General features: G+C 39.0%; 3 protein-coding genes across 5 annotated transcripts; all 3 read left to right on the top strand.

Moving 5' to 3' along the window:
* Window positions 1-70596: 70596 nt before the first annotated feature.
* LOC107800599 (phytyl ester synthase 1, chloroplastic) lies at window positions 70597-121512 on the top strand. Of its 3 annotated transcripts, none has more exons than XM_075219871.1 (13): window positions 70597-71645; window positions 71867-71918; window positions 72820-72875; window positions 73739-73897; window positions 74006-74110; window positions 74694-74800; window positions 76823-76944; window positions 78222-78330; window positions 105942-106072; window positions 113834-114203; window positions 119361-119474; window positions 120831-120928; window positions 121035-121512. In XM_075219871.1, the coding sequence occupies exons 1-13, from the start codon at window positions 71234-71236 to the stop codon at window positions 121333-121335; spliced, it is 2136 nt and encodes a 711-aa protein (XP_075075972.1). In that variant the 5' UTR covers window positions 70597-71233; the 3' UTR covers window positions 121336-121512. The 3 variants fall into 3 exon arrangements, with proteins under 3 accessions (XP_075075972.1, XP_075075971.1, XP_075075973.1); XM_075219870.1 differs by having other exon boundaries at window positions 70665-71645; window positions 71855-71918; XM_075219872.1 differs by lacking the exons at window positions 105942-106072; window positions 113834-114203; window positions 119361-119474; window positions 120831-120928; window positions 121035-121512 and adding an exon at window positions 93341-94295 and having other exon boundaries at window positions 70665-71645; window positions 71855-71918.
* LOC142162860 (uncharacterized) lies at window positions 108763-111572 on the top strand. Its single transcript, XM_075219873.1, has 3 exons — window positions 108763-108899; window positions 109099-109457; window positions 111168-111572. The coding sequence occupies exons 2-3, from the start codon at window positions 109166-109168 to the stop codon at window positions 111437-111439; spliced, it is 564 nt and encodes a 187-aa protein (XP_075075974.1). The 5' UTR covers window positions 108763-108899; window positions 109099-109165; the 3' UTR covers window positions 111440-111572.
* Window positions 121513-128219: 6707 nt separating the features above from the next.
* On the top strand, window positions 128220-130091 carry LOC142163397 (uncharacterized). The gene is made up of 2 exons (XM_075220680.1): window positions 128220-128559; window positions 129913-130091. The coding sequence occupies exons 1-2, from the start codon at window positions 128220-128222 to the stop codon at window positions 130089-130091; spliced, it is 519 nt and encodes a 172-aa protein (XP_075076781.1).
* The last annotated feature ends 14088 nt before the right edge of the window (window positions 130092-144179 follow it).

Raw genomic sequence — 144179 nt, 5'->3', positions numbered from 1 at the left:
GTCCACGAGGGGCTAAAGTAATAACTAATACCCTGAGACACAGATCAGAAGATAAAGTAAGACTACTTAAAGGCTGAGATAGAAGGGGAAACTAAAGAATTACGTCAGCTAAATGAATTAGGAGTCTGATTATTAGATCCTGATTATTATAGAAATCGTAATTCAGAACATTGTAGAATCACTCTAAATATTAGAGGTACCAAAGAGATAGTACAATGGCCATATTCTATAACATCTCTACGATAAATTTAGTTAGAACAGTACCAACCTCATAAGAAGTCAGTATGAAGCTTTTGCTGGATTGTGTATGCACATGATGTGCAAGTATTATAGTAGATCTTTAAGGTGTGGATGTGAATTCCACCTATGTGGAAGGGAGGTTATGAAAGAGATAGAAGAAACAATGCAAGATTTAAAGGTAAGTAAGGTACATGTGAAGAAGGTACGAGATGCCCAAGTACAAAAGATTACGAATAATCCAGATATCAGATAGAGGGAACGAAGCGTCGTAATTATGTATCAAGAAACGATAGTGGTGTCGTCAGTGGCATATCTTCCAGCCTATGGTTTCCAGGTACAGAGAGGTATAGCTAAGAGAGTAAAGAAGAGTTAGAGATGATATGATGTCTCGCTTGAGGTTCCAGAATAACATAAGGAAATATATGGTGCTAGCAAGTTAAAGGAAGGTTGCGAGTAGTATAAATAGATATATGTAGGTTGCAAGCTAAAGTATGGTAAAGTGACAAGGTTTTAGGTATATGGGAGTAAGGATAAGAAAAGGTGAGTGAGAAGGTGACAAGAATAGGTAAGTCCTCGGGACTAAACCCATCACCACAAGAGAGATAATAGTTTCCACAATGTTATAAAAAGCTCAGTATAGCATGAGTGAAATCAGAGTAGTTTAAGACTAGGAGAATTCAAAAGAGATGGAATGCTGCCCTAGTGGTAGAATAAGGGTGTAATGGTTATAAATAAGAGGATGACGTTTACGCCTTTGATTGGGTAATGATTCAAAGAAAAGGGATTTCATGAATTGTACAGGATTAAAATACCCCAATAAGGTGAATCACATTAAGATGCTATGAAATATGTTTAATGAAGTACTGTATCGTCCCTAGGTGGATCAGGCAAATAACTTCAGATGTTCCTCGATGCGACGTGAGCCCTAACGACAATGTATTACGCAATATGTTTCAAATTATCAATGGTAGATTATAGATCAACATAAGGTCTTCTTAAGATGAACAGTAATGAGGAATAACTAAAGGACTTAGATTTATACATATAGGATAAGCAGCGAGAGAGTAACCTGGATTTGGGTAGCAAACCTCGGTAATAATAAACTGAAGTAAGTGTTATGGTATAGTATAACCTACCTAGATGTAGTAAAGCCATAAGTATAGATATATAAGGCTATGAAACAAGATATAGCAACAGTCGTAAGTTCGACAAAGTACCGAGCAAAGAACTTCAGTACACCTATATATACCGGGAGGAACAACTTGTCATAGTTCTACATATGTTCCCAAAGTGAGGCCTAGAGATTGGCTAAAAGTTGGAGGAAAAATGACAGAAGAGTCGCCTAGGCGCACATACAAGGACAAAGTTGTACAGGCTACATGACAGAAGGTCGAAACAGTTACAAGATTGGAAAAGTTCTGACAACAAGTCGTGGTGTAAGAAAGAGGCCTAAGGGGGGTGGGAATGCCCTGGCCTTCAGATTAATTCACAGAACAGTTGCCTAGCAAGAATAATTATAATTATTCGTAAGAGCTATAAGTTATGAAACTGATAAGCGCATCAGTTAACATTCGAGGACGAATATTACAAAGGGGGGAATGATGTTACACCCCATAGTTTTGTATGTGAGAGTACGTCGTAAGTAAATTGATGTAATATGTATATATATATATGTGTGTGTATATGGGGTATGAGAAAAGGTTACGGCGTTATATACGCACCACTACCTGATCAGCTCGTGTACATTGATGATTTGCCGACAGTGGCCGAGATGATATGATGGGATGTCCTTAGAGGCTTGATGATGTTATGTACGCATATACCTATGCATGGTATGACATTTATATGCATATGCATGGCATTATAAATATTAATTATTTAGAGAGTTATTTAGACTTACATGTTTCTCTCATGTTTATTGTTTACTGATTTTCATTCCTTACATACTCGGTACATTATTTGTACTGACATCCTTTTTGCTTGGAGACACTACATTTCATGCCCGCAGGTCCCGATAGACAAGTTGAGAGTCCTCCAAGTAGGCTATCAGCTCAGCTGAAAGTGTTGGTGCTGTCTATTTACTCTGGAGTTGCTTATTTGATCAGTATGATTAGGACATGTATTGATTGGTATGGTGGGGCCCTGTCCTGACCTTTATGTTACTTATGTACTCTTAGAGGCTTGTAGATAGATGTCATGTATACGGATACTTGTATGGCCTTGTCGACCTATGTTTTGAGTTTACAAATGATCATGTTGGACTTATAGGCCCGTATGTCACATGTATAAGTTTCTATATTAGGTTAGGTCGTTCTATGTTGAGTATTCTCTCATGTTTATTCTAGCTATCTTATGACAGCCTTTTCGGCTCATTTACCTATGATAGTATGTCACGAAAGATACGTTATGTTGGTACTCGGTTGAGTAAGGTATCGTATGCCCGTCGCGGCCCATCGATTTGGGTCATGACAAAAGTGGTATCAGAGCAGTTCTTTCCTAGGGGTTCTACAATTTGTGTCTAGTAGAGTCTTGTTTATGAGTGTGTTGTGCACCAAACTTATAAGTAGGGGCTATAGGGCATTTAAGAATGTCACTCTTTCTTCTTACTCTAGATTGTGTGGTAGAGCTCAGTTTTAAGAATTCAAACTCTTAAGCTCTATTTCATTCATAATACAATGATACCTACATTCAGAAAGACATTTGGTAAGAGATTGCATGTGGTTATGGAGGAGTTGAGCCAGAGGAACTCGATTTTTCATGATGCTTATGATGAGCAAATGTAAGGTCTTCAATAGATCATGTGTGCACCAAGACGTGTAAGCAACTTGATAAGGAGACTTAAGGCATGAATATCTATCCACCCTTATGGTAAAAAGCAAAGAGAAAATTAGAAGGTAGATACAAGTTTCAACAAGTAAAAGAAGCAAGGTGAAGAAGGGTACAAGGTGCCCAGTTAATGAAGATTATCAGTATTTACAATTCAGGCAGAGAAATATAAGACTTTTGAGTTACCTTCAACAGTAATAGAGGTATGTACAATCGGCTACACCCATCTCAGTTATGCCCTATGGGAGCTAACAAGTATGGTTTAAGAGAAAGATGGGATATCAGGATCCCGTTGGGGTTAGAGTAAGCCAAAGTGATGGATGGATTGCTTGAATTAGTTGACATTTTCGAAGGATATTGCAAATGTGCTAATAGATCTCCTTGTGAGATACCTAGATGGTGCATTCTAGAATAGTACAGCTAGATATGAATACTAGAATGACAGGCACTGGAATCCTGGAAGGGATAAATTTTACCTTAGTGTGGCTCTTGTCCCTAGTAAAGAGAGAATGTTAGGCAACCCGAAAAGCCAGTGGATGGAGCAAGGGGAGCTAAAAGCAAAAGAATGTCTTGTGGGAGTTTTCAGAATAAAGTGATAGACATAAATATTAGCAGGAAAATAAGAAGAGAGTTAATAAAAGATTATGAGTAAGATGTGATACATGTATGACAACGGTAGATCAAAACAATGCCAGTATTACAGAGTCTATAGTCAAGTGAAGGAAAAGACGAGAGGTGACAGGCCTTGAGGCAAAAAAAGAGTATATGTCATAAAGTCACATCCTAATTTCGAGAGATAAGTTCATGACTCTAACATGATTACTAGAAGGAAAAGTTAGACCCAGAGTAATAGAATTAAGTATGGATTAGTGAACAAGATAAACTAAACATGAATTAGGGACTGAGTAATTTGATAATGGTCGACATCATGAGAATTTCAGATTGCGTTCCGGCGATAATAGAATGGACAACAGAAGAAGATTCATAAGAAATTCAGAGAATGGCCATTCAGGAAGACGCTTCCCTAAAGAAAGCAATGTGGGCAAAGTTATGCTTAAGGGACTATATGTGCCAGTTACACTAGGTGTCACCCTCGTAAGTAAGGAATTTTGTTATCCTTGGTATAGAAGGATTATCGCAAGGCGAGTAAGGTTCATCAATGATGTGAAAAGATGCCAAAGATGAAAAGGCAAAACATCTATAGGTAGATCGTCATAACTCTAAATTTTAGTACTCCCCTAAAGGGGGGAATATGGAGTGATGTGGAATTAAGTCAGAATTAAGTGGTTCTAGTAACTATGGAATGGTAAAGGAAGAATGCGATAAAAATAAGCAAGGGATGAGATTACACTTATTCAAATCCAACAGATATGCTACGGATTCCAGAATATTATGCAGACACGACATGAAATAGAGGAAGTAAGGGTTCTTGCCAGAGATGTTATTGATAGATAAGGAGCCAGTGCGAGACGTAAGTTAAGACAAAGGAAATAACCCAAGAAATATTACGCGGAATATTGATATGAGAATGTGCCAACGAGTAGTTAGTAGTTGATTCAGGAAGAGCTTAATTATGGCTAGACAAGAGGATATAGACAAATCAACAGTTCGTGCAAGATAAACATAGGGAACCCCAACATGGGGAATTCAATCTCGCAGATATGACATCGTGACCCTTGAGAAATATTCAGATAGGAGTTGGGGTAGTTAAAGGTACCGTATGAGTATTACGGAAATAAAAGAGAGTGCCACTGGGAAGATAGTCAAAACTTCAGTTCAGAAGAAACTGTACGAGCACATGAGTGTGGAGGTAAGTAACTAAGTATAATTATAGGTAAGTACGAAAATCAAAAATTCTATCGGAACTACGATGTAATAAGCTCACAGCTTTATAAGAGTCAAAGGGTCTTCCCTAAGTACTACAATGAAGGACTAGCTGAGGAAATAAGGAAGAAGGCTTCAACCTAAGCACATTGACCTAAATAGGAAATGGTTTTGTAACAACAGTCTCACAATAATATCATATGCACTCCATACGAAAATGGCACCTATCGTGACTAATGAATGGGAAGAAGAAAAAAATCAAAAGGTGATATTCAAGATCATATGGGTTGTATGGAATTACAATATATGTGGGCACTAAGATAAGCCAAGAATTCATGAGAGAAGTGACAGAATGACCAGGAAAAGTAATTTCTTACATTTAAAGAAAGTTAAGAAGGAACAAAAGGAATTATTTGATCGATGATTCAGAGTGAGTTACGTTATGATGCACGCAAGATTTTGGAGTATTATCCATGCAACATATATATTGACAATCATACAGTCGTAGAAGACTCCAGTATAAGTTAAAGGAAAAAATTGAGTCCAGGTCATAGACAAAGGATTGAATTGTTAGAAGATTGTATTATGGATATTCCATAGCGTCTATGAAAGGCTAAAGTAATAACTAATACCATGAGCCGCAGATCAAAAGATAGCTTAAGCCTATATGAAGGTTGATCAGAAGGAAGAGGAAACTAAAGAGTTACATCAATCAAGTAAATCAGGAGTCTGGTTATTGGACCCAATTTTTTTTATAGAAATCGTCATTAAGAACATTGTAGAATCACTCTTAATATCAGAGGTACAAGAGAGATAGTACAATAGCCATATTCTATAACGGCTCTACGATATAGCCAGCTAGAAGAGTACCAGCCTCATAAGAAGTCAGTATAAAGCTCCCACTGGATTATGTATGCACCAGAGGTACAAATATTATAATAGAGCTTCAAGTTGTGGAAGTGAATTATACCTATGTGGAAGGGAGGTCACGAAAGATATAGAAGATGTGATGCGAGATTTTAAGGTAAGTAAGGTAAATGTGGACAATGTACGAGATATTCAGGTGCAGAAGGTTGTGAATAATCTATACTTCAGATAGAGGGCTAGAAGCGCTGGGTGTTAGTGTCTAGGATTGATAGAGGTGGCATTAGTGGCATATCTTCCAGCCTATGATTTCTAGGTATCGATAGATCTAGTTAAAAGAGTAAAGAAGATTTTGAGACGATGTGATGTCTCGCTTGATGTTCTAGAATAACACAAGGAAATCTATGGTGCAAGCAAGTTGAAGAAAGGTTGTGAGTAGTATAAATGGATATGTGCAGGTCACAAGCTAAAGTATGGTAGAGCGACAAGGTTTTAAGAAGACATGAGTAAGGATAATCAAAGGCGAGTAAGAAGGTAACGAAAATGGACAAGTCCTCAGGATTAAGTCCATGAAAACAAGAAGAGCTAATGGTTTCTCTAAGTTATAGAAAGCTCAGTATAGCCTGAATGAACTCAAAGGGGTCTAAGAATAGTAGCATTTTGAAGAGATGGAATGTTGCTCTGGTAGTAGAATGAGGGTGTAATTGTGATAAATAAAGGATGACGTTTTGTGATGACCTTTTGTTTTAAAAAAATAGATTCTGTGTTCCGAGGCCTTAAAACCTCTTTCTGTCTCACCTCAATTTGCGTGCACAGTCCGGGCGCATATCCAAAAAACCATTATGTGAAAATCTGTGAAAAATGACAAAAATTTTCTTTTAAAATGAATTTAAGTTGACTTCGGTCAAAATTTTGGGTAAACGGACCCGTACCAGTGATTTGACGGTCCCGAAGGGTCCGTAGGATAATATGGGACTTGGGCATATGCCCGGAATCGAATTCCGAGGTCCCAAGCCCGAGAAATGAATTTTTAAAGAAAATTAATTTCTGGAATATATATGGGTTTTTGAAAATGGAATATGTTTGGAATTTGATGGTATCAGGCCCGTATTTTGGTTCCGGAACCCGGTACAGGTCTTATATGTAATTTAAGTCGAGCCTATAAAATTTGGTAAGAAACATATGTCATATGACGTGATTCGGAAACTTAGTTGTAAAACTTGAAACTTTGAAAGTTATTGAGATTTTCTTTGATTTTGATACTAAATTCATAGTTGTTGATGTTATTTTGGTGATTTTATTGCACGAGCAAGTCCGTATGATGTTTTTGAGTTAGTGTGCATGTTTGGTTTGGAGCCCCGAGGGCTCGGGTGAGTTTTGGATAGGCCACAGAGTGAAATTTGGACTTAGGAATTGCTAGTATGTTGCAGGTCTACAGGCTTCGCATTTGCGAAGCCTGGCTCGTAAATGCGAGATCGCAAATGCAAATAAATCATCACAAATGTGAGAGAAGGCGTGGGCAGGCATGATCGCAAATGTGAGAGAAGGCGTGGGCAGGCCTGATCGCAAATGCGAACATTTCATCGCAAATGCGAAAAAGCCCAGAAATCCCCATTGTCGCAAATGCGAGTTCGTAATTGCGAATAGTGATCACAAATGCGAGATTAGCATGTTCTGAAGGATTCGCAATTGCGAACCCTGGTCGCAATTGTGACATATACGACCTACAAATTGCGACCTGCGACCTGCACAATTGCGACATCTGCGACCCGAAAATCTTTCATTTTTCAAAACATAAACTCTCTTGGGCGATTTTTCAAAAGAAATGTTCTTCTCCAAATCGATTGTAAGTCATTTATAACTCGTTTTCTTATATCTTTAACATCTTTTCACATGATTTCAACTCAAAATCAAGGGTTTTCATGGGGGAAATTGAGTGTTTTGGGTAAAACCTGGATTTTTCAAATTTTGGGGATTTGGACCTCGATTTGAGGTCCGATTTCAAAATAAATTATATATTTGGGTTTGTGGGGGAATGGGTAATTGGGTTTAGGTTCGAACCTTGGGTTTAGACCATGTAGGACCGGGGTCGATTTTTAACTTTTTGGGAAAAACTTTAGAAAACCTATTTTCATGCATTGGAATTGATTCATTTAACATTTATTGATATAGTTAAGTAACTTGTGGCTAGATACGAGCGAATTGGTGGTGGAATCAAGAGGTAAAGCGATAGTTGAGACTTGAATTGTGTTTGTGGCATCGGGGTAAGTGTTTGGTCTAACCTTAGCTTGAGGGATTAGGAGTCGTGTCCTATTTTCTACGTGTTAATTGTTGAGTACGACGTATAGGCATGGTGACGAGTATCTATACGTTGGTATCAAGCATGCCCATGAGTCTTATATTATGATTATTATGACTCTGTTTGTATTGTTCATGCTTTATGTGATGATTTTTATTGTTGAGCAAAGTTTATGGAAGTAATATTGGTATTTGAATATTGAAGAGTGTTGGCTCAAGTTGTAAAACGAATTGTGGACGTAAAATTGGTAATTGAACCTTATAGAGCATGGCCCCGAGTTGTGAAGTGAGTTGTGAAGTAAATGTGAAAAGGAGAAGAGGATTCTTATATTGTCTCCCTTGCCGGTATGTTGTTGCTTTTAATTCTATCTCCCTTGTCGGGATGCTGATGCTTTTGACATTGTTCTCTTGCCGGGATTTGATTGTTGTACTATTGTTCCCTTGCCGGGATTTTATTGTGATTTCATTTATTTACTTGCCCTGATTTCTTGTGATTGTTGTTTGGATGAGGAAGAGTGTTAAAGCACGAAGGGTGATGCTGTGCATTGTTTTGGTAAGAGAATGATAAAACACGAAGGGTGTGTTGATACCCAATTTTTCCTCAAACTATTTTTAAATTTGCATATATACCTTCAAAATCATGCATTAATAGCAATTGGTATTTTCTGTTTTTACTATATTTTTATTAATTTATCTAGCATTTTATTCCCAATGAATGGTTATAAAATAGCATTACAAATGATTTCAAAAGCATCTCTTGATTTAATTTATTATTTGTGGTCCTATTTGATCAAATTCTTTCATAATTGGCCAAATTGACATATTTTGGCTATAATTGCAGTAACTTTGCAATTATAGCCCAATCATATGATTTCATACTATTTTTTGACCGAAAATTAATCATTTGTATTTCTAAATACTATGTAATTATTTTAACTATTTTCTATGCATAAAATTCATGTTGTATATCTATTAGCCAATTTATAAATTATTTTATTCAATTTAATTGTGTATTTAACAAATAGCCCTATTTTTATTTCAACTATAACCTAAAACAAACAAGCCCCAAACCCAATTAAAATAGCCCAATACCCTAGGCCCAAAGCCTAAATCCTACCCGACCCATTTCCACCCAAATCCTGACCGTTGATCATTTTGATCAACAGTCCAGGTTAATCCGTTCCTAAATTAACCTAAAGACTCCCCCCCCCAAACCCTCATTTCCTCTCTTCACTCCACTATTACACTCTCTCATCTCTCTCTCTAAAATGCTCCATCTGCTGGGCCCATTCCTCCCTTCTCCGGCCGCCTCCCTGTCGGAATCCATGGTGGTCTCGCCACCTACCAGCCTTATGACTCCCTCTTGAACGCGTGTCATCGTTTTTAGGCCTTCAAGTGAACTAGAGGCGGTTGACTCACCTCTCATGGTTTCTCATGCCATTTTCCGGCCATCCATGGCTGTCCAAGTAAGATTTTTACTGCTTTCCGATTAACATCAGTGATTTTGAGTTACTTCTCCTTCTCTCTGGGCAGTAGCATCAACGTTGCATCAGGTAGTAAAGTTCGAATGGAATCACCAGGAAATGATCATTCACGGAGACGGTAACAACCTTATATACAGTCGCCAGACCTTTCTGGCGATCGAGGGAAGAAGGAAGCTGGGTGGAGAAACTTACCACCACATTAAGCGGGTCAATGCTATCGACAAAGACAAACGATGGGATAGCAAAATCGAGAGTATACTGAGTTGGAGGGGGTACGAACCTGGCAAAGGGCTCGGCAAGAACCTCCAAGGAATCTCTAAACCTATAAAACTCAAGAAACATGGCACTACCTTTTGTTTGGGATATGAATACACATGGGAAAAATTCAATAGCTGGTCGCCACTATGGCGCCGTCCTTACTACCCACTAGAGCAGCCAATACCGCATCTGGAGCAGACCTTCCAATAGGCCGACATTATTTATGGGTCAAATGAAGAAGAAGCACTTGCAGTAGTGAAGAACTTGTTTCTAGAGGACAGTGATATGGACTGTTGCGTTATTCTCGAGGAGGAGGGGGAGGAAGGCCCTTCCATACAGGCTGTGAGCAGAGGGGCACATCTCAAGAATTGGACCATCAGGACAACCAAAGCCCGATGAGCCTCGGGGTAGCAAGGCTAAAACAAGCATTATTTACTGTTTTTACTAAATGATTTTCTTTTCACATTTTTCAATTCCCGCAATAAGATCTTCGATGTTCAAAATAGTTATTCAACTTATCAAAAGCATTTTGATTTTTCTTGTGAATTAATATTTATTGTTATCATTTTCTTTCCTTGCATTATCAATACAACATTACTATTACTTGTCTTGATGAACCAATGATTGTGACATGCAATGAGACAACGCAACAAACGGACATAGATTCAGAGGAAGATGACAGGCCTAACGAGATTGTCAAAGAAGTTGAGAACAGACCTAAGTTCAACCTGGACGAGACCGAAATTGTCAACCTGGGAGATGTAGAAAACGTCAAGGAAACGCGAATCAACATTCACCTATCGCCATCGGAGAAGAAAGAATACACAGAATTTCTAAAGGAGTATAAGGACATATTTGCCTGGTCGTATGATGACATGACTGGTCTGAGTACGTCTTTTGTGGCTCACAAACTGCCAACCGATCCAATGTGTCCACCGATAAAGCAAAAGCTCAGAAAGTTCAAGCTTGATATGAGTTTGAAAATAAAGGAATAATTCACCAAGCAGGCCAAAGCTAAGGTTCTCAGGGTAGTAGAATACCCGACATGGTTAGCCAACATTATGCTAGTGCCAAAGAAGGATGGGAAGGTCAGAGTCTGTTTCGACTACCGGGATATCAACCGGGCCAGTCCGAAAGATGACTTTCCTTTGCCAAATATACACATCCTGATTGACAATTGCGCCAAGCATGAGCTACAGTCATTCGTAGATTGCTTCGCTAGTTATCATCAGATCTAGATGGATGAGGAAGATGCTGAGAAAACGACTTTCATTACACCGTGGGGATTGTAGTGTTACAAGATGATGTCATTCGGCCTGAAGAATGCAGGAGCCACCTACATGAGGGTCATGACTACCATCTTCCATGATATGACACAAAAGAAGATAGAGGTATATGTGGATGATGTTATTATCAAATCTAAGAAGGCCACTGACCACATAGGAAATCTGAGGAAATTCTTCAATAGACTGCAGAGATACAACCTGAAACTAAACCCTGCAAAGTGCGCATTTGGGGTCCCTGCTGAGAAATTGCTTAGGTTTATTGTGAGCCGCTGAGGAATAGAATTGGACCCATCAAAAGTCAAAGCCATTCAAGAACTACCACCACCAAGGAACAAGAAGGATGTGATGAGTTTCTTGGGAAGGCTTAACTACATCAGCCGATTCATAGCACAGTATACAATTATCTGTGAGCCAATCTTTAAGATGTTAAAGAAGGCTGCCGCCGCCAAATGGACCGATGACTGCCAAAAGGCCTTCGACAAAATCAAAGAGTACCTGTCAACACCACCAGTCTTAGTCCCGCCTGAGCCAGGTAGATCCTTATTACTCTACCTTGCAGTGTTAGATGGAGCTCGACTGCATTCTGGGGTAGCACGATGAAACAGGGAGGAAAGAACAAGCCATTTATTATCTCAGTAAGAATTTCACCCCGTACGAGGCCCAATATTCTCTATTGGAACGCACTTGTTGTTCTTTGACTTGGGTAGCTCAGAAGCTGAGACATTACTTCTACGCCTATACTACATATCTCATATCGAGAATGGATCCCTTGAAGTACATCTTTCGGAAGCCCATGCCCACCGGCGAGTTAGCCAAGTGGCAAATCCTGTTGAGTGAGTTCGACATTGTTTACGTAACTCAGAAAGCGGTCAAGGGACAGGCACTGGCAGACCACCTTGCTGAAAACCCCGTGGATGGAGGATAGGAACCCCTGAAAACGTATTTTCCTAATGAAGAGGTATCATTCATAGGAGAAGACATTGCGGAATCCTATGATGGTTGGAGAATGTTCTTCGATGGAGCAGCAAACTTCAAAGGAGTTAGCATAGGAGTAGTCCTAATATCATAAACCGGTTAGCATTATCCGGTGTCTGCCAAACTCAGGTTTCTCTGTACCAACAATATGGCTAAGTATGAAGCGTGCATCTTAGGACTCAAAATGGCCATTGACATGAACGTTCAAGAGCTACTAGTGATTGGAGATTCAGACTTGCTTATACATCAGGTATGAGGAGAATGGACGACCAAGAACTCCAAGATACTCCCGTATATGCATCATGTACGGGAATTGAAAAAGAGGTTCACGAAGACGGAATTCCAGCATGTTCCTAGAATCCAGAATGAGTTCGCCGATGCATTGGCTACCCTATCATCTATGATACAACATCCCCACAAGAATTTCATTGATCCCATTCTGGTGAAAATCCACAATCAGCCAGCTTACTGTGCCCATGTTGAAGAGGAAGCAGACGAAAAGCCTTGGTTTCATGATATCAAGGAATATTTGGCAAAAGGAGAGTACCCGGAGCTTGCGTTCCCACTCAGAAACGCACACTTCGGAGATTGTCCAACAACTTCTTTCACAGCGGAAGAATCCTATATAGGAGGACTCCCAATTTAGGATTATTAAGATGTGTCGGCGCAAAGGAAGCATCCAGGCTATTAGAGGAAATTCATGCTGGGACCTGCGGTCCATATATGAACGGTTTTGTCTTAGCAGAGAAGATACTCCGGGCTGGCTACTTTTGGATTACTATGGAGATAGACTACATCCAGTATGTCCGAAAATTCTACCGATGCTAGATACATGCAGACATGATAAAGGTACCTCCAAGCAAGCTTAACACAACAAGCTCACTGTGGCCGTTCGCCGCTTGGGGAATGGACGTTATTGGACCAATCGAGCCTGCTGCTTCTAGCGGACATAGGTTTATCCTAGTAGCCATCGACTATTTCACCAAATGGGCCGAAGCAGCATCTTACAAAGTGGTGACTAAGAAAGTCGTGGCAGACTTTGTCCGCGACCGCATTGTTTGTCGATTCGGAATTCCAGAGTCAATCATTACTGATAATGGCTCCAACCTCAATAGAGACTTGATGAAAGCTATGTGCGAAACATTCAAGATCAGACACAAGAATTCCATAGCCTACAGGCCTCAGATGAATGGAGCTGTAGAAGCCACCAACAAGAATATCAAAAAGATATTGAGGAAAATGATAAAGAATCACAGACAGTGGCACGAGAAGTTATCATTTGATCTTTTGGGGTATTGTACCACAGTCCGCACATCAACCGAGGCAACCCTCTATATGTTGGTTTATGATACAGAGGTTGTCATTCCCACTGAGGTAGAAATTCCTTCCCTAAGGATCATACAAGAAGCTGAGCTCGACGACGCAGAGTGGGTAAAAAGTTGTTATGAGCAACTAGCCCTTATAGAAGGAAAGAGAATGAATGCAGTTTGCCATGGTCAACTCTATTAGAACAGAATGTCCAGAGCCTTCAACAAAAGAGTCAAGCCAAGACAGTTAGCATCTGGGCAGCTGGTGTTAAAAAAATTCCGCATCAAGATGAAGCCAAAGGGAAGTTCTCTCCCAACTGGCAGGGTCCATACATGGTTCATCGGGTTTTGACAGGAGGAGCCCTCATACTTGCAAAAATGGACGGAGAAGTCTGGCCAAAGCCGATCAATTCAGATGCAATCAAGCGTTACTATGTGTAATCTCTATGCTTTTCTTATATGATGTAAATTGAACTACCCCTGACCTGATTACCTTTTAAGAGGGGATATGTAGGAAGCCCTATGGGTTCGGTCACAATTCAATAAAAATTTCATTTCCCCCGCAATTGGAAACTGGGGCAGAATTTTGAGGAGGACCCTCAAAATTCCAAAGTAATTTCAGCCGATCGCCGCACAAGCAATAGTCAGAATGTCAACCCATCAAACTGAGGCAGAATTTTGAGGAGGACCCTCAAAATTCTGTAGCAGGGGAGGTTGAAATGTCCTGAGCTACGTCACAGTCGTTGGTTCATCTAAAAGCTATTTTTAATTTATGTCATACTTTTACAAAATCATGCATGTTATTATTGAGACTGCTTTGTTTAGCAACGCTACCCCAATGATACAGACGGTATCACTAGATCAAAGTCGAACGAGTCAAGCAAAGCCAGCGAGGATACGAACTAACCTCCCCCCCTTACAAAGCTTACGATTTTTCTTTGAATGCAGGCACTAGGATTGCGAAATCATTAAACATATTGTACGCCCATGGGACAAACATTGTTCAAGAATACGATTCTCAGAACCGTTGCACTTGCCAACATTTGCTATCAGCACACCAGTGATGTTCCGTATGTCACAATGCTCCCAGTAATCACAACGCCACAATCTGCCATCAGCTAAGAAAACTCTACTATCATTTGTTATCTTATTTCTTGCATAAGGTTACCATTCTGCCTTTCGAGGTTAAGCTCTACCTCCATCTGCATCTGCATTGCATAAGGCTACTATTCTACCTTCCTATCTGCATAAGGCCACCATTCTGCCTTCCGATGTTAAGCTCTACCTCCATCTGCATCTGTATTGCATAAGGCTACTATTCTGCCTTCCAATCTGCATAAGGCTACCATTCTGCCTTCCGAGACTAAACGCTATCTCCATATGCATTTGCATTGCATAAGGCTACTATTCTGCCTTCCAATCTGCATAAGGCTACCATTCTGCCTTCCGAGGTTAAGCTCTACCTCCATCTATATCTGCACTGCATAAGGCTATTATTCTGCATTCCAATCTGCATAAAGCTACCATTCTACCTTCTGAGGCTAAGCTCTGCCTCCAATTTTCTTCGAAACTAAGCGTTATCCCAAACACTATTTACCTCGCTTCTCTTACGGGCTAAGATCCGCCCTTCAATTTGCAAGACTAGGCTCTGTCTTGTCCGCATCATACTATTGCATCCTTCATGGGCTGAAATATCGCCAACTCACCCAAAGGCGTCATCGTTCGGAGGCACCATCTTCATAGCTCGAGAACACCATGTCATGGCCTGAGGATCTCTTTCAATCTTTTGCATATCATTATTCAAAGGCGTCATGATTCGGAGGCACCATCCTCATAGCTCGAGAACATCATTTCATGGCCTGCGAATCCCTTATCATACGCTTCATGGCCCAAGACATCATGGTCTCAGGACATCATCCTCATCGTCCGAAGACAACATTCATGGTCCAACGGGAATTTGCATCATGTTTAAGTTTATGCACAGTATACGCTTATATTTCTTCTATTTGCAGGTAATACGATGAGAAACGACTATCTCAGCAGGAGCGAGCCCACTCCAGTTCCCTCAGCCATATCAAACCTAACCATTCTCGTAAATCGCCCAACTCACCCAGCCCTAGATGTTGCGTCCGTTCTTGAAATGGCTTCATCGGTATACTCCGCTGATGGATCCTGATCTACATACGGCCTAATTCCTATAAAACTAGGGATATGTAGGCAACTCAGAAACCAGGGTGCGGCCTAAACCTTTTCAAACCGTTTCGCTCGGTCAAAATTGGCCATCATATCTTTACCCGACAACTCTTTCATCCTTCCCGGATAAAGAGGGGCAACTATTGATACCCAATTTTTCCTCAAACTATTTTTAAATTTGCATATATACCTTCAAATTCATGCATTAATAGCAATTGGTATTTTTCTGTATTTTTCCTATATTTTTATTAATTTATCTAGCATTTTATTCCTAATGAATGATTACAAAATTGCATTACAAATGATTTCAAAAGCATCTCTTGATTTAATTTATTATTTGTGGTCCTATTTGAATCAAATTCTTTCATAATTGGCCAAATTGGCATCTTTTGGCTATAATTGCAATAACTTTGCAATTATAGCCCAATCATATGATTTCATACTATTTTTTGACTGAAAATTAATCATTTATATTTTTAAATACTAAGTAATCATTTTTAACTATTTTTTATGCATAAAATTTATTTTGTATTATTATTAGCCAATTTATAAATTATTTTATTCAATTTAATTGGGTATTTAACAAATAGCCCCATTTTTATTTCAATTATAACCTAAATCAAACCAGCCCCAAACCCAATTAAAACATCCCAATACCCCCAGGCCCAAAGCCTAAATCCTACCCGACCCATTTCCGCCCAAATCCTGGCCGTTGATCATTTTGATCAACGGTCCAGGTTAATCCTTTCCTAAATTAACCTAAAGACAACCCCCCCAAACCCTCATTTTCTCTCTTCGCTCCGTCGTTACACTCTCTCATCTCTCACTCTAAAATGCTCCACCTGCTGGGCCCATTCCTCCCTTCTCCGGCCGCCTCCCTGTCGGAATCCATGGTGGTCTCGCCACCTACCAGCCTTATGACTCCCTCTTGAATGTGTGTCATCATTTTGAGGACTTCAAGTGAACCAGAGGCGGTCACTCACCTCCCATGGTTTCTCATGCCATTTTTCGGCCATCCATGGCCGTCCGAGTAAGATTTTTATCGCTTTTTGGTTAACATTGGTGATTTTGAGTTACTTCTCCTTCTCTCTGGGTTCTCTTTGAAACTCTAACTACTAAACTCTCGATTTTCTTAGATCTGTGATAGATCTGGGTATATCTAGAGTTATCTTGCTATTTTCTCTTAAATGTTTTCCGATTTTCTCAAAACGACTCTTCATCTTCGAACTGGGGTTTCTTAAACCCTTCTCAAATGACTCTCCATCTGATTTTTGGTATTATTCTATGATTCTTACTATGTTTAAACGATTATTTAAGTTTTTCTCTTTTATCTGATTTATCATGCTAAGAACCCTAATTTTTTGGTTTTAATCCTGGGTTCTAAGACTGTGTTTACTTATTTGCTCGTCTGATTTGTGCGTATGTCTGTTTCTCATGCATATGTTCTGTGATTCTGTAATTTTTTACCCTATGTTTGCTTGTTTAGGTTTCTGATTTTTGTCTATATGTGAGTTTATTCGGCCTGTTCTCATAAGCTTGCGCCAATTCCTCCTAAATCAGTATCGTTTTCTATTTGTGAATCCCCGAATCTCTATGATTGATACTTCACTGATTTTGCATAATGTTGACTGCCTGATTTCGAGTATTTCCTTACTGTGTGATATTTTCCTTAATTGATAATGAGTCCATGTGATTAGAACCTCATTCGAGGACTCTCTTACTAATTTCCATAATTAAACTTGTCCTATCTTATTTTTTGTGAATAAACCTGCTATCAAATTAATTCTTATATACTTTCCTTAATTGGTATATTCTGTACTTAGACTCAATCATATGATCTATACTTTTACCACCCATTATATGGTAAAATTAGTCTTTCTCAACTGATTTTCTTTCCTTGATTATCCCTGTTGGTATCCGTTTAAGCTGTGACTCCTTTATTAAAGGGAGTACTTGTATTATTTGGATTCTAATTGTGATTACTTCCATAATTATGCTAAATCTTTACTTGTTACCTTATTTTCTACCTATTTTCAAAATGATAAATACTCTACTCTATCTTTAGTATAGACACGAACAGAGTAGTTCAAAACTCTCTCTATCATAGCTAAAAACTATCTATTCTCTCTTCTATGCTACTTGCTACTATTCTAAGCTAGCCGGCTGCAAGCCAAGGCTAACTACTGCGTCTCTCCTATTTCTGCTTTGTGTTTTGCTTTCTTCACTTCACTGGTATGTTCTAATTCAGATTTCAGTCCTCAAACCAACATGTTTCTATTACTGTTACAATTCCTTGTATTTCTGATATGCTTTTATTTACTATTTTTGTTGTTCAACATGTAATTAGGATCCTGAATTCCCTCTACATGTTAAGTTATGCTTTACTTGCCAATAATCAACATATTTCTATATATGTAGTGCATGTTTCTTATGTGAATCCCCATGATTGGTACGATCGTGGTCTTAGTTGTTTGGTGTTGATATGTTAATCTAATCCAATACCCTACTGTCCCCCTGATCCTCTGAACCTGTAGGAGTTTCTAATTGTGTGCTTGTATATGTTCATGCCTGCTCCATGTTTGCCCTCACATGATCCATATTTGTCCCTCTAATCCCATTCCCTTACTTGTGTTTACTGGACTATTCTTGGTCCTTGATGTGATGCTGACTTTGTTTTGGTGATGAGATTGGTATGCATGCTCCTTCATATGGTTTTCATCAGTTAAACTTTGGCATAAAACTATTCCAATTAAGTCTCTTTTTTATTTTTTCAAAACTGTTTCTTGCTTACCCTTTTTTTCAAAACTGTTTTCTTACTTAAACTCTTCAAAGCTATGTCGAGCACTCTCACTCTACTCTTAGACCACTAAGTTCTGCCCCTTTTGTGTGGGCATTGCCTTGGGACCCTTGAGCTCCTTCTGAACTTTGACACACAAAAGCTGGTCTTTCCATACTGCACTTACTCTGTCTTGGCTATGAAATCTGGGTGTTAGCACTACCCGGGATCCTTTGAGGTCTTTAGGGAACTCTGACGCACCCAAATATGAGAAAGGCTATAAAACAATCTTGGCATTTGAGGTGTTGGAGTTAGATTTATTATATAACTTAGAGAGGAAGTCCTAATAAGGTGTTGAGAATCTAGGCCTGTCCTCAAGCTTTGTATAATGTAACTTTTTTTACTTTTTTTTATTTTTCTTTTCTACTTATGTTAATTCATTTAAATATTGGTCTGTAATAATCTGTTATAAACAAGTATTGGGGCTGACTAGTGAAAAGGGGAGGGTAGTTATATATTATATCAACATCAATGGGTAGAAACCATGTCTTAGGTTTACATTTCCTATATGTGCATTAGAATCCATGTGTAAGATCAACCCATTCAAAGCATGTCATGCATTAGATACCATGTTCTTAGGTTTACTGTTTCAGCATCTCATTTGGCATCACTTTACCACTTAGAAATCCTACTTTAGGCTAAATAACAACATTAACATAAAATTGTTGCTTCTGCACGTCTTAAAGTCGTGTTGTAACTCTTTGGGCATTTAGAAATCATGCTTTAGGAATTCTGCAATCATTCTGTATTTTTCATATGTGCATGTTAGATACCCTGTTTTAGGATCTTGTCACACTCGCTCAGTCACACCTAGTGAAACTACTGATGCATGAAAAAGGACATAAAACAGTCTCTTGTTTGATTATCTTGGTTAAGTGAAACTGATCACAATCTCTGCATGTCTTTGCAACATTTAGAACATCATGTTTTAGGTAAAATAACTTCCAAACTATTTCAATAATTCTGGTAACTACTGCATATTATTTTACGCTAAGGAAAGTCTTAGGTAATCAACTTAAAATAAAATCAGAACCGTCTTTATGATTATTGTTTGACTGTCATTATGTTAAAATCAGTAGGCAAGCCTGATTAGGATTTCCTATTTGAGTTATGTCATAAATTTGACTCTCCTGTTATCACTTATATACCATGTTTAGGATCTGAATTTAGACCTTAATTGTGTATGAGCCATGATGTTTATGTGTACTGTATGTAGAGGTATATCTGAGCCTTTCACTGGTCTTTCATGTTCCCCTTAATTGAAGTCCTACTTGTTTATTATATGTCGCCTTAGTATTTTTACCTTTAAACTTGAGGGTCTACCTAGAACCCCCTTCTATAGTATAGGAGTCCTAAATTCCTCTGGGACTGATAGGAAGGGACGGGTAACATCATGCAATATGGGTCGAGACCAACCCTCGCTTTAATTACCTTCACGGGGCGGGAAAGGGTAGATATAGATATGATGACCGGTGCGTTAATACCACGTGTAGCCCCTCTTTGAGGAGTGTCATACCGGGTATTATATTGATGTGATCCATATTATAAACAAACCTAGGACACCTCCTTTTACATTCCCGGATATGCTTAGATTGTAATTCTTTTCAAAATCTTGCTTTTCATTAACTGCTTTCCAAACATCTGTGTACTTGAACTTAAATCCCCTACTATTTGAGCCATACTTGTTTATTTGCTAATTGTACAAATTCACAAAAACTATTTGGCCGGGAACAACACTAGTGGATCCTGAGGGGTGCCTAACACGTTCCCCTTAGGATAATTTCAAGCCCTTACCCTTTCTCTAGTTACCAAACGTAGTTATAAATGAATCCTATAGGTGCCCTAACGCACCTTAAATCGTTAGGTGGCGACTCTTCAAAAATGCAAACCCCCTTTCCAAAAGGAAAGAGTTGTCCCAATCAAAAATGTCATAAACCCGATTTTGGTTGTGTTGATACTACACTTTACACTATGTGCAGATCTTTGTGCAGCAACTTTTGGACCTTAGCTTTGGGGTTGCTGCCTTCAGTCTATTCAGAGATCTGAGGTAGTCTTGCAGGCGTCCTCAAGCCTTGGCGTCTCTCTCTATCCTTTTATTCTGTTTCTTTTATGTATTTCAGAGAGAGTGTTGTAATAACTCTTTCGGACCTTTATTTGTAGTATTCCTAGACAGTCTATGAAATCGTGACACCAGTCTTGGGTAGTTTATGTACGGATTGGTATTGACATCTTTATTAAAATATTACGTTTCAGTCTTCCGTTTTTTAATTTTCGCTGTTTATATAATGTTGGCTCTTAACTGTTAAAGGATTAAAAATGGGAAAAGGGTAAATAATTCAAATGGTTGGCTGGCCTAGCTTTCACTAGTAGGCGTCATCACGACTCCCGAGGCTGGGAAAATCCAGGTTATGACAAGTTGGTATCAGAGCTCTAGGTTATATAGGTCTCACAATTCATGGACAAGCTTAGTAAGTCAGAGGGATCTGTACGGAGACGTCTGTACTTATCCCAAAGGCTACAGAGTTAGGAAAAACTTCACATCTATTCTTTCCCGTCGTGCAGTTTGGTTTCTCAATACTAATTGAATTTCTACTCTGTTCTTTTGCAGATGGCGAGAACACGCGCTTCCTCATCCATTGACCAGCAGCCCGAGCCCCCAGCAGTGGCTCCTATGAGGGGTAGAGGAAGAGGCCGAGGCAGGGGCAGAGCTTAGCCCAAAGCAGCAGCGCCAGCGGCAGAGCCTCAGGTTGACTTTGATGATGAGGTTCTGGCTCAGGCAGTTACGGTGGGCCCAACTCAGGTCCTAGGGGGTTCATTACTACCCCAGTACTCCAGGATGCTCTGGTCCGTCTAGTGGGCCTTATGGAGAGTGTCACCCGAGCAGGCTTGCTTCCTGTAGTACCAGCCGTCTCTCAGACTGAAGGAGGAGCCCAGACTCCTGCTACTCGCACTCCGGAGCAGATGGCTCCCCAATTTTAGACTCTAGTAGCTCAGCCAGTTGGAGAGGTTCAGCCGGGTGTGGTAGCTTAGACCGATGATAGAGCAGCTATGTCTGGTGATGCCTTGTGGAGATTGGACAGGTTCACCAAGCTCTTCACGACCACTTTCAGTGGTGCATCTTCTGAGGATCCCCAGGATTATTTAGACAGATGTCATGAGGTTCTCAGGAACATGGGGATAGTGGAAACCAATGGGGTCAACTTTGCTACTTTTTACTTATCTGGATCTGCCAAGGCTTGGTGGAGGGATTATTGTTTGGCCAGACTAGTTGGGTCGCCAGCTTTGACTTGGGATCAGTTTTCTCAGCTATTTCTGGAGATGTTTCTTCCGGTCATATAGAGAGAGATCTATCGGAGGCAGCTTGAGCGTCTCCAGCAGGTTCTATGACTGTTACTCAGTACGAGACCAGGTTTATTGATTTGGGCCGTCATACTCTACTTATACTTCCCACTAAGATAGAGAAAGTGAGGAGGTTCATTGAGGGACTCATTCAGCCTATTCAACTTCAGATGGCTAAGGAGACGGGGAGTGAGATTTCTTTTCAAGAGGCGGCCAATGTGGCCAGGAGAGTTGAGATGGTTCTATCGCAAGGGGGTGGCCAGGGGTCTAACAAGATGCCTCGTCATTCAGGCAAATTCAGTGGTGCCTCATCTGAAGGCAAGGATTCGTATGGTAGAGGCCATCCTCCTAGGCCTTTCCAATCAGCACTTCAGGTTTCTCACGGTGCTTCAGGTGGCCGTGGTTCTCATATGTAGTATTCTGATCAACAGTCCTACAGTGCACCACCAGCTCCTATCAGTGCACCGCCACTCCAGAGTTTTCGGGGTAGTCATTTAGGTCATCAGGGTAAGCAGTCTTAGCAGCCGAGGGCTTGTTATACTTATGGTGATATGGGACATATTGCTAGATTTTTTCCTCGAGCATCGAGCAGTTCTCAACATCAGGGTTTCTGTGCCATGGTTTAGGCACTGAGTGTTCCACAGCCCGCTCAGCTTGCTAGATGTGGAGGTAGAGGTACTAGAGGTAGAGGTAGAGGTATTAGAGGTGGAGGTCAGGCCACTAGAGGTGGAGGCCAGCCAGTAGCAGGCCTTCCTGGAGATGTAGTTCAGAGTGGTGGGGCCCAGCCCGATGTTATGCCCTTCCAGCCAGGCCTAAGGCTGAGGCTTCTAATGCAATTATCATAGGTACTGTTCTGGTTTGTAGTAGAGATGCTTCAGTTCTATTTGATCCAGGGTCTACGTACTCCTATGTGTCATCTTATTTTGCACTGTATCTAGTCATGCCTAGTGATTCCTTGAGTGCTTATGTATATATGTCTACACCGATGAGTGATTCTATTGTGGTAGATCGTGTCCGCCCTTCGTGTGTAGTTGTGATTGGGGGTCTTGAGACTCGTGTAGATTTGTTACTTTTGGATATGATTGATTTTGATGTCATATTGGGAATGGACTGGTTATCACCTGACCACGCTATCTTGGACTTTCATGCCAAGACTGTGACTTTAGCCTTGCCGGGTTTACCTCGTTTAGAGTGGAGAAGGACTCTTAGTCATTCTACCCATAGTGTTATTTCATATATGAAGGCTCGGCGTATGGTCGAGAAGGGATGTTTGGCTTATTTGGCATATGTTCGTGATTCTAGTGTCGAGGTTCCTTCTATTGATTCTGTGCCTGTTGTTCATGAGTTTCCTGAGGTATTTCCTTCAGCTGCCGGGTATGCCACCCAATAGAGATATTGAATTCTGCATTGATTTGGCTCCAGGCACTTAGCCCATTTTTCTTCTGTCGTATCGTATGGCCCCGTCTGAGTTGAAAGAATTGAAGGAGCAGTTGCAAGACTTGCTTGATAAAGGCTTCATTAGACCTAGTGTCTCGCCTTGGGGTGCGCCGGTGTTGTTTGTTAAGAAGAAGGACAGATCGATGAGGATGTGTATAGATTACTGGCAGATGAACAAGGACAATCAAGAATAAGTATCCATTGCCGAGGATTGATGATTTATTTGATCAGCTTCAGGGTGCCAAGGTATTTTCGAAGATTGACTTGAGATCTGGCTACCATCAATTGAGGATTAGGGCATCCGATGTCCCTAAGACAGCTTTTCACACTCGGTACGGGCATTATGAGTTCTTGGTAATGTCATTCGGGTTGACAAATGCCCCAACAGCTTTTATAGATTTGATGAATCGAGTGTTCAGGCCTTACTTGGATTCATTTGTGATAGTCTTCATTGATGATATTTTGATCTATTCCCATAGCCGGGAGGAGCATGAGCAGCATCTGAGGGTGGTTCTTCAGACTTTGAGGGATAGTCAGCTGTATGGAAAATTTTCGAAGTGTGAGTTCTGGTTGAGTTCAGTTGCATTCTTGGGTCACGTTGTATCAGTAGAGGGTATTCAGGTAGATCCGAAGAAGATAGAGGCAGTCAAGAACTGGCCTAGATCCGTATCAGCTACAGAGATCCGGAGTTTCTTGGGTTTGGCAGGCTATTATCGTCGGTTTGTGGATAGATTTTGATCTATTGTAGCCCCGATGACCAGGTTGACCTAAAAGGGTGCCCAGTTCAGGTGGTCGGACGAGTGTGAGGTGCGCTTTCATAAGCTCAAGACAGCTTTGACTACGACGCCAGTGTTGGTTTTGCCCACAGGTTTAGGGCCATATATAGTTTATTGTGATGCATCTCGTATTGGACTTGGTGCAGTGTTGATGCAGAATGGCAAGGTAATTGCTTATGCTTCGCTTCAGCTGAAGATTCATGAGAAGAACTATCCGGTTCATGATTTGGAGTTAGTAGCCATTGTTCACGCGTTGAAGATTTGGAGGCATTATCTGTATGGCGTGGCATGTGAGGTGTTCACAGATCACAAGAGTTTGCAATACTTGTTCAAGCAGAAGGAGCTAAATTTGAGGCAGAGAAGGTGGTTGGAGCTATTGAAGGACTATGATATCACTATCTTATATCATTCGGGAAAGGCCAATATGGTGGCCGATGCTTCGAGTAGGAAGGCAGTCAGTATGGGCAGTCTCGCATATATTCCGGTCGGTGAGAGACCGCTTACTTTGGATGTTCAGGATTTGGCCAATCAGTTCGTGAGGTTGGATGCTTCTGAGCCCAGCCGTATGTTAGCGTGCATAGTCGCTTGTTCTTCTTTATTGGAGCGTATCCGGGATTGGTAGTATGATGACCCTCATTTGTGTGTCTTTAGGGACACGGTGTAGCACGGTGATGCCAAGCAGGTTACATTGGGAGATTATTGAGTTTTGAGGATGCAAGGTAGAGTTTGTGTGCCTAATCTGGATGGGCTTCAAGAGTTGATTCTAGAGGAGGCCCATAGTTCCCGGTACTCTATTCACCGGGCGCCGCTAAGATGTATCAGGATTTGCGGCAACATTATTGGTGGAGGAGAATGAAGAAGGATATTGTTGCATATGTGGCTCGGTGTTTGAATTGTCAGCAAGTTAAGTACGAGCATCAGAGACCTGGTGGTTTGTTCCAAAAGATTGAGATTCCTGAGTGGAAGTGGGAGCGTATCACTATAGACATCATTGTTGGACTCCCACGGACTTAGAAGAAGTTCGATGCAGTGTGGGTTATTGTTGATAGGCTGACCAAGTCAGCACATTTCATTCTGGTAGCAGTCTCTTATTCTTCCGAGAGGTTAGCTGAGATCTATATCCGGGAGATTGTTCGTCTTCATGGTATGCCCGTGTCTATCATTTCGGACCAAGGTACGCAGTTTACCTCACATTTTTGGAGAGCTGTTTAGCGGAAGTTAGACACACGGGTTGAGTTAAGCACAACATTTCATCCTTAGACGGACGGGCAGTCCGAGTGCACTATTCAGATTTTGGAGGATATGCTCCGAGCTTATGTCATTGACTTCGGAGGCTCGTGGGATGAGTTTTTGCCTTTAGCAGAGTTTGCCTACAACAAAAACTACCAATCAAGCATCCAGATGGCTCCTTATGAGGCTTTATATGGTAGGCGGTGTTGGTCGCCGGTCAGATAGTTTGAGCCAGGAGAGGCTCGGTTGTTTGGTACAGATCTAGTATAGGATGCCTTGGACAAGGTCAGGATCACTCAGGATAGACTTTGTACAGTTCAGTCCAGGCAAAAGAGTTATGCCGACCGTAAGGTTCGTGATTTGGCATTCATGGTCGATGAGCGGGTGTTGCTTCGGGTGTCGCCTATGAAGGGCGTGATAAGATTTGGGAAGAGAGGCAAGCTTATCCTTAGGTTCATTGGCCTGTTTGAGATTCTTGATCGAGTGGGAGAGGTGGCTTACAGACTTGCGTTGTCGCCGAGTTTATCAGTTGTGCATCCAGTGTTTCATGTGTCCATGCTTCGGAAGTATCACGGAGATCCATCCAACGTGTTAGATTTCAGCACTGTCCAGTTGGACAAGGACTTGTCCTATGAGGAGGAGACGGTAGCTATTCTAGACCGGCAGGTTCGTCAGTTGAGATCGAAAGGTTTCCCTTCTGTTCGTGTCCAGTGGAGAGGTCAGCCTGTTGAGGCATCGACCTGGGAGTCCGAGTCCGATATGTGAAGCCATTATCCCCATCTTTTCTCCGACTCAGATACTGCTTTCTTATGTCCGTTCGAGGACGAACGGTTGTTTTAGAAATGGAGAATATGATGACCCAAAAGGTCATCACTTGTTTTAAAAAAATAGATTCTGTGTTCCGAGGCCTTAAAACCTCTTTCTGTCTCACCTCGATTTACGTGCATAGTTCGGGCACGTATCCAGAAAGCCATTATGTAAAATTCTATGAAAAATGATAAACATTTGCTTTTAAAATGAATTTAAGTTGACTTCGGTCATTATTTTGGGTAAACGGACCCGAATAAGTGATTTGATGATCCCGGAGGGTCCGTAGGAAAATATGGGACTTGGGCGTATGCCCGGAATCGAATTCCGAGGTTCAAGCTCGAGAAATAAATTTTTAAAGAAAATTATTTTTGGAATATATATGGGTTTTTGGAATTGGAATGTGTTTGGAATTTGATGCTATCGGGCCCGTATTTTGGTTCCGGAGCCCGATACAGGTCTTATATGTGATTTAAGTCGAGCCTATAAATTTTCGTAAGAAACGGAGGTCATATGACGTGATTCAGAACCTTAGTTGTAAAACTTGAAACTTTGAATGTTCTTGAAAATTTCTTTAATTTTGATGCTAAATTCATGATTGTTGATGTTATTTTGGTGATTTGATTGCACGAGCAAGTTTGTATGATGTTTTTGGCTTAGTGTGCATGTTGGGTTTGGAGTCCCGAGGGCTCGGGTGAGTTTTGGATAGGCCATAGAGTAAATTTGAACTTAGGAATTGCTGGTACGTTGCAGGTCTGCAGGCTTCGCATGGCTCGCAAATGCGAGATCGCAAATGTGAATAAACCATCGCAAATGCGAGAGAAGGCCTGGGCAGGCCTGATCGCAAATGCGAACATTTCATCGCAAATGCGAAAACGCCCAGAAATCCCTATTGTCACAAATGCGAGTTCGCAATTGTGAACAGTGATCGTAAATTTGAGATTAGCAAGTTCTGAAGGGTACGCAATTGCGAACCCTGGTCGCAATTGCGACATCTGCGACCTGCAAATTCATGACTTAGCCGAAAATCTTTTATTTTTCAAACTCTTTCAAAACATAAACTCTCTTGGGCGATTTTTCGAAGAAAAGTTCTTCTCCAAATCGATTGTAAGTCATTTCTAACTCGTTCTCTTCAATCTTTAACATATTTTTACATGATTTCAACTCAAAATCAAGGGTTTTCATGGGGGAAATTGGGTGTTTGGGGTAAAACCTAGGTTTTTCAAAATTTGGAGATTTGGACCTCGATTTGAGGTCCGATTTCAAAACAAATTAAATATTTGGGTTCGTGGGGGAATGGGCAATCGGGTTTTGGTTCGAACCTCGATTTTTGACCATGTGGGCCCGGGGTCAATTTTTGACTTTTTCGGAAAAACTTTAGAAAAGCTATTTTCATGCATTAGAATTGATGCATTTAACATTTATTGAAATAGTTAAGTAACTTGTGACTAGATACGAGTGAAATGGTGGTGGAATCAAGAGGTAAAGCGATAGTTGAGACTTGAATTGCGTTCGTGGCATCGAAGCAAGTGTTTGGTCTAATCTTAGCTTGAGGGATTAAGAGTCGTGTCCTATTTGCTACGTGTTAATTGTTGAGTACGACGTATAGGCATGGTGACAAGTATCTATACGTTGGTGTCAAGAATGCCCGTGAGTCTTATATTATGATTATTATGACTCCGTTTGAATTGTTCATGCCTTATGTGATGATTTCTATTGTTGAGCAAAGCTTGTGGAAGTAATATTGATATTTGAATATTGAAGAGTGTTGGCTCAAGTTGTAAAACGAATTGTGGAAGTAAATTTGGTAATTGAACCTTATAGAGCAGGGCTCAAGTTGTGAAGTGAGTTGTGAAGTAAATGTGAAAAAGAGAAGATGATTATTATATTGCCTCCATTGCCGGGATGTTGTTGCTTTTAATGTTATCTCCCTTTTCCGGGATGTTGATGCTTTAGATATTGTTCCCTTGCCGGGATTTAATTGTTGTACTATTGTTCCCTTGCCGGGATTTTATTGTGATTTCATTTATTTCTTTGCCCTTATTTCTTGTGATTTTTGTTTGGGTAAGGAAGAGTGTTAAAGCACGAAGGGTGATGCCGTGCATTATTTTGGTGAGAGAGTGATAAAGCGTGAAGGCTGATGCTGTGTATGATTTTGTCAGGAAGAGTGTAAAAGCACGAAGGGTGATGCCGTGCCGCAAGATGTACAAATTCCATGCCGATTATATTGATTTTATGGTGAGGACGAGAGTAAAAACACGAAGGGTGATGCTGTGCAGATTATATTGATTCTTATGGTGAGGACGAGAGTAAAAGCACGAAGGATGATGCCGTGCATTTGTTTGATTTCTGATTCTTGGTGATAATTGAGTTATGGTGTTCCTTATATTTACCTGTTGTTCTTCTGTTATTATTTGATGTTTCCCCGCAGCATGTTTCCCCCTCCCATCCTTAACTGGACATTCTTGCTTTTATTTTCCGCTGTATATGATTTAACTGCACAGGTTTATTTGGTAGTCCGGTCCTAGCCTAGTCACTACTTCGCCGAGGTTAGGCTAGGCACTTACCAGCACATGGGGTCGGTTGTGCTAATACTACACTTTGCACTGTGTGCAGATCTCGGTGCAGCAGCTTTTGGACCTTAGCTTTGGGGTTGCTGCCTTCAGTCCATTTGGAGATCCGAGGTAGTCCTGTAGGCATCCGCAGACCTTGGCGTCTCCCTCTATCCTTTTATTCTGTTTCTTTTATGTATTTTGGAGACAGCGTTGTAATAACTCTTTCAGACCTTTATTTGTAGTATTCCTAGACAGTCTATGAAATTGTGACACCAGTCTTGGGTAGTTTATGTATGGATTGGTATTGACATCTTTATTAAAATATTACGTTTCAGCCTTCCGCTTTTAAATTCCATTGTTTATATAATGTTGGCTCTTAACTGTTAAAGGATTAAAAATGGGAAAAAGGTAAATAATTCAAATGGTTGGCTGGCCTAGCTTTCACTAGTAGGCGCCATCACAACTCCCGAGGGTGGGAGTTGTGACACATTTGAGCCTTCGATTGAGTAATGATTTGAAAAGAAAAGAAAAGAAAAGAAAAGGGGGATTTCATGAATTGTACGGGATTAAAATACCCATGTGAGGAGAATCACATTAGGATGCTATGAAATATGGTTATGAAAGTATAGTATCGTCCCTAGGTGGATCAGTCTAATCATTTCAGATGTTCCCCGATGAGACGTGAGCCCTAGTGATTACGTAAGAGGTTTCAAGTTATCAGTGGTAGATTGTAGATCAATATTGAGGTGGAATCAATAATGAATGGATAACAGTTACAAAGTATGAGATGAGATTAGGTCGTCATTCTAAAGATGAATAGTAATGAGGAAGCATTAAAGGACATAGATTTATACATATGGGATAAGCAACGAAAGTAACCTGGAGTTTGGTAGCAAACCTCAATAATAATAAACCTAAGTAAGAGTTATGGTATAGTATGACCTAGCTAGATGCAGTAAAGTCATGCGGATAGATAACTGGATCTATGAAATAAGATATAGCAATATTCGTAAGTTCGACAAAGTACCGAGCGAAGAACTTCAGTATACCTATAGATGCCTAGAGGGACATCTTGTCAAGCTCTGTATATGTTTACAAAGTGAGGCCTAAAGATTGGATAAAAACTGGAGGAAAAAAAGGAGTGAAGAATAACATAGGCGTACTTACAAGGTCAAAGTCGTACAGTCTACATGATAGAAGGTAGCAACAGTTACGAGATTGGAAGGATTCTGACCACAAGTCGTGGTAAGAGAAAGAGGCCTAAAGGGGGGAATGCCCTGGCCTTTGGATTTATTCACATAACAGTTGTCTAAAAGGCAAGAAGAGTACTAAAGTATTCGGAAGACATAGGTTATAAAAATGATAAGTGCATCAGTCAACATTGGAGGACGAATGTTCCAAAGGGGGGGAATGATATTATACCCCATGTTTTCGTATGTAGAAGTACGCCATAAGTAAATCGATATAAACTCGAATATGAGATGTTACATCTCACAATTTCCTACGTCAAAGTTTCATTGTAAGTTAATCGACATAAGCTCGGGAATGAGATTATTTTTGAGGTTACAAAGTATTATGCTATTTAAAACAAGAGATAAGTAAATTCGTGAAGGTGAGAGGGTAAGCAAATCGAAGAAATGAGTTCCGTCGAAGTTTGACCTTTTGAGATAAAATACGGTCTAAGCTATAATACCCCGTATTTATAGACTTTACATGACCATGATAGTAAGATGTATAAAGTGTGTTAAAAGTGAGTAGTATTTTAAGTAATTTTAGATAATTCTTAATTATGTGGATAATTAGTTAATTATTGATTTGAGTGGGAAGCTAACAAATTAATTAGAAGTTTGTGGATAACTATTTAAGTGAGATTTGGATAATTATTAGGGGGCAACAATCCATGTGGGATTATGAAAATGTAGCAGCAAATTGCCAACTATTCTTATGCTTGAGGAAGTGGTGGCACCATTTAAATCCATGTGCACCTTATCTCATTTTTAGTTGAAATATGCTATTAATAAGGCTTCTCTAAATTCAAAAATGAAAAGTCTTATGACTATAAAGTGTGGATGAATCTACAACAAAAATCCATACGAGATTACGTTATGTAATAGCAACGTGACTTGCAATTCTAAGGTAGTATGGTACAATCTTTCTCAAGAATATCATATGGATTTTTTCCTACTTCGATCTGTCATTACGTGTCTTTTTCGCAATTGACGTGCTTTAGATGAATTGTCAAGAAAATCGGCTCAGCTATGTTAAGGCTATCCCTTCTTTCCTTTTGGCATGATCCCTACGATACAAGCGAAACGAGCAAATGCATAACTTTTATAAATGACTTTATTTATAGAAGTACTAGAATTGTCTATGTTCTTTATTCCCCATGTGTCTTATTATTCTATTATCTATTCATGGGTCTCAGAAAAGACGTAAATTGATAACGTTATTTCACGATATTAATCAAAGGCATATTGATCTTATGACATTCTGAGAAATCTTACTAACTCACTTCCTATGCATTGCATTCAGTTATACATGCACATTGACCCATGACCAGATGTCATTATATACGCATGCGCGCGTACACACACACACACACACACACACACACACACACACACACACACACACACACATATATATATATATATATATATATATATATATATATATATATATATATATATATATATATATATATATATATGTATATGGGATATGAGAAAAGGTTACGACATTATATACGCACCACCACCTGATCAGCTGGTATACGTTGATGATTTTGCCCACAGTGGCTGAGATGATATGATGGGATGCCCTTAGAGTCTTGATGTTGTTATGTACGCATACACCTATGCATGGTATGACATTTGTACACATATGCATGGCATTATAAATATTAATAATTCACAGAGTTATTCAGACTTACATGTTAAGTCTTTTACTCCATGTTTCTTTCTATTGTTTACTGATTCTCATTCTTTATATACTCGGTACATTATTTGCACTGTCATCCTTTTTGCACGGGGACGCTGTGTTTCATGCATGCAGGTCCCGATAGACAGGTTGAGAGTCCTCCAAGAGGGCTATCAGCTCAGCGGAAAGTTTTGGTGCGCTCCATTTGCTCCAGAGTTTCTTATTTGATCAATATGATTAGGACATATATTGATTGGTATGGCAGGGCCTTGTCCCAAACTTTATGATTCTTATGTACTCTTAGAGGCTTGTAGACAAATTTCATGTATATGGATACTTGTATGGCCTTGTTGGCCTATGTTTTGAGTTTACAAATGATCATGTTGGCCTTATAAGCCCGTATGTCACATGTATAAGTTTCTATATCAGGTTGGGTCATTCTATGTCAAGTATTATCTCATGTTTATTCTAGTTATCTCATGACAGCCTTTCTGGCTCATTTACCTATGATAGTATGGCACGAAAGATACGTTGCATTGGTACTCGATTGAGTAAGATACTGGGTGTTCATCGCGGCCTATAGGTTTGGGTCGTAGCAATCTGGCCACTTAAAGATGATTTTCATTGCAAGGAATTTTGATACCATACTATTGCTCCCCCCACCCCACTTGTACTCTCCCTTTTATGGGTTCTTATTTTGTTAATAACATTAGCCACTAGATACCCTGCCTGGTTCTATTAGCTTAAAAAAATAGTTCCCAAAAGTTGCAATAAAAAATCTACCTAGTGGCCTGCAAACCAGGTCTACAATTCGCAAATTATGCTGTAGATTGGACTTGACAGCAGGATTGCACTACCACTCTCTATAATGACCCGACCGCTCAATTTGAACTTTAGCATTTCATTCGGTGGTTTGATACTTTGAACAACTTCATTTGATGCGCTATCACTTGCGTGTATAGCCGGTTTAGATTTTTGAGAGGTTCGAAATTGATTTGGAAGGGCAATTGGGCCTTAAGTTGGAAAAGTTGACCAAGATTTGACTTTTGACTAAACGACCTCAGAATTAGAATTTGATGGTTTCAATAGGTTCGTATGGTATTTTGTACTTGGTCACGTGTTCGGATTTGGATTCGGAGGTTCCTAGAAGATTTTTGTCAAAACTTGGCAAGTTTAAGAATTGAAGAATTCTTAAGTTTGACCGGGAGTTCACTTTGGTGTTGCCGGAATTCGATTGTAGTTTTGAGACCTTTGATAGGTTCATTTAGTTGATTGAAACTTGTGTACGAAGTTTGGTTGTTATCTAAAATATCTAAGTGTGTTTCGGAGACTTATTAGCATGTTTGGACGGGGTTCCGAGGGGCTCGGGTGAGTTTCAGATCATTTTGAATCACTTTGAGTATGCTGGTTTTCTAGTGTACAGGTATAAATTGAGATCGCGGGAGTTCAGACGCGATCACGAAGATTTGTTGAGCTACGGGATATTTGCCAATCGCAGTCATGATGTGTTGCATGTGATTGCGGGGTAGGATCTTGGAGCGGCTAATTTTTCGCGTTCGGGGGCTTGATGTCGTGATCGCGAGTTGTGGAGGAGATGGTCGTTTGCGCGTAATGGTCCGTGTTCGCGTAGAGGAAGAGGCCAGATGGAGGTTGATGTACACGTTCACAATTGGTATACCGTATGAAGGCAAAGTTGGAGAACTATACGTTCGCAAATGGGGGAAAGTGATTGTAGAGGCTTATTTCAGGGAAACAACATTGTGTGCTTCGCGACCGCGAGGCGTTGGACTGCGATCTCGAAGGGTTACCTGGGGGCAGACCATTAAGTGTTATATTTTTGGACTTTTGCCATTCTTTCATATTTTGAGCCCTAGACATCGAGGAGGAGATTTTCAAGAACAATTTCAATACTACATTAGACGAAGCAATATTTACTTGGATTTGGCTTTATATCTTAATTCCTATAGATTTCTACACCTAGAATATGGATTTTAAAAGTGAACTTTGGAATTTTGTCTACAACTTAAGAGGGTGTATTTTTGGAATTTGATGTATGATTTGGACCCGATTTTGGAATCTAATTATATATTTGGACTCGTGGGGTTATGGGTATCCGAAATCCATCACTTGACTCGGGTTTTGACCATGTAGGCTCGGGTTGACTTTTATTGACTTTTAGGAATTTGATTAAAGATTGAATCTTTATTGTTTGGAATTGATTCCTATTGGTTTATTTGACGTTATTGAGTTGTAATTGACTAGATTCGAGTCGTTTGGTGTTGGATTTGAATAGAAAGGTGATTAGTTGTTGATTAAAGCTTGCCGAGAGAAGGTAAGTCTTTTGTCTATCTTTGTAAGAGGGAATTCTCCCCATAGATGATTTATTTTCTATTTGTTGCTCGATTTAGGAGCCGCATATATGGGAGGTAACGAGCATACATGCGTAGCAAGGTTTTGACCATATTCGATATTGTTGACTTGAATTATATTTTGTTTGGATTATGTGAAGTTAATATCCATATTTCCATTGATTATATGACTACGTGATAATTCGTAAACATGATTTAGGAGCAAGCGTAAGGTTATGACTTGTTCATTTGGGCATAACAGATTGTTTCACCGTGACAAGCTTTATTATAAATCCATAGTCATACAAATGTCTTATTTGCTCTATAATTTGGTGGTTCCTATAGCTTAAATGAATTATTTTAAATAAGAGGACTAAACTTGTGCTTGCTTAAATTGCCAATTGAGCCGTTTTGACAAACTGAATTACAAAATTTGCCATAACAATCTTTTAGCTCTACGAGGTTTTTTCTGTATTATTATTATTATTATTATTATTATTATTATTATTATTATTATTATTATTATTATTATTATTATTATGTCCAATGCTTATTAATTATATTATTTCACATATCTATAAGCATGAGTTGGAGAGTCAGATGTTGAGGAATTTGGCACCAAGGACAATGTAAGTGGATATTGATTATCAATTATTGATGATATTATGATTGAAACGGGTTGTGCGATGTGACGATTAATTGATGATCATTGTAAGCACGTGATTTTTGACCCTCCCCGAGAATTTTCACATTTTTAGCGTGAATATGTGAAATTGGGTCTAATATAGCCATTTTAACTATTTTTACTTTATTTCGGTGCAAAAAGAAAATTTCAAAAAAAATATATAAATTTTAGTTTATGTATCTCTCATAAACTTGAAAAATACAAAAATTGCACTTTATTTTTGTACTTTATATAATTTCGAAAATTACAAAAAAATAGTTCTATTAAGGTTTTATAGTCATTTTTAACTTTGAAAAATACAAAAATAGTACCTCATATTTTATCCTAATATTTAAAAACGAAAATTACAAAAAATAGTTTTATTAATATTTTGTAGCTATTTTAAACCTTAAAAAATATTTAAAAAGATATAGTTTTGTTTAAATACTAGTCTTATTTTTGGTAGTTATTTTGCTTACATAGGACTAGTTAAACGTCATGTTCCTATTTCTCGGGTCCGGGCAAAAGAATAATATTCGGGTTCAAACTACCCGGTTTTAGGCCTAATTCCGGACCTAGCCCATAATAAACCGTGTCCAGGACACGTGGGGAACACGTGGGGAACCCCACCACGCGTGGGGGACATATGCCTTGAACCCCACCACGCGTGGGGCTCATTTTTATGGGCATTGCATTACAAAACACGGACAGAAAGCCAGGGACTAGGAGGATTTTTGAATTTTGAGGAGGAACGACTACTGTTCCTCTTTCTTCTTCAAAGAAGAAAGTAAGCAAACCCTACTGAACAGAAAACGATCCGAGCTCCCCCAGGGTTGCCACTATCCCTCGCCGGCGTCGACCAATCACCACCAGTTCCCCTCCCCTCGTCACCTACTGTTCCTCCGTCTTCCTCCTGGAGAAAAACCCAGAAAACCCTACTGCCCCCCCCCAGCGTCGAGAACCCACGAGGACCCTCCTCCTCGCAGCGTCCAAACCAAAAGACCTCCCCGTCACCTTCCCCAACTCCCTCTCCGCCATAACCACCACGACCTTCCCCGGCAGCCCCACCATCGTCAACCTCGAACACCCCCTGTCACGACCCCTCCGGTAAACCACCATTAACGACCCCTACTGTCGCAGCAAGGATGACCACCTGCAAACCATCACCTTCCCCCAGCTTCCCTCACGCCCGAACCAGTCGCACCACCACACCTCACTGCCCAAACACCACCCCGACGCCATAACCGAAGACCCTCACGAAAACCAGCAGAAAAACCACCTCCGTCAACCGCCATACCCTCACCTTCCCTCCGTCGACCCACCTCCAACCAGCTGACCCCACATCGTCTCGCCTGCATCGTCAACAAACACCCAAACCCCCACGTCCCAAGGAGCAGTCGACAAAGAACCAGTCCACCAAAACCTCCGACCACCCTCAACCATCGTCAAACTACCATCACTCCGTCGAGCCCACTGAACACCGTCCAAACACCACTGCTTCAGCTATACTATCCAAACGCGACCACCAACCAGCCATGTTATCGTTGTTCTTTCATTATTTGTCGTGTAGTCCGTTGAGGTCGTCTTTGTTCGTCGAGGTCCGGCGCGTCGAGTTTGTCCGTTGAAGTCGATGTTGAGGTTCGGTCCATGGCTTTATGCATTTCTGTTTATTCAGGTTAGTAAGCCTCGATGTATTGGATTAAAGAAATTTTACGTTCAATGTTTGAAGTTGCAATATATCAATTGATATGATAATTTTCTGCTTATGTTTCACCGTATGCATTTTAGTTTCATTTTTGTGTTATGTTATTATTGTTTACTTGATGTCATTTGATTTAGTTGTATTAGTAGTCCCAAGACACAGTTTGACGTTGATTCGCTCGTCCCTTCATTGTCTTAGTGTACTTGGACAAAATTAGTATTAGTACCTGTTGTTGCTACTCCCGAAACACTCATTCGCTTAACTCCTTTTATCAAATCTTGACAAGTTATGAGATTGTAGTTGTAAAGAAGCCGTAAGGTTTAGCATTGTTAAAGGCGTAAAAATGGCACCCTTTTAAAATATAAAAAAAAAATAATAAAAAAGAAAAATAAAAAAAAATATAAATGATAATAAAAAAATAATAAGTAAAATGAGACGAGCCTCGCCGAATAAAAGGAACAAATTGCGGGGCCCTCTAAGTGTATATATTAAATACTTAGATTCCGGGACGGGTCGTTTAGCAAATTTCACGGCCCTCCCCAAAAATAATAATGCGCTAGTTGCTTTAGGCGCGCCTTTAATAACGTTATCTCCCTAAACTCGGGTGCACATTTATGTGACCCAAATCCAAATCTCAACGAAATCGAAATGTGCCTCTAATCACGGGTACATTGACTGTGACGTGGTATGAGATGCATTTCCATGACGTTGCAAATTCCTTTAAAAAATAAGAATGAGATGAGCCTCGCCGAATAAAAAACACAAATTGCGGGGCCCTCAGTAAATACTTGATTAAAATTACTTAGAATTCAGGAGGGTCGTTTAGCGAATTTCACGGCCTCCGCAAAATAATAACGCGATAGTCTTTTAGGCGCGTGTTTAATAATTTACTTTCTTAAACTTGGGTGTGCATTTCATGCGACCCAAATCCAAATCCCAAAACGTCAAATAAGATATGTTCTGGATTGTGGGTGCATTTCGTGTGACGCAGTCCAAAGACATGTTTTAAGCGATGTTCACATTCTTAATAATAATAATTAACAAAGCGGTTAAAAGATAAAAATTCGCACATAAGTTCATAATTGTATTTAAAATCAGATAAATAAGCCGAATATAACAGTTGAGCGACCGTGCTAGAACCACGGAACTCGGGAATGCCTAACACCTTCTCCCGAGTTAACAGAATTCCTTATCTAGATTTCTGGTACGCAGACTGTAATATAGAGTCATTCATTTCCTCGATTCGGGATTAAAATTGGTGACTTGGGACACCCTAAATCTCCCAAGTGGCGACTCTGAAATAAATAAACCAATCCCGTTTCGATTGTCCTTTAATTGGAAAAAACTCCCCTGCGCCCCCTCGGGTGCGGAAAAAGGAGGTGTGACAGCTCTGGCGACTCTGTTGGGGACCACGACCCAGAACCACTGGTTCAGGGTTAGAATTCGAGCTTAGATAAATTGTTATATTTGGTTTTATCTGATTTTTACATATTTGAGCCTAATGTGCTAAATGCTGCTTTTACCGCTTTGATATTATTTGAACTGTATATAAACTGTGCCGAAACCTTTCTCTTCTTACCTCCGGGGATGTGCTTACTGGTTGAGACTCCCTATTCTGTTAGTGTCATACCCTAAATAAACGAGGCTCGGAAAGTTTCTAAGCCGGCTGGCCTTTTGGTTCCCGGAAAGGAGCTCCTTCCTCAGCTCGAGTTGTCCGCTCGGGTACACTGTCTAGAACACCGACCCAGGTTTTTGAACCTAGTATAACAAAGCCACATGCCGGATCCCTAGTAGGAACGTTTATTTGCATCATGTGCATTTGACTTAGGGGACTCAACATAGGGGTTGGGTCCGTCTAGGACAAGCAACCTGAAAATAATAGACAATCTTTCGGCATCCTATGTGCTACATGTTGTATTTAGTCAAGGGCGTATGGGTCATTTGGTCATTTCCAGCATGATGTTATTTTAACCAAAGCATGGGGAACATTTGTAGAATCCAAGAAGCCTTGGAATTTCCTATGTCCCCCACGTTTGCTTTTTGGGAAAGCACATGGGGAACATTTGTGGAATCCAAGAAGTCTTGGAATTCCCATATGTCCCCCACGCTTCATATGTTGGGAAAAGCGCATGGGGAGCATTTGCGGAATCCAAGAAGTCTTGGAAATCGTTATGTCTCCCATGCCACATTTTTGAAAGAAATAACAAATATAAAAAATAAAATACAAATAAAAACAAAGCATGAAAATTCAAAAAGATTTTGTATGTTGTCATCATTTTCCACATATAAGAAAATCGTGAAAAAGGAGAAAATAACAGCATAGAAGTCCGAGTAGAGTCGAAACTCTGCCGAAATTTTGAAAATGAAAAAATGTCTTGTTAGTTTGTTATATTAAAAGCAAATGAAAAATAAAAAAAAATCATCATTGTTCTGTCTGTTTTTTTTAAAAAAAATATATTAAAGAAAATATGTTTGTTTTGCCATTAAATGAAAATGAAAAAGAGTTTGTTTTTTTTAAAAAAAATGTTTTATTTTATTTTATTTTGTTTGTCTATGAAAATGCCAGAAATAAAAATAAAAAGAGTCCGGCGTTGAATGTGATTTTATTATTTGTTCCAAAAATAAGTATATATATAATCCAAAAAAAAAATTCAAAAGAAAGTTCAAAATTCAAAAAAGATAAAATAGATAAATAAAAATCCGAAAATATTTTGATTCTTCTTTAGAAAATTCAGAAAAAAAAAATATTTTAGAAGCATTTCTTTTATTAAAGGTAAAATTCCAAAAAATATTTTCTTCTTCTTCTTTAGAATAAAAAAAAGCAAATGAAATTCAAAAATATATCTTAGAAGTGTTTCTTTTAAAAAGAAAATCAATCAAAAATCAAAAAATATACTTCCTTTCTTCTTTTAAAGTAGTTCTTTCAAATTCAAAAAAAAAAAGTTAGTTCATCTACTTATCCTTGATTGCCCGAACTACGCGGGTTTGATTCTCACCGGATGTGAGATACGTAGGCAACCCTCATCGGGTCCAACCCCACCTTCTCAAAAAAGAAGGAATGTTTTATGTTTTTCGTTAATTCGTTTGTTTGTTATAAATGAAAATAATGAAATAATAGTCTAATAATGATTGTTGTGAAAAAAGAATAATAATAAAAAATAAAAATAAAAATAGAAATGGAAAAGGGTTTTCTCAAAAATAGCTTATTTGCCCGAACTACGCGGGTTTGATTCTCACCGGATGTGAGATACGTAGGCAACCCTCATCGGGTCCAACCCCCCTTTTGCTAAAAAGCCAAAAACAAATAATAATAAATAAAAAAAACATGTCAAGATTTTTTCATAAATAAGTCGGGTGATGTCCAACTTCCCCTTTTACAAAAAAAATAGCAAAATATATATGTCAAATTTCATAAAGAAGTTGGGTGACGCTGTTTTGTCATAAATAGCCAAATGTTCCCGAAAGGGACGCCGGAAGGCTGACTTGGCATAAACCTTTGGGTCATTTTGAGATATGGACCCACACAGCCTTAAGAAAGCTTCGTCCCCGAGACGCTGAAGGGCCGTGTTTTGCAACACCAAGTTTTTATCATAATTTGAAAAAAAAAAACAAAGAGTCAACGGTCGGGTGAATGCCGTTTGGATGTTTAGTCAAAAAAAAATATGAAAAAATAAAATAAGCCGAGCCAGTTTCGGCCGCGTCTTAAACCGTTCTTGCCGAAATAGCCTTAGAGTATCTTTCAGTGGTCGAAAGGCTATTTTCGTAAAAGAATGGACAAGTTTGTAAAGTGTCATAAAATAATCCTCTCCGGCCTCAAAATTCATGTGAAATTCGGAAGGGGCCACATTTGCAAAAATAACCATTTGGTTGCATTTGTCGAACAGAGAAAGGGAGTTAGCCTTTTGTTTTTGAGTTTATAAATCTCTTGATTAAAGTATATGGGTTATTTGATTTTCAAGTTTGTAGGTCATCTTTAAACCTTTGAAACCCAGTTTGTTTTAATATGAAAGTGAAAAGAAAAAATGTTCATTATTGTTTATCTTTTATTGGTCCGAACTACGCAAGGTCTGATTCATGCGGGGTCATGATACGTAGGCAATCTCCATAAGATTCGACCACAACAAAAAAAAAGAAAAATGAAAAAGAGCAAAATGAAAAAAAAAAAGAGAAAGAAAAGAAAAAAAAAAGGGAAAAAACAACAAACAAACAAAAAAAAGAAAGAATAGAAAAAAAAACATCGAAACAAAAAGAGAAAAAAAAAAGAAAAGAAAAAAGATGTTGTTAATAATGAGGACCGACTAAGTCCATTCTAACCTGTTTGTTTCGCAAATAAACTTAAGGTGGTTGGTTTGTGGTAATCCGGACAATGACGCCCAGAATCCTTTGCTTGCACCTCATGATATACAGTCTGCGGGGATCAGACCTGATAGCAGAAGCACTCAAATCCCATCGGGAACTTATTGACGGAGGTTGCTGATATTGAAGCTGGCAATGGTCTTCACAATACTAATGCAAAGCTCAGTGGCTACGATGCCAAGTTTGATAAAATGGGAGGACGCTCCGTTCCTTGGTTAACAAGAAAGAAGCAGTTGGTGGCTTATTTTGTTGTCATTTCTGTTGTCCGGATTATTAAGGTTGTAATTTGATTTTTGTCCTGTGTCAAACCTTCTTATCTTTCCATTTTGTCATAGCAGTTTGTTTAAATTTTGTCCAGTTTGTGGTAGGATTTTATTCTGGTTGTTTTGTTTGTTTTATTATTCAAGCCATTTCGCCGGTAGTCTAATACAAAGCCGGTCTTTTGTTAGTTCCAGTCGTCTTTTGTTTAGTCCTTTTATCATTTCGTTCAATGCCGATTCTAGGGACATGACATGCGCACCCAGTTTGGGCCTAGTCTTAAAAGTTAATCATAAAACCCTGAAAAGGCGATCAGACCATTTAAAGAAAATAAGGACGGTTTGAGATTATTCAGAGCCCGAGTCATGTGGAACTGGGGCAAGTTAAGCACAAAGAAAACCGTTAAAAGCAAGATTCGCCAAATTGGCATGAGGGTCGGTCATGATAATGAGAGTGGCGCCCAACGGTGTTTTAGAAGTGACAAATGGACAAACATATGTTGAATATAATTGTCAAGTCCAGCACCATCAGAAGAGACTACAAATTTAAAGTGTGTTGTTTGCACTTGGCATGTTTTGAAGGCTGAAATGACGAAGGCATTTTGTTCTGCTACCTAAACACTTTATCCTTCGTTAACCCCTTTTGAGCCTTATTTATTTTCTTTCATACCCCTCGTTCGGAATCAGTAGCAACGAAAAAAAAAAGAAAAAAAAAGAAAAAGAGAAAGAAAGAAAACAACAAAACGAAAAAAGAGAAAAAAAAAGCAAAAGAAAAAGAAAAGAAAGATAAGAAATGAGTGAAAAGAAAGTCACAAGAAAAAAAGAGGAATTGGGAACTACGTTTGACCTGATTCCTCAAAGAGGATACGTAGGCGCTTCACGGCTCGGTCATAGTTTGAAAAATGAAAAAAAAAATCAATTAAAATATCCCCAAGCAAGAAACTGGGGCAAAAGTTGCGTTTGTTGTAAACAAATCTAATTCCGAAGGTTGTAATTAATAACACAAAATTAATGCATTTTTGAGCCTTTTATACCCTTTCTTTCTAGCCTATCCAAAACCCACATTACGGTCCAAAGAAAGACCTTCTGATCAGTCTTTAAAAAATGCCAAGTCGGACAAATGAAGAGTCTTACCGGCGAACATAACATTCTGTTCCACAGCAGAAAGGACTCTAATCTCCAGCAGAAAGAGTCGTACCGGTGACACTCCAAATCCCCAGCTGGAAAAAGATATAAAACGAGAGAGTCTTATTGGTGAAAACCTTCACAGGCACCATAAGGCGATGAAAGCTGAGAGAAAAGCCAAAAATGAGAGAGACTTGATAGTGAAAACCCTTCGGGCACTGCAAGTCGAATAAGATTAAGAATCAGAGGGGGAATCGCCAATTGAAGATCTTAAAAGATGATTGACGGCAGAGGATAGGCCACATACGCATGTCATGGCCATTAGAGTCGGTATCTGCGTTTGATAGATTTTTATTTATAGTTTCTTTTGTAAAAGAGTCATCGTTTCCTTTGTCTTTTATTTTGTTTCTCTTATCTTTCTCCTTTCATAAAAAATTTTCCCCAATAGAGTCTGTCCGGTCAGAACAAGTATGAAATGACTTCAAAATATGCCATCAGCTTTCCAAGATGAGATCTGACTAGTATATCCGAATGGTATAGTCAGCAAGGAACAAGCGCGAGGTCAGTGTCAAAAAAGATATCCCCAGCAAAGGGAATTGACAAAAGGATTGACGAGCATCAAGAGGGATATCCTTGCCAAAACCAAGGTTATAAACCTCAAAGACAAGGCCCGTGAACAGAGCAAGGAGAGCAGTGAGCATGATTTGGCGAAATCCATACTAGACTAAAAGGTCGGGAAAATGCCAGTTTCCGAGCTATGCCACAAAAGAAGATGGATATCCCCAGCAGGAAGGGATTATCCCCAGCACATAATATCATCCCCAACAAGTTGTGGAACACAGAGCAAGGAGGGAGAAAGGGAACACCATCCCAGCAGGAGTATCACAACCAACCACCATGTTTTAAACTAACAATTTTGTTTGATTTGAAACAGGTAAGGGAAATGGCATTGAGGCAGAAACGCATGCCACAAGGGATATTATCAAACTGGGGCAGAAAATTTTCCTTCCATTTAGAAAATTTTCTGGAAGTCAGGTACCCCCAGCTGATAACATTTTACCCCCAACAGGTAAGTAAATAATTCCTCAACAGTGTTATCCCTAGCAGTTGCGAGGGGTCCAACACAAGGTTGGAAAGTCGGTATCCTCAGCGGTTAGACTTCAAAGGAGGAAGCTAATAATAATAATAATAATAATAATAATAAATAAAAAAAAGAATAATAATAAAAATGGGGAAGGTAGAAAATGAAAATTCATCCCAATCCCCAGCAAGTATTCGAGGTAAGACATTTTCAAGTCTTAAGGATCTGTTGGGTTCATCCGCCCTCAAATAGGATCTGTCGGGTTCATCCGCCCTCAAATAGGATCTGTCGGGTTCATCCGCCCTCAAATAGGATCTGTCGGGTTCATCCGCCCTCAAATAGGATCTGTCGGGTTCATCCGCCCTCAAATAGGATCTGTCGGGTTCATCCGCCCTCAAATAGGATATGTCGGGTTCATCCGCCCTCAAATAGGATATGTCGGGTTCATCCGCCCTCAAATAGGATCTGTCGGGTTCATCCGCCCTCAAATAGGATCTGTCGGGTTCATCCGCCCTCAAATAGGATATGTCGGGTTCATCCGCCCTCAAATAGGATCTGTCGGGTTAATCCGCCCTCAAATAGGATCTGTCGGGTTCATCCGCCCTCAAATAGGATCTGTCGGGTTAATCCGCCCTCAAATAGGATCTGTCGGGTTCATCCGCCCTCAAATAGGATCTGTCGGGTTCATCCGCCCTCAAATAGGATATGTCGGGTTCATCCGCCCTCAAATAGGATATGTCGGGTTCATCCGCCCTCAAATAGGATCTGTCGGGTTCATCCGCCCTCAAATAGGATCTGTCGGGTTCATCCGCCCTCAAATAGGATATGTCGGGTTCATCCGCCCTCAAATAGGATCTGTCGGGTTAATCCGCCCTCAAATAGGATCTGTCGGGTTCATCCGCCCTCAAATAGGATCTGTTGGGTTCATCCGCCCTCAAATAGGATCTGTTGGGTTAATCCGCCCTCAAATAGGATCTGTCGGGTTCATCCGCCCTCAAATAGGATCTGTCGGGTTCATCCGCCCTCAAATAGGATATGTCGGGTTAATCCGCCCTCAAATAGGATCTGTCGGGTTAATCCGCCCTCAAATAGGATCTGTCGGGTTCATCCGCCCTCAAATAGGATCTGTTGGGTTCATCCGCCCTCAAATAGGATCTGTTGGGTTAATCCGCCCTCAAATAGGATCTGTTGGGTTCATCCGCCCTCAAATAGGATCTGTTGGGTTCATCCGCCCTCAAATAGGATCTGTTGGGTTAATCCGCCCTCAAATAGGATCTGTCGGGTTCATCCGCCCTCAAATAGGATCTGTTGGGTTCATCCGCCCTCAAATAGGATCTGTCGGGTTAATCCGCCCTCAAATAGGATCTGTCGGGTTAATCCGCCCTCAAATAGGATCTGTCGGGTTCATCCGCCCTCAAATAGGATCTGTTGGGTTCATCCGCCCTCAAATAGGATCTGTTGGGTTAATCCGCCCTCAAATAGGATCTGTCGGGTTCATCCGCCCTCAAATAGGATCTGTCGGGTTCATCCGCCCTCAAATAGGATCTGTCGGGTTTATCCGCCCTCAAATAGGATCTGTCGGGTTCATCCGCCCTCAAATAGGATCTGTCGGGTTCATCCGCCCTCAAATAGGATCTGTTGGGTTCATCCGCCCTCAAATAGGATATGTTGGGTTCATCCGCCCTCAAATAGGATATGTTGGTTTCAGTCTTTACTTTTAAGTGTTGAAATTGGGAGCCCGCCCAGATAACAGAGGCATAAATTCAGTCTTTTTATTTTCAAGTGTCGAAGTTGGGAGCCCGCCCAGATAATAGAGGCATACATTCAGTCTTTTATTTTAAGTGTTGAAATTGGGAGCCCACCCAGATAATAGAGGCATACATTCAGTCTTTTATTTTAAGTGTTGAAATTGAGAGCCCGCCCAGATAACAGAGGCATACATTCAGTCTTTTTATTTCAAGTGTTGAAATTGGGAGCCCGCCCAGATAATAGAGGCATACATTCCACGTCTTTACCCATAGGAGATGCATTTCCTCCTAAGTTTTAGTTTTACCCATAGGAGATGCATTTCCTCCTAGGTTTGTTTCAGTTTCACCCATAGGAGATGCATTTCCTCCTAAGTTCAGTTCTACCAATAGGAGACGCACTTCCTAAAGTTTATATGTTTGACCATAGGAGACGCACTTCCTAAGTTTCAGTTTTACCAATAGGAGACGCACTTCCTAAGATATGTTTCACCATAGGAGACGCACTTCCTAAAGTTCAGTTTCACCATAGGAGACGCACTTCCTAAAGCAAGTTTCACCAATAGGAGACGCACTTCCTAAGTGAGTTTCATCAATAGGAGACGCACTTCCTAAGTCAGTTTCACCATAGGAGACGCACTTCCTAAAGCAAGTTTCACCAATAGGAGACGCACTTCCTAAGCGAGTTTCATCAATAGGAGACGCACTTCCTAAGTCAGTTTCACCATAGGAGACGCACTTCCTAAAGTTCAGTTTCACCATAGGAGACGCACTTCCTAAAGCAAGTTTCACCAATAGGAGACGCACTTCCTAAGCGAGTTTCATCAATAGGAGACGCACTTCCTAAGTCAGTTTCACCATAGGAGACGCACTTCCTAAAGTTCAGTTTCACCATAGGAGACGCACTTCCTAAAGCAAGTTTCACCAATAGGAGACGCACTTCCTAAAAGATTTCACCCCTAGGAGATGCACTTCCTAGTTTGATTCATTTTAAGTTCGACCATAGGGGACACAATTCCTAGTCCAGTTTTTGAAGTTTACCCGTAGGAGACGCACTTCCTAATCGAGATTTTATTCATAGGAGACACACTTCCTAGTTCTAGTCACTGAAGTTTTCACCCTTAGGAGACGCACTTCCTAGTTTAGCTCATTCCGATTCAACCATAGAAGACACACTTTCTAGTTTGAGTCATTGAGGTTTTTATTTTAGCAGACACATTTGCTAGCAAGAGTTTTGGTTTTACTCATAGGAGATGCACATCCTAGCCTAGTCTTTAGTTTACTCTCATCATTGCATCAGTAGTGTAAGTGAGTTACGATTTTGCTAACGACTCACAAATCTTCCCAGTACAAACTGGGTTAGGAAATTTTATTTGTTTTGTTTGTTTTGATTGTCAGGGACCCGCCTGTAGAACGAAGATTGTTATATGTCAAAGATTGAAGAAGTTAGGGGTCCGCCTGTAGAACAGCGGGATCGTTCAAAGTCAGGCCGTAACCCATTGGAAGGCAGAAAGCCACAACAAAAATCCCCAGCACTCAATCCAAGATAGAAGCAACAAGAATCTCGCCCCAAGAATGCGAGTCAACAGTCTGAGAGGGTCAACAAAAGCTAGTCACAAAAACAAAAAGAAAAAAAAGAAGAAAAGAAAAAGAGAAAAATGAATGAATCCGAAGCACGGATGTGGAGAACAAATGTGATCTGCTCAAGAACTAGCGCCTACAACTAGCAAGTATCAAGGTTCAAATCCAACGTCTGTATGAAGCACCATTCAAGACTCAAGACCAAGTTTCAGAAGACTTAAAGATAGGAATCCTTGTAACTAGTAGCTGATAGGCTTAGTTAGTCTTTTTCAGTTTTCATTTTTGTTGTAATGACAGGACCGCGGACCGGAACCTCAACGGAACGGCACCTCGATCGGCTCTTCACCTCGGTACACTCTACCATCTCTCTCATTCCCGAACTACACGTGGCCTGATTCCTGTATAACCAAGGATATGTAGGCAGCTCAGATACCAGGGCTCGGTCACATTCCCTCCCTTTCCTTAAGTGTAGTCCGTCCAAGTAATGGTCGGGTCAAAAACACGTCTAGTCGTTCTTTGTCGGAAAACTCTTCGTGTTTCCAGTCAAAGAGGGGCAGCTGTAAGCACGTGATTTTTGACCCTCCCCGAGAATTTTCACATTTTTAGCGTGAATATGTGAAATTGGGTCTAATATAGCCATTTTAACTATTTTTACTTTATTTCGGTGCAAAAAGAAAATTTCAAAAAAAATATATAAATTTTAGTTTATGTATCTCTCATAAACTTGAAAAATACAAAAATTGCACTTTATTTTTGTACTTTATATAATTTCGAAAATTACAAAAAATAGTTCTATTAAGGTTTTATAGTCATTTTTAACTTTGAAAAATACAAAAATATTACCTCATATTTTATCCTAATATTTAAAAACGAAAATTACAAAAAATAGTTTTATTAATATTTTGTAGCTATTTTAAACCTTGAAAAATATTTAAAAAGATATAGTTTTGTTTAAATACTAGTCTTATTTTTGGTAGTTATTTTGCTTACATAGGACTAGTTAAACGTCATGTTCCTATTTCTCGGGTCCGGGCAAAAGAATAATATTCGGGTTCAAACTACCCGGTTTTAGGCCTAATTCCGGACCTAGCCCATAATAAACCGTGTCCAGGACACGTGGGGAACCCCACCACGCGTGGGGGACATATGCCTTGAACCCCACCACGCGTGGGGCTCATTTTTATGGGCATTGCATTACAAAACACGGACAGAAAGCCAGGGACTAGGAGGATTTTTGAATTTTGAGGAGGAACGACTACTGTTCTTCTTTCTTCTTCAAAGAAGAAAGTAAGCAAACCCTACTGAACAGAAAACGATCCGAGCTCCCCCAGGGTTGCCACTGTCCCTCGCCGGCGTCGACCAATCACCACCAGTTCCCCTCCCCTCGTCACCTACTGTTCCTCCGTCTTCCTCCTGGAGAAAAACCCATAAAACCCTACTGCCCCCCCAGCGTCGAGAACCCACGAGGACCCTCCTCCTCGCAGCGTCCAAACCAAAAGACCTCCCTGTCACCTTCCCCAACTCCCTCTCCGCCATAACCACCACGACCTTCCCCGACAGCCCCACCATCGTCAACCTCGAACACCCCCCGTCACGACCCCTCCGGTAAACCACCATTAACGACCCCTACTGTCGCAGCAAGGATGACCACCTGCAAACCATCACTTTCCCCCAGCTTCCCTCACGCCCGAACCAGTCGCACCACCACACCTCACTGCCCAAACACCACCCCGACGCCATAACCGAAGACCCTCACGAAAACCAGCAGAAAAACCACCTCCGTCAACCGCCATACCCTCACCTTCCCTCCGTCGACCCACCTCCAACCAGCTGACCCCACAGCGTCTCGCCTGCATCGTCAACAAACACCCAAACCCCCACGTCCCAAGGAGCAGTCGACAAAGAACCAGTCCACCAAAACCTCCGACCACCCTCAACCATCGTCAAACTACCATCACCCCGTCGAGCCCACTGAACACCGTTTCCCTGTCGTTTCCTCACGCCCACCAACCAGCCATGTTATCGTTGTTCTTTCACTGTTGTCGTGTAGTTCGTTGAGGTCGTCTTTGTTCGTCGAGGTCCGGCGCGTCGAGTTTGTCCGTTGAAGTCGATGTTGAGGTTCGGTCCATGGCTTTATGCATTTCTGTTTATTCAGGTTAGTAAGCCTCGATGTATTGGATTAAAGAAATTTTACGTTCAATGTTTGAAGTTGCAATATATCAATTGATATGATAATTTTCTGCTTATGTTTCACCGTATGCATTTTAGTTCATTTTTGTGTTATGTTATTATTGTTTACTTGATGTCATTTGATTTAGTTGTATTAGTAGTCCCAAGACACAGTTTGACGTTGATTCGCTCGTCCCTTCATTGTCTTAGTGTACTTGGACAAAATTAGTATTAGTACCTGTTGTTGCTACGCCCGAAACACTCATTCGCTTAACTCCTTTTATCAAATCTTGACAAGTTATGAGATTGTAGTTGTAAAGAAGCCGTAAGGTTTAGCATTGTTAAAGGCGTAAAAATGGCACCCTTTTAAAATATAAAAAAAAAAGAAAAAAAAAGAAAAATAAAAAAAATATAAATGATAATAAAAAAAATAATAAGTAAAATGAGACGAGCCTCGCCGAATAAAAGGAACAAATTGCGGGGCCCTCTAAGTGTATATATTAAATACTTAGATTCCGGGACGGGTCGTTTAGCAAATTTCACGGCCCTCCCCAAAAATAATAATGCGCTAGTTGCTTTAGGCGCGCCTTTAATAACATTATCTCCCTAAACTCGGGTGCACATTTATGTGACCCAAATCCAAATCTCAACGAAATCGAAATGTGCCTCTAATCACGGGTACATTGACTGTGACGTGGTATGAGATGCATTTCCATGACGTTGCAAATTCCTTTAAAAAATAAGAATGAGATGAGCCTCGCCGAATAAAAAACACAAATTGCGGGGCCCTCAGTAAATACTTGATTAAAATTACTTAGAATTCAGGAGGGTCGTTTAGCGAATTTCACGGCCTCCGCAAAATAATAACGCGATAGTCTTTTAGGCGCGTGTTTAATAATTTACTTTCTTAAACTTGGGTGTGCATTTCATGCGACCCAAATCCAAATCCCAAAACGTCAAATAAGATATGTTCTGGATTGTGGGTGCATTTCGTGTGACGCAGTCCAAAGACATGTTTTAAGCGATGTTCACATTCTTAATAATAATAATTAACAAAGCGGTTAAAAGATAAAAATTCGCACATAAGTTCATAATTGTATTTAAAATCAGATAAATAAGCCGAATATAACAGTTGAGCGACCGTGCTAGAACCACGGAACTCGGGAATGCCTAACACCTTCTCCCGGGTTAACAGAATTCCTTATCTAGATTTCTGGTACGCAGACTGTAATATAGAGTCATTCATTTCCTCGATTCGGGATTAAAATTGGTGACTTGGGACACCCTAAATCTCCCAAGTGGCGACTCTGAAATAAATAAACCAATCCCGTTTCGATTGTCCTTTAATTGGAAAAAACTCCCCTGCACCCCCTCGGGTGCGGAAAAAGGAGGTGTGACAATCATTAATCATAAAATGATCATACGCTTAGATATAGATCTACCCCTCCGTAGTCAGGTGATTATCCATGTTACCTTGAGCCCTGTGAGCGTAGGCATCGGGAATTTGTGGTGTTTGATTAGAGATGTGGCCTAGGCCAGACACATGAATTTGTGATGTGGGCCAGACACATAGACTAATGCTACTGACTTATATAAATATTGTTGACATGTATCATATCTTGAGGTGAGGATTGAGGCATTTGACACCTGTTGATTTTCTAATATCTGTGAAGCATGCCTAAATTTCTGTATGAACAGTGTATCTGTATTTCATATCTTATTTGATGATATCATGTCTTATCTCGTATCTATTTCATGCTTTATCTAATTATTGGTTGTTAATAAGTGTTTGTGTCGATATCTCGCCACTACTTCTTCGAGGCTAAACTTGATATTTACTGAGTACGTGGTATTGTACTCATACTATACTTCTACATATTTTGTGCATGTTCTAAGGCAGGTATTAGCAGTATCCTTTGAGATGAGTAGGAGTATTATTGGAGACTTCGTGATGAGCTACTGTACTTGATCCGATCCGCGGCACATGAAGTCCCCTTCCATGCTTATCTATTTTATGTTCATGTATTCTTTTCGGACAAATGTATTTATTTAGTTGACTCTAGTTACTCTTATTTGATACATGTGATGTAGTGACATCAAGTTTTGGGCATTTGTTAGAGTTGTGGTCATATTTAGACCCTATCATTGATTATGTACCCATGTTATTGATTTAAAATTTATTCTACATTGTTATTTATATCATGAAACCATTAATGAATTAATAATTCGATACTTGTGATTTTCATTAGGTGTTGACTTGCTTAGGGAGCAGGTTAGGCGCCATCACGGCCTTTGGCGAGATTTTGGGTCGTGATACTCTCTAGTAAAATGACCATACCTTTTTGTACAAATATCAAAATAAAAAATGTTTGAACCACTAGAAACTTGTCTGATAGGGATGCAATTTTCATCAAGGCATTATCACCAAATTCTTTATAGATTGGGAGAATTACTCTCGTGAAGTTAGGCTAACTATTGAAGGGCCATGTTTCAGCAGTACAAATGTTTCAAAATTTGCTCCAGCCAAAACTCACCCTAGTCCCTCAGGTACCTTCCAAACCATCCTAATAAGTACAAATACCCTATATGGACTTGTCAAAACGCTCAAGAAATAAAGAATGTTGCAACGTAAAGTCAATTGTCAAGTCAAACTTCTGAACCTTAAACTTCCATTTTTTATAAAATAATGTCGAATCGCACTCGATCCCTTTGGTTCCTAATCCGAACATACATATTGATCCAAAATTTATCGGATGAACCTATTAGAACCTTCAGATCATGAATCCAAGCTTATTTATTCATATTGTTGTCTTTGGTCTGCTCTGTGCACTTTAAGGCTTCTAGTTAACAAATAGGCCTACCAAAATGCATTCTGGCCCTTCGTGACTCGATGCACTAATACCTGTATGTAATAAATCACCAAATGAACATACAGGAAGTTTCAAATAAAGTAACAAGATGAACTCAAAATGACCAATTAGGTCATTACAAGACGGGTTCACTGTGGGTGTGTGGAAGATTTAATACCTACCTTGGAAGGATTTGGGATCAATCTAGGTGACTCTTGATATTCTTGTTGAGACCACAAACTTGATTTCGAAATAGATTTGCTTATACGATGGGGTATATCATACAAATACCTTATCTAGATGTTTGTATGGTTGCACAAAAGTACTTGTTTCTTTAGATTAGATAAAGTGACAACTCACCATGTGATTATGGCAATTGTATCAGATGGTTTGGGAGCATAGGCTGAGTTGAGTTGGTTTTCTTATTTGCTACATTTCAGACAGTTTGAGTGGGGTGTGAAGATGCGGATAGACTTTTTATAACGGAATACCATATATTCAGAGAGTTATTGGAGTGATCAATTGCTTTTCTATAGATTTGACACCTTTCGGCAATTACTTGTATATTGCAAAAGCTGTGTCTCTCGAGGTTTTGTGAGGAATTTGATATGATATGTTGGTTGAGTAGCTTGTGATAATTAGAGTTGGATAATGTCAATTTGGAACAAGAATGCTATAAGACAACACAAAGAGGGGCAAAAACTCTTTTCGGATAAGAGAAATTCATGACTTAGAGTTAAGGTGGGTGGTTATGAGTTTCTAGAGATTTTATTTATCATTAGTAGGGTCATGAATACATGGTAGAAGCATATATTTGAATTGGGGAATTTTACCAGTTCCAGTTCGGCAATGAGCGATTGTCGTGGCCAAGAGACTTGCTATGATTGTGTGATATATGGGCTATATCATGTGATTACATTCTGAAAGTTTACTAATAACACTACACGAGTTATTTAGATCAAGGCAATGAATATGAACCAAAATCAGATCTTTGAGGAAGTTTTAGGTACATATGTTGGATTTTAAGCTTATAAGCTAAGGTTGAGAAAGTAATCTTCAGTTAAGGTGTTCTCATGATATTGTATGAGATCACCAACGGTAATATTTATGATGAATTTATACGGTCGTTCGATAGTTTTGGAATGATTCAAGGCATGTTCGAGGACGAACATCTGTGAAAGTGGGGGAGAATGTAACAATCCAACTGGTCGTTTTAAGCCTTAACACCCCATTCCCTAATTTGAGATTTTCCATAGGTTTGTTTGGTGTTTTATGACTTGGGAGAATGAGTATTTCAGGTCCCAAAGGGTCTAGGAAGGATTTAGAATACTCTCTTGCTATTTGGAAGGTTAAAAGGCTTAAGGAGCAACCTTACCCCTCAATATAGTATCTGCACTTTGCTTCATGATTTGAAGCTTCTAATAATTTTAAATGATGTATTTGGACTTGAACGTATGTTCCCGAGAGGCTCGAGAGCATTTCAGCGTTATAGCATGAAAGTTGGAAACTTTGAGATTCTCTAAGTTGAATTAAGTCGTTGATTTGGTTTGTAGTGCTTCGTGTTTCGAGACCTTGGTGTTATGACCCAAAGTTTACCATAATCGTGGTGGCACCTAACTCAACCTGCCAGGCTGTCACAACCTAAACCAATGGGCCGCGACGGACACCTGATACATTACTCAACCGAGCACTAACATAACGTATCTTTCATATCATTCTATTATAGGTAAATGAACCGGAGTAAAGCATGAGGGAATACAAAGAATACATGGAATTGGTTCTTGCAGTTGCTTCAACATTCTCTAGATTTCAAGGATGGAGAAGGAATTACCTTCATGTCAGACATGCAAAAGGTATTCATATGTCAATCTATTTCTGTCTTTTTCTATTTATGTCCTCAATTTCTATCTTTTTGTATTTCTGTCTTTTTCATTTTCTGTCTTTTTCTATTTCTGTCCTAATTTTCTATCTTTTTCTATTTTCGTCCTATAGTACTGTCCATAGTCTGTATTTAATTCTGCCTTTAATTATGTATTTTTGTTGTTCATGAAATATTCTAGGTGATTGTATGTTTCTATAACTGTCACAGGGATTAATTGATGTTGTTAAAACTGTTCTTCCTCAATCACAACATAGATATTGTGTTAGACATATTGAGGCCAACTGGTGCAAGATATACAATACTGGTGAAAGCAAAAAATTACTCTGGTGGTGTGCATGGTCTACTTATGAGGAGGAATTCAAGGACCAACTGAAGAATTTAGGGGAGTTGAACAAGGATACAACAGCTAGTTTGTTGAATTACCCACCTCAAACTTGGTGTAAAGCTTATTTGGACATAGTGTGAAAGAATCAGTCAGTTGATAACAACTTGACTAAATCCTTCAACAAGTGGATTTTGGAAGCAAAGCATAAGCCAATAATAAAGATTTTGGAGGACATTAGAATCAAAGTGATGAACATGTTAAGAGAACATGAAGATGAAGTGAAGAGTTGGAGACATGACTTTAGTCCAAAAAGAATAGAGTTGTACAGCGAGTACATGCAAATTGCTCAATCAGCTTGTAGAGTTAATGCAAATGGAGAAAATGGCTATGAAGTGTCATAAGGAGGTGATAAGCATTGTGTGAATATGGCTGTGAAGAAGTGCACCTGTAGGCAGTGAGATCTTACAGGAATCCCATGTCCACATGTTATTAAAGTTGTACTTCATAACATGGGTGATCCTTTGACAGAAATGAACTGGTGGTATAGCAAGGAGGCATTTCTACTCACTTATAAACACAAGTTACAACCTATAAGAGGAGAAAATTTTGGAAGATTGGCCCATCACAAGCAATGGAGCCACCTGAGTTGGTGAAGTTGGCTAGCAGGCCTAAAGTTAAGAGAGATAGGCAGAAGGATGAGGCCATAAAAAGGCAAGGATTGTGGTCGCAATCAAGAAAAGGAAGAGTTATGACTTGTAATAAATGTGGAGAGATAACCCACAATGCTAGGACTTGTGGATAGGTAAAATCTAATTTGAATTTTTATTTACTGAAATTTGAACTTATTTTATTTTTCTGACTTGGATTTTCTTTCAGCAACCAAAGGGAAAGAGAAAGGGAAAACAACAAACAAAGAGGCTAAGAACTTTAATAGATGAAGAAACTGAAGAAGAAATTAACTGTTCAATCCCTTCAATCAGTCAACCAAGTCAAGACAATGACTTTAGGTTCATGCCTACACCTGGAGTTAGGAGTATTGGCCAATCAAACAAGGATCTGGAGATTGATCAAGATGTTGTACGGAGGCCAAGAGTGATATCAAAAGTCAATACGAAACTTAAGATGAGACAGCAGGTACCAATACCCACTGGCACAAGGTCAATCACCTTCACTAGTGATTACACTTGTGTGAGGGATCCGAAAAACCTTCCATACTCACCACCATCTTTAAGCTGGAAAGGAAAACATGCTACAACTGCAAATCAGTTAGAAAAACAAAGGCAACAGAGGATTGGGAAGCTTAGGCCAAGGAAAGGAAATTGATGACCAAACTGAACTTTTTTTATGTTTTGATGGGATGTATTAACTGCAAACTTTGCTACAAACTTGTTAATATTGGTACTAGATTTGGATGTCATATTATGACTTGGATGTATAAGTTTTTGTTGTTATAATATGACATCCATTCATCCACTAGGTAGTCTTTTGGTGATGTAACTACTGTGATAACAGTACTTAAATGCTTATTGACTTGTATTTATTCCGTCAATTGTCCCTTTTAAGTTTGCACAGTGTTGTAGCTTTGAATGTGCTGTATTTATTCCGTCAATTGGATGAATGTGTTGTATTTATTTCATCAATTGTCCCTGTGATATTTTGGTCTTAACAATGTTGTAGACCATAGTTTTGAAATGATAGAGGTTTAGGTGTTTACACATCAACTAGAATTCACAATAACTTGTTCCAGATAGTGCAGTAAAACTGTGTTAAAATGATTTTAACAGTGCTGTAGTTTTGAAATGATACAGGTTTAGGTGTTTATTGACTAAAATTCACAATAAGTTGTTCTAGATAATGCAGTAAAACTGTGTTGAAATGATACAGTTTTTAAGTAACAATGCAACATGAAAAAGCATTACAAATCAATAAGCCTTACACAAAGTAGAAATATTTTCATAACTTCATCACAACACCATTAAACTTCATAAAAAGACATTAAAGTAGGCACTACATTTTACACAATACATTTCAGTAGGCATTACACATATCAATAGGCACTACATATCTGTAGGCACAATACACAATACCAACTACACATTTCAGTAGGCACTCCACAATACATTTCATCAACAATATTTAACTTCATCAAACACGATAATTTGTTCACAATAACTTGTTCGAAATTGGTCTTAATTAATGCATTACTCCATCGTCATTGCCGCAACAAAGCCAACAAACAGTGCAAACAATATCAAAACAAACAACTTCATCTTCAACAATTTCTCTTCCATCTCCCTTGCTTCATTCACTTCAATATTTTTTACAGCCTCTAATACATCAACCTTTTCCAGCAATTTGTCCCTTTCAACTTTGCACGTTTCCAACAACTGATTCAACATATTGATTGTAACATTAGCAGCATCTAAATTGCACTGCAACTTGTTGATTTCTATCAACGCTCTGTCCGGGTAGGCTTCGTCTTGCCATTCCCAATATCCGTACCACTCATTCTAACAAAAATAACCAATTACGAAATTTGTATCATACCTTCAAATTATGAATCACAAGCAAAATTAAAACTTACTTCAGGTTTAACACACCTATAGAATCTCCTTCCAGGATTTTGAACTGTGGTTGATTTGAAGTTCTTGGCAATCTCCCCATAATGGCACCTCCTCTTTGGTGTAGCAGTTGAATCGGACATTGAACCCACCTTTGAGACTGAATCTTGAGTTTTGGAATTATGAATTTTGAGTAATATAGAGGAGACGAACCTTTGAGACTGAATCTTCAGTTTTGGATTTACAAATTTTGAGTAATAGAGAGAGGACGATTTTTCTCTATTAAGGGTGTGACAAAATTAGGGTTCTAAGCCGTGTTTTTAATTTTAGAAGGGTGGGTCAATTTAGTGGGTCGGAGCGGGTTGGGTTATTAAAAGAACCATATTCTCTTCAGCTTTAAGGTTACGCCACGTGTCATATCGTCTAATTAGGGGTATTTTTGTTTGATAGTATAACAGTAGGGACTTAAACGGTCAAATAGTATAACGAAGGATATTTTTAAACAATTGTCAATAGTAGAGGGACATATCACACCCTTTACCATATAAACTTTTTTCTCAATACTTATTAAAGATAGTTATTTGAAAAGTTGAGCTGTTGGGCCTGTGCATTCACGTCTGTTGAGCTATCAGTTTAGACGTATCAGTTTGGACATGTCATTACATGTTCTTGTTAAGATATTAGTTTGGGCATGTCATTACATGTTCCTATTAAGATATTAGTTTGGACATATTTTTACCGTGTTCTTGTTAGGTGTGTGAGATGATGTTCCTGTTGCGTGTGGATAATGATTCATCCCTCTAGAGTTGCTCTCTCATGTTTCTCTCTTGGTGGTGTACACGTGAGGTTATGAGAATTTGACGAGTTTCTGGTTTGATTATGATTCCATTTGATGAGTTTGAGTATAAAGGTAGAAGCTTTGTTTATTGTAAGTGATCCTTTATGTCTATTCATGCATTCTTACATGTTATATCCGTACATATCATTACACATGTTATTTGATAAATTTTATACAGGGCATCAGAAAAGCATTCAATCACATATTAAATAGCATCTAAGAGTATTAATTTAAAGTAAGTAATTTAAATAATATGTGTGTGTTATACATATACACACGCATATGTTTTCTCAATGTAGTTGATGACAGAGGGTAAATTCCGTTTAATAGCATAATCTGATTTAAACTCGTGATATAAACTCGTATTAAAAGTGAACAAGGAATGTAAAGATAGCCTCTTTCGCTTTTCTTCTTTGAACCTTTTATAGGCTAAATTAGGTAAGAAAAAAGATGTAGGTTAAAATTGCTTTAGAAAGTATTGTAGATAATAAATTTGGTTCGAGAAATAAAATCAAGATCGAAAAAAATATCGCAACAATCGTAGTATTTTATTTCGAATATTTGAGTGTTACAATCTCTATGAATCCTCTGATTCTTCTTTTCAATAGTAAATAAATTCAAGGGCCTTTGAGTTTGATCTTGAATCTATATTTGTTTCCACGAATGATGATCTTGTTCTTGAGCTTGATTGCTTGAACTTGACATTGATTCGTGCTTCGTTCTTGAGCTTGAACTTGATTTGTTCTTCGTTCTTGAGCTTGAACTTGATTTCTTGAACTTGAACTTGAAGCTTGAAACTTGTGGAGGAATTTGCAGCGTTTGATCCACGAGCTCTTTCTTGCTTCTTGTTATAACTTCTGGTCCCTTTTCTAAGTTATGAAGACCCCTATTTATAGTTGTGGAAAGGAAGAGTTGTGATAAGAACAAACTCTTTCCGACCAATCAAATTGAAGTGTGACATGGCTGCATTTGATTGGTCAGAACATGTCACTTGCAAACGTGGCACGATTTATTGGCCTTTAAGTGTGACTAGGCATGCCTTGTCATTTTGACACATGGCACGATCCTATTGGCTCTTTCGTTTGACTTGGCGTGCCACGTCATTTGATACGTGGCACCAAACTGGGCCTCTAGAAAGATGACATCTTGGGCTTGATGAAGTGGGTTCATCACTCTAGCCCAATTAAATGGGCTAGCCCAATAGATTAAGACTTATTTATTTAACCCATATGTATTGGACTTATATAATTAATTCAATTATATTAGCCTATAATATTTATTTGGACCAATATATCTTGAATTTAAAATATAGTCCAAATTATTTAATAAATTTAATTCTAATACAATTTATATGCCTACAAATGCCCCTACTTCAAGAGTTGTCGAATATTAATATTCCGAGACTAGGCTTGAAGTACATGTGATAGTTTTTTCTTTTGCTTTATCTATTTAATTTGTCGCCTTGCTCCATTTGAGTGTTTGGCAGCATACGAAAATGCTGCAAGGCCACAAGTGTTTGAGTTGCAACCACTAGGCTATGTAATATCATGATTCATTTATTAGCCACTTTAGTATGTCACCTTCTTTCGATTTGCATCACGTTGTAGTATTAGCCACCTTGTCTTCTACGTTAAAACTTTGCCAGTTGGTTGTAGAATACAGTTTTTGACCAACTGAAATACCATAGGCAATCTTCAACTCAAACAGTTGCTATGATTGAAAATTGGCTAAGACTAACTGTCATAGTATTAGGATTTGCATATTCTTTCTACGTCATAGTATTAGGCTCCCTTTCCAATCCTAACTGTCATAGTATTAGGATTTGCATATCCTTTTTATGTCAAACAGTAATAGTCCTTTTCAAGAACTAATTGTAGATCAAATTTGACTCCACTTAGGAGATCAAATTCTTTGGCGTCTTCACTCTAAATCTGCAGTCCCACATCGGCAATTCACGTTTCAGGAGTCCCTTTGAGATCTATATAAACCCATATGCTCGTGTTTATTGAGCATCAGTTCGCAGTCTTCGCAAGCCACTTGAGTCTAGTTTTGTAGACTTGGAAGGATTAACGCGAAGGTAATTTCTTCTTCTTTTCTTGCGCTTTTCTTGTTTTGTTGTCCTTTTTTTTTTGTAGTTCAAGCGAGAAGGATGTGTTTTTGTTTAACAAGATGATCCATGCATGAAGAAGACAATCTTGGGGTGTGAGGGGATGAGTATTCATCCTTGCCCGAATATCGGAGAGATTACTCTCATGGCTTGACTACCGGAGAGATTACTCTCAAAATGGCTCGAATACCGGAGAGATTACTCTCAATGTGGCCCGATTACCGGAGAGATTACTCTCAAAATGGCCCGACTACCGGAGAGATTACTCTCAATGTCGCCCGATTACCGGAGAGATTACTCTCAATGTGGCTCGACTATCGGCGAGGCCAACTTAAGGTGCAAAGGGACTCATATGTCCACCTTAATATTGGAAAGTTATAGTTCATTTTAAGGACAAACCCGCGAAGAGGCCAACTTAAGGTGCAAAGGGACTCATATGTCCACCTTAAGATTGGAAAGTTATAGTTCTTTTTAAGGAAAAACCCGCGAAGAGGCCAACTTAAGGTGTAAAGGGACTTATATGCCCACCTTAAGATTGGAAAGTTATAAAGCTTCAACTCGAAGACGACATCGACTTGAACACTTGGAAAACTTTTAAGATTTGGCGGACTTTGCAGACTTCAACTCGAAGATTCGGAGGGCTTAAACAATTCAACTTTAAGATTGGCGAATTTGAAGACTGAAACTTGAAGACCGAAAGACTTGAAGACTTCAACTTGGGGGGCTTAAATATTTCAACTTTGAGACTTGGAGGGCCTAAATATTCAACTTGAAGATCGGCGAATTTGAAGACTTCAACTTGAAGACCGACGGACTTGAAGACTTCAACTTTGAGACTTGGGGGGCTTAAATATTTCAGCTTCTCTTTTGCTTTACATTGTTCGACTTTTATCTTAGTCGCATAATTTTCAGCTTTACGTGCTTGCAACAAATGATTCATATCTTGCCGTGGGAGAGTCCAAATAATGAACCGTTTGATGACTTCAATATATAAAATATATCTAATACTCAGAATCAAAAATCTTCAGAATCACACCGGATAATATTTTGAAACCAACTTTAGATTTCACCATGTTAAAAATTTCCAAAATATTCATATCTCGGTGTAGAAATATCAAAATTGCAAACCGTTTGATTTTAAGAAAACTAAACTTCAAGATTTAGAACATATCCAAAACTCTCACTCAAACAACTTCAGAATCGTCCCAGATAATATTTTGAAATCAACTTTATATTGAACCACGCTAATAATTTCAGATTTGCGCAGTCTCACCAAAAAATTCATATCTCGGTGTAGAAATGTCGAAATTGCAAACCGTTTGATTTCAAGAAAACTAGACTTCAAGATCTAGAACATATCCAAAATTCACAATCAAACAACTTCTGAATCATCCCAGATAATATTTCGAAATCAATTTTACATTGCACCACGCGATCAATTCCAGATTTGCGCAGTCTCACCAAACAAATTCATATCTTGGTGTAGGAACGTCGAAATTAGGAACCGTTTAATTTATTGAAAACTAGACTTCAAGATCTAGAATATATACAAAATTCTCAATCAAACAACTTCGGAATCGTCCCAGATAGTATTTTGAAATCAACTTTACATTGCACCATGCCATCAATTCCAGATTTGCGCAGTCTCACAAAAATTCATATCTTGGTATGGAAGCCTCGAGATCGGAAGATGTCTTACTTGACATCAATCGAAATTTAAGAGCCATATTCTCACAAATATCTTGAGTTCAAGTCTCACTGAATTTGAAACGTTGTGCCAAACAATCCTTTCCTTATACTTGTGTTTCCTTTTGATGTCTCTCTTCTCTTCCCCTTTTTTTATAAGGCAGAGGGCGAACTTGGAGACCAACAAACTTGAAGGTTTGGCGAACCTGAAGACATAGAGAATCCCTGGACTTCAATGCAAATACTTTACATCCTCCTAAAATCGGCCCATTGAAGATATCAATTTACCATGAAGGGTTGCCCCCTTTAAATCAAATGAGGTCAAAGTTCAGTAGGAGGATGGCATTTCAGCTTGATCTTACATTCCTTCATACTTCATTTGAACAACAATTGGGGCAATATGTATCTTTTGAACTTATGCGACTGAACTTAGAATGAAACTCTAAGATGCCTACGTACCTCGGTGAAGAGGATCAAGTCATACCGTAGTTCAGACTGGGTAGATTTTTTTTTTACATCCTAACTTTTGCCTAGGCCGCCTCTTTCGAGATTTTCAACCTAGAGGACTTTTTTTTTGGGCCGTACACAGTTTATACTCTTGGGGGCTAGGAGTGTAGCAACATACAGTTTAGGCTCGTGCGTCAAGGAGCATTGCAACTTCAAGGATAATACTTCTTCAAAAACTTGCCATTGATAGGGTCGATCCTCATACCATCTGCATCAACCAGCTTGTAAGCCCCACTTGAGTAAGCTTCTTGTACGACATATGACCCATCCCATTTTGCAGTAAACTTCCCTACAGGTTTATGGGAAGTAATTATGGGTCTTCGTACAACAAGGACTTGATTTCCTACTTGAAAGGATCTCGGGCGAACTCTTTTATTGAATGCGCGAGATAATCGAGCTTGATAACATTCAATACTCTGTTAAGCTTCCAATCTCTTTTCATCAAGAGCTTCCAACTCTGCTAACCTAAGTCGAGTATTTTCTTCATCAGTGATCCCTTCTTGAATAGCCAGTCATAATGAAGGTATTTGACGCTCAAGTGGCAAGACGACTTCGACTCCATAAACGATTGAATAAGGAGTCGCCTGTGTTGGCGTGCAGTGAGTCGTCCTATATGCCCATAGAGCTTCTTCCATACGGTCATTCCAATCTCTTTTGGATTTGGAGATGACTTTCTTTAACAAGTTGCATGGAGTCTTGTAGACCATTGGCAGCAGCATTGTACATCAAAGAGTTACGTTGCTTGAAGCCAAAGAGATCACAAATCTTGTTCATCAACCTATTATTGAATGGCTTTCCATTATCCGTTATTATGTAACGAGGAATGCCAAAGCGATAAATAATGTTTACTCGGATGAAACTTGCAACATTTTCCTTCTTTACTTCCTTAAGAGCAACAACTTCAACCCATTTTGAGAAGTAGTCAGTTGTAGCCAAGATGTATAGGTGCCCACCAGAGGACTTTGACAGTGGTCCAACAACATCCAATCCCCAAGCGTCAAATGGTTAGGATGCAACAGTCGGGTGCAACACTTCAGGAGGTTGATGAATAAAATTTGCATGGAATTGACAAGCCTTGCATCTTCGAGCGTAGTCCAAGCAATCTTTTACCATCGTTGGCAAACAATATCCCATCCTTTTTATATGAAAGTGGAGCTTTGGTCCAGACTGGTGTGACCCATATACCCCAAAATGTGCCTCTTGCAAAGCTTAGAGAGTTGCTTCTTCTCCTAGGCATCGCAAGAGTACTCCCTCGAACAACCTTCTGTATAGAGTATTCTTGTAGTAAAAGAAGCGAGGTGCACGATGACAGATTTCAGTCCTTCTCCTCGGATTTTCTGGAAGTATCCCATAGCATAAGTAGTCGATAATGGGTTGTCGCCATTCTTCTTTCTCAACTTCAGAAGTAGCAACAAGATGCTTGAGTTTGTTTTCTTCACCTTCAGCCTCATTTGACGGCGGTACTACCCATTTTTGGCAGACGGTAACTTGCGCTTGGTCAGGCAGGGCTAATGATGAAGCTAGAGCAGCTAAAACATCATCCTTCTTATTTTCTTTCCTTAGCACATGCTGAATAGTCACATCACCGAGCCGCCCCATCAACTTTTTAGCGTAATCATGATATGGGCGTAGTTCAGGTTTCTTGACCTCGTAACTACCCAAAAGTTGATTGCCCACTAACTGGGAGTCACCAAAGACTTGCAATTGCAATTGCTTCATATCAACGACCATTTCAAGCCCAAGTATTAATGCTTGATATTCAGCAACATTGTTAGAACATAGTTGTGTCAAGGTGAAGGAGTAGGGCAAGACTTCGCCTTGGGGAGTGACAAATACTACGCCTGCCCCGACTCCTCTACGATGTACGGCACCATCAAAGTACATCTTCCATGGAGGTTGAACTTTAACAACCATTGCGTCCTCATCAGGTAGTTCATCAGTTAGCTCTCAGTCATCAAGTATCGGATGATCTGCTAAGAAGTCTGCCAATGTTTGTCCTTTTACAGCCTTTTGAGGGATGTACAAAATCTCTAATTGTTGAAATTGGAGGTACCATCTCGCTAGTCGATCACTAAGAACAGGTTTTGACATCACAAACTTGATGGGTTTTGCTTTAGAAACAAGACGGACAACATGAGCTTGAAAGTAGTGCTTCAACTTTTGAATTGAGAAGACTAGCGCCAAACACAACTTTTCAATTGGCAAATAATTCAACTCGTTAGGTGTCATCATCCTGCTCAAGTAGTAAAGAGAGTTTTCTTTCCCCTCACTATTTTCTTGGGCCAATAGTGCTCCAACAGACCTTTCCTGCGCTGCAATGTATATCCAGGTATAGGTGTTGCTAAAACTGGAGGCTTCATCAAGTAGGTTTTGATACTTTCGAAGGCATTGCTACAAGCTTGGTCCCACTTGAAAGGAACGCCTTTCTTAATGAGGCGACTAAATGGTTGGCACCTCCTAGCCAGGTTTGATATGAATCTTCTAAGGTATGCTAGCTTTCCTTGCAGACTTTTCAATTCATGGATATCTCGAGGCTCAGGCATTTTCAAAATGGCATCCACTTTGGCTTGATCCATTTCGATCCCTCGATGTCGGACAATGAAACCAAGGAACTTTCCAGAAGTAACTCCAAAGGCACATTTCGATGGGTTCATCCTAAGTTGGTATCTACGGAGCAATTCAAATACCATCCTCAAGTCTTTCATGTGGTTTCCCTTCTCTCTTGATTTCACCACCAAGTCGTCAACATAGCATTCGACATTCTTGTAGAGAAGATCGTCGAAAATATTCTGCATAGCCCTTTGGTAAGTAGTACCAGTGTTCTTCAAGCCAAAAGGCATTACCTTGTAGCGATAAATACCATTTGGGGTACGGAATGTAGTATACTCTTCATCTTTTGGTGCCATGCGTATTTGGTTATAGCCCGACGAACCGTCCATGAAAGATATTGCCTCGTAACCAGTAGTAGCATCGATCATCAGCTCTGGAATAGGAAGCAAAAATTCATCTTTTAGACATGCATTGTTGAGATCTCTAAAGTCAATGCACACTCGAATCTGGCCATTCTTCTTCCTTATAGGGACTATACTTGAAACCCATGTTGGGTATTTAACTTCGTGAATAAAGCCAGCTTCGATGAGTTTGTTAACTTCCGTTTCAATCAAGGGAACCAAGTCTGGCCTAAAACGCCTTTGAGCTTGTTTAACAGGACGAGCACCATTTTTGACTGTAAGGTGATGTACTGCTACTTTCGGGTCCAAGCCAGGCATCTCTTTGTAACTCCAAGCAAAGACATCCCTGAACTCTTTGAGTAACTCAATATAAGTGCTCTCTTCATCAGCTTCTAGTAAAGCACTTAGGTAGGTGGGTCTTGGTTCTTCATCGGTGCCAAGGTTAACTTGTTTTAAGGCATCAACTGTCGTCTTCACTCTTTCTTCAAGTTCAGGTGGAACATCTTTTACATCTTCATCTTCTTGAGGGTCCCCATCATTGAATGATATGTGATAACATGGAGAAACATCCTCCAATTCTGCATTATCTTCCATTGAAGATGGAATGTCACTCTTGACTTGTACAGTAACATGATACGAAGAACCCACACTTTCTTCGTCTTCATCACGTTCCTTAGTATAGACCACAGTATATGGCTTTACCTTCAGTACTTCTTTATATGAAACCACAAGTTTTGTTTGTCGCCTCATTCTATGAGGAACCAAACTTTGGAAACCCTTAGAGATCTCATGGATTTTGGGTGAAGCGGGTGTCCTTATGCTTTGAGAATTTCTCCGAAACTTGTTCCCCTTCTTTAGTGGACCTAATCTTTTAAACACGGAGGTCCTCACAGGTGATTTTCCAAGTCGATCAAAGACAGAAAGCTTGTTAGAAGCGGCTGATTCATCTTCTACAGTGATATAATTGCTGCTCGCCTTTCTTATTGAGATGCGCACTGGTGACGATTGCTTGTATCCCAAACCTTCACGTGGTTGCCTCGTTGCAGCTTCTGATGGGAGATTCCCTAACTTTGACGGCTCATTGAGATTGTGTCCAGCCTTTGCAAATAGCTTGTAAGCATTAGGGTCAAAACCTTCATCTGTTCGCTTTCTAGGGAGTGCCACATTCTACAAACGATTTAGGGATACAAACCCTGCAAGCGGCATTGAGGACGACTTACTGCCTCAATTCGTTTAATCGGAAGAGTTAACTCCTTTAGCATGTTAGCTTAGCGATTAGATGGTTCACCTTCGTCTTTCTTCCTTTTAGGGACATATTGGAGCGCCGGACTTACTTTCTTGCCATAAGACGTAATATTCCCTCTATAAGATTTACTCGCATTGGGTTGTACCTCCTTACTAACATCTTTGGCTTCACCAGTAGTCACCTCTTCTCTTTTAGTTGAGGGCTCTTTATTCTTGCTTTTCATGCCATCATCAGCTTTCAGCTCCTTCACAACGCGGTTCTTCAAGTAGAACTTTGCATCGGCGAAGTGTGACTCAGCCTCGGTGAATGGCTCATCATCAGCAACTACCATCTTCTCGACTTCACCCTCGTGTATTTTAAACATTGATGGTAGGTAGATGGAACTACTTTATTCTCATGTATCCAAGGCCTCCCAAGCAAAACATTGTATGAAGTCTTTGCGTTGATCACATGCAACCATGCACTTGATTGCATATCTTCAATAGTAATTCCCAGCCTGATCGTGACTATGGCTCTTTGCCCCCCTTGGTTGAATCCTTGGATCATCACATGACTTTCTGAGAGTTCGTTCATAGGAATACCAAGTTCTTTCACAGTATGTATTGGCAAAATGTTCACTAAGGATCCTCCATCAACCAAAATTCGATTTACCCTTTCGTCGCGCATATAGCCAACCGGGTACAATGGGCGGTTATGAGGAGTGTCACCTAGAAAAATATCGTCATTTGTGAACGTGACCTTTTCCTCACAAGCATTAACTTCTTGAGGAGTGGTCTCGATGGGTTTTTCCGAAGATGGCGCCAACGGTAGGTCATCACTCTTTTCTTCCCCTTGTCAGCATGGCAACAAGAGGCATCAATGCCCTCATGGGAAATCTTCGTGCGGAACCAACTTGGTAAGAACTCCTCCAAGGTCACTAGATGTCGTGGCTTTTAAGGGTGGTGCGTCTCCAATTTTGCTTTCTTCAAATGCCTAACTGGATTCTTTTTTATTGGTCGTTTTACCATCATCTTCCTTGTTGGTTGTTCTACTGATTCTTTTCATGGGATCCTTTTGTGGCGCCTACGACGAATCACCAACGTCCAACCTTCATCATCATCAGGTTGGTCGTCTTCAACTTTGTTGTTATCCAGTAATTCTTCATTTTTGAATCCTTTTAAACTGCATAACTCCTCTAGATTAAATGAGCCAAAGGTGATAGAGACTTGGTTCGCGCTTGCTTTCTCATCTTCAAGCACGATCTTCTTTTCGCGAGCCAAATCCATGACTTTATCCTTGAAAACAAAGCACTTCTCCAGAGGGTGGCTTACAAGTCAGTGATATTTGCAGTAGTTTGGGTCATTTTTTTTCCAGCTTCATTTGGTCGCTTCATCTATGGAAACTAAATGAGATTTAACTCAAGGAGTTCTTCAAAGATAGCTGGCACATCGGAATCTAGAAATGGGTATTCTTTCTCTTGCATTTCTTTTAGAGTCAACTTTCCACTTGGCTTATCGTGAAAAGAAGTGGACTTCATACTCTGCTTCTTGCTCACCTTCGTCGTGAACTTCATAGGTGACGTGTTGACATTCATAGCTTTTTTGCTTTCAGACTTGGGTACGAACTTGCCCCACTTCTTGCTTGTCATTCCATTTGCGAGGTTCATAGATGGACATCCTTTCATTTCCAGCGGAGGCCATGCTCAATTCCATGTCATGGGTACAAGTTGCAAGTTCTTCGAATGTGCCAGGCTTGATACCTTGCAAGATGTAGCGCAATCCGCAATGCATGCCTTGGATGCACATCTCTATGCCCAAGCTTCACTAAGCCTGTCTTTGCAGTTGAGGCTTGAATTCCTCCACCGATTGATAAAGTCGATAACTAGTTCCCCCTTTCGTTGACGAGTATTTGTAAGTTCTATCATACTCACAGTACGTCCCGTACTATAAAAGCGATTGAGGAACTCTTGCTCTAGTTGATCCCAGCTATCGATAGATCCAGCCTCGAGGTCCGTGTACCAGTCAAAATCATTTCCTTTTAGCGAGCGGACAAACTGCTTGATGAGGTAATCTTCATAAGTCCCAGCATTATTGCACGTCTCCACGAAGTGCGCAACATGTTTCTTTGGGTTACCTTTACCATTAAACTGTTGAAACTTTGGAGGTTGATAGCCAACAGGCATCTTCAACATATCGACCCTTGCAGTGTACGACTTTGCATATGTAAGGGAGGATTTGGCAGCAACTTCATATTTGTTCTTAATGGTTCCTTCAATGAACTCCTTCAATTGATCAATTGGAATCATCCCTTCAGATGAGACGGGGATAGCCTTAGTGGATGCTGCTTGTCTCGAGGGAGAGTCACTCTCTAGAACCTCTGGGAGCTTGGCAGGTGCATGGGTGGATTCTTCTTCCATCAAGATTCCTACCCTGTCTATTAGTTTGTCAATTCTAGCCTCTTGATTTTGCATGTATTTGGTCAATCCAGCGATTGCTTCTGTCAAGTTTGCCAATTGCTCCTCCATAGATGAAGTGTTTGTCACCATGACTTGCATGATTGTCGTGGATGACGGAGAGTAGCATGGATTTTCACACAGATTGATCCTTGATTGGCTCACGCTATGCGGTGGTAGTGGGGAGGATCCATCACTTGAAGCATCATCATCTTCCATCATAGCAGAGTGCTTGGATCCGGAGAGGTCAAGCAGAGCAAGAGTTTTCTTGATCTTTTCAGAACATCGCTTCCTCCTTCAGATGCGTTTGTGGAAGATCTTGCTCCTTTTGAGGATGAAGATCCGAAAACAGGGGTTGATGGGGACGACCCTTGGGGTGCTTGTTGTCCTAAAGAGCTTGCTTTGCTCCTTGTAACTGGTCCAAAGCTTCCAAAGGTAACATCGAGGATGCTTTCCACATCAGCATAGAACCTGGAGTTAGCAGCCTTGGTGGAAGTTGAACCGGAGTTGATTTTCTTTGAAGCCATTTCAATGTTCTTGAACTTTGGTGATTGAGAGGTAGAGATTGTCCCACTGGGCGTGCCAAAATTTGTAGACAATAAATTTGGTTTGAGAAAAAAAAATCAAGACCGAAAAATATCGCAACAATCGTAGTATTTTATTTCGAATATTTGAGTATTACAATCTCTATGAATCCTCTGATTCTTCTTTTCAAAAGTAAATAAATTCAAGGGCCTTTTAGCTTGATCTTGAATCTATATTTGTTTCCACGAACGATGATCTTGAGCTTGATTGCTTGAACTTGACCTTGATTCGTGCTTCGTTCTTGAACTTGAACTTGATTTGTTCTTCATTCTTGAGTTTGAACTTGATTTCTTGAACTTGAACTTGAAGCTTGAAACTTGTGGAGGAATTTGCAGTGTTTGATCCACGAGCTCTTTCTTGCTTCTTTTTATAACTTCTGGTCCCCTTTCTGAGTTATGAAGACCCCTATTTATAGTTGTGTAAATGAGGAGTTGTGATAAGAACAAACTCTTTCCGACCAATCAAATTGAAGTGTGACATGGTCGCATTTGATTGGCCAGAACATGTCACTTGCACACGTGGCACGATTTCATTGGCCTTTTAGTGTGACTGGGCATGCCTTGTCATTTTGACACATGACACGATCCTATTGGCTCTTTCGTTTGACTTGGCGTGTCACGTCATTTGACACGTGGCACCAAACTGGGCCTTTAGAAAGATGACATCTTGGGCTTGATGAAGTGGGTTCATCACCCTAGCCCAATTAAATAGGCTAGCCCAATGGATTAAGACTTATTTATTTAACCCATATGTATTGGACTTATATAATTAATTCAATTATATTAGCCTATACTATTTATTTGGACCAATATATCTTGAATTTAAAATATAGTCCAAATTATTTAATAAATTTAATTCTAATACAATTTATATGCCTACAAGTATATACTTCCTATGTTTCAATTTAGATTACACACTTTACTTATTAGTCTGCTCCAAAACGAATGACACATTTCTACAACCGGAAATAATTTAACTTTAAACTCTTCATTTTACCCATTTTATCTGTTTTCCCTATCAAGAAAAGAGAAAATATTTTCCAAAACTCTTTTTTAACCTTTCCCACCCTATTCCCCATCCCCACAAACCCACCCCCACACCCCACCTACCACCCTACCTACCCACCCCAACCCCCCGTCCCACCCCTATTCTAAATAAAAATATTATTAATTGTACTTTCTTTTCATGTTATAGATAGATTTTTTTTCATTTCAACAAATGAATATTTTTTTTCATGATATAAAAAAAGTATTTGTTTCATAAAAAAAAAAAAATACTTCCTTTTCATGATGTAGAAAAAATATTTTCTTTCATTTCAATAAATTGAGTGTTTTCTTGTCATGATTTAGAAAAACTATTTTCATTTATTTCAATAAAATGATTACTTTATTTTCATGTTGTAGAAAGAGCACTTTCTTTTTCAACCAAAAAAAGAGTATTTTCTTTATAGTTATGGATCATAAATTTCAACGTTGAGCCGAGGGTCTATCGGAAACAGCCTCTATACCCCCTCGGGTTAGATGTAAGGTCTGCATACACACTACTCTCCCCAGACCCTACTTATGGGATTTTACTGGGTCGTTGTTGTTGTTGATCATAAATTTCATGTTATTTTGCATAAAAAAGTAAACCAGCACATTAGTTTCTTTGAGTTTGTGTGAATTTTGAATCATTAAATTGTCGAAGAAAATATAGGTTGGATATTTGTGGGGGGAGAGGGAGGGGGGGGGAGCAAAGAAATATGGGGACTTGGGGGAAGGGGCGAGGAGAGTAATATAAAAAAATATTTTCTAATCTCTAACCAAACGCTAAAAAATATTTTTTTTTTAAATTTTTTCCACTAACCAACTAAACAGGAAAAAATAAGTGATAAAATCGCTCATTTTCCATGACAATATTTTCTAGGAAAATATTTACTATGAAAAATATTTTCTTTCGTACCAAACACACCCTATAAGTTTTAAAAATCTTTCCTAATCTTTTTTTTTTCCAGTGCCTTCTAGTACATAACTTACCGTGACAAACATGTTTGGCACAAAACCCCATCCAAGGTGCTGTGGTGCTACGTGTGCTAAATTGGTTTTCCTCATAGGGCTACCAATAGTTTTACGTGTATTATCAACAAACAAATATCCCACAATGATTTGTTTCAGTCGTTCAAGTAAACCCACGTCTCTTTAGCCGTTTTGGCAAACCCCGCTTCCCACATGCTCCCGTAATGTATGACTGTGTGTGTATATCAATTTAAGTGGACTCTTGTCTGTTTTGTTCTATTTGAGCACTAAAGAAGCTTAAAGCCACAAACTCTTTTTTGTTTTTGTTGTCAATCTCTGTTTCACACGCTGTTGTACCTCATAATGTGCCTTTATTTTTTCTTGCTTGTTTATTGGGAAAACTAGTCATCATTTATAGAAGAGTTTAGGACACCTAAATCAATGTATAAGCATAACCCAAAGCATTTAGAAGAATTTTTATGGTGAAAAATGTTGGTAACACCTTAACTTGTTGTAACAATAATTCTGGCGATAAGTTTAGAAATTCCTAAAACTTGAAGCCATTAGTCCAAGAGAGGAGTAGCAAAACGAATTAGAGGTTTTGAAGCTTAATTGCAAAAAGATAGACTACATTTCAACTGTACTTTTGTCTTAAAACAGAAATTTACTTGCTTTAGTCTGCTTCATAAACATACCGAGAGAGAGAGAGAGAGAGAAAGAAGCAACTTATATATTTTGTAGGATAGTGAGTGCTTTTTCTGAAGTCGGAAGCTATTGGTTAGAGAAACCATGTCTTCAATTGTGCAGAATTTGTGGGCTTCCCCTTGTTTGGCTTGGAATTCAGATTATAAGATTAAGCCATCTCGAGCTTACACGAGGTGTTTAGCCAGCAGCAGCAGCAGGGACTCCACATTACAGTCTTCTGATTCTGTTACAGTTAATGATTCTGTTAGAGTTAACGGTGTGTCGTCTGTTGAAAACAAACCTTTGATTGATGTGGGAAATGGTCATTTGAGGAAGGAAATTGTTCAAGACAAGTTGGAACCACTTTGGGATGATGGATATGGAACACAAACTGTGAAGGATTACCTTGAGTTAGCGGAAGAGATTATTAAGCCTGATGGAGGTCCGCCGCGGTGGTTTACACCAATTTCAGCTGGCCCTCCTCTCAGAAACTCACCTCTTCTTCTTTTCTTGCCTGGTAGTAATTTCTTATATTTGACTTGTAATGCCTAAAAACAGTTACTAGGTAGTCTTATTTAGTTTATTGGTAGAGATGATTAGAAAGGTAATGCTCAAATTTGAGCTGGAATTTCCTAGTTCAATTTGCTGAACCATGCATATGTATCTGTGCATTGTACTTCTGCGGAGTCTTTATATATGCTTTTTCAATATCTAACCCTAGGGTAGTTCAATGTGTAGGAATGGATGGTACTGGATTGGGTCTTGTTTTGCATGAAAAGGCACTTGGAAAGTAAGTTAACCTTGTTTCTATTACATTTCATTGTAGTGGTATCTAGTTCTAGATTCATGCTTTCACTGATTATGCTAAGGCAGTAAATGAGCACAACTATAAGAATACTGTTACTTTAGTTGGCAACTTAAATCACGGGGAAATAGTTAGGAGAATAAGATCAATGCCAATTAACAGAGCGTAGCTCAGCGCAGCTCATCTAGTGCACTTAATTTTCTGCATCCTCAGTGGTAATTTGTACAGTAGATGTTCTCTTCTTGTGCCTAAGAAGATATAGTAAGACCTTTGTTTCAGTTTGGTAGTCTCTGTCATGCACTGCAGTTGCCTTATTCATATTTTTAAAGCTACAGGTTCATTCGCATGTCATGATTTTGTGGCTATGTCTTCATGCCAATTTTTCGGTTTTGAGTCAGAAACAGCAAGCTGTGAATTTAAATTACATAACCTTGAATCTTGATAGATAAGTGCTGTGATTTTGCTCTAGTGCTTTGGTTCAGTGGTATGGACACAACGCATGATGTGTGAGTAGAAATGTGGCCTGATATTTAAATGCGAGCAGGATAGAGAGGCAGGTCCATGTTTCGTACCTTTGCCGACTGTGACTCGGACAACTAACTCAAAGGGCATTTCTAGGCTATTAAAAAACGTGATGTGTTTGTTGAGTGTGAAGAACTTTTGTTTGATGCCACTCTTCTGTGAAACGGATGTGGTTCATAATGGCATTTTAAACTTATTTTGCCTTCAGTTGTTGTGCTTAATCTAAACCTGCAATAATAGTCTCTAGCATTCCAGTAGGAAATTCTTCTATTGAGCAGCTTCTGTAATGCTGAATCCTTTGCATAATGGAACTGCCAACCCCTTTTCTATCGGAGTGCACATATTGATCTAAGGTTTCTTGCAGAGTCTTTCAAGTTTGGTGCTTGCATATTCCTGTATATGATCGAACACCATTTGAAGGTATACTTTTTTCTCCCTCTATTTTGGTCTACAGGTAATTTTGATATGTTATATTGAGAAGCGGTCTACTGTGAATTCATGTTGTTTATATGTGCACCATACATCAAACTCTTAGAGACATTGTTGTCCTGTCAAATAAAAAAGCAGTCACCTTAGATCTTAACGGAAATACCTCACTCCTGGAAGTTTAAATAGATCCATAGGTTGGCATTGGGGAGGTTGAATGGAAGGAAATAGGGTGACTCCTAAAAGCTGACAAATTGGATGCATATGGAAGGTAAGGCTTCAGCGTAGAAGGCCATAATAGAACATATTCTGGATTTTTCTCTTATTCATTTATATAACTTTTGCTGGGTGGATCCAAATAACTAAGCAATTTGGATCTAAGATCAGGAAACAAATTCCTAATAGATTTTTACCTTCATTCTTTTTTTCTTTTCAATCTTTTTGCTTCTTTTCTGGGGGCTCCTTTCGTGCTGGGGGTATGGGGTGGATGGCGTTGACGGGGATGAGTTGGGGTGCAGGTTGGAAGGTTCAGAAGGTTGTTTTCATCTGTTTAACCACCAGCCAAAGGCTTAAAGAGTTAAATAAGATGTAAAGGTCTGTCTTCCTTCTTTTGATCTGGGAGAGTGGGGGTGAGGACGAAAACCTCGAAGGTTAGAACAAGTTTTTTCTGTTTATCTTTGGGGTGGGTGGACTTGATGGCTCTCTTTGTTTGTGAATTTGGACTTCGACTATGACTTGCAATATTTCTTTTTTATATGTATACTTAACCTAAACATGATTCTGGCTTATGGTGCTTTTATCTGTCACAACTGGAAATCGATTAGAACACTTATTCTTTGAACTTCAAATTTTTTTAGAGCTGGTGAAATTTGTTGAGACAACTGTAAGGATGTTGCATGCCTCATCTCCAAACAAGCCAATTTATGTAGTTGGAGATTCATTCGGAGGATGTTTGGCTCTTGCTGTTGCTGCTCGAAACTGTAACATTGATCTTGTTCTGATATTAGCTAATCCAGGTCAGACATCTGACCTCAGAACAAAACTTTTCTCTTATTGTAATTCCGATGTGGAGATCCACCATGTCCTAGTATTCTATGGTTTAACTGTTTGTTATCATCTTTCAGCAACTTCATTTGGCAGGTCACAACTTCAACCTTTGCTCTCTCCACTGGAGTCTTTGCCTGACGAACTTCATGTTACAGTCCCATATCTTCTGAGCTTTATTATGGGTATAATTCCCGTGTGGCTGACAATATTGCTGTTTCCAGCTTCCATGTTTAAACTTCATTCATATATTATGTTATCTCCTATTATCAAAAAATAAATAAATTATTATGTTACCTCCAATTGCCAAGTATAATTACGGCACATAAATTGGGATGTTGCTTTATCTCTTACCTTGACAAGATTTCTTGTGCTATTCCTATGTATTTTAGTCCTCAAGTGTTAATTGATGATTGTCGTTTCCTCTTTGTTTGTTGGAAAGTTTTTCCGAGGTGACATTAGTAGTCACTCCCTAAGATATCTTTTGTTAGAAACATTGTACTGATTAAGAATCTTGATTACTCCAGCTGCAAGTAGTTGGGGAACTTTATCAGAACTTGTATAACTTGAAACTACCAAATAAATTCAAGGCTGAACTGATTATAGATTCTACTTTTTGTTAACTTTTTCCCAGTTTCTAATCGTGTTATCAAAAAGAAATAGATATGGAATAACCTTTCATTGTATCTTTTTCTCTACCAGCATATGCAAGTTGTAGCTTCAAGTTTTTTATATAGTCAGAAACATAATGTGCTTTTGCTTCATCAGGTGATCCAATGAAGATGGCTATGGTTAACATTGATTCCATGCTACCTCCTCAACAAGTTGTTGAACAACTCTTTGACAACCTCACTGCTTTGCTGCCCCGCCTTTCTGTATGTACTTATGCATTATTTTGCTTCATATTGCATTCTTCTTTCTCTTTTGCTACAAATAGACTTTTGCAATAACTATATGGTTTTAATATGATCCGGTTCACTTAGGGTGTGTTTGGTATGAAACAAAATGTTTTCCTTGTGAAATATTTTCTTGGAAAATAAGTGATTTTCTTATATTTTCTGGTGGTTGGTTAGGTAGCAGATTTTTTTTTGAAAACTATATAATTTAAGCAAACACCATGGGAAGCGAAATGCATAAGGGCGGGGAGGGTGGTAGGTCGGGGTCTAGGGGCCGGAGTGGCGATGGCAAGGATAGGGAGGATGGGGTTGGGTTGGGTTGGGGTGGGGGTGAGGGTGGGAATAGGGCATGGAAGGTTGAAAAAGAGTTTTGAAAAATGTTTTTACTCCTTTTGGTATGTAAATCGTTCACGAGGAAAATGTTGGGAAGGTTAAAAAAGAGTTATGAAAAATGTTTTCCCTTCTTTTGATATGAAAGCCATTTTCCTTCAATTGGAGGAAAATGAGTTCACGTGGAAAATATTTTTCAAAACATTTAAGCCAACCAAACATGGGAAAATTGAAAAATATTTTCCAGAAATTGTTTTCCTTCATACCAAACACACCCTTATAGTGCATATTATTTCTTCATTCTTCTTCTGGTGAAGTTAACCAAAATGATATTCACTGATTGTTTAGTTTTAAGATAAGAAATATATAAACATCGTATTCTCTAAACTCAACTGAGTTTTTCATGCTATCTTGGTTGTAATCCCAGTATAGGTTTGGCGATGAAAATGCAAACATTTCTGATCATCCATATTTTCCTTATAATCTCGTGTTTACTAATTGGCTGCAAAAGTGGTGCCAAGACAATGAATAGCACACCACAGGAAACTCACTTTGCAGCTGTTACCAGGAAAAAGTTGTTAATCGTCTGGTTGCATTTGTTGTCCCTTAATGTGCCACAGGATTTTTTGTTTGTAGTTTGGGAGTGAGGCTTAGTTGATTTGTTGAAGTGCTTGCTTTTTGTCTTCCATTCAGTACGTCTTTTAGGAGTTGGAAATTCTTTGTATTGATTTAATGTACTCGAATGTCCAGAAAACTTGTGAGGACAGATCAAATAATCTCTCCTCCTTCTCTTAGTATCAAGATTTTCTGTAATATATGGCCATTGTATCTTCGTGAAGAAATTGGGAAAAACTAACAACGGGGTCATCAACTCAATTTTGAGACCTCTTGTTTAAAGGCAAATTGGATGAAATGAAAGGAGAAGTAACTTGTGGGTTTTATAAAGGACTGGGGCCTCAAAGTCTATCAGAGACATCTGTGGATACTTGAGCCTAGCAAGAGGAAACAGCAGCAGAGAAAGGGACAGAGTTGAAGATACGGAGGTTCAAGTTGACACTAGTGGCATTTTCTCTTTAGAGGCTTCTTCTTTTAGACCTATGAGTAGCCGGCTTTACAAGTTAGCAATTAAATAGAAGACCAGACTACAATGAAATATTCCATAAAAGCTGCATTTTCTAATTTAGGTGACAGAAAAAGTGAACTCACAACTAAGTTCTTGTTGTGCACATTGAAAAATACAAGAGTAGGCCCTTTATAGCTTTTGTGTTACCTTGTATACGCATTTGTAAAATCCTTTAGAAAGTTGAAAAATTCCAAATGTCTGAAAAATATCCAGAAAACAAATTATTTTTGGGATGGGGGAGTAGAGTAATAATAAAAAAAGTGGTAAGTTTGCAGTTGTTTACAGGCTGTGGTTTATCAATTGCAATTGGTGGAAAAGGGTCTTGAATGTTTAGCAGGTGTTTTAACATGGTACTGGCAAATTATTTGTTATCAATTATTATAACAAAAAAAAAATGCTACTGGTCTTTCTGATGCTGGGCAGTAAAATATTTTAACTTTTCGCCTTCTTATTCTTGGACAGTCAAATGCTACTGGTCTTTTTGTTCTTTTGGTAATTAGATATGGAGTCATATTCACAGTATTGTATTCCACCTCGCCCTTCTTCAGGGTTTGACTGATATCATACCAAAGGAGACTCTTCTCTGGAAACTGAAGCTTCTTAGATCTGCTTCAGCTTATGCAAATTCCCGTCTCCATGCTATTACTGCTGAAGTACTTGTGCTCTCAAGGTTTCTTCTCTGTCTTATATTAATTCATATTCTCTATTGGTCTGAGTGGATTTCGTTATGCGATACGTACGTTAAAACTTTGGATCACTTCTGAAGATTCGTATACCAAGCCCAAACATGCTTGTGGTCTGTAGAAGCAGTATATCCTACAAGTGTTTTCTAAAATTAAACATATGTTTCTTCTCTTCTACAAGTGTCTTCTTTTTTGGGACTTGATTAGGTGTTAACTAACTTAAGTGGTCTACTTTCTGAATGCTTTTATCCCCTTAGCGAGTAGTTCTGACAAATTTTTATCAAATTGAAATGCAAACAATTTCTAAGGGCCATCGGACTGGGTAAAACCTGAATTAACCGTGGTGCACTTGCGGAAAACTCCTTGCCGAGGGCCTGTGCACCCCCGGGATTAGTCGGGGCTCTTAGAGACTCGGACATCCGGTGCAAATCAAAAAAAAAATAAAAATCAGTAAAATAAATGGTACAAGATGGTGAGAAAAGAATTTTTTAACTAACTGTGAAGAAAACCATATCTTTTTGTAGGTTTTCTACTTTATGGTATACTTCTTGTACTCTACATGCTATGTTGCCCAAACATTAATAATAATTATTACTTTGTCAAGAAGATATATTAAATTGGAGGAAAAGTAAGTGGACATCCTATTAATTTCTGCTTTCTTTGTCCCGTGACAAAGTGCTGAAAAGATGGTTCATTTTATTGTTCTTGCTTCAACTGACCGTTCAATATGTACTGCAAGATTCACCATGTCACAAAATATATATGAAGCCAAACTCAGTTTTTAGTTTATTTATTTTAATTCACTTCAAATTGATGGTGAAGAACTTAAATAGAGTTTATTAGTTATGAATTGCTTTAAGAAGTTGCATCGATCAGGTTTAACTTTTATCTGGTCTTATTACTCCATCCAGAACTATCAGTGAAATATATATTTCATTTAGGCGCTTAATTGTGAACTTACTTTATTTCATGTGTTACAATAGCTACAAAGCACCAAATTAGGTTCCTCGGTTTCCACGTTTCATAGTTGATGCTATGTTATACTCTCTTCTTCTTCTTTTTTTTTTTGGATAAATTGCTATGAGGTGTACTATTTACTTGCATATTTTTATCTTATCAGGGAGAGACAGCTTATAATGCTAAAAAGATTTTTTCAAGATTTTTTTGGGGTCAGTTATGCCTCCTGTGCATGCATGTAGTTGAATTTATGTTTCTTTATCAGATTTCTTGATAAAATGTGATGATATGCAATTTCACTGTTTAGTGGCAAAGACAACATGCTTCCAAGTGGAAATGAAGCTCAAAGGCTTGCAAAATCATTAAGAAACTGCCAAATACGACACTTCAAGGACAATGGGCATACTATTTTACTGGTAAGTTAGAAAGTTGTCCCGTTATTGGAATACAATCATGCTTTTCCATTGTTTCAAAGTTAACTGTCTGCTTGTTTACAGTAGTTGCCGTTACCTTCATGTTTCTATAAACTTTAATTGGAAAATTGTTTGAAGCCTAAAAACTTTCTACTCATATTGAAGTTGAATTTTCTGTCAGAAATTTGATGTTCTCACTTTTTTCTGATCTCTTTTGTTGCCCAAGAATTAGATATTTAAATTAAAACTTGCTTCTTGATTTAAGTGCATGTGCAAAAAATTCAAAAATTATTGGCTTTGTGAAGATATGACCCTTGGGCCTAACTCAACTCAAAAAGCTAGCTCATGTGTAGTGGATTTCCCAAGATCATATAAGAGACCACAAGTCCACCACCCATTCCCTCAACTAGTGTGGGACTTATCACTCCCCCATACGCTCAAGGCTCAACTGCAACGTGAATTAGGCCAACATTGACAAAATCAACATCAGGGATCGATGGGTCAGGTGCTGATACCATGTAAATAAATGAATCTTAGACCTAACACAACCCAAAAGCTAGCTCAGAGGGGAGGATTGCGTAAGACCATATAAAGAAACCACAACCCCTTCCCTCAACAATGTGGCACTTAACCCAACTTTATAAAGAATGGTTCCTCCTTCAAACAAATAATGGCACTTGCCACTTGCAATCTTTTGTTGGGAAGGAAGAACCACTATGTCTAGATTTATTAGACTTACTTTGCGGTTAAGTTGTTAAACTAAAATATGATAAGAGTTGAGCATGTTAAAGAATTTAGTTAGTGCATCGGGAATACACCTATATGGGTTTAGGCTGTACCACTTCTAAACCCATATGACAGTGGTATGAGCTTATCCTACTCCACAGAAGGAAGAATACTAGAAAGCAGACAGTGGAGTCTCTTATCTCCTTGACTTGTAATTTGAGTTGATGCTCTTCTCATACCCTTTTTAAGAAACGTCACCTGCTAAAAATCAAGTTCCGAGAAAAACATAAGAGTTAGAGAGAAATCACCCCATCTGTCTAACATTTCAGTTGAGTTTTTTGAATCTTTCCGGAGTCCTTGTTCGGTAAGTTAAGCCTAGTTTACGCAGACGTGAAAGATAGATCAAATTGGGATTTGAACTTTTGGAGTTATGGAAAGAAAAATCTACTTTGCTGCCTGGAACAACTAACAGTCATTGGAATGCAAAAGATGAGACAGCTTACTGGTATGATTGGGTCGAAACTCGAAAGAAAGAGGAATTTCATCAGTCAAACACTGATAAAATCATTCAATGCTTCTCTAGCTGGTCTGCCAAGTCTTACAGCTAGATTTCTAGACATAGGCTACTTGTTCAGAAGATGGGAGGAACAGGGACCAGATTTCGGCGTATTTTGTCTTACAAAACTCTGATAGTTCTGGAGATACCCATATCGTTGCCTTACATGCATGGAGCTAGGAAAATCATTGATAATAACCCCTGAAATCATCCAAGATATTGGGTGGACTAATCTGGTTGTCGAACTGAAGCACCCTACAAAGTGGTATGATTGTGTTAGACAGATGCGTATGAGGTGGTTCTGACTTCACAGAACCTGCAACCGAGAGGTCTGTCCTGTGCCATAAGTGCTACATTTGTGAAAGAGAGACAGAGATTGCAAATCATCTCTTCCTACACTGCTCTCTGTGGTGTCACAATAACGGCATATGCTCTTCAACATCTTTGTGGTGAAATGAGTTGTTCCAAGGACATTCAAGGAACCCTATTTTGTTGGACAGACAACAAAGGGTAAGAGGAAGATATCGAGAACCATTCTAGCTTGCATGTGGTGGGTAGTTTGGAATGAAAGGAATGACAGATATTTCAAAAGCATAAAGCAAAAATCCACAGGCTGAAGTTTGCACACTGCAAGGACTTGGCGGGGGTGTGCATTAACTGATGCAACTCCGAAGAGAACAGTTGTTAGGTGGAGGTGGTATGTTCAACAATGGTTTGATTCTTCTTGTTTCTTACAACGGGGTTGCCCAGTAAGCTTAGAAGTTTTGGCCAGAGTTGTTCACACGCACGCTCGAAACGCAAACCAAGGTGGAGATTGAAGGTGTTGGTTTATGTTTAGTCAACAATGGCATGCCAATTGGAAGAGTTGGTGGAAAGAGTTGGTGTGGATGCTAGGAGGAAGCTTCCTCCTTTGATGTCACCCATGACATCAAGAGGAGGTAGTTTGATGTCACCAATGACATCAAGAGGAGGTCTTTACCTCTATAAATAGATGCACTCCTTCATTTGTAGAAACCATCCCAAAAATAATACAACACATTGTAGTGAGTAGAGAGTTAAGAGAGAAATTCTCTTAAGTGTAATTGGGAACTCTCCCATTCCTTTGTTAATATTAAAAAGGCAACTGTTCTCTGGTGGACGTAGGATTATTTTGATCCGAACCACGTTAAATCTTGTGTTCTTTCTTTTACGTTTCCGCTAACAATTGGTATCAGAGCAACAAAATTCTTTAACGATCCAAGGAGGAAGAACAAGCAAAGATGAGTTCGATGAAGTTTGAAATTGATAGATTCAGTGGACTCAACAACTTCAATATCTGGAAGATCCAGATGATGGCGTTACTGCGGAGGGAAGGTTCAATCCATGCTATTGACGGAAAGTATCCTAAGGATATATCAACTCCCGACAAGGAGAAGATTGAAGGGGATGCATTGAGTGCAATCCAACTATCCCTTGCACCTAACGTGCTTTGTGAAGTGAGTACGGGTACCGAAGAGACGGCCAAACAGTTATGGGAAAAGCTAGAAGGGCTATACCAAGACCAATCAGTGACAACAAGGATGTTGTTACAACGGCGTCTTCACACATTTAAGATGGGGTCAGGTACTTCGTTACAAGATCATTTAGATGCGTTCAATAAACTTGTCATGGACTTACAGATTGCAGGAATTAAAAAGGAGGAGGAGACGCTTGCATGTGCTTTGCTATTTTCATTGACTTCAGGATATCGTGATATTGAGGATTCAATGATGTATAGCAAGGAGCCTATCAAGCTTGAGCAAGTGCGACATGCACTTAACTCTAGTGATGTGCGGAGGCACATTGAAGGAGATAGAGATGACCAGGCAAGTGGGCTCTTTGTGAGAGGCCGGACTAGCCAACAGGGAAAGAGCAAATCAAAGCACAGATCAAAGTCTCGTGTGAACAAGAAGAATACAGAGTGTTGGGGTTGTGGCAAGAAGGGGCACTTTGAACGAGACTGCCCAATGTCAAAGTCCAAGGAAAAGGCGAGTGCATCCACAGTTGAACAGGTACATGATTTTGATAATGATTATGTACTAACAACATCGTGTAATAATAATAGTAGTTATGGAAACAAATGGGTGTTAGACTCTGCTTGCACTCTGCATATGACGTTCCGAAAAGACTGGTTTAGCAGCTATGAGAAAAGTGGAGGAACCGTAGTAATGGGCAATAATGCAACTTGTGCAATAGTTGGCATTGGCTCAGTTCGGGTTCGCTGCCATGATGGAGTCGTGAGGACTATTACACAAGTCCGTCATGTTCCTGATCTGAAGAAGAATTTGATCTCCCTGAGTACTCTGGATGAACAAGGCTACAGGTACCTGAGCGAAGCAGGAACTACAAAGGTGACTAAAGGTTCTTTGGTCATGCTGAAAGGCAAGCTGGAGAACGGCCTTTACACATTGGCCGGAAGCACCATTGTTGGCTTTGCAAATGCATCTACAGTGCAGTTATCTAATGATGACAAGGCAAGACTATGGCACATGAGACTGGGTCATATGAGCGCACGTGGACTGGAGATGTTGAGCAATCGTAACCTTTTGGAAGGTGAGAAGATCAGCACACTTGACTTCTGTGAGCACTGCGTTCTAGGGAAGCAAAAGAAGGTCAGCTTCAGCACTGGCAAACACAAGACAAGAGGAGTGCTAGACTACATCCATTCAGATTTATGGGGTCCCTCTAAACTTCCATCGAAGGGCAAAAAGAGATATCTTCTCACTTTTATTGATGATTTCTCACGAAAGGTTTGGGTGCATTTTTTGAAGGCAAAAAGTGATGCTTTTGAAGCATTTAAAGAGTGGAAGATTTTGGTTGAAAATCAAATGGAGCGGAAAATCAAGTATCTTCGCACAGACAATGGCTTGGAGTTTTGCAATGAAGAGTTTAATGAATTCTGCAAGGTTCATGGGATCTCAAGACATAGGACTGTCAGGCATACCCCACAGCAGAATGGAGTTGCCGAGAGAATGAACAGAACTCTTCTTGAAAAAGCTCGTTGTATGCTCCTACAAGCCAAAATGTCCAAAGTATTTTGGGCTGAAGCAGTTCACACTGCTGCTCATATTGTCAATCGATCTCCAGCATCGACAATTGACTTTAAGACTCCGAATGAGGTATGGTCAGGTGAACCCTCTAACTATTCATACTTACGAGTATTTGGGTGTCCAGCTTATTATCACGTTAATGAAGGAAAGCTTGAACCAAGGGCTAAGAAGGCCATATTCGTAGGGTATGTGGATGGAGTAAAAGGGTACAAACTTTGGTGTTTGTCTTTACTCAAATTTATAGTTAGTAGAGATGTCACCTTTGATGAATCCTCTATACTTGATCCCCGTAAAGTTTCCGTAGAGTTTTCAGGAAACAAGAACGACGAGCAGGTGGAGCTTCCGGTAGAGCTTGCCAAGGAAAAGGATCAAGAGACTCAGGTTAAAGATGAGTCAGAAGATGTAGACCTTGAAGAACTTGCTGTCAATGAACCATACACAATTGCAAAGGGGAGGGAGAAGAGGCAAACACGAAAACACGAGAACCGGAACGCCTTATAGATCAAGCAAACTTGATTGCATATGCGTTCGTAGCTGCACAAGAAGAGATTAAGGATCTGGAGCCCTCCTCGTATATTGAATCAACTTCTTGCAAGGATGCTGTACAATGACGGTTAGCCATGACTGAAGAGATGAAGTCTCTTCACAAGAATCAGACATGGGTCTTAGTGAAAAGACAAAAGGGGAAGAGGACAGTTGGATGCAAGTGGGTCTACCGAAAGAAAGAGGGAATTCCTGAAGTGGAAGATGCTAGGTTCAAGGCGAGATTGGTTGCAAAAGGATTCAGTCAGAAGGAGGGAATTGACTACAATGAGATTTTCTCTCCAGTCGTGAAGCATAGCTCAATTCGCGTGCTACTAGCATTGGTTGCCCAATTTGACTTGGAGCTTCAACAACTTGATGTCAAAACTGCTTTCTTACACGGTGATCTAGAAGAGACAATCTATATGGATCAGCCTGAAGGTTTCCTAGCTGAGGGAAAAGAAGATCACGTATGCCAACTAAAGAAGTCTTTGTATGGTTTGAAGCAATCCCCTAGACAGTGGTACAAGAGGTTTGATGCATTCATGACTACACATGAATTCTCAAGGAGTGCATTTGATAGCTGTGTGTATCACAAGAAGATGTCTGGTAACTCAATGATTTATTTACTGTTGTATGTTGATGATATGCTTATTGCTGCTAACAATATTACAGAGATAAATGCTTTGAAGAAACTGTTGAGTAAGGAATTTGACATGAAGGATTTAGGAGCTGCAAAGAAAATCCTTGGTATGGAGATTTCAAGAGAAGACGGTGTTGTACATCTTTCTCAGAAGAGATATATTGAAAGGGTTCTCAAGAGATTCAATATGCATACGTGCAAGCCTGTAAGTACACCATTAGCTCCTCATTTTAAACTTTCAGAGTTACAAATGCCTCAGTCCGAGGATGAGGTGGAGCATATGTCAAAGATTCCTTATGCCAGTGCAGTTGGTAGCATTATGTATGCTATGGTATGCACACGTCCAGATATTGCTCAATCTGTAAGTGTGGTAAGTAGATACATGTCCAGCCCAGGAAAGAGGCATTGGGAAGCTGTCAAGTGGATATTGAGATATCTCAAAGGAGCTTCTGGTGTTGGTCTGACCTTTCGAAAAAGTGGTGGAGGTATTTCAATTCTCGGTTATGTAGATTTTGACTATGCAGGAGATTTTGACAGAAGAAAGTCTACAACTGGATACATCTTTACCCTCGTTGGCAGTGCCGTTAGTTGGAAGTCGACTCTGCAGTCGATTGCCGCTTTGTCTACGACAGAAGCAGAATACATGGCAGCAGCGGAGGCGGTGAAGGAAGCTATCTGGTTGAAAGGTTTAGTAGCGGAATTGAGTTTGGTTCAGCTGGAATCAACTCTTAGATGTGATAGTCAGAGTGCTATTCATCTAATGAAAAATCAGAGATTTCATGAGCGCACTAAACACATTGATGTCAGATTTCATTTTATTCGAGATGTTGTTGAAGAGGGAACTATCAAGGTCGTGAAGGTTATCACAGACGATAATGCTGCAGATATGTTGACCAAGATAGTCCCACTCGCTAAGTTTGCACACTGCAAGGACTTGGCGGGGGTGTGCATCAACTGATGCAACTCCGAAGAGAACAGTTGTTAGGTGGAGGTGGTATGTTCAACAATGGTTTGATTCTTCTTGTTTCTTACAACAGGGTTGCCCAGTAAGCTTAGAAGTTTTGGCCAGAGTTGTTCACACCCACGCTCGAAACGCAAACCAAGGTGGAGATTGAAGGTGTTGGTTTATGTTTAGTCAACAATGACATGCCAATTGGAAGAGTTGGTGGAAAGAGTTGGTGTGGATGCTAGGAGGAAGCTTCCTCCTTTGATGTCACCCATGACATCAAGAGGAGGTAGTTTGATGTCACCAATGACATCAAGAGGAGGTCTTTACCTCTATAAATAGATGCACTCCTTCATTTGTAGAAACCATCCCAAAAATAATACAACACATTGTAGTGAGTAGAGAGTTAAGAGAGAAATTCTCTTAAGTGTAATTGGGAACTCTCCCCTTCCTTTGTTAATATTAAAAAGGCAATTGTTCTCTGGTGGACGTAGGATTATTTTGATCCGAACCATGTTAAATCTTGTGTTCTTTCTTTTACGTTTCCGCTAACAGTAACAATGGAAATGAGATGATACTGCTCTCTTGAGTTTCAGTTAGAGAAGGAAGTGACATTCAACTAGCTCTGATTTGGGAAATGTGCCCCATCATTTCTGAACTTTCTGGCGAGGCGATTTCTTATTATGGGTTATAAAATTTTCTTTATCTCAGGTGACAAATCTTTTGAGCTTATTAATTTTGGGGGTGATCAAATAAGATGGCTCTCTCTCACCGCTAGAGGAAAACGTTTCACTAGCAAAATCAGTATCGGCGAACACAATCTCAGATGGGTCTGTGATGCTTTAAAACAAGTATCAAAGGGAGTTGGAGATCTTTATAGAAGATGGGTAAGAACACAACAACAATATCTTTAAAGGGTGTATCGGAATTACAATATATACGGCAAATTCATAAGAATTGAGGTTTGGCGAGGAGGCTCGAAATTGGCGGTGATCATTCCGGAAGCTACAACAAGGGGTGGGAAGATGTTGCTGAGAAGATATAGGGAAACCTAACTGTTTTGGCCTACCAGTTCCATTGTTACCTATTTTGCTGCGGCAAATATAGAGAGATGGCCAGAGGTTTCTAAGGAATCATGCATCAAGGCAGTAGAAGGCACACACCCACTTTCCAGAGGCCTAGTTTGGACCTTCAACGACCCATTCAACCGAAGTCTAAACCCAAAAACGATTAAAAAATGGTTTGCTACAAGACGAAGAGTAACTGCAAGTTTCAGAGTCACCCCATGGACCATAATCGACTCTTATTCGAGCTTCCTTCAAATAGGAAGCGGCGAGAATCATAGTTGGGGATTGGTTTTGGAATAGAAGCACTTATCTCTAACTTGGTGGTCGCCAGACATGGATGCATCATCACAATGGAGCAAGTCGGAAACTTCATGAATTAAAATGTTTGGAATCCCTCCGAATGCTTGGACATCAGATACCTTCAAATGTCTTGACGATATATGTGGTGGCTTCGTCAGAGTAGACGAGGAAACGAAGAATAGAACCCATTTCTTCTGGGCTCGACTATGCATCAGAAACTCCGAAAGGATCTTCCGATGAGTTTGAATCTTGAAGTTGATGGATGGAATTTCGAAATCCCGGTGTTGATAGGAATTCGGTCCTCTCCAATACCAACTGGACAATCCTCTGGGTTTGGTACAACAGGGAAGCTGGTGGTAACAGTGTCATCGAGTCAAGCACAGACTTGTGAGGTCGCTTCCACTAGTCAGTCAAAAACGGAATACGTGAGGGGGCATAACTAGGGTTGTTCAAAACCGAATTGTAACCGTTAACCGAACCGTAGAAGTAGCTTAATGGCTTATTGGTATCGGACTAATGGTTGGTGAATGGATTGAAATTTTATAATTAACAATTTATCGTTTGGGGGTGGATTACTTAATTTCCTTATCAGAAAAACCGTTAACCCGTTAAAGAATTATTATATCAATATTTTTACCCATTATAAAACAACTTCTTAGCAGCTTAAGCTTTAACATCATCATAACTTGTTTTTTGGGGTAGGACTACGCAGATCTAGATAGTTCTTGATACCTTTCTGCTCAAATAAATCATTTAACTTGGTAACTGGAGCAAAACTATATCCAGAATTTATGTTAATTGAACTTCTATTACTGGTTAAGGACCCCCAACTTGTATTTTGACTTGCTTATTGTAAAAGAATTAAAGAAGAAGAAACTACCATTAACATTGAGAGCTTCATTAGTGTACTAGAGTGTGATTGTGATTGGATCGTCTCTCTATTGCTTACTATCTTGCACTTATGTAATTTTTATTGTCTATTTGATTTAATCGATAAATGGCGCGATAATCGCTTAACCCGATACCAATCCGCCCGATATCTTATAGGGTGGCTAGCGGATTAGTACATTTGCAAGTCGACAACCGATAAGCCGAACCGGTAAGCATAAATATCCGCCCGATAAGCAGCCCTAGGCATAACTTTATTTCAAAAGCTCCGGAGCCCTTTAATTGCTCATGGGTCGACCCAATCCACAAATGTTATTGCTAAAGGAAAGACTTTTAAAGGGCCACTATATTTGGGCCTGAACAATAAATACTAGGGGCAAGTGCATATATAGCCATTCTTTGGGATGCTATTTAAAGATTAGCCCGTGCTTATTTTGTCCTGAAATTTTAAGCTAAATTTTTTAATTTTAGGATATTTTGTTCATGAAAATTAAAATTCAGGACACACTGGCTAATTCCTAAATAGCAACCCTTTAGAGTGACTATTTGTTGTCATTTCTACTGGATACTACACTAAAGGCCCAAAACAACAACAACAACAACCTAGTGGAATCCCACAAGTGGGGTTTGGGGAGGATAGTGTGTACGCAGGCCTTACCCAGGAGTAGGGAGGCTGTTTCCAATAGATCCTCGGCTAAAGAAGATGAAAAGAGACAGTGGCGCAGTAATATCAGAGTAAGCAAGAAAGAAAGAGAGATAACATCAGCAACATAATAAAGGGAAAGCAATAACAATAAGCAGTAACAATGGTCAGACACAATAGAGTAATATGGATACAACAAGAGCCGCTAGCACCCTAAGACACTACACTATCGGAAGAGTCTCCTACGACCTAACCTGCAGTCCTAAAGAAGTAATATGGACACAATTGAAGCCACTGGCAGCCTAAGACACACACACGCTAGCCTCCTACTTCCTAACCTACAACCTTAATGCTTGCCCTCACAACTTCCTATCAAGGGCCATGTCCTCAGAAATCTGAAGTGGCACCAGGTCCTGCCTAATCACCTCTCTGCCCTCTACCTTTTCTTACACCCGTCAAGGCCAACCGTTCACACCTCCTAACTGGGGCATCCGTGCTTCTCCTCCGCACGTGCCTGAACCATCTAAGCCTAGCTTTCCGCATCTTGTCTTCTATGGGAGCCACGCCCACCTTCCCCCGGATATCTTCATTCCTAATTTTATCCAACCTAGTGTGCCCGCATATCCATCTCAACATTTTCATTTCTGCAACTTTCATCTTTTGGATATGAGAATTCTTGACTGGCCAAACACTTAACACCATACATCATGGCCGGTCTAATCACCGCTCTATAGAATTTACCTTTAAGTTTCAGGGGCACCTTCCTGTCACACATGACACCAGACGCTAGCCTCCATTTCATCCACCCTACCCCTATACGGTGCGTAACATCCTCATCAATCTCCCCATCCTCCTGGATAACCAGCCCTAGGTACTTGAAGCTCTCTTTCTTGGGAAATGACTTGAGATTCAAGTCTCACGTCCATGTCTGCTTCTCCCGAAACGCCGCTGAACTTGCACTTCACGTATTCTGTCTTAGTCCTACTCGTGTTGTCAAAGGCTCATTTAAGGCGCGCTTAAGCCCTGAAGCTCAAAAAAGCTCAAGGAGGCCGCTTCGCCTCGCTTTAGTTACCTTTAATGTAAGGCAAGGCACTAAGGCGTGCACCTCATTGCCCATGCTTTCTCTCTTGAATCAAGTGGCACTAAAAAACAAGTATAATCAGAAATAAGTGTATTAGCTGCTAAGGGAAACATTATCAATGAATTTGTTACTTTGTTCTTGAAATACATATAAATTTTTATTTATTTCCTTCATTGCGCCTTTTTTAACTATAGCCCACACTTTAAGTGCGCTTTGCGCTTAAAGCCCAGATAGACCTAGAGCGCTTTTTAGAGCTTTTCGCTTTTGACAACTATGAGTCCTACTCACCTTGAAACCTTTAGACTCGAGGGTCTGTCTCCAAATCTCCAACCTCTCGTTAATACCGTCTTGCATCTCATCGATCGGAACAATATCATCGGCGAATAACATACACCATGGTACCTCCCCTTGTATATGGTGTGTCAGTGCGTCCATCGCCAGGGCATACACTAAAGGCCCAAAGAAGAAGAAAAATCAGAAAATTTGATAGAAGCCCAGCATAGTTTCTGAATGGAGGAGAATTGGGCACAAATTAGACCCATGTCTGCTAAGGGACTCTTCGATGCAAGCAGATATAAGTTTTGACCCTCTCTTGGTGGAAATTAATGCTTCAAATTATAGAGCCACTGACTCAATTGGAGAGACCCAATCCCAGTTGATGCCGATGATGAAGCTAACAGTCCTCATCCCTCAATGCAACCTCTTCAGATCATGGATGTTCCAAGGATTAGTGAATCAAAATCGACTTTTTCTCCTGCTCTCTCAATGAATTTTTTACCCTTACCATGGCATGATAGACAAGATTTACGCATGCAATTAGTAGGTACACCCACTATGGTCAAAAGTTCAAGATGGACAAAGATAACGATGGTTGAAAGCGTATAAAGCTTTCGGGGTGAATGTAGCAGGTTTTGAAAATGAAATCTGGTCATTATCCTAAGAATGGAAGAGAAGAGGAAATTTCAACTAAAACAACAAGCAAATGCAATGTCAGAATCCGAAAAAGGAAAGAACAAAGGGGAAATAGAACTCAGGAAATTGGTGTGGGACTCCAAGAGGGCAGTGGGAAGAAGGTAAGGGATAGGTCGCAAAAAGCTCATTCCAGATGAAAGTCACGATACTAAGTTGGAATGTACAGGGTCTTAATAATAAAAAGTACTTTGAAATCTCTTATTAATAAATGGGGGTTGGATATCATATACTTACAGGAGACTAAAATCGAGCAATGGGACAATTCTTTGATCAAGCAAATATGGGGGAATAGGTGGGCTGAGTGGATGGATTTGAAGGCTTGTAGAACCAAAGGGGGAAGACTAATCATGTGGGACAGAAGGGTTTGGCAGTGTATTGATTCTCAACCTGAAATATTCTCAATTTCCTGCAGCCTTGAAAGCTTAACAGAAGATTTTTAGTGGGTATTCACTGGGGTCTATGGCCCTCACTCCAACCCAGAGAATTGAATTATGGCATGAGCTAGCCGCAGTAAGGGGTTTATGGTCGGATCACTGGGTAATTGGTGGAGATTTCAATGTTAACAGGTTTGAAAATGAGAGACTCAACTGCACAAAGAGGTCAAGGGCAATGAGTTGATCTTCCACTCCAAGGAGCGCAATATGCCTGGTCAAGAGGGGAGGAATTTCTCCAAGCCTCAAGAATTGATAGGTTTTTGATTTCCTCATAGTGGAGTGATGAATTCAAGGAGATAAAACAAATAGCTATTCCTAGGGTATTTTCAGATCATAAACCAATTATTCTGGAAAGTGGAGATTGGGAAGCTACACCCTCATATTTCAAATTTGAGAACATGTGGTTACAAGTAGATGGCTTTATAGATATGGTCAAAGAGTGGTGGAATTCATAAAAAATTACTAGTTCTCCGGATTTCATCCTCAATTAGAAGCTAAGAAACCTAAAGAAAGATATCACGGGATGGAACAGGGAAGTCTTTGGTAAGGTGGAGATTAATAGGAATAAAACTCTTGAAGAACTGGAATTTCTAGAGCGGATAGCTTGTTACAGGGCCCTGACCTCAGATGAAAAATTGGAAACATTTAGCTTGAGGCGAGAACTCCAACAAATTGCTATAGCAGAAGAAATACCTGGTGACAAAAATCCAGATGCTTATGGTTGAAAGAGGGAGACAAAAACACAAAATATTTTCAAAGAATGGCCAACTCACATAGAAAACAACTGTATCGATAGACTCAAAGTGGGGGATGATATAATTGAAGACAAAGTGCAGATTAGGGATGAAATCTTGCGATACTACCTAGAATTGTACGAAGAAGCAGAACCATGGAGACCTTCAACGGTCTTTGAGGAGCTGTCCACACTAAATGCAGAGGAAAGTGAAGATGTGGAATCACCATTTGATGAAGTAGAAGTCCTTGCAGCCCTGAACCCTTGTGCCCCAGACAAAGCACCTGGTCCAGTTGGTTATACCATGTTTTTTTTTCAAAAAGCATGTCAAGTTAGACATTTTGAATGCCAAATGGTGAGATCTAGCAATGCATCTGTTAGAGATAGCTATGTAATTGTCCCACATTGGAATAAGAGTAGTACCCCCTTTGTATAGAGTAGCTATAAATAACACCTCTTGTATTGCATCACATACAATATCAATATATCATATTTTCTCCCGTGCCTTCTCACATGGTATCAGAGCTATCGTGAGAGATTTATCTCTGTGCATAAATTCCAGCGATTCCGGGAAGTAAAATCAGTCACCGGAACCCTTTTTTTCCGGCGACTTTCAAAGTTGTTTTGCGTCTGCTTTGTCTCGGTCAGTGTTGTGCACAAAATCCAACACTACCACAAGAGTAGTCACTGTCCGGCGACCAAATCCCAGTGAAAATCTCCGGCGGTACTGTAGCTGTCCAAAGAAAATTTTCCGGCGAAGTTCCAACGTTGCGTGGGCCACCTTCCGGCCATTTTTTGGCGACGACTCTTCAGGACAGATTGTTTCCCTTGCAATTCCGAGTCTACCCATCCAGGTTACACCAAATTCCGACCACTTTTTTATTTTTCCGGCGTGAATAGGGATTTCAAAAAGTTGACTTCCGGCCATTTTTTGAAAAAGTTCCTTCAGAACAGTTGGGTCTTCTGGTAATTCCGATCCTACCCCTACTGTTTTTATTTCATTCCGACCACTTTGAATATTTTCCGGCTGCAACAGTAACTTTCCAACTGCTACAGTAGTTTACTATTCTGGTTCAGTGTTCCTTACTCTATTTTCAGTGGATTACAGTTGATTATTTCTCTTATTTGGTAATAATTTACAAGATGTCTTTGGGAATTGATGTTTTTGGGTCTAAAAGCATGAGTTCTGGAAACTCTAATGTTATGATTACCTCGGAACCTTTAATGGGAGGTTCAAACTACTTAGCTTGGGCTTCATCTGTCGAGTTGTGGTGTAAAGGTTAAAGTGTGCAAGATCATCTGATTAAACAGTCTAGTGAAGGAGATGAAAAGGCGATAGCTCTTTGGGCAAAAAATTGATGCTCAATTATGTAGCATCTTGTGGCGTTCTATTGATTCTAAGTTGATGCCTTTGTTTCGGCCATTCCAGACATGTTATTTGGTTTGGGCAAAGGCTCGTACGTTATACACTAATGATATATCTCGCTTCTATGATGTGATATCACGGATGACAAACTTAAAGAAGCAAGAATTAGATATGTCTACTTACTTGGGTCAGGTACAGGCAGTCATGGAGGAATTTGAGACATTGATGCCAGTTTCTGCTAGTGTGTCAAAACAACAAGAGCAGCGACAGAAAATGTTTCTAGTTCTTACACTCGCTGGACTTCCTCATGATCTTGATTCAGTACGAGACCAGATTTTGGCGAGTCCGACTGTCCCTACAGTTGATGAATTATTCTCTCGATTACTTCGCCTTGCTGCAGCACCAAGTCACCCAGTGATTTCATCACATATACTTGATTCCTCTGTTCTTGCATCCCAGACAGTGGATGTTCGGGCATCTCAAGCTATGGAGAATAGACAAGGAGGCGGTCGTTTTGGGAGATCTAGACCCAAGTGTTCTTATTGTCACAAACTTGGACACACTCGCGAAATGTGTTATTCCTTAAATGGCCGTCCACCCAAAAATGCCTACGTTGCTCAGAGTGAGACTACAAGTAACCAGGGCTTTTCTGTATCTAAAGAAGAATATAATGAGCTCCTTCAGTATCGAGCAAGTAAGCAAACATCTCCACAAGTAGCCTCAGTTGCCCAGACTGACACTCCTATTGCTGGTAATTCTTTTGCTTGTGTTTCCTAGTCTAGTACTCTTGGACCATGGGTCATGGACTCAGGCGCTTCTGATCATATCTCTGGTAATAAATCACTTTTGTCGAATATTGTATATTCACAGTTTCTTCCTACTGTTACTTTAGCCAATGGATGTCAAACTAAGGCACAAGGAGTTGGACAAGCCAACCCATTGTCTTCTATCACCCTAGATTCCGTTCTTTATATTCCTGGTTGTCCTTTTAGTCTTGCATCTGTTAGTCGTTTGACTCGTGCCCTCAATTGTGGTATATATTTTATTGATGATTCTTTTATTATGCAGGACCGCAGTACGGGACGGACAATTGGTACAGGTCGTGAATCAGAAGGTCTTTACTACCTTAACTCGCTCAGTCCTTCCACAACATGTCTAGTTACAGATCCTCCAGATCTAATCCACAGACGTTTAGGACATCCGAGTTTATCCAAACTTCAAAAGATGGTGCCTAGTTTATCCAGTTTGTCTAGATTAGATTGTGAGTCGTGTCAGCTTGGGAAACATACCCGAGCTTCCTTTACGCGTAGTGTTGAGAGTCATGCAGAGTCTGTTTTCTCCTTGGTTCATTCTGATATATGGGGTCCTAGTAGAGTCAGTTCAACCTTGGGATTTCGTTATTTTGTTAGCTTTATTGATGATTACTCAAGATGTACTTGGCTTTTCTTAATGAAAGATCGTTCTGAGTTATTCTCTATATTCCAGAGTTTTTGTGCTGAAATCAAAAACCAATTTGGTGTCTCTATTCGCATTTTTCGCAGTGATAATGCCTTAGAATATGTATCTTCTCAGTTTCAGCAGTTTATGTCTTCTCATGGAATTATTCATCAGACATCTTGTCCTTATACCCCTCAGCAAAATGGGGTTGCAGAAAGAAAGAATAGGCACCTTATTGAGACTGCTTGCACACTTCTAATTGAGTCTCGTGTTCCGCTGCGTTTTTGGGGCGATGCAGTTCTCACAGCTTGTTATTTGATTAATAAGATGCCTTCATCTCCCATCAAGGGTCAGATTCCACATTCAATATTGTTTCCCCAGTCAGCCTTATACCCTCTTCCACCTCGGGTTTTTGGGAGCACATGTTTTGTTCATAACTTAGCCCCGGGGAAAGATAAGTTAGCTCCTCGTGCTCTCAAGTGTGTCTTCCTTGGTTATTCTCGTGTTCAGAAGGGATATCGTTGTTATTCACCTGATCTTCATAGGTACCTTATGTCAGCTGACGTCACATTTTTTCGAGTCTAAACCTTTCTTCACAACTGATGTCACTTCTGCTGACCACCATGACATATCTGAGGTCTTACCTATACCGACTTTTGAGGAGTTTAGTAATCCTCCTCCACCTTTAACCACAGAGGTTTCACCCATACCAACTTTTGAGGAGTCCAGTGTTATCCCTCCTAGTTCCCCAGCCACAGGAACACCACTCTTGACTTATCATCGTCGTTCGCGCCCTACATCAGGCCCATCTGGTTCTCGTCCTGCACCTGACACGGCTCCTACTGCGGATCCTGCTCCTAGTACACCGATTGCACTTCGAAAAGGTATACGGACCACACTAAACCCTAATCCTCATTATGTTGGTTTGAGTTATCATCGTCTGTCATCTCCCCATTATGCTTTTATATCTTCATTGTCCTCGGTTTCCATCCCTAAGTCTACAGGTGAAGCATTGTCTCATCCAGGATGGCGACAGACTATGAGTGACGAGATGTCTGCTTTACATACAAGTGGTACATGGGAGCTTGTTCCTCTTCCTTCAGGTAAATCTACCGTTGGTTGTCGTTGGGTTTATGCAGTCAAAGTTGGTCCCGATGGCCAGATTGATCGACTTAAGGCACGTCTTGTTGCCAAAGGATACACTCAAATATTTGGGCTAGATTACAGTGATACCTTCTCTCCAGTGGCTAAAGTGGCATCAGTTCGCCTTTTTCTATCCATGGCTGCAGTTCGTCATTGGCCCCTCCATCAGTTGGACATTAAGAATGCCTTTCTTCATGGTGATCTTGAGGATGAGGTTTATATGGAGCAACCACCTGGTTTTATTGCTCAGGGGAGTCTCGTGGCCTTGTATGTCGCTTGCGTCGGTCACTTTATGGTCTAAAGCAGTCTCCTCGAGCCTGGTTTGGTAAGTTCAGCACGGTTATCCAGGAGTTTGGCATGACTCGTAGTGAAGCTGATCACTCTGTGTTTTATTGCCACTCTGCTTCAAGTCTATGTATTTATCTGGTAGTCTATGTTGATGATATTGTTATTACGGGCAATGATCAGGATGGTATTACTAATCTGAAGCAGCATCTCTTCCAGCACTTTCAAACTAAGGATCTAGGCAGATTGAAGTACTTTCTAGGTATTGAGGTTGCTCAATCTAGCTCAGGTATTGTTATTTCTCAAAGGAAATATGTGTTAGACATTCTTGAGGAAACAGGGATGACAGGTTGCAGACCTGTTGACACGCCGATGGATCCGAATTCTAAACTTCTTCCTGGACAAGGGGAGCCGCTTAGCGATCCTGCAAGCTATAGGCGGCTGGTTGGTAAATTAAATTATCTCACAGTGACTAGGCCCGACATTTCTTATCCTGTGAGTGTTGTAAGTCAGTTTATGAATTCTCCTTGTGATAGTCATTGGGATGCAGTTGTCCGCATTATCCGGTATATAAAATCGGCTCCAGGTAAAGGATTACTGTTTGAGGATCGAGGTCATGAGCAGATCGTTGGGTACTCGGATGCTGATTGGGCAGGATCACCTTCTGATAGACGTTCTACGTCTGGATATTGTGTTTTAGTAGGAGGAAATTTGGTGTCCTGGAAAAGTAAGAAACAAAATATAGTTGCTCGGTCTAGTGCAGAAGCAGAATACCGAGCAATGGCTATGGCAACATGTGAACTAGTTTGGATCAAACAATTGCTCAAGGAGTTGAAATTTGGTGAAATCAGTCGGATGGAACTTGTGTGCGATAATCAAGCTGCACTTCATATTGCATCAAATCCGGTGTTTCATGAGAGAACTAAACACATTGAGATTGATTGTCACTTCGTCAGAGAAAAGATACTCTCAGGAGATATTACTACGAAGTTTGTGAGATCGAATGATCAACTTGCAGATATTTCCACCAAGTCCCTCACTAGTCCTCGCATTGATTATATATGTAACAAGCTCGGTACATATGATTTATATGCTCCGGCTTGAGGGGGAGTGTTAGAGATAGCTATGTAATTGTCCCACATTGGAATAAGAGTAGTATCCCCTTTGTATAGAGTAGCTATAAATAGCACCTCTTGTATTGCATCACATACAATATCAATATATCATATTTTCTCCCGTGCCTTCTCACAGCATCATTCATTGCTCTCGTTCCTAAAAGGAAAAGAGCAATTGAGATTAGAGACTTCAGGCCTTTTAGTCTAATAGGCAGCGTTTACAATCTGGTTGCAAAAATCCTAGCTGAGAGGTTGAAGAAAGTCATTAGCAAGCTAGTCTCTGGTCAACACAGTGCATTCATGAAAAATAGGCAAATTACAAATGCCTCTCTGATTGCTAGTGAGGCCTTAAACCGGAGAATAAAGAGTGGGGAAACTGGAATTTTGTGCAAATTAGACATTGAAAATGTTTTTGACAAACTAAATTGGACATACCTAATCAACATCCTAAAGAAAATGGGCTTTGGGAATATAAGTTGCTCGGACACTGGTGCGGGTGTGAGACACGAGTGCGGATCTAGAGGTCAGATCTTTCGAGATGTAAATTCTAAGATTCAGGGATATGGATCCTAGTACATATACGAGTTTGGGGATCCGACTAAAAATAATTCAAAAAAAGAACTTCCTAAATTATGAGAAATTTTTTAGAATACTTACACAGAACTTGTAAAGTGTAGATTCCTTTTTTATCCTCAAATTGTAGATAAGTAAATGATTGATTTCCTAGATAAAGTATGCTATTTTCTTCAAATTTACTCTAGTTTTGGTTTTGATTTCGGAAATCAAATTGTATCTCGTCTTGTATTTTTCCGTCGTCGTAGTCAAAGTACCAAAAATTGTCTGACAACATCCGATACGGATCCCATACCCATACCCATACTAGTGTCGTGTCGACACGGGTACGACACCTAAACTGCTATGTCGGAGCAACTTAGTTGGGAATAGGTGGATATTTTTCTTCATATCTACTGTCAAGTATTCTGTGTTGGTGAATAGAAGCCATGTCGGTTTTTTCTCACCCAAAAGGGTCTTAGACAGGGTGACCCCCCTTCCTTTTTCTCTTTAAACTATATGTGGAGGGGCTTACCCAGATGTTGGAAAAGGCTAAAGAACTGCAATGGATACAAGGATTTCAAGTAGGCAGAAATCCTGTAAATGCAATAACTATATCTCATCTACTATATGCAGATGATACACTATTATCCGTGGAGCAGAGAGAGCTCAAGTAACCAACCTCAACCTTACTCTCTTGATCTTTGAAGCTATTTCTGGTTTGCACATCAATATACTCGAATGTAATTTATCTGGTCAATGAGGTTCCCAATTTGGAAGAGCTTGCAGATATCCTGTGTTGCAAAATAGGATACATTCCTGCAACTTACCTAGGTTTACCCTTGGGGGCCAAATTAAAATCAGTTGGCTGTCTGGAATGGAGTAGTTGAAAAAATGGAGAAGAGGCTAGCAACCTAGCAAATGTAGTACCTCTCAATGGGTGGCAGACTCACATTGATCAACAATGTTCTCGACAACATCCCCACTTATTGAATGTCATCATATCCTATGCCAAGTGCAGATATGAAGCAGATAGACAGGCTGAGGAGGAAGTTCCTGTGGGAAGGAAACAACTGAACTCACAAATACTCACTAGTGAAGTGGACCAAAGTAACCCAACCTAAGTCACAGAGGAGATTTGGAATCAGGAATCTAAAACATCACAACAAAAGCATGCTAATGAAATGGTTGTTGAGATATGGGCAAAATAAGGAATGATTCTGGAAGAGAGTCATAAGTGCTAATATGGAGTTCAAAATCACTGGTGTACCAGGAAATGCACAACTTCTCATGGGGTTGGGGTCTCGAATCATATCAGCAGCTATCGCAATGAATTGTTCTAAAATGTTTTCTTCAAAGTTACCATGTGTCACTTCTCTCCAAAATGCCAGATTTTTGCCTTCAAAAAGACCCCAATGGCTTTTAATCAAAATGAGATTGGGTTATAAAATACACCAGATAGATCCTCCGAACCGACTATGCGATCGCAGAGTGCACCGTAGAACAAGTCTGTGGTCCGTGAAAGGTACTGCGAAATTGACCTTCAAAACTGGTTTGGTTTGTTCAAGTCTGCAGCAGGTCTACGATCCGCAGATAAGTTATGCGGTCGCATAATGCGCTGCGAAATCTCCCTCCGGAATTTCTCATGTTGATTCTGCGACAGATGTGCGGCCCGTGAAACGGTTATGCGGTCGCATAATGGACCGCAAAATGACCTTCCAAATTGAGCTTCTCTTGTTCAGCTCCGCGACGATTCTGCGGTCCGTGGAACAGTTGTACGGTCGCATAATGGACCGCAAAAACGCCATGTTCTGCAAAGATTTTCCACCAACTCCTCAATGCATTGCTCAACCGCTAAAGTCCGTACCGCGACGAGCTAACCTCCCAAGCACATGAGCCTACCTCGGCACCATAAGACCTCAGATTCTTGGCGAAATTTCACGGGGCTTTACATAATGGTCTACATGTCAGATTTTGGGAGGACAGATGGCTTGGCAACACAACTCAAAAGGGCTCTTATCCAGGGTTATATCAGACAGCAGGCTAATGTGGGTCAATATAGGGAGGGCAACAACTAGACTCCTTTATTCAGAAGAAACTTACGGGATTGGGAAATCAATGATCTTTTCACACTCTTAGAAGTTCTGGGTGACTGCAGTACTAGTGAGCATCAAACTGAAAATGCTATGGAGAAGATCTAAGGAAGGGATGTTTACACTGTCAAAGATAGTTACAACCACTTGTGCTCACGACATGGCATGGTAGAGGACTGACCTTAGAAACATGTTCGGAGAATTAGGAAACCACTAAAAGTAGCTTGTTTCACATGGACAACTCTTAATGAAGCATGCTTAACACAGGAAAATCTCAGTAGAAGAGGCATTGTCCTAGTCAACAGATGCTACATGTCACCAAAACTCATAGAATGTCAGTCACTTGTTTTTGCAGTGCCTAGTTGCAAATGCTATTTGGAATTTCTTCTTAGCCATTTTTGGCCTAATTCAATCAGAGAAGCATTTGTTACCCGGTGCTTTTTTGGAGTTGACAACCATCAAAAGAATCTGGAGAATGGTCCCAGCAGTAATTTGTGGTGCTTATGGAATGAAAGGAATCACAGATATTTTGATGGAATCTGAACTCCAATCCACATTCTGAAAGCTAGATGCCTAGTTAGTTTATTCAGTTTGAACTTTCACTCCCCTGTAAACAGTGTTTGATAAATTTTTGGATTTTGTTAGCTCCCTGATACTACCATAGATGTGGTTTGGAGCTAGCCTTTTTGCTGTTTACATTTTTTTGATTTGTTAGCTCCTTGTAGGATTTGTCCGGAGCTAGCATTTAATTCCTTTTGTGAGAATGCACGGGAGAAAAATCTATTTATTAACAATGATACAATGGGTCCTACATATAGTACATATTTTACTCCTACTACTAGCCTGTTTGACCAAGCTGGAAAAATCAGTTTATTTTGAGAAGTGCTTTTTTTCAAAAGTACTTTTGGTGATAAGCAGTTTGTATTTGGCTAATTAATTTGTAAAGCACTTCTAAGCAGCAATTAGTGTTTGGCCACGCTTTTAAAAAGTGTTTCTAATAAATAGAAGTTAGCCGAAAAGTTGTCGGATAAATTTGAAGAGAGTGAGACTAAGCCGAATTCCACACTACAAAATAGGTTCTAAAACACCACAAAAAAACATAAACTTTTCAGAAAATTACTATTTATGCCAGAAAATCACTATTCACACCGGAAAGAGTGCAGTGGCGAGTGTTCAAGCCGGGAAAAAATAAAAGTTGTCAAAATTTGATGTAATTTATATAGATAGGCTCGGAATCACTGGACGAGTAAGTTGTCATGAAGAAGTTTTGTCAAAAATGTGGCCGGAATGGCTCACACGTGCCGGAAAAGTTACTGTAGCTCGTCGGAAAATTCCAAAATTCTCGGAATATGTAGGAAATTGTAGTGGTAGACTCGGAATCACCCCACGAAATAACTGTCCAAAAGAAATTTTTGAAAATTCTGGCTGGACAGTGCTCCACGTGCAGGCGCGTGCCAGACGTGCTCGCTAGAACCCTAGTTCTAGTGGCGTGTGAGGGTCTTTTTTCCAGAGCGATTGACTGGGGTTTTGTCGCCTGACTTTTTCAAACCAGATGGTAGTGTTGGTTTTCGCACAACCACTTACTGATCAGGAGATAATGCAAATTATTCTTGAGTTGTCAGCCAGAAAGACACACGGTGACCGACTTTTCTGTTCCGATGGGACTGATATTTGATCGCACAAGGGTTTCGGATAGTGCTGTATTTTGGGCCGGGCCCGTGCCTAAATGGGCCAAACGGGCTGGGCTTAACGGGCCTGGGCTCTGGCGGTCCCGGGCTTCGTGGGCTCAACGGGTGGAACCATATGGTCCTGGGCTAAACGGGTCGGGCTCGTGGGCTTAGCGGGCCTAACGGGCTTTTTTATTTCCGGGCTTTTTTTTTTAAGGCAATTTCTTGTAAACCATATCATGGCTATATAAAAAATATATATGTAATATATATGTAGAAATCTAATTATTAAAGTGCTTGACGAAAAAGTAAAATAACAAAACAATAGTAAAACTAAATTGCCATGCATAATAAATTAATAAGAAAGTACAACATGAAGCATAAATACGTCTAATAATTTTAAAATAACACAAATTGTTGAAATATCTTAAAGACGAATTTGCGGATAAATACCATCAACACAATACGTTATATGCCTCCTTAAAATGCCTGTGGTACACCCTGAACGAAAATTTAAGACTCTTCCACAGTTCTTGCATTTTAATATTTGGCGTTCTTCATTTTCTTTAAGCAGTTCATAGTAGTGCGAAACAAATAAGCGCACTCTTTCCGAACGAGGCATGATGTAACTTGAAAATTAAGATTGAGACTTGAAGTCTTGAAAATTGGAGATTGAGAGAAATTTAGATTGAGAAATGAGTATTGAGTATTGAAATGAAGAAGAGGGAGGGAGGTATTTATAGTGTTAGAGAAGGTTAGTTTTGTAAATTAAAAAAAAAACGGCTATTTGTGCAATATGGCCGTTGGTGGTCATTGGGGTGGGGCCCTTCATTTTGAATTTTGAAAAATCTTGTTTTGTAGTATATATAGTATACTAGTATAGTATACTATATATAGTATGTTATGTATATATATTTCCAAATATAATTTCTTATAATGTTTTGTAGTATATATATATATATATATATATATATATATATATATAGATTTTCTTGTAGTATATATTGTATGTTATGTATATATATTATAGCTTATAAATAATTGCAAGTTAAAGACCAAAAAAATATTGCAAAAAGATATTCAAGGGCATGTATTATAATTTTTATTACCAAAAATGGCATATCTTTCTTAGTCTTCCTCCCCCAATGGAATGAGCACAACAAGGTACTAATACCACCATTACAAGGGAAAAAAACTAAAAGAAGATATGCCAAAGTACAAGTTACACCATAATCTACATTGTATCTCTAACAAATTTTATAAATCCTTCAAGGTTCGGAGGAGGTTGCGTTGGTGGTGGTGGAAAAGAAGCTTGTTCATCACCACTTCCGGGCGAAGCAACATCCTCCGCAAGTTCCGCCATCATTTCTTCATAAGCTTCATCTATCGCCGGTTGTGATTCCGCAATTCCAAAGTTTCTTCTTTCCGAGCGGATCCAATCTCTGAACAGTACAGATTTTTCCAAGCTCTCCCTCATTGACGCTCTATGATCACCTATTTGAAGTCTTGCTTGACTGAAAGCGCTCTCTGATGCAACAGTTGAAGCTTGAATAGATAAAATATCCCGAGTCATCCTTGCAAGAACCGGAAAATGTTTTTCCCTTGCCTTCCACCATTCCAAAAGATCAAAAGTGTCGTCTGGATTTCTCCTTTTCAAGTCCCTGCGACAAATAAACTTGAAGCTCATTTAGATGTGAAGTTTCATCATAATTATCACCTTGAGAACCCCTGAACTCCGTCCAAGATTTAAGTGCTTTTAAGCCCGCAGCTCTTTTAGACGATTGTGAACTAGACGAAGTAGGGGTTGGAACATTTGGCCTAGCATGCTCTAAGGCAAGTTGATAATCATTATAAATTGTTTGAGCATTAATTTTAATTGAGGCTTTTGCATCTGCAAGTGTAGCAAATTCCTCATTTGAAAGATCTAAAACCTTATAAATATTTGAGTACCAAAAATGAGGACTTCCTAATTTCATTGTAGGATTTAACATTGCAGCAACACCATAAATAGGAAGGATAGGGAAAAAATATTTTTTAAACTTTTCTTTCATTGCATTTATAGCAAGTTGATAAATTTCCTCACCCTCCGAAAATTCAACAAACAAATCACATAGTGCTGCAATATAAACTAAACAGTTTGAAATAGTAGGATAATATTGCCCAGAAAATGCATTTGTAGTAATTTGAAAATGTTCTAAAAAATCTATAAGAATTTTAACATTCGTCCAATCTTGAGTAGTAAGCATTTCATCATCATCCTCACCACCTACCCGAGCATTAAACGTTGCATTAATTGGGTTTCTATATTCATATGCAACTACTAAAATTTCGTACATATAATTCCATCTAGTCGGGCAAGGTTTAGGAACCTTTCTTTCTCTAAGGCCATATTCATCACATTTTTTAAAATATTCTCTTAGTCTACTTCTACGGTTTGAATAAAACAACCAATTAAGAGCCATTCTAACCTTTTCAATTTCTAAATTTAAAATTCGCATACCATCACCGACAATTAAATGATAAATATGACAAATACATCTAACATGGAATATATTTCTAAATGCGGGATTTAGTGTTGTTGTAAGTATGTCTATAGCACTAGTGTTACTAGAAGCATTATCCATAGAAATTGACATTATTTTATCTCTAAAGCAAAAATATCTACAAATATCTGCAACAGTGTTAGCTATAAACTTACCTGTGTGACATGAATTAATTATTCTATACGCAATAATGCGTTTTTGCATTGTCCACTCCTCATCTATCCAATGACTTGTAACAGTTAGATAATCACAATTCATTACCACTTCTACCAATATCAGTAGTAATAGAAATCCGATTACTTATATGAGTAAATAAATACCGCAAATATTGTTCATATTCATGTTTATATTTATAAATATCGTTCTTAACTGTTGCGCGAGGCCAACCTTTATAAGTAGGATTAAAAACTCTTCTAATATAATGCACCCAATTAGGATTAGAGGGAAAAGAATAGGGTAAGCACATAACGGTAACCATCTTTGCTAATTCTTCACGATCTCTATTTGGATCGTAATATAAAATACCTCCGGTCACAGTGTTAATTCCTGGTTGAACTAGATTTGAACCTGTACTAGGGTTAACATCAGAATCTACATGTGTTCCCTCTAGCTGCGCTTTCATTTGTAAATATCTAGCTTTATCTCTAGGGTGTGTTTTTATGTGCCTAGTCAAACTACTCGTGCCGCTACGGTCTCCAGTATATTTATGCGCCAGTAATTTCCCACATGTTTTACACTTAGCCTTATTTTGTTCTCTTACTTGAGTAAAAAAATTCCAAACTAATGATGTTTCTAGGCGTTTAGAAGGTTGTCTATTAAAACTAGGGGTTTCTACTGGTGGGTCGGACGGTACATCAGTTGAGTTATTAACAGGACTAGTAGGTGTATCATCTTAATCCGGTTGGGTTTCATCTTCATCCTCATTTTCCTCATCATTTTCAAAGATAGTTTCATTAGGATATAGAGCATTCATAGTTTTATCATCTAAATTTTGACCTGGTGCAACATTATGGCAAAATTGACTATCGGAAAATTGAAAACAGGGGTTATCACTATCAAGAATAATAGGAGCAGCAGGACGTCTACCAGGTCTGGGTCGGGGAGCCGGGGGAAGGGTAGTAGGTTGGCCACTACTTTCACCAATTTTAGCTTTACCCTTACCACCAAAAATATTTTTCAAAGAAAATGCCATATTAATTATAATTATACTAAATAAAACTAACAAAACTATAATATTAAAACTTAAGAGTTGGAACGCGTTTACCGAATTGCCGAACAACTTCTTGAAAATTGAAAATCGTTGAAGACTTGAATACTTCAATTCACCAACTTCACAATTTTTCACGAAATTTCAACAATAAAATAAGCAATTATAGTAGAGAGATTGAGAGAGATTGATGAATTGGTGAGTAAAAATGAAAGAATGAGGGGGTATTTATAGTTGAGAATTGAGAAAAGTGTAATTATATAAAGTTTGGGGGCCAAATGACTATTTTCTAAACATCCAAACGGTCAAAATTGCAGCCCAAACGGCTACTTTTTAAATTTTGACCGTTGGAATTTTTTTTAATTTTTTTTTTAAAATAAAAACTAGCCGTTAAGCCCGGCCCAGGCCCGCCAGCCGGTCCCGGAGTCGTGTGCTTTCTAGGAAGAACCGGCCCGCCACGGGCTTTAAAGAACCGTTAAGACCGGCCCACCAGGCCCGTTAGGCCCGTTAGGACCGCGGGCCCGGTCCGGTTCAGGCCCGGCCCACAGTGCACCATTAGTTTCGGGTCTGATGGTGGTACTGGTATATGCACAGTGCCAATGATGAACCCTGGGAAGTGGGAACAAGACGAAGTTGCCGGAAAATTGCACGGCGACGAGATATTTCTTCTCGGATGTCATTGCTTCCCCTAATATCCTCCCTTTACCATATCGAGAGAAGGGAATGACAGATGGAAGAAAGAAATCCTTCCAGCCACGGAATTGAACACTAGAATGACACAATGATAATTTTCTCACTGAAGCTCTGATACCATGTGAGAATGCACGGGAGAAAAATCTATTTATTAACAATGACATAATGGGTCCTATATATAGTTCATATTTTACTCCTACTACATATGAGATTAGGACATATTCTACTCCTACTACATATGGGTCTAGAATTATTTAAACATAACTATCTAACACTACCATAGATGTGGTTTGGAGCTAGATTTTTTGCTTTTTACATTTATTTTTTATTTGTTAGCTCCTTGTAGGATTTGTCTGGAGTTGGCATTTAATACCTTTTGTAATTCTGCATCTTCTTGATGCCTTTTCTAATACAATTTATTTACTTCATCAAAAAAAAAATCCACAGGCTGAAATATAACAGTGGCGTTTTGTGTTAAACACAAAGCTTAACTGCATGAGCAATTCATTATTATTTCTGAGTTACCTCACAGACTAGACTAGATAGGAACTAACTTTTTTTAAGTTGTATCTCACAACACTATCTTAGTGCTGCTTTGATAAATAATTTGTTCTTAATTATTAAAAGGAAAAACACACTGTTTCACATGGTGTCAAATAAACTAAGTTGGAAGCCACTCTTTCTCCTTTTGAATATAAGGGATAATTTGGATGCATTACTTTGGTGGATGGCAAAAGCAGGCTATAGTTCTTGCTACGTGTCGATGAAACTATCTTTTTCCAATCATTATATCAGCATACAAAACTTGTTAAAATAACTGCTCGAGAGATCCTTATAAAAGGCGGGTTATATAGAGATTAGACCTTTCTAGGATTTGGTCGATTTTCTTGTGGAAATTTTTAACCTTTCATTAACATCTAATTTAATCATGCAGGAAGATGGTATTAATCTACTATCCATCATCAAAGGTACTGGCAAATATCGTCATTCAAGGAGGCATGATTGTGTCATGGATTTTCTTCCTCCAAGTATGTCAGAGTTCAAGAAGGCAATCGACAACAATAGGTAATTGAGTATAGCACTAAGTATTATCCTCTTAGTAACGAATGGATGCATGCAAGCACTTGATTGCAGGAAATATTTGAGTATACAATTACCCTTTTCTCTTCCCCTTTTATTCTTCTTTATTTATTATTGTTTTCCTTTTTGGTCTAATTTCTTATTCTCATTATCTTCACCAAACGGAATTACTAAATAACTTAGAAATATAGATATTGATGGTCCGATATTGAATAAACAAGTATCTCTTGTATATGGAATAAGGTTCTCTTTCAAAAGTAGTTTTGTCCATCTGCTAGAGCTTCAATAATTCCTAAAGGGCCAGCATATTCAATTGTATTGCTGATATTTCTCTTTTTATCCAAACAATTACTAGTACACCTATTGTGATTCCTAATACAAGAATCAAATAGGGACAAGCAGAGGCGGCTCAAGCACTTTTGTAATGCATGGGAGAAAAATCTATCTTTTTAAATATATGATACAACGAGCCCTATATATAATATATATTCTACTCTTACTACATATGAGACTAGGACATATTCTACTCCTATTAAATATGGGACTAAGACTATTTACACATAACTATCTAACACTCCCCTTCAAGCCGGTGCATACAAATCATATGTACCGAGCTTGTTACATATGTAACTAATACGAGGACCAGTGTGAGACTTGGTGAAAATATCTGCAAGCTGATCATTCGACATACAAGGCAACTAGACTCCCTTGAGCACCAAAACCAGGTGGTTGCTGACAAATAGAAGTTGGCCGAAAAGTCGCCGGAAAAATTTGTAAGCATTCCACACTACAGAATAGTTCTAAAACACCACCAAGAAACAAAAACTTTTCTGGAAATCACTGTTCCGCCGGAAATCACTGTTCACACCAGAAAAAATAAAAATTGTCAGAATTTGATGTAATTTATATTGGTAGGCTCAGAATCACTGGACGAGTAAGTTGTCCTGAAGAATTGTTGACCAACTTAATTATAGGAGAAAAATCAGAGAATCAAATTAATAGCTTGATTGTAGGATAGCTTGATTGTAGGAAAATTGTATTGTAGCTGAATATTCTCTCATTATTTTCATTTATTTGCTTTCCTAGAATAGTTGTAGAACTTTTGTGTAAAGGCATGTATCCGTAGGATGTAAAGTACATTGAAATACAAAGAAGCTTTCTCTTCTTCTCAATTTCATTATGGTATCAGAGCCAGGCCCATCCTAGTTATTGTTACCGATGTTGGGCCCCCATTTATGTTGTCCACGTTCTAGAGGCCTGGGTGGGGGGGTGGGTGTTGAGTTGTCCCACATCGGAGGGATTTGAGGTCTTTGGTCTCCTTATATGGCTGGGACAATCCTCACCTCATATGCTAGCTTTTGGTAGGAGTGTGTATTCGAATCGGTTTATCGATAAATCGAATCGATTATTTGTTATCGGTTTATCGATTTCGATTTCGAAATTTTCCTTATCAAGTTATCGATTTCGATTTTGCCCTTTTCGGTTATCGGTTTATCGATAAACTGATAAGATATACTAAAAAGACATTTTTTTTTACCCTTATTCTATAATACCCTTCCCTTTACCCTAAGTCTCTAACCCTATTATTTCCTCTACCACATTTAAGGAATGATCATATTTAAAGCTCAAGGGAATGAAGTTCAAATTAATAGAAAACAAAATTAGCTGTGATGATGTATTTTTTTATACCATTGGAGTGTTGGCGGCATACATTTGATCCCTTACTTTAGTTTCGTTGCATGTGCTTGTTGACACAATTTTTATGTTATAAACGGTGTTCGTCTTATTTTAGCTTCTTTTTGTCCATATTAGTTAGGCGTGTTTATAGCGATATACTTTCTGTGGAATCCCGCAGATTTTCTTATTGGTGTAATCGATAACCGAATCGATAAGCCCCAAAAATCGAAAAAATCGAAACCTTATTGAAACGATAACGATAAGCATATGTACAAATCGATAATCGATAAAGTAATTATCGATAAGAGTCAAAATCGAATCGATAAATCGAATGCACACCCCTAGCTTTTGGGGTTGAGTTAGGCCCATACTCATCGTGGTATCAGAAGCCATTGCTGCCCTTTTGATGTGAGTTTTCTCGCTCTGCAGCGCTAGGGTTCCATAGGTTGAGTTTTCTCCCTCTTTCTTATAGTTTTCTTGCTAAAGTTTCTGTCTGAAGCCTTTTTTTTAACCTCCGCCAGTTCTGTACAAAAATTGGTTTCACTGGAAGGATTATACCTACTGTACGACCTACCGAAAGAAGTTTCAGATTTTTCCGAACACCAGAAGATAAGTCCGGCGTAACCAGTAAGCTCCAGAAGCCTTTTTGTCAGATTCTGAAGGCTGTTTTTGGGTTACCAGGTTCTTCTGTTTAGAATTTATATTTTGAAATTTCTTTTTGTGCTTCAGATTGTTCAAAAATATAAGGGACTCAAAAACAGTAGATAACAATAATTTTGTAAACAATAACTCTGTTTCACATGGTATTAGTATGGTAAAATTGGATGGTGCTGGTTCGTATCTTACCTGGTCAAGGGCTTGTTTGTTGTTTACTAAATCCAGGAAGATGATTGGTTATATTACTGGAGAAAAGAAACAACCTGTTATGACTGATGCTACTTACAACCAATGGGATTGTGATAATTCCCTTGTCATGACTTGGGTTTTGAGTACTATGCACACTCGAATTTCTAAACAATATTTGTTGCTTGTCACTGCTGAAAAATCTGGAATTCAGCCCAGCGCACTTATTCTCGCAAGGGAAATGATGCCCAGATTTTTGAAATTCGAAATAAAATTCATGCGACTAAGCAAGGTGAGTTGACTATCACTAATTATTATTCCGAGTTAAGCGGATTATGGCAGGAGATTGACTACTATGAGGATCTCCAAGCAAAATGTACTGATGATGCAGTTCTCTTTCAACGATGGGTTGAAAAGGATAGGATGTATTATTTTCTGGCTATAAAGTTCCTTTTCCTTCTTTTGAGAATACATACTCTTATGTTCAACAGGAAGAGAGTCGACGAGGGGTCATGCTTGATTCCGCACCAATGGAGAAGTCCGGGTTAGCTGTGTCTCATGAACAACCAAAGGCGTTCACTTCTGATAAAGATCACCTGCACTGTGATTACTGTGGAAAGCCAAGGCATACGAATGAGACATGCTGGAAACTACATGGTAGACCAACTAGAGGTCAGGCTAAAACGTGTAGGTCCATCAAGGGTTCAGGCTAATATTGCAGAAATTGTGGAGACATCCAGGGAAACTGCTTCTGGAGAAGCTTTGTTTTCGGATGAAATTCAACATCTTTACCGTCTCTTGAATAAACTTGACTCTTCTAATGTTGCCACTTCTAATTACGTGCAGTCAGGTATTGCTTTTCATGCTCACCTTAATTCTTGGATTATTGATTTTGGTGCGAATAGACACATGACAGGCTCCTCTAAGGGCTTTAAAAACTACTCTCCCAGTTTCAAAGGGGATTATGTCAGAATAGCCAATGGCTCCCTAACTCCTATCTCTGGAACACGTTCTGTTGTTTGTACACCTGATATTACATTATCATCTGTTTTCCATGTCCCTGAGTTTCCTGTTAACCTGTTATCTATTAGCGCCATCACCAAAAAAACTAAACTGTAATGTCGAGTTCTTTCCTGATCATTGTTTTTTTAAGGATCTTCAAACAAGGAAGAGGATTGGCAGTGGTAGATTGCATGATGACTTATATTGGATTGATGGAACTCAAGACTCTAGTCAGGCCTTTTTTGGAGGAAATAAGGATGTCAACCAAGAAATAATACAATGGCATAGATGGTTGGGGCACCCATCATTTTTTGCTTTAAAGAAGTTATATCCTAGTTTGTTTTCTAGAACTGAGTTTGAATCTTTGTTTTGTGATGCTTGTGAATTTGCCAAGCATACTATAAACTCTTATCCTTTGAGTGATAATAAAAGTACAACTCCTTTTTCGACTATTCATTTTGATGTGTGGGGTCCTATTCAAACAGTTTCTTTATCTGGTAGTAGGTGGTTTGTTACTTTTATTGATTGTTGCGCTAGAATTACTTGGGTGTATTTGTTAAAGGCCAAAAATGAAGTTTTCTCCTGCTTTCAGTCATTTCATAAGATGATTTGCACTCAGTTTCAGGCTAAGATAAAAATCTTGCGTACGGATAATGGCACAGAATACATGGATAAAATTTTGGTGCTTATTTGGAGTCTTATGGGATAATCAATCAAAGTAGTTGTCCTTATACTAGTGCACAAAATGGGGTTACAGAAAGGAAAATAGGCATTTGTTAGAAGTAGTAAGATCTCTTATGTTTACCACGAATCTACCAAAACCTTACTGGGGGATGCCATTTTAGTAGCTACCTATCTCATCAATAGAATGCCACTAAAAACCCTCAATTTTCAAACTCCTCAGGAAGTATTAAAGGGTAAGAATGATTATATTGTTCCTTCGAAGGTATTTGGGTGTGTCTACTTTGTTCACACTAGGAACTCTAGGAAACTTGATCCTAGAGCCCTTAAGTGTGTCTTTATTGGGTATTCTTCAACACAGAAAGGTTACAAATGCTATCATCCTCCCTCTCGGAGAATCTTTGTCAGCATGGATGTTACCTTTCGAGAATCTGAACCCTATTTCAGTATTACATCATCACCTCTTCAGGGGAGAACTATAAAAGGGAAGAGATGATTCTCGCGAGTTCTACTGTTGAAACCACTGCCAGTACCACAGGGGAAAGTAAAATTGAAGACAGAATATAGGGGGAGACTATTGGGCGTTTGGATAGACCTGATTTGAAAACTTACTCAAAAACTTACTCAAGGAGAAATAGAGCAGAAGAAGTCATCATCCAATCTGCCGAAGCTGAACCTTCTTCAACTGGTGAGTTACCTACATTTCCTAATGACTTAGATGTACCTATTGCTCACAAAAAAGGAGTCAGATCTTGTACCACTAAACATTCTTTATCTAATTTTGTCTCCTATAATTCTTTGTCTCCCTCCTATAGAGCCTTTGCCTTGTCTATTTCTTCTGTGTCTATTCCCTAGAATTGGAGGGAAACTTTTGTAGATCCTAAATGGAAGCAAGCTATGATTGAAGAAATGAAGGCCTTATCAAAAAATAAAACTTGGGAACTTGTCACTTCACCACCAGACAAAAAGTTTGTTTGCTGCAAATGGGTCTTCACTGTGAAGCACAAAGCTGATGGCTCAATTGAAAGATTCAAAGCAAAATTGGTGGCTAAGGGATTCACTCAGACTTATGGAGTAGATTATCAAGAGACATTTGGCCCCTGTTGCCAAAATGAACACTATCAGAATCATTTTGTCTTGTGCAGCTAATCTTGATTGGGACTTACAATAGTTTGATGTGAAGAACGCATTTCTTCATGGAGACTTAGAAGAAGAGGTGTATATGGAGATCCCGCCTAGATTTTATATCGAACAAAGTCAAAGAAAAGTGTGCTGATTGAAGAAAGCCTTGTATGGACTGAAGCAATCTCCTAGAGCTTGGTTTGACAGATTCTACAAAGCATTGATCTCCTTCGGCTACCAACAAAGTAATGCTGATCACACCCTCTTCATAAGACATCAAAAGGGTAAACTCACTCTTCTCATAGTTTATATTGATGACATAGTAATGACAGGAGATGATAAAGAGGAGATGACCCGATTGAAGAAGCGGTTGGCACAGGAATTTGAAATCAAAGATCTAGGGAAGTTGCAGTACTTCTTGGGAATTGAGATTGCCTCTTCAATAAGAGAAATCAAAGATCTAGGGAAGATGATGCCGAAATTCAATCAAGATATGATGGAGACCTATAAAATGAGCGATCTTGGGTTGCTACATTATATCTTGCGAATTGAAGTTTTTCATGTAATAGAAGGGATGTTTATTTCTCAGAAGAAGTATGCTAAAATTATTCTTCAAAAATTTAAAATGATGGATTGCAGGTCTTTGGCCTCACCATTAGCACCAAATGAAAAGATGACGGAGCAATGAAAGCTAATAGCTCACTCTATAGGAGCTTGATTGGAAACCTGCTATATCTTACTTCAACAAGACCTGACATTATGTTTGCTGCTTGTCCGGATTCATGCAAGAACCAAGCCAAGTGCATTTTGGAGGTGCAAAGCGAGTTTTACGCTACTTGCAAGGAACAACAGATTATGGGATAATGTACAAATTTGATGGAGCTTTGGAATTAATTGACTACTCTGAAAGTGACTGGCCGGAAGTGTAGATGACATAAAGAGTACTTTTGGTTATGCTTTCTTATTTGGTTCAAGCATTTATTTTTTGTTGTCAAAGAAGCAAAGTATTGTTGCTCAATCCACTAAGCATAATTCATCTCAGCAGCTATGGCTACTTCTCAAGCTATTTGGCATAGAAGAATTCTTGAAGATATTGGTGAAAAACAAAAAGGAGGGACTGCTAAATTTTGCGATACCAAATCAGCCATTGCCATTGTTAAGAACCCGGTCAACCATGAAAGATCCAACCATATTTCCATCAAGTATCATTTTATGCGACAAGCACAAGAAAAAGGTGAAATTCAGTTGCATTATTACAAGACAGAAGAATAACTTGTTGACATCTTCACCAAAGCACTTCCTAGAGAAACGTTTTGCTACCTTAGATAAAAGCTTGGAGTTGTCAAAACAAATGCATCAAGGGGAAGTGTTGGAATTAATGCATTTCTTGGATATTATCCTTGACCTTGACTTTTATGTTTTCTAGGAGTCTCTTATTCTTTCAAGAGTATTATTTAGTTCTTCGACATTATCTATTAGTTTTTCGAGAAGTCTTTTAGGAAGTTGTGATACATGTATCTTGTTTAGTTATGCAAGATTCTTGAATTGTTTTTTGAATAGTATAAATAGGGATGTATTTGGTGGTTGTAATCATATCAAGTGGCCTTAAGTAGCCTGATAGAACTTGAGCATTCTCTAAGAAAAAATATTCTCTTCCTATTCATACCTACAGTTGCTGAACACGTATACTTTATCCACTTGGCATAAGACACAACTGTTGAAAAAAAAAACAAATGCATCAAGTTTCTTTTGTATGATATATGTGTGTGTATATATATATGTGTGTGTGTATGTATGTACGTACGTACGTTGATGGGAATGTTTCATACATGCACGAAGATATGCTCTAAGAGCAATCTAGAATTAAAAGGATTCAATAGATTTTTACTTTAGCTCAAACTTAGAATCCCTTGAAGCATGTATAGTTTTTACCTGATGACTTGTGAAGTTTAGTTTGTTTACCTGTTGGACTCTTGGCTTTGTTTCAACGAGGGCCCTTTATGAACAATTCCTAACTTCTAATTTTTCACTGTCATCGTCATACTGCATCTCATGCTCCTTATTTGAAATCAAATGGAAAAACGATTCTTAACTTATTGTTATGAACAAATCCTAACTTCTAATTTATCACAGTCAATGCATCTCATGCTCCTTTATTTTACTTAAATGTGAGGACAGAAGATTGAACTGAATCTCATTTAGATGGTCTCCTAAGATTTTATTGATTCTCTATTTATATCCTGATGCATTTGTCTTTCTTCTCTTTTAACACTAAAAATGAATCTTATGCCCCGTCAGTACTTCTAGAGCTATCACCCTATGGTTTAAATGCATAAATTGAGGCTAATATTATGTATAATGTATTTGCAGATACTGATATTCAGCATGTTGAGGCTAATATTAAGTAATGTGTATTTGCAGATGGTATCTCAACTTTACTAGTCCAGTTATGTTGTCCACAATGGAAGATGGAAAAATAGTGAGAGGGCTAGCAGGGATCCCAGATGAAGGTCCCACGATATTGGTGGGTTATCACATGCTTATGGGTGTAGAACTTGTCCCTCTTGTTGAAGAATTTTTGAGGGAGAGAAAAATTTTAGTTCGTGGTATAGCACATCCAACATTATTTTCGCAGCTGACTGAGAATCAGACAAATGAAGTCTCGTTCTTAGATTTGCTGAGACTATACGGGGCATCGCCTGTCTCAGCTAGCAACTTCTTTAAGTTGCTTTCAACAAAATCGCATGTGCTGCTGTATCCTGGTGGTGCCCGTGAGGCCTTACATCGTAAGGTGTGCTTTCTTCCTGCTCTTAGTTCAGTTGACCTTCTATTACACTCTTAATGTGAAGCCTTGCAAAATCTTTGTTCATGCCTGAACCTTCAAGCTGCCTAAAGTAGGACCAGATTTTGGTTAAATGCTTTCCTAGTCTAACTACTTTTTGCTTTGGTTGAAATGATGGAGTTGATACTGGAAAATTATATATGTAACAGTAGGATGTATAAGGTCAGGGTATGGGATACCTACCCTATGGCTGTCCAACGGGATGGGACGGGACGACATTTAAGCGGGATGGAGGCGGGACGGGACGAAACGGGACGGGACAAACGGGACGAAATGTTCGTCCCATCCCGTCCTGCTAACAAACGGGATGGGACGGGACGGAACAGGACGGGTTCGTGGGCCTTAAGTGTATTTTTTTATAAAAAAAACGTCTAGTTTTTGAAATTTACTATGTTTTTAAAGTTTGCAATGGCTAGATTTTTGACTTATTTAGTAAACTTAAATGTTACTATGTTAAAATGAAAATTAGAAAACTAAGTAAAGAATTATAAAATATTAGAACAAAAGACTTGTAATGAAATATTCTAGTAATTATAAATTTATAATAGAGTTATAATTTATTTAATATAATTTCAAAGTATTAACTATTAAGTAACTAAGACAATTCATAAATAAAATTCAATGCTTAGAGCCTTTTATTTTATTAATAGAACTTTCAAATCTCAAATACAAATATAATTCTTTTGAAGAGCACCTAATCTACGCAGTCACCTTCTAGGAAGGGTTCTGTTTGAACTAGGCCTCTTAGTAGCCAATTACAAATTATCATACTAATATTTGTAAGCTCCTATATAGCTTCTTTGTAACTTATCAATAATATCTCTCGGACATTCTGCTGGAATTGGCAATGTTGATTGATGTTCCATGAGCTCCATGCCGTCATCGCTCCCAGTGGTTAGTATCTCATTGTATTCTTCTTCTTCCCTAGTGGTTAATTTTTCAAAACCAAGATTTCTTCTTTCTACATTAATCCAATCTCTGAATAATACGGAAATCTCTAGACTGTCCTCCGCTAATGAATGTCTATGATCTCCAATTTGAAATCTTGCCGCGCTAAAAGCACTCTCCGATGCTACTGATGATGCTTGAATAGCCAGGATATCTCGGACCATAATTGAAAGTGTTGGAAAAGCCTTGCCACGCTCCCTCCACCATGACAAAAGTTGTTCCTTGCCTTCTTCGTCTTTAATATTTTCCAATCCTTGATTAAGATAAGAATCAAGTTCATCATAAATAGAGGAATCAAAACCTGTTATATCATCCATATCTTCCCATAAAACTTCTGCTCTAGACTTAGAAGTAGAAGGAGCAGTTTCACAACCAGTTGTATCCATAGATTTATATTTATCAAACATTGATCTAGCATAAGAATATATGCTAGCTTGGCAGTTTTCGAGAGATGGTTGTTCATTTTCTTGAATTTCTAAATTCTCATAAATTTTACGAACAAGTCCCTTTGCACCTCCTAGTTTTAAAGATGAGTTAAGTAGAGTAGAAATTAAATAAACTTCGGGAATAGGGAAAAAATACTTTTTAAATTTTAAAATCATTTCTTTAATGGCCGGTGCATAAGTTGGATTTTTTTTATACTTACCAAATACAACAGAAATTCCACAAATATACCACAATATTTGTGTAACAGTAGGATAATATATACCAGAAAATTGTTTTGTAGCATAATAAAATTTTTCTAAAAATTTAGTAAGCTCTCTAATCTCATCCCAATCAGAATCAACAATTTGATCAACAGGGTGAGCATTATGCATATTAAATACTTTTTGGATAGGCACCCGATAATCATAAGCAACTTTAAGCATTTCATAAGTAGAATTCCACCTAGTACAAACATCTTTTGGAACTTTTCTAAATGGAAGGTTAGCACTAACACATTATTGAGCAAATTCACGAATTCTACTTTGTTTATGAGCACGAAAAATATAGCCACAAGCATGTTGTATTTTACTACAAGCATCAGAAAATAAATTAAGACCATTTTTTACAACCAAGTTAAAAATATGACATGCACATCTAACATGAAAAATTGTTGGATTAATTGGACAAAGTCTAGATTTTAAGCTATTTGCTGCGGTTGTGTTAGAAGAAGCATTATCTAAGGTGATAGTTAAAACTTTATTAATGAGTCTATAAAAATCAAGTATTTGTAGAGCAGTAGTTGCAATATATGCTCCAGTGTGTTTTGAATCAACAAATTTATAACCAATAATACGTTTTTGCAAGTTCCAGTGATGATCAACCCAATGACATGTAACAGTTAAATAATCACAACCATTAGGACTACGACCTATATCAGATGTGATAGACACTTTACAATCTAAGTGAAAAAATACACGAATATACTGAAGATATTTGGTTTGAAATTTAAAAACATCATTTCTAACCGTGGTCTTAGGAAAACCTTGAAAAGCAGGGTTATAAGTTTCTTGTATATAATGCACAAAAGCAGGGTGAGAAGGGAAAGTAAAAGGTAAGCCACAGACAACCACCATTTTTGCTAAGTTCTCACGATCTCTATCTTTGTTATATTTGCGTAAAACATGACCAGAAGCAGGGTCAAGTTGTTGTTGAATTTGATTAGAACCAGATCCGCTAGGAGTGTCAGTACTGATGATAGGATCTATAATTTTTCTGCTTCTATGTTAGCTTGTATCCATAAAGATTTGTGATCCCTTATTAAGTGTCTACTTAAACCCCCCGTCCCACCACTTGTTGTGTGTGCAAATACTTGCTTACATTTTTCACATATAGCACGATGATTGACTTTATCAAGTTTAAAAAATTTTCATACAAGTGATGTTTTGGGACGTTCAGCCTTAGGCTTACCCCTTGCAGGGGGTACAGGGGGTAAAGCTCCAGACTGAGATTGACTCTGAGTTGGAGCTTCTGTTGCGGGACTAGTGGGTGTTTCATCTAATTCTTCTTCCTCATTTTCTTCATCCTCATTTTCTTCATCCTCAAAAAAATATCATTGCCAAATTGTCTTTGTAAAGTTTCATGATCTAATTGTTCTCCGACATGAACATCATAAAATGTGGGGGGTTGGGAAAATGAAGTTTCATCAACATGAGTCATTTCATCAATATGCTTTCTAATTCTAGGTCTAGGAGAAGGGTTAGGATTAGGATTACTACTACTTTCACCTTTACTATTTTTTTTACTGCTTTTTAAAAAAATACCAAATACATTTTTAGGTACCATAATTTAAATACGAAATTAAATTAAAAAAACTAACACAAATATTAAACACACAAATAAAATACGAAAATTAACACGTAAAGTAAACACAAAAATTAAGCACTAAAATGATACGCAAAAATTATATATTAAAATTAGGATATGGAACGAGTGCACCGTGATTAAATATTGAAACTTGAAGAAATTGCCCAAAATATTGCTCCAAATACTTGACGAATTAATTTGAAGCTTGAAAGTTGCTCCAAAAAATTTGCCCAAATACTTGAAAATTGAAACTTGAAAGTTATCACTTGATACTTGATAGTAACAAAATTGAGAGAATAATATATAATATAGATAGAATATTAGAATGTAAGAGATTTGAGAGAGAAGATTGATTTTTTGTGGGAAAAAAATGAAGAAGAATGGGGGTATTTATAGTAGAAAATAGGGCCAAAGTGTAATTTAATAAACTTAGGGGTTATATTAAAAGTTTGGGGGGGTTAGGGGGTGTTTTGGGGGGGTGGAGGGGGTAGGGGCTGTTTGGACCGTTGGCAACGACTATTTTTGCAATTTAAGCCGTTGCCCAACGGCTAGTTTTTTTTAAAAAAAAAAAACTGGCGGGACGAGACGGGACGGGACGCGGGACGGGACGGGACGGGACAAACGGGACGAAATGGTCGTCCCGTCCCATCCCGTGTCCCGTTTAACATTGGCCCATCCCATTTAACTTGAAGCGGGACGGGACGGGACGCGAGACGGGACGCGAGACGGGACGGGACGGGACGGGACGCGAGACGGGACGGGACGTCCCGTCCCGTTGGACAGCCATAACCTACCCCTAAAAGGGGCATTTGCCATACAGCTAAGCATATATGAATTTCCATATAGCGTCTGTCTGTATAGAATATGAGGTATTAATATAAATGGTGAAATCAGTTTTTGGAAAGTTGTGTTTCTGCATGTATGCATGTGAATCTGCATAGCTAAATGGTAACGCGTATTTTTGTTCAGAATCAACAGTTCACCTTTTTCAATTTGTGTTTTTAGTCTATATAAGCTTGTATGATCAAAATGTTTATAGTATATCTATCATTTTCTATAAGATAAAGTAATTAGAGGGAGAGAAATATTGTCTATTTGTGTACACTAGTAGAGGATGAAAAAATTTATTTACTTATTTCAGTCTTCTTTTGTCGATACTTATTTAGGTCTTCAACATCAAGAAAATTAGAAGTACAAAATGCAAAAGATGTTTCTGACTGCTTGATGCACATGATAATTTTGACATAATGTCAACCATGACTGTTCAAACAGTATGCTAATAGATGTACTGCAGTTGGTCCGACTCAAAAACTGCTTGATTAGGTAACTATCATGAGTGCATAGCTGCTCTTAAATCAGGACTCCCCTAGTAAAAAGGCAGTTTTCCGTGCATAACATGGTCGCAGTTCCTCTTTGTGACTAGAAAAACTGTAATATGGCGATGGTTTTCAAAATTTCATATGACATTGCCAAACAGGTGCTTTTTTTCAGTCATTAGCTCAGAAGATTTCTCCGAGTCGAGAAGGTCAACTTTTTCTCTAAATATTTTCCATTGAAGTAGTTGCGAGGAAAAAAACAGGATATAGTACTGAAGGAGAGCTAATTAAGAAGAATCACACACTAATTTTTGCTGAAAGAAAATTGCCCCAAAAAACATTTCTGACTATAGCTGTTTGTAAAGGTTTGTAATGGGGGTTGTCTTGCTGCAAATTTTAAGTGCTCGTTTGCAAATTTTTAAGGATAGACTAGGGAAAAGGAAGAAAGGTTGCAATCTTCCAGTTTGCTTCTGATTGTCTGTGAAACCATATAACCTCAGCTACTACTTATTATGATGCTACTTCTCAATTTGATGGTTTCAGTTTATGCCAGGGAGAAGAGTATAAGGTGATTTGGCCTGATCAACCAGAATTCGTCAGAATGGCTGCACGGTTTGGTGCTACAATCGTGCCATTTGGAGTTGTAGGAGAAGATGACATAGCACAAGTATGTTAATGATATTCCTACGTGCTACTTTCTTTAATAAGAATATAAGAAATAATGATGATTGGTTCTCCAAAATTTCTTCTACTGAAAGAATTAATGTTGTTTTCACCAGTTATTGCATTATACAATGTGCTTGTTTCTCTAGTTCAGCATTATCTGAAAAACCAATTTTCTTGAAGGCAATGAAATTATGAAGGGTGTAAGGTATAAAAATAGAATCTCCGAACCATAATTATCCCCATTGCTCCGAACCATAATTATCCTCATTGCTCTTAACCAAATAACTCGTTCAATTAAGAACTACAGTAGGAAGAGAGGAAATGGCTATTCCTGATTCGTGCATTTGTATTTATCCTTCATGAAATGGCATGCTTTACTTCAGTTATGAAATACTTAGAAAATAACTGGATATCTTTTAATTTTATCCTATGTTGCTCACTCTCCGAAAATGTTGCCGGGTGCGTGTCGGATCCTCCCAAAATAGTGTATTTTTGGAGGATCCGACACGGGTGCGGCATCATTTTGGAGAGTCCACGCAATATAGATTTTATCATGATTCAATTATTAGTTTAGATTGATGCTTCATTACACTTTCAAACAGAAATTTTCCATTTTAATTTCTTCTTTATGCAATGGCAGTCTCTATTTCATAACTACCTCTAAATTTCTCCTATTTATGTTTCAATTATATTTGATTGATACTGCCATTTAAGAAGATCAAATTTTATATACATATATACACACACAGGGAGACACTCTATGAGGCATATTTGGGAAACCTTCTAAGGATTCTTCGTTGAAGTGTGGGATTGCTTCATATCTAGGTGATGGAAATGTTGGTCCTGTATTCTATGAATTTTAGTTTCTAAAATGGAACAGGCAAAAAGTAGTTTTGATGAGTTCAAAGTACTTTCATGTAATACTTACTGGTACATGGTATCCGAATGTAAAACAAAAGAACGATTTGAAGTTTCTTTTCAGTGAAAGTGGATGTTTACTTCAAAACAACCCAAAATTGAATCTAACAGTACAAAATAGAAGAGTGGGAACTCAAGTTGTGCTGAATGAGTGTGGTTTATGTACAAAAGCATAAGGAGTCCGGTTTTTGGACAGTTTGATGAGAAAAAAGTTGCAATCTTTAAGCGCCGCCCTTCTTCCAAGTTTTGATGTTGACCTTGTGTAAATTGAAATTGCTGTTAGAGAAGTAAATATGTCTTAGGGATCAGATAAGTCCCTTTTCTACTTGAAGGTCTAGAAAAGGAAACCGAACAACAGCAGGTGGTTGGTTCATAGCTGTACAGATGTCTGGTGCATCTCAGCGTTTTTTATTCTGATGTCATCTTCTTTTATTTGCAGTTGGTCCTCGACTATGATGACCTGACAAAAATTCCCATACTGAGTGATCGCATAAGAAATAACAATGAACAGGCAGCCAGGATGGGCGTAAGATTAAGGTAACTAATGGTTGCTTATACGCTATTGTCATGTTTATTGTTTGCTCCAAGCTTGCTTCTTTATTTTTAAACAATCTAAGCTACATGATGAACCGCCTGATTGCAGGGCTGACATGACAGGGGAGGTCGCCAACCAAACATTATATGTTCCAGGCCTTTTACCAAAGGTTCCTGGACGCTTTTACTACTTGTTTGGAAAACCTGTTCATACAAAGGGAAGGCAGGAGATGTTGAAAGACAGAGAAAAGGCAAGAGAATTGTATTTGCAGATAAAAGCTGAAGTTCAAAATAGTATGAACTACTTGCTTAAAAAGAGAGAGGAGGATCCCTATAGAAACATCATCGATAGGACCGTATATAAGGCATTTTCTGCTACTGTTGATGAAGTCCCAACATTTGAATATTAGCAGTAGATTTTATTGATTCTTTTGTTTCTTTTTTACATATTAGCATATAGGAATTCATTCATCAGTGTAATGTACCAAGGTGATGGAGGAATTTCTCTTGTAATTGCAAAAATATACAAGATGTAAATACATATACATTGAGTCCAAATAAGAAAAGAGTCATAAGATTCTTACAAATCTGCTACATATACCGGGCCTATGTACAATACTAAGAAGTAGGTCTAGCTCATTCTTGTAACACTCTCCCTCAAAACGGAATGTAGATGTTGACCATTACCAACTTGTTACAAAAGTAATCAACTTGAGCTCCATTCTACGCCATTGTGAATATATCAGCTAGTTGCTTTTTTATCTTCACGTAACAAGTGAAAATCATGTTTTCTTGAATCTTCTCACAATAAAATGAAAATCAATCTCAGTATGTTTTGTTCTTTTATGATATACAAGGGCAACTTTATTATAGCTCCTTATAAGTTTTGCTGTTGTAGGATGCTTCGCTCTAGCTTCAGTCAAAAGATGATGTGTCCCCATAATCTCATATGAGGACTGTGCCAAAGCTTTGAATTCAAATTCTGCATTTTGTTGAGATGCAACATTCGTTTCTTACTTCTTCACTATATCAAATTTTCAAGTTTTCACCAACAAAGACAAGGTAGCGGTAGTAGAATTTTATTAATCTTAGTGTTGGAAATACACCCTCAAGCTAATCATATAGAGATGTGATAGGTAAATTATTGTAAGAAATCTTTTCATTATATATATGATTATCATAAAGGCGATCTTCATCATCTTGTTGTGCCTTGTTTATATCTAATAATTTGAAGAAGATGATAATCATTGAATTAGGGAAACGAATTTGAGGGTTATGCTAGCAATCATACCAATGAGACCTCGATGCATCGAAAGCCCCGATCTTAAACATTTTTAGTCGTTATGATTTTTCGAGAATGAGTACTGGTAAACCAGTTAGATTGGCACATTCTACGCATGGAGAGGGTGATTGATCTCATAAACACTTGTATATGTGACACTAATTAAAGAATATGGTGCTCATTAGAGAATGAGCTCATTGGATTGACTCATTTTTAAGAAAACCTTAATGAACGCTTAGTCAATAAGGAAGTACTCATGTGGAGGTTGTGCAAGTGATCCTTAGACCTAAGATCGCCATAGTATCTTATATGTACCAACCTATACGTTGATTTACCTTAGGCGCATCATGTATGGATGTTCATTATCAACCCCCAACCTTAGTGAGCGCGACACAACAAGTGCCTTAAACTTTTAACACGGTGGACTAGTCATTCCTTTACGCTTCGACTTGGAAAATACATAATCTATGATAACAATAAATATTTAAAAAATTAAATCATATACATTTGTCTCAATGGCCCAAAAACCTTCTCATCAATACATTATACATAATTTTCATGAATAAATGATAATGCTTTAAACTTAAATACATGTCCACAATGTACATGGAGCTACTATGACAATAGATACCTAAGTACATAAATAACCTAGACTCAAATTACCCACTTGAACTATAGTGAGCTTTCTATAGTAGTTGAAGATGACATGGAGGAGCCTAGAAAAAATCCATATTATCCCGTACTATGATAATAGATACCTAAGTACATAAATAACCTAGACTCAAATTACCCACTAGAATTATAGTGAGCTTTTTATAGTAGTTGAAGATGACATGGAGGAGCCTAAAAAAATCCATATCATCCTGTACTAGTAATATCTTGTAATGACCCGACCGGTCGTTATGTGTATTTAAGCTCCATTTTTTTCTTTTGATGCTTCATACATGTATATTTGTAATTTTATGGGTTGCGGGGTTGATTGGTTTTGTTCCGGGAAGGTTTTGGGTTGATTCAGACCCTTTGGTTCTTGGTTTAGAAGCCGAAGTTGAAAATGTTTACCAAGGTTTGACTTTTGTGAAACGATCCAGAACGGTATTTTGATTACTCCGATTGGTTCGTATCATGATTTTGGGTTTATGCATATGCTCAGAATTGAATTCGGAGGTCCCTAGGTTGATTTGACTTGGTTTGCTGAAAGTTAGCAATTTGAGGTTTAGAAGTTTCCCTAAGTTTGACCGTAGGTTGAACTTTTGGATATCGAATTCAGAATTTGATTTTGGGACTTGGAATAGGCCTGTTTTGCTATTTGAAACTTGTCCGCAAAATTTGGTGTAATTTGGAGTTGGTTTGGAAGGATTCGGACGTTTGGTTACATTTCTAGAGGTTGTTGAACTCTTCCTTGGATTTCATGAATTTTGATATCCGATTCGTAATTCTAGATGTTTTTAGACTTGTGTAGATGTTTAGTTTAGAGCCCCGAGGGCTCGAGTGAGTTTTAGACGTAATTTGGAATGGTTTCGACACAAATACAGGTTGTTGGTGTGCTGGTGCTGCAGTTATCGCAATTGCAAGCACCAGCATCCCAATTGTGAACATGACAAGGGAGACTCAGATATTGCAATTGTGATACCTTGTTCGTATTTGTGAAGATATGCTAGTCTGGGTAGGATCACATTTGCTACATTTTTAGTCGCATTTTGCGATAGGAACAGGGTTCGCAATTGCGAACCCAATGTCGCATTTGCAACTTCCCACATAGGTTGTCAGTGCCACATTTGTGAATCATTCCTCACAATTGTGAGGATTCGCAATTGCGAACCCAGTATCGCAATTGCGACATTTACAACTGAACAAAAAGTTTGGGAGTTGGAATTTTATCTCATTTTCTCTTATTTTAGAACCCTAGACTATGTATGAGGCGACTTGGAGAGGGGATTTTTACCTACAATCATTGGGTAAGTAGTTTTAATCAATTTCGGACTATATTTTATTATTATCTATGAGATTTAACATCAAATTTATGAGAATCAAAGAGAAATTTTCCGGTGACGTTTTCTGGCGATTGTCATTGAAGAAGTGGAAGCAAAGACGACACCAAGTTGAATATCAAGGTTTTACTGTCGGGAGTTGGTACCTCTTGCCTCACTCACTCCCTTCGATGTATTCGTTAAATTGGTGCCATTGTAGTCGCATTAGTACAATCATAATATCTGCGTGTCTGTAGCGACATATCATTTTCTTCTAGATTGGTCCTTTGCCTATTTTTGGGTTAGTGATTTTCCTTAGTATGCGGTAGGTATAGTGGCTGAGGTTTGGAATGTTAGAGTAAGGTCATGTCCTCGGGTGAGGCGGGGGTGGGGCAGGGCACATGGGGTGATACTGGAGGCAAAGGGAGTAAGGGGAACACGAGAGCCTCTAGGTTGAGAATTGGGTCTTGGAACATAGGAACACTAACGGGTAAGTCTATAGAGTTGGCGAAGATTCTTCAGATGAGGAAGGTTAATATAACTTGTGTTCAAGAGACTAGCTGCGTAGGATCGAGGGCGAGGGATGTAGACGGGTATAAGTTTTGGTACTCTGGAGTCATGAAGGGTAAGAATGAAGTGGGTATTCTGGTGGACAGGGATCTTCGAGAGTCGGTGGTAGAGGTCAGGCGGATCAGTGATAGATTAATGACTATTAAGCTAGTGGTTGGGGAGTGCACTCTAAATGTAGTTAGCGCTTACGCGCCACAGGTGGGCTTGGATGAGGAGGTTAAAAGGCTCTTCCGGGAAGTGTTGGATGAGATTGTGCGTAGTATCCCGCTTTCTGAGAGGTTATTTATAGGAGGGAATTTCAATGGTCATATTGGGTCGACTTTTGATGGCTATGGAAATGTGCATGGCGACTTCGGTTTTGGGGTTAGGAACGGAGGAGGTACATCACTGTTGGATTTTGCGGAGGCATTTGAGCTAGTGATTGCGAACTCTAGTTTTTCGAGGAGGGATGAGCATTTGGTTACTTTCCAAAGTACAATGGCGAGGACCCAAATTGACTACATCCTCCTCAGGAGATGTGATAGAGGGTTATGTAAGGACTGCAAGGTTATTCCCTGGGGGATCCTCATGATGCAGCATAGGCTCTTGGTGATGGACGTCGGTATCATAATAAAGAGAAAGAAGAGGTTGGCACAGGGACGACCGAGGATCAGGTGGGAGCCTTGACTGAGGATAAAGCTCGAGAGTTGGAGGGGAGGTTATTGATATTGGGATTCTGGAGGAATAGCAGGGACGCGAGCGCTATGTGGGAGACGACGGTGAACCGTATTAGGGAGGAGACAAAAGAGGTGCTAGGGGTCTCGAAGGGTGACACTGATAGGCGCAAAGGTGACAGGTGGTGGAATGAAGTGGTCCAAGTCAAAGTGGAAGAGAAGAAGACGACGTACCTGAGGTTAGTAGGGAGCATAGACAAGGAGGAGAGGAGGACGCACAGAGAGAGGTATAAGGTATCTAGGAGGGAGGCAAAGTTGGCGGTCACAGAGGCTAAGACTGATGTGTTTGTTTGTTTGAATGAGGAACTGAGGGACAAAGGCAGGGATAAAAAGATCTTCCGGCTGGCCAAGGCAAGAGAGAGGAAGGCTCGGGATATATACCAAGTGAGGTGCATCAAAGATGAGGACGACAGAGTATTGATGGGAGAGGCCCAGGTTGAGAGAAGATGACAGATTTACTTTCATAAACTGTTGAATGAAGATGGGGACGAGGATATTGTGCTAGGTGAATTGGGGCATTCCGAGTGTTACCGAGACTTTGGGTACTGTAGACGCATTAAGGTTGAGGAGGTCGTAGGGGTTATGCGTAAGATGAGTAGGGGTAGAGAGACCGGACCAGACGAAATTTCGGTTGAATTTTTTAGAAGTGTGGGTAGAGCAGGCTTGGAGTGGCTGACTGGGTTGTTCAATATTATTTTCAGGACGAAAATGATGCCGAATGAGTGGAGGTGGAGTACGGTGGTACCGTTGTACAAGAGCAAAGGCGATGTCCAGAATTGTAACAACAATAGAGGTATCAAGTTAAGTCATACCATGGAAGTTTGGGAGAGGCTGGTGGAGAGGGTGAGGAAAATTGTGTCTATATCTGATAACCAGTTCGGGTTCATACCGGGTCGTTCAACTACGGAAACTATCCACCTTATTAGGAGGTTGGTGGAATAGTACATGAATATGAAGAAGGATCTGCACATGGTGTTTATTGACATGGAGAAAGAATATAACAAGGTACCTAGGGAGGTTCTTTGGAGATGCCTGGAGGCAAAAGGTGATAAGTGGGAATTTTGACTACTTATTAGCGCCTTTTAACTTTTGTTTTAGTCTAAAAGTGTTTAATTATGTTCCCAAAACTGATGAAATTTGCTAAATTACAAGAATATTGGAAGATGGACTCCTGAGATAAAATCTAACTCAAAAGGAGTAATCTAATTAAACTCAAGGCCATAAATGTCACAGAGGCTCACAAGTGCGGACCGCAGATGATGAAGGAAAGACCAACAGACCTTTGTGCAAATTGCGATCCGCACATGAATTATGCGACCGGAAAAGATGGCTAGGAACAAAGTTCAAAGAATGTGCAAAGTTCCAAGTTTTCAAGTCCTCAAAAGTGCGGACCGCACAGGAATTGTGCCGCTGCAGAAGAAGTGCCTTGCGGCCACAGACGTAAAAGTGCGGATCGTAGATGGCCAAGGTGCTACCGCAGTGACAAATCTACGGACCGCAAAAAGAATGCCTCGCAGCCACAGATCAGATTTATGCAGCTGCAGACCTCCAGTTCCTGACAACTTGAAGAGATCTGCGAACCGCACACGATTTGTTCAGCCGCAGAACCTTCTAAAGGGCATTTTTGTCCGAAATTTCCAGCCTTATATAAATAGACGAGTTTAACAATTTTAGGTCAATTTTTGACATCAGCAATTACAGTAGCCGTTTCTCTTTGCCTCTTTTAGTAGTTTTTCTTATTTTGGAATATTTTAACATAGATTTTATCATTTGATTTTACAATATGAGTTTAATTAGCATTTCTTCTTCTATTTCTTCAATTTCAAGCATGAATAGCTAGATGTTTACTAGGTTGTGACCCAACCCTAGTGTGTAAACCTTATGGGTGATTAATTTTATGCTTGTTTATGAATGTATTTATTATTTAGCTTGGTTCATTCTTTGTTTGTGGAATTAATGGTTGCAAACATTAATTAATGCCTATTTGACTTAGTCTAAGAGGGACCTAGTTTAGGTTAACTTAGCTAGCAAGGAATTGGGTCAATTGAGAAATTGATTAACCTAGTTAAAAGGTTCAACCTAGAGATAGTAACAACCCTACTTGAGCTCTTATCAACCGTTTTGGTAGATACCCATTTGGTATTGAGAAAGCCAAATTGCGCAAAGCTAGTCTCTCACTGAGAGGTATTGAGTGGGCAACATAGTGTTGTGAGCTATAATACACCCCAGTCAATAAAATGAGCATAAAAGTCTTTATCCCATTAGGCAAACACCTAGTTCATGATCACAACCCTAGGCCTTTTTATATCTTTGGAAAATACTCAAAAACAATCTTCTCTAGTTTTAAATCTTTAGATTTGCAATTGTTAGCTTAATTTTAGAAGTAAAAACAAAACCTTATTTGTGGAAGTGCAATCTAGATATTCCATTTACTTATTCCGAATATATACTACGAACTCCCATCTTAGCTCCTTATGGAATCGATCCCGACTCCTTGTTGAGTTTTATTATTGCATACGATCGTGTTATCTCTCTTGTGAGGTGTGCATTTGGACGTGATCAAAATGCATGCCGGTTGCTTACATTAGGGCGATTAAGGACATGTATGATGGATCTAAGACTCGGGTTAGGACTGTAGGAGGCGACTCAGAGCATTTTTCGGTTGTTATGGGGTTGCACCAAGGATTTGCGCTCAGCCCATTTTTATTTGCCCTGGTGATGGACGCAGTGATGCACATATTCAAGGGGAGGTTCCATGGTGTATGTTATTTGCTGATGACATACTTTTGATGCGAGGTGGTGTTAACGAGAGGCTGGAGGTTTTGAGACAGACCCTTGAGTCTAAGGGTTTCAAGTTTAGCAGGACTAAGACAGATTACTTGGAGTGTAAGTTCAGCACCGAGTCGAGGGAAACGGGTGTGGACATGACTCTTGTATCACATGTCATCCCCAAGAGACGCAGTTTTAAGTATCTTGGGTCCGTTATCAAGGGGGGTGGGGAGATTGACAAGGATGTCGCGCACTGTATAGGGGTGAGTTGGATGAAGTGGAGGTTAGCACCTGGAGTACTGTGTGACAGGAAGGTGCCACTAAGGATCAAAGGTAAGTTCTATAGAGCGGTGGTTAGACCAGCCATGTTGTATGGGGCAAAGTGTTGGCCGGTCAAGAACTCTCATATCCAGAAGATGAAAGTAGCAGAAATGAGGATATTGAGGTGGATGTGCAGGCACACTAGGATGGATATGATTAGGAATGAAGATATTTGGAAGAAGGTGGGCGCGGCCCCGATATATGAAGAGATGCGGGAAACTAGGCTCAGATGGTTCGGGCACGTGCGGAGGAGAAGTCCGAACGCCCTAGTAAGGAGATGTGAGTGGCTGGCTTTAACGAGTATGAGAAGAGGTAGAGGGCGGCCCAAGAAGTATGGGGAAGAGGTGATCAGGCAGAAGATGGCGAGGCTTCAGATTTTCGAAGACATGACCCTTGATAGGAATGTGTAGAGGTCTAACATTAGAGTTGTAGCTTAGGAGGTAGTAGAGCTCTTGTCTACTTCGTACCGGGTGAGAGGCTAGTCTTATAGGGTTGTGTCCTATAGTGCTAGTGGTTATTGTTGTGTCCACACTTTCTTTCACTTTTCATAGTACCGAGCTTTTTTTACGTGTTACTGTTATTGTTTTTCATCTTTTTTCTGGTACTTATGATGTTGTTACTATTTTTATGCTTTCTTTTGTTGGTACTGATATATTGTCTTTTTTGTCTGCTTGAGCCGAGGGTCTATCGAAAATAACTTCTCTACCTCCTTTGGGTAAGGGTAAGATCTGCGTACACTTTACCCTCTCCAAACCCCACTTGTGGGATTTTACTGGGTTGTTGTTGTTGTTGTTGTTGTTTGTCTAAGTTTTGAAAAAGAAAATTTGGGATTTGAGAGTGGATCTGGAATCGGATTTGAAAACAAAACACATATATGAACTCGTGGGGTTATGGGTAGTCGAGATCTACCCTTGAACCCAGATTTTGACCGGGCGGGCCTGTGGTTGACTTTTATTGAATTTTTATGGAGGTAAGTATCTTGCCTAACCTTGTGTGGAGGAACTACTCCTTAGGATTTGGTTAATTTTGTTATTTGAATTGTGTGGAAGACGTTTATATGAGGTGACGAGTGTGTACATGAGCTTATATGTAGTATGTTGACCGGGTTAGACTCTTAGGCTCTTTCATGCATTAAAATGACATTGTCATATCATGTTATATATTTCATTATTAAATTACTCTAACATGCTTTACCTGACGTTGTTAACTCATGTTCTATATTTTATTTCCAAACTTGCACTTATATGCCTTAATTGGCATTTTTATCTCTCTTATTGTCATGTGCCTCTTTTATTTTGAATTAATCTTACTTGAAGTTGTTATTTCATTATATTTTTTCGTGTTGAACTATCCTTATGCATTTAGACATAGCTGCTATTTTATACTATCTTTTCATTGTTAAGCTTATATTATACACTTGGATTGGAAGTAGTCATTTTGTAGGAACGCCTTTATTTCTAGTTATTGAAGTTGAAGCTATGAAAACTATTATCACGTTGAGGTTGAAGCTATTGATTATGGAGATATCTTTCCTTGTTGAGTAATTCTCGTTCATTCTTGTTATCATTGAGATATTATATATTATTGTGGTTGAGCCGTGGGCTATATGTTGTGGTAATCTTGGTATTATTGATGTTGGCAAGTGCTGTGGCATATGGGCACGTGTGGTGTGAGTTGACTATTATGTTTTGATATTGATGTGTATGTGGCGGTATAAGAATATGGGTTAATGTGCATGCGGAGATATAAGATGGGATTTATGCGCGTGTTGCTAGTAAGGGAATTACTTGGTGCCACACGGTGAGATAAGGGGCTAAAGCGCATGTACACTACAAAAAAACTTGAATTAGCTACGAACGTCATCGCTAATCTGTTGCTAAAACACTCGTAGCTAGAAGAATTTCTTGATAATCCGTAGCTAATCCATCGCTAAATGAGACTAGTGACGGATTTTTCTGTTTAGCTACAGAATTTGTCCGTCGCTAAAACCTGATTTTTTAGTAATGGATAGCTATTTCAGAAAAATATTTTCAAAAATATAAATGCAAGGCTCACGCGGCGATATAAGAAAGATTGTAATTGTGATTTGTGAGATATGGATATGAGGTATGGTGTCTCGGTTGTGATTCTTGTTGCACCTTCTGTGTTAGGCTTGTTGGTTGAATAATTTTGTTAATTCTTCATTATTCTTACTTGTGTTTTGCCCGTATTTGATTGCTCGTCGTTCTTATCATGTATCCTTTCCTTGTTTTCTTTATTGCCTTAAATTTCGTTGTTAGCCTACATTGTTGCATTGCCTTGTTGCCATTCATTTCCTTGCTTCCGTTATTAGATTATCTTATATTCTATTCAGTTTTCTTATCCTAGTACGTGTTTTGACCTGACCTCGTCACTGTTCTACTGAGGTTAGACTTGATACTTACTAGGTGTACTGTTGTGGTGTACTTATACTATACTTCTACATATTTATTTTGTGCAAATCCAGGTACATCCGCTCGTGTCGAACGTCAGTGATTGACCAGTTATTCCGGAGATTTCAAGGTACACCTGCCAACGTCCGCAGGCCTCGAAGTCATCTTCTGCTTTAGTTGTATTACTGTTTATTTCCTGTTCAAACAGTATAGTATCTCAATATTATTAGTGCACTCTTTGTAGAGTTTATGACTCGGTTCCACCAGGTTTTGGGAGTTATTTGACAGCTGTACTGTTTGAGTTTTATTATGATAGTTTAACAGTTTAAGTTGATATTTAAGTTGTTATTTCTGCTATTTCTCAATGCATGTTAGGCGTCTTAGAGCCTAGGTACCATCATGACATCCTAAGGTGGGAATTTGTGGTCGTGACATGCCCGCATCCATTAAAAGATGTAGCACCCCTGACAAAAAAAGCATAAGTACATGTGAAATAGTACTCGTATGTGTAGCTAAATTCCATCATGTAAAACATGACAAGGAACATATATGGAGGACAACATGGAATCGTAATGTGAAATGAAATACAAGTAAACATTTTATGAAAAGAAATATTATAGAACTTAAACCTTTAAACAAACCTTTTTGTTTTAGGTGGGAGTTTTCAAATCAGACCAAAACCATCACAACCATGTGTATCTCATAGAGCCCCGTACTTGGCCCGTATCGAATAGGGTGTCTCACCATAATATCGTATAGGTGTTGACCATGTATGCTAGCAAGAGAATTCCCAATCAAGGGAAACCATTTAAGGGTGATTATGATCATATGCCGGCACGTGTAGTTTTGGGTATTTATAAATAATTCTCAATGACTAAGAATACTATATATCCTACATGAGAATCTCTGAATTCCACGAGTACGGTGTGTCAATTTTAGTATTAAGATGTTATAAAAAGACACTAATTCATGGAAAAATCTTTCCTAGGAGTGTATGGGATTTGGGGATGCTCCTCCTTCTCTACAATGGAAATCCTGTCCAATAAGTGTTTTATTTTGTAATGATTCAGCCGATCGTTTTGGATATTTGAGCCTCGTTCTCCTATTTGATGCTTCTCGTATACTTGTTTATTATTATGTGACTTGCGGGATGATTGATTTGATTGAGCACGTTTAAGTTAAGTAAATCTGTCTGTCTAAAGGGGATATGTTTATTAATGCTGAAATATTTTCTCGTTACCCGCCCAAAGGGGGTAATATTGTGAAGGCTCACGTTTGCTGTCCATAATTAACTTATATTGCATTCTTCATGGTATTTCAATCTTGTAGAAGACTTATTTACCCACAGATAGTGTGAGGCCTTAAAGTTAATATTTTAGTTTAGTGAATCTACCTACCTAAAGGACTGGAATATTTTCTCATTAATTACCTGCCTAAAGGACGTAAATGAAGGCTCATACCCTTAGACCATCATAACCAAATAATCCTGTTACATTCCCCTCATTACCTTGTCTCACATAGAGCAAATATCACCAATAAAGATTTCTTACTATTTGTAGATGAAACTTGTTAGCCATAAACGATAACAACCTTGCAATATCTCCAAAAATTTACTTGTGTTGAAAGAATTATACTGATGAGAGAAATATCTGTTGTATTAATTATTTCTCGTTGAGATAGCATTTGTTGTCTTTATTTGATATATGTTTAGCTTTCTATTCAGTTGCTAAAGATGATTTATTATCATAGTTGAAAAGGTCAGTTATGATAGTTGGTAAACTTCAACTATCACGTAGCTCATATGGATTACTATGGTGTTTGACATTAATTTTGAGAATCATATTAGAAAGATTCGACTGTGTCTCTCCTGCACCTTTTTTTGTCTCTGTGTGAGTATTTTTCGTCGCATGTTGTTGAAGGACGGATTACATGTGAGCTAATAATGGTCATTAGTGAGAAATAGTAAGATTGACAAATTGAAAAGATGTGCATATTCCATGCACTATAGGACCATAAATGAGTTGAGAACTTGCACGAATTTTAATAGTGAAGAATAAGAGAGTTTTTGATAATGAGGAGTCTGAAGTTGATGATCTTATATATATATATATTCATCGAGTCTATCCTTTTCATTTTTTGTTGGAGTGAAAGCATATATTGTTCTCATACATAATGGATCATTTTTCACTGACACATAGTATTTTAAAATGTTATATTTGATCATACATCTACAATATCTTTGACGATCGAAAATGCATTTGACAAAAAAATAAAATAAATATTAGTTTCTCAACGGGAACATTTTCTATGAACTAAATTATGACTTTTCATGTACATGTGGTTATCATTCTAAAAGATTGCATATTTAACAAGAGTATTAAGAAAATTCTTAAGATCGCATGTATTGAATATGTATTTATGTGAAATCACGATTGGAAGTACATTTTTGAGTTCTGCAAAATATATATTAAGTCATGCTTAAAATTGTAAATGAATCTGTTGATTAGTAGTAGTGAATTTTGTATTTATTACTCCATTTGTTTATGTTATAATGATAAAACTCAATATCATTTATAAAGTATGGCAATACAATTATATTTTAATGGTTGAACTCCGAGAAGGACGTAAACTGTATTGCGATTTTTTAAACAGTTACGCTAAATCATCATATAACACTCTTTGGAATTTATTTGAATCGATAAATGTATATTCAGAATGATACCATTGGAGATATTGACATATATTGGCCGTAATATATTTCATGTTGTCTCCTTGTTATTTGATCATCTCCTTGATGATTTGTTAACAAAATGATCAATTTGCTTGATCCGTAATGGAGAGACACATTCTTATATGTCTATGCGTAGAAAATGGATCGTAATAATCATACTGTCACAAGATGTTTGACTTGTTTGTTTTTTATGTTATTGGTAGGTTTGAGTTGTAAATGGGACAATAGTTGATTATTTGTTAATTGATGCAAGTACAACTGCATTTCGACATTGATAGTCTAGTTTGACTAGACCATGTTGGAAGTGATGTTCTACCACTGTATGTTTGTGGCCACTTTGTTTAGCCCAAGAGTTATTTTATAGAATAATTTTTTAAAACTTTTAGTTTAAGATTAAGTTAATATTGTCTAAGTGGGAGAATATTGGAAATTTTATTATATGTGGACTAACATTAACTTGATTATTGTGTGCAGGAAAAAATTTATATATATCAATTTTAGGCAACGTGTAATGCTAAGTATAAATCAAGCTAAGTGCCAAACCGTGAGCTTAGTTGTAAATTTTACTTTGTAAACGGACTCTAAGATAGAGTCCCAACGTAACTCATTCTGTAATTGTTTGCATGGGGTGCAAAAATAGCATCAGACGTGTGCTTCTACAATGTATCAAAGATTCCATTTATTCGAAAGAGTGGATACACATCTGTCAACATTTCTTAATTTCTCCAGTCCAAAATTGTATTTGGACGTTGCCTGTTGCACCAGAAGTCATATGGGCGTCATTGGTGAACTTTATGCATTTGTGCCAAAAAAAAAGGGTGGAATAGCAGAAGCCATAGTAAAATCTATACTACTTATGAGTGTATTGGGAAAAAATTGAATTTACATTGAAGGTGACGTGGCATGACCCGAGGACTGGTCAAATGGTCAAAACATGATGATCTGTTAAGAGGCACGAGTGACAACAGATACGGGGAAAGGAAAGCTAAATAGGCACAAGAGGCAATTCGAATAATACAAGCTTCATACCTATTTAGGCCATTTAAAGCCAAGAGATCAGAAGGCATTGAAGACATGGATATGATGACAAAAAGGAGTCCAAATTCAATATTAAGTACCCAAGACGTTAGAGAATTGGTATTAAATAGGAATGATTGTGTAACGTCTTATTTAATGTCATTTATTGCTCATAATTGTTTCATTAAGGCTAATGTATTACTCCTTTATTTAGGATCAACTATAAAAGGAGGAGGTCAGGTCATTTGTAAGGACAGAGGATACCATCAACATTACATTAAAATACAAACTTATCTACTGCTTATTTGTCATTCTCAAAAAGTCTATTATTTCTTTTTCGTCTCCTGATTATCAGTAGCCCGAATTTCTATTTGTCTTTAACTTTGACCAAAGAATCATATTTTTGGTTAAACAAATTGGTTCCGTTACTGGGAAACTGATAATCTTTTCTTTGAAGCTACGTTTTATTCGTCTTTTATCAACATGTCAAACAACAACGACAATAACAGTAATAACACATTGGGAAACCATGAAATCAAATCCATCAAAATCAAGGTGACGTGGTTCCCTCCCCTCCAGATTCACCACGTCAATCTCGTGAAGGCACTCCTGCTACTGAATCCTGTGCTGATCAACAAGAACAATCTGAACACTTTGAAGGAGGTACAAATGGAGCTTTACAAAAGCTAATTGATGCATAGGTCGGCAAAGCTCTTCAGGCTCTAGTTAGTCGATTGCCTGCTGCACCACCCACACCAACTCCTAATAATAATACATTGGAGGATCCCCGTTCTGGTCTTGTTAATTCTGGGAATGGAGGAACCACCAGTGAACCACAGGAAGGGGGACCAGGTAATTCAAATAATTCCTATTTACAAAATTTAGTATTAACCTTGCAGAAACAGATTAAGGAACAAAATGAGCGTATTGAGCAAATCCCTGGAGTTCCGCCTGTAATAAAGGGACTTGACATGGACAAATACTCACAACAACCTTGGAAGCCAAGTGCTGCTCCCCTTCCAATTCCGAAAAAGTTCAAAATGCCTGACATCCCGAAATATGATGGTACTACAGACCCACGTGACCATGTGACTGCATTTACAACAGGCGTGAAAGGCAACGACTTGACCAAATAAGAAATTGAATCAGTACTGGTCAAGAAATTTGGAGAAACACTCACCAAGGGTGCATTAACCTGGTATTCTCTTTTATCTGAAAATTTTATAAATTCTTTTGCTGAGCTTGCAGATTCTTTTATTAAAGCACATTCGGAAGCTCAAAAGGTTGAGAAAAGAATGGAAGATATTTTCAAAATCAAACAAGGGGATTCAGAGTTGCTAAGAGACTTTGCTGATAGATTCCAGCGTGAAAAAATGACTCTACCCCGTGTGCCTGACAACTGGGCTGCAATAGCTTTTGCAAGTAATTTAAATGACAAAAATTCTGAAGCCACGAGAAGACTCAAAGAAAGTCTTTGAGAATTCCCTGCAACCATGTGGAATGATGTTTACAACAGGTATAGTACGAGGCTGCGAATTGAAGAAGATACCGTACCTAAGTTTCATCATGAAGAAAGGGGCTGTTCCAAAAGATCAGAAACCGGAAAAAGATCAGGTAAAAACAGGTACGATCCATATATGGGACCTGCAGGAAAAGACTCACGGTCAAAACAAGATAGCCAGCAATATGATCAAAAATCGAGGAACAGGGACTCTGGTTCTTCATCGAAATTCAGAAATGATCGGAACAGACAAGAGTCACGAGATGATGACAGAAGTTTAAAGGCATGATTCGGCGGATATAACTTTAATGTCACTACCTCCGAGCTCGTGGCTGTTTTGAGAAGCATGGGAGATAAGGTACGGTGGCCAAAAGAGATACAGTCAAATCCAAATAGACGCAATCCAGATCATTGGTGCGAATTCCACAATGATCACGGGTACAAAACTTCAGAATGTAGATTCTTGCAGAGTGAAGTGGATCATCTATTGAAGCAAGGGTACCTCACTGAGTTATTTAGTGAAAAGGGTAAACAAGCCTATATGAAAAATAGGCAAGAGCCACCAAAGCCTCCTTCACCCAAGAGAACAGTGAATGTGATAAGTGGGGGAGAAGATATTCACGGCATAACCTACATAGCTTCCAACAAGGTTTCTAAAGTAACAATTACACACGGGAAACGGGTACGGCAGGTTTTAGAAAATGAAAGTATTTCATTCGATGATGCAGATACCGAAGGAGTGATAACTCCACATAATGACGCACTGGTAATATCTTTACTTGTACATGATACTAATGTAAAACAAGTTTTGATTGATCCAGGGAGTTCTGTAAATATTATACTACTAAGGGTATTACGTGAAATGCAAGCTGAAGACAAAATGATACCCAAGGCGCATACCTTGTCAGGCTTCAACAATTCAAGTGTGGTAACAAAATGAGAGGTAATTCTAACAACCTTTGCTGCAGGTGTTGTTAAAGAAACTAAATTTCAGGTAGTTGATATGGAAATGGCCTACAATATGATCATGGGGAGGCCTTGGATCCATGATATGGATGCTGTTCCATCAATTCTACATCAGGTTGTTAAATTTCCATCACCGTGGGGGATTTGTCAAATTCGAGGGGATCAGCAAACAGCCAGGAGTATCAACGCTATAACAATTATGAGTACCGTAAACAAAGAAAAATAGCAATTACAGGAAACAGTTGAAGGTGCCAGCAATCAAACCTCAACTGAGCAAGAGAAAACAGATTTAGACTCAAGACTTGATACAATTCAAGAACCTGAGGAGAATGAAAATATCAAAACAACCATCGAAGAACTCGAGGCTGTGATATTATTTGAGCATTGGCCTAAACGGAAAGTTTATGTTGGAGCTAATTTAAACTCAAACATGCGAGGTATGTTAATTGAATTTCTAAAATCTAACGTGGACTGCTTTGCTTGGTCCCATGCTGACATGACAGGAATACCACCGGATGTGATGACTCACAAGTTAAACGAAGACCCATCCTTTACACCAATAAAGCAAAAGAAAAGAAAGCAAGGGGCTTTCAAAAACCAGGTGATTCAAGATGAGGTCCAAAAGCTATTAAAAATTGGGTCAATCCGCGAGGTAAAGTACCCTAATTGGTTAGCCAACACAGTTGTTGTACCTAAGAAAAATGGTAAGTGGCGAGTCTGTGTAGATTATACAGATCTTAATAAAGCTTGTCCAAAAGATTCTTTTCCTTTACCACATATAGATCAATTAATTGATACAACTGCAGGACATGAACTTTTAAATTTTTTAGATGCATATTCAAGGTACAACCAAATTAAAATGGACCCTAGTGAGGAAGAAAAAACTTCTTTCATCACAGACATGGGGACTTACTGTTATAAAGTAATGCCCTTTGGTCTCAAAAATGCTGGGGCAACCTAACAAAGGTTGGTCACCAAAATATTCCAGGAACATTTAGGAAAGACAATGAAGGTATATATAGACGATATGTTCGTCAAAACCCAGCAGTCTCATGATCATATTTCTCATCTATCTGTAACATTTGAAATTTTGTGAAAATTTAATATGAAACTCAACCCAGAAAAATGTGCATTTGGAGTTTCATCAGGTAAATTTTTGGGTTTTCTTGTTTCTAACTGTGGTATTGAGGTAAATCCTTCTCAGATCAAAGCAATAGAAGAAATCCCTGATATCCTTACTAATAAAAAGGAAGTTCAAAGATTAACGGGAAGAATTGCAGCTTTGGGGAGATTTATTTCCAAATCTTCAGAAAAATATTTTAAGTTTTTCTCTGCACTCAAAAAGCAAGATTGTTTTGAATGGAATGAAGATTGTCAACAAGCCCTTAGAAATTTGAAAGCTTATTTGTCAAAACCACCGTTATTGGCAAAACCAAAGGTGGGAGAAAATCTTCTCATCTATCTGGCTGTGTCTGAAGTTGCGATAAGTGCTGTTTTAGTCCGTGAGGACCGAGGTAAACAATATCCTATTTATTATGTAAGTAAGTTCTTACTAGATGCTGAAACACGATACCCACAGCTAGAAAAGTTAGCATTAGCTTTGATCATGGCATCTAGAAAATTAAGACCTTATTTTCAATGCCATCCCATTGTTGTAGTTACTGCTTTTCTGCTTCGAAATATTTTGCATAAACACGAACTGTCAGGAAGATTAGCAAAATGGGCTATAGAACTAAGTGAATACGAAATCATTTATCAACCCAGGACCGCTATAAAATCTCAAGTACTAGCTGATTTTGTGGCTGATTTTAGTCAGGGGATGCATTTAGAAGCAGAAAAAGAATTACAAGTTTTTAATGGTGCAAACCGGGGACTTGGGTTCTATTCACTGATGGTTCATCTAATATAAAAGGAGCAGGTCTGGGTATAGTTCTCATACCACCTGCGGGTGAAACTATTAGGCAAGCTATAAAATGTCATTCTATAACTAACAATGAAGCAGAGTACGAAGCTGTAATTACAGGTTTGGAATTGGCAAGAGAACTCGGCATAACACAAATTATAATCAAGAGTGATTCTCAACTCGTGGTCAATCAAGTGCTGGGGACTTATACAGCCAGGGAAACTCGAATGCAAGAATATCTCGAAAAGGTACGGGAACTAATTAAGCAATTCCAAACTTGGAAGGTAATGCAGATCCCAAGAGATGAGAATGTGGAGGCAGATGCTTTAGCTAATCTTGCATCTGCAGCTGACGTAGCAAACGACGCAAATGCTTCAGTCATACATTTATTTCATTCCGTTATCGAACCTGATAAGATTGAGGTAAATTTTAATCATTTAACATGGGATTGGAGAAACGAAATTATTACTTTTTTACAGCACGGAACCGTGCCTATTGACAAAGGGAAGGCTCACGCGCTTCGCAAAAAAGCCACTCGATATTGTTTATATCAAGGAAATCTTTATCGAAAGATGTTCGGTGGACCACTAGCACAGTGTCTCGGACCCTCTCAAACAGAATATGTGATGAGGGAAGTGCACGAAGGACATTGTGGAAATCACGCAGGGGGAAGGTCGCTGGTAAGAACATTGATTCGAGCAGGATATTATTGGCCTAAGATGGAAGAAGAGGCAAACAGTTTCGTGTCCAAATGCGATAAATGTCAAAGATACGACAATAATAAGCACAGACCAGCTGAGTTACTACACCCTATTATAGCCCCGTGGCCCTTTATGAAATAAGGAATGGATATCGTAGGTCTACTACCACAAGCAAAAGGTACGAGAGAAGGAAGTTAAAGACTTCATATGGCGAAATGTAATATGCCGCTTTGGAGCACCAAAGGAGATCGTGTGTGACAATGGACCACAATTCATAAGAGCTCAAATCACAGAATTTCTTCAAAGTTGGCAGATTAAAAGGATAACATCTACGCCATACCATCCAGTGGGTAATGGACAAGCGAAATCCACTAACAAAGTCATTATCAACAACTTGAAGAAGAGGTTACAAGATTCAAAAGGTAATTAGCCTGAGATATTACCTGGAGTATTATGGGCTTATCGTATAACGACAAAAACAAGCACTGGAGAAACACCATTTTCAATGGTTTATGGTGCGGAAGCCTTAATTCCAGTTGAAATAGGTGAACCAAGCACACGGTACGTTCAGGCAACGGAGGAATCTAATGATGAAGAGATGCGGGTCAACCTTGATTTGCTTGAAGGAAGAAGAGAAGCTGCATTGATAAGAATGGCAGCACAAAAGCAAGTAATTGAACGATATTACAATAGGAAAGCACGCCTCAGATTTTTCAAAATTGGGGACTTCGTGCTTAAAAAGGTGTTCCAATCTGCAAAGGCTGCTAATTCAGGAAAGCTAAGTCCAACGTGGGAAGGACCATACAAAGTTTGTGACATTGCGGGAAAAGGAGCATACGAGTTGGAGACAATGGACGACAAAGTTTTACCCTCACATTGGAATGCCGTCCATTTAAGGAGATATTACTTCTGAGAAAGTACCCACGGTCAGGTATCGCCATGTTAAAATTTTTCTTTTGAATTATTAATGTTTTACTAACGATTTTAGATGCTAGGCAAAAACCCTAACTCGTGCCAAATGATGAGTCACGACCTGCAAGGGAAAATGGAGTATTCTAAAATTCCTAGCCCAGGGTTACAATTAATCTGATGGAAATACACAGGAGTTAGGCAGTCTTCATCTATAATCGCACCTTCGAGTCCCGTATATTTTGCTGTTTCAGAAAAAGGACCAAATTGAAAGAAATAAACAAGTGCTCGAGGCTTTATACTTCACCGCTCCAACACTTGGGGGACTATATATCATATACAGATATGTGCAGAAAAACAGATACGAATATCGAACAAAGGTCGGCCACAAAGAGACGAGTGTTGAGAAAACGTTACGAAGTCTTCAACATTCATCATCGTGTTCAACAAACACAAGACATTCATCATAGTGTTTTTCCAGAGGGAACAACAAAGTCATCTCTCAAACTCATAAACGAAGTCACCTCTCAAACCCTTCCTAATATATAAAGATAGGGTCATGACTATGTACTGAAACAGGTTATGAAGAAAAACCTTGTTTATTTTATATTATGTAAAAATCTGTTGCAAGAAAAACAGTTACGAGAAAGTTATAGATGTATTTTAATACATGTAATAGTCAAAAGAGAAAAAAAAAACTTGTTAAAGTTCATGAATAAAAACTTGTCAAAGTTGTTTCATACAAAACATGTGTATTCCTATTTCTTTCATCGTATTATAACACCATTATGAAGTTGAGACGTCTTCTTCATTAAGTGTCGATAAAATAAAAGGGCCCTCTTTTATAAGTCTCATGTTGATAATCCATGAGAAGAATCATAAAGCATTTTCAAAGGATAAAAATGCTAAGTTATTCTATAAGTCCTAGATAAATAGGCAAGAATAGAATATACAGAAGTACCGATAAAACTTCTTAATATAAAATACTAAGTACAAACTTAGTCAGCAAAATATTTGTTTTATACAAATGCCCCATTACGATAACTGGGGACTTCATCAAAAGATCCCTTAAACTTACCAAGGGATAACACCACCAGTTAATAAAAAAAAACAGTAAAGTTTGAAATACATTCAACTAGTCACTGAAGGGGTTGGAACATCAGAAGTTGCAATCTCATTTTCAGGGACAGTCACAGGCACGGTAACAACTTCTGAAGGAGTAGAAATAGGAGCGGTTTCAACTGGGCATGGAATGTTAAAATCATCGGGGGAAGCAAGAGTCACGGGAACTTCAGCTTCCATGGACTGTGTCATAGAAGTTTCACCCTCAGGAGCTGGAATTGCAACTTCAATTGCCGCTGTAGCTACTTCTTCATTTAAAAGCTCTTCTGCCCCAGGAGTTCCAAGTGCAGGAGAAGGAGTATCAACTGGTTGTTGGCTTTTTTCAATAGTGTCTAAAACTTTGGCTAATTCAGATTGCAAATCAAAGTTTTCTTGAGTAGCTTCCATCAAAGCATCACGGCGAGATTTTAGAAAAGCACAACTTACCTCTATGTTGAAGTTCTCCTCAAGAAGTCCATATTCCCTCTCCCACATAGCAAGATCGTTCTTCAATATCTGGTGTTCAGCTAAGCGGGAGTCAAGGGAAGCTTCAAGGGAGGCATGAGAACTCTTCAAAGCACGTATTTCGTCAGAGGAGATCCTTAAGTCAGCCTGAGCTTGAGTCAAGCTTTGCACCAACTCCCCTGCATATTCTTCTTTCTTCTCCACAAGTGCCTTAAGCTCCCTAATTTCTTCACTAGCCTTTGATAGTTGTTTTGAAAATGAGTCCTCCAAAAGCTCCTTATCTTTTTCAAGTTGGCTTGAAGAAGCCTTGGCAATTGCTAGCTCAGAAGTCAAACCACGCTTTTGCTGCTCCAGGAAATTTCTACTTTCTTGCAACTCCTCTATGGTCCCCTGAGCATTCTCAAACTGCTCATTCCAGTTTGCTGCCTCAAGTTGGGTATCCTTGGCTATTCTCCTAGCCTTAGAGATAGCCTTCGCAGACTCTCGATCCTTCTTCTCTAGAGTGGAGACTCTTCCCATTAACTCAGTACCAATAAGATTAGCCTACAAAGGAAAGGCATCAAATGTGAGAATATAGAGAGATATATAAAAAAAACTTGTAAGTTAAAAGAGAAGTACCTTCAAGGTAGAATGAACTATGTCATTTATCAGAGTCAAGCAACTGTGGCTCTCCATCTTCTTCTTCTCAATATCTCTGATTAAAGGCTCGAGCCAAACATTAGCTCCACCAGTCTTTCTCAAAAGGCTATGATTGGCAGGAACTTCAAGAGTAACACTTCTCATAGCCCTGCCTCTGCAGCTAGAACCCGCCTTTGTATGCTGAACAAAGGGAGGGGGAACAATGGAAGGAGGAGTAGTAGAAGTGGTAAAAACAATGGGAGCTGTGGGAGTCAAAGTAGGGATGGTAGGAGTAGATATGGGAACCAAAACAGGTAAAGAAATAGGAGTCGACAAAATAGGCAAAGAAATACTCGTGGTTGTCAAAGGAATAGAAGGAATAGAAAAAATGGGAATAGAATAAGAAAGGGGAGTTTCATTAAGAACTGGTCCAAACTCTCCACTCTCAAAACCACTAACAAGGAGACATCGAATTGATTCATTAGAGCCACTTGGAGTGGTATCCTCATCAGAAAGGACTTGAACAGGCTCGAAGAAAGAGGCTCGAGCAGGAGTATCTTCAACTTCATCTCCATCAATGACGCGTCTCCTGGTTCTTGGCCTAGCTATCAAAGAGGTATTCTCTTCTTCCTCATTCTCAGAACTTTCTTCTACAACTTTTCTTTTTGGTAGTGTGGCTCGAGTCTTTTCCAAATCAAGTGAAGCGGTTGAAGACGCTCGAATGGCAATGGTTACCTCAGCTGTCATACCCCTGATACCAAATCCTGATAAAAAGAGGGATAAGGAATTGAAATAAGAAAGAATTCAATATACGGCAAAGTATAAGGAAATACATACCATGGCTCTTCACTTTCCAACCATTCAAAAGAGAAATTGATTTCCAAGTTCTCGCCTCCATAGGCGCAATCTTCAAAATTGAATCTACCCAACCACGGAAGTTAGGAACGTGTTCCACATCTCCCATGGTTGCTACAAAAAGCCAAAAAGAGATGAGATTATAAAAGAAACCAAAATTCTTAAAAACTAAGATACGGTAGGAAAAAGAAAAACTTACGTGCAAAATTCCACTTCTTAGGGAAGGGAATGTTTGTTTCACCCAACAAATCCACCGTACGTACAGCAACGTAACGACAATACCACCCTCGATCCTTGTCATCTTCGGGGTTTACTAAAACCTTCTTGCTTCTTGCAGTTAAGGTAAAAACTCCATGGCGGAACAATTTGGGGTGGTATAGGTGAATAATATGGGAAAAGGTAAAATTAACATTGGCTTTAGTAGGCAAATACCTTAAGCAAGCCACAACTCTCC

Source organism: Nicotiana tabacum, chromosome 8, assembly GCF_000715075.1.
Source record: "Nicotiana tabacum cultivar K326 chromosome 8, ASM71507v2, whole genome shotgun sequence".
NCBI classification, from domain to species: Eukaryota; Viridiplantae; Streptophyta; class Magnoliopsida; order Solanales; family Solanaceae; genus Nicotiana; species Nicotiana tabacum.
The sequence above is the reverse complement of the archived record's forward strand: the minus strand, read 5'-3'. Positions and strand labels throughout refer to the sequence as shown.

Coding starts and splice junctions, on each gene's coding strand:
- LOC107800599 (XM_075219870.1), top strand. CDS start 71,234: ATGTCTTCAATTGTGCAGAATTTGTGGGCTTCCCCTTGTTTGGCTTGG. Junction 71,919..72,819: donor CATGAAAAGGCACTTGGAAA/GTAAGTTAACCT, acceptor GGTTTCTTGCAG/AGTCTTTCAAGTTTGGTGCT. Junction 76,945..78,221: donor GAAGTACTTGTGCTCTCAAG/GTTTCTTCTCTG, acceptor TTCACTGTTTAG/TGGCAAAGACAACATGCTTC.
- LOC142162860 (XM_075219873.1), top strand. CDS start 109,166: ATGAACAACCAAAGGCGTTCACTTCTGATAAAGATCACCTGCACTGTG. Junction 109,458..111,167: donor TTCTAATTACGTGCAGTCAG/GTATTGCTTTTC, acceptor AAACTTTTGTAG/ATCCTAAATGGAAGCAAGCT.
- LOC142163397 (XM_075220680.1), top strand. CDS start 128,220: ATGTTATTTGCTGATGACATACTTTTGATGCGAGGTGGTGTTAACGAG. Junction 128,560..129,912: donor GGTGCCACTAAGGATCAAAG/GTAAGTTCTATA, acceptor TTATGCATTTAG/ACATAGCTGCTATTTTATAC.